Source organism: Pseudonaja textilis, chromosome 6 (assembly GCF_049901715.1).
Source record: "Pseudonaja textilis isolate UNSWEBS1 chromosome 6, rPseTex1.2, whole genome shotgun sequence".
Classification (NCBI taxonomy): domain Eukaryota; kingdom Metazoa; phylum Chordata; class Lepidosauria; order Squamata; family Elapidae; genus Pseudonaja; species Pseudonaja textilis.
The window spans coordinates 20,185,494-20,329,672 of record NC_141995.1 but is presented as its reverse complement, the minus strand read 5'-3'; the positions used below and the strand labels follow the sequence as shown (position 1 = coordinate 20,329,672).

At 39.3% G+C, this 144,179-nt stretch overlaps 1 protein-coding gene and 1 long non-coding RNA gene across 5 annotated transcripts; one reads left to right on the top strand and one right to left on the bottom strand.

The window, feature by feature from the left end:
* Positions 1-83,370: 83,370 nt before the first annotated feature.
* On the top strand, positions 83,371-123,504 carry PITX2 (paired like homeodomain 2). 3 transcript variants are annotated; one of them, XM_026698210.2, is made up of 5 exons: positions 83,371-83,935; positions 95,260-95,315; positions 96,170-96,307; positions 117,939-118,144; positions 121,974-123,504. In XM_026698210.2, exons 2-5 carry the CDS (start codon positions 95,270-95,272, stop codon positions 122,535-122,537), a joined length of 954 nt encoding a protein of 317 aa, XP_026553995.1. In that variant the 5' UTR covers positions 83,371-83,935; positions 95,260-95,269; the 3' UTR covers positions 122,538-123,504. The 3 variants fall into 3 exon arrangements, with proteins under 3 accessions (XP_026553995.1, XP_026553996.1, XP_026553994.1); XM_026698211.2 differs by lacking the exon at positions 83,371-83,935 and adding an exon at positions 89,041-89,899; XM_026698209.2 differs by lacking the exons at positions 83,371-83,935; positions 95,260-95,315; positions 96,170-96,307 and adding an exon at positions 113,660-115,591.
* Positions 87,738-89,343, bottom strand: LOC148125409 (uncharacterized). Of its 2 annotated transcripts, none has more exons than XR_015744077.1 (2): positions 89,215-89,343; positions 87,738-88,559 (listed from the first exon to the last, which is right to left on the bottom strand). It is a non-coding gene; the product is annotated as an uncharacterized LOC148125409 (long non-coding RNA). The 2 variants fall into 2 exon arrangements; XR_015744076.1 differs by having other exon boundaries at positions 87,738-88,562; positions 89,215-89,342.
* Positions 123,505-144,179: the final 20,675 nt, after the last annotated feature.

The following is a 144,179-nucleotide window of genomic DNA, read 5'->3' as shown; positions in this document are numbered from 1 at the left end:
TATCAACAATTGTTAATTCTGGGGTATATGTGGCAAGTGCTTGTCTGTTCAAATTCTAAAGTCACAGAGTACATTAATTTCTTCATTTGCTAGTTCTTACCTGCAGGCAAGTGGTATTTCTTGCAATATCCTAATGCACCATTGTTGCTATTTTGTCATGCTGTTGTTTCTACTTAGTCTGTGCAATCTTCTGGCAAGAGCTAACTAGGTGGTCCACTGTTGCTGTTATCATTGGATTTGGCATTTATAACCAACTATTGAATCCTTTCCAAGGATCTGAAATAAAGAGATCCTATTTGATGTTATTAAAAGTATTGTCACAGGATGTAAGTTGTTGCAAGTAAAATGTTGGTTGCAATTGGCTGAAGGTGATTTTGTTCAATGCCAGTGTTGTTTAACTGTTTTTTTGAGATTGCATCCAAAGAGCTTATTACTATAGTGTTTTTTTGCTTTCAGTTTTTGTATATTTTGATGGGTAATGTACTTTTATTCCTGTAGTCCTGCAGTTGCTGAGTCCTATATCCATCTGTCACCAAATATCCAGAAGCTCCAACAACTGTTTAGTAGTTGTTGACCCAGGCAATAACTAATCTGCTAAGGTTTCTGTAAATTACTCCTTAACGTATTGTTTATGGGAGACACCCTCTTCATCTGGCTCCTCTGATAAGACCATTGTCTGGTTGAACCTCTGGCTTAGTTCTCATCCTTCTCAGAGACAAGCCACATAACCACGTCAAAGTGATACTTTAATGGGCTTTGTTATTATTATTATTATTTTAACATATTTATAGATAACTACATTTGAAAGATTGGTATAGAAGAACCCCAAGATATACTGTGATACATATTACAACTCCTTCTGTTGCATTTTTATATGGTATCCAGAGAATTTATATGGTATCCAGTAAGAATCCCTTTCTTACTTTCCCCATTTATCTGTATTTACTTCCTTTGTTCTTGTTTATGTTCGTACCAGATGTGGTATTCAGCAGGTTCTGACCTGTTCTGGAAAACCAGTAGCAGCAATTTTGAGTAGTTCGGAGAACTGGCAAATACCACCTCTGACAGGCCCTGCCCCCATCTATTCTCTACCTCCCAAGTCCCAGCTGATCGGCTGGTCTTCTTTTGTTGCTCTGCACAAGAGAATGGAGCTGGAAAGCAAGTTAGTGGGGTGGGGAGGGAATGGAATTTTGCAGTATCCTTCCCCTGCCATGCCCACCAAGCCATGCCCACAGAACCGGTAGTAAAAATAAATTGAATCCCACCACTGGTTCATACTTATACTTGTTATCTTGTACATATTTGACAAATAACTAAATAAAATAAAAATGTCTATGTGTGATCTGAGTATGCATGATAACTCCATTTTGGGATAAAAATTCCATTAAGTACCTCCAATATAGAGAATAAAATTCACAGTGCTATCTGTGCATCTACACTGGGCTTTCTGCCATACAGAAGTAGAAGAAGAAAGAGAAGTTTGGAAGCCTTCACCAACAGTTCTATTTGGATATATCTATAACTATAACTTTGCAAAATTATACCCCCTCTATAGTCTCTAAATGTTCCAAAATATTAGTCATTTGGTTCTATTATTTTGACTTCCTATGCATTTTTTGAATAGCATAAAAGTTGGTTCCTTTGTTCAGTTTTCCGGTGAAAACTAAAATTTAGTCTCACTGATTACAGGAGAATATGGCTTCCTTGTCATTAACAGACCACAAAATATGTAAGTCTTTTTCCTACTTCCCACACAGATATTCTTTTGGAATTTATTTTCATCGTCTCTTCAAAAAGTTTATCAGTTCAACAGTATAATTTCTTACAATCAACTGATTTTCAAAATTAATGGTACTCAACCTTTAATAGCTGGAGAGCCACTTCAACTTCAATTGCCATCAGTTAAAGGCTACAGAAATCCGGGATTGGTGTTCTGACATTTGTTCTGCTATGTTTGCCTCGGGGGCACATTAATGCATAATGTTATACTAACACAATTCAGGATCAATATGTATTAATACAATAGACAATAGCAATAATTCTATTTTTTTCTAGCTTAACTTGGTGATAAGGTGTGTTCTTCACACAACACCTAGTCAGTTATGCTTAGGTCATCCTTCACAGCAATCAAAGAGAAGCAAAAATTTCTACCCTTTCTATCCTTAAGATAAGAATAGCAATTATGTTTAACTGCTGCCTCAGGCCCAGGAAAAGAAAGATCAGAATCAGAATAAGAGTTTGTATACCTAGCAAAAACAAACATTTTTATTTCTTCCTCTTCTAAATTCTAAACAACAATGGAATGGATTTCTGTATCTATATACTATTAAAGTTCTTTTTGTCAAGAACTTTACTCTGACAAAATGATGCATTCATAGGGAAACACTTTTTGAACCAAGGTAGTTCTCAAATGGGAAAGTTATGGTTGTTCCAGTGCTACTGGGTTGCTGTTGTAGTTGCATGATCTTCATTTTCAAGGTTCTGTGACAGTCTTGCAATCCCCCACTTCCTTCCCTGCAGCAAAGAATTGACTCATAAGTGACTTTTAAAGAAGCAACAACTTTAAGGTGCACAAAGAAACTGGATTTTTGTGGTGTCAGCCAAATACTTAGCCATTATACCTTAGTCCTTGCAAATTGTGTTTCATTTTTCAACTGCTTCCTATTCTGATACCATTGAAGATCAGGTAGACTAGTCATGTGTGTGTGTATGTGTGTCTGTGTGTGTGTGTGTGTGTGTGTGTGTAAAATCATCATAAAAACACTCCGCCCGCCCTCCTCCCCGTGGAGCAGGAGTCTGATTATGCCATGCCCACCTTGGCCATGCCCACAGCAACCAGGCAGAGAACCCTTTGCTAAAATTTTTGAAGCCCACCCCGGTAATTACTACAAGACTTTCTCAACATGACAATATCTGCCTTCCACAACAAGATTTCAGCAGAAAAAGAGTAAGACAAAATATACAACTTGCATAATATAATATTTTTCCTGATGTTATCTCTCTGTCATGCATTGCTATTCACTGGAGAAACTACCAATTTTTGCTCTGTTAATGATAAGGTCAGGATAGGCAATTTGCAGCCTTTACTTAATGAACATATTGCTAGAAGGTTCAGGAAGAATATCAGACAATGTTAGTACCTTCTCCAAAAAACATCCTTTGGTGCTAAAATGGATGGAATCTTTCTGTGATGATTCAAGATTAAATCCATCATTACATGAAAAATATAATGCCAGACCCTATCCAGCAAGCCAAATTTATTCAAATTTACTTCATCAATCCTCAAGACAGCATAGAATTGAAAATTGGTATACTTCACAATAATGGTATTCAACATGAGATTGTTGAATTATTGGAGAAACTACTATGACAGTGAAACATTGCATCCCTTTGACTTGCCAAAGAACAAATCTGAGACATGTCAAAAGCTTCCATTGTCATTGATATGATCGGAGACTAGTATTTAAACATGAGAGAAGATTTAATGCACAAAGCGTCAAAAAAGTTGCTGTTATTATACCAAACAATACTGAAACTGAAATCAGCATCACGGCACATTATGTTGAAAGAATGAGGAGCTGGTTTGCACATTATGTTGAAAGAATAAGGAGCTGGTTTTCAAATGATTTCAGAGTCCCATTACAGCTTTCAATACATACTTATCTTTCCTCTTGGAGATGATGGTTAGCATCGTCAGCTTCAAATGACAAACAATAAGAAATTAATGGAAATGAGCCATGAGAATGAATAACAATTGGAAGGAACCTTTGAGGTCTTCTAGTCCAATCCCCTGCTCAGGCAGGAAACCCTGACCTATAGCATTTCAGATGAATGATTGTCCAATCTCTTCTTTAAAACTTCCAGGGAGGAAACTTGTTCCATTGATTAACCATTCTGTGATGAACTTTCTCCTTAGTTCTAGGTTGGTTCTTTCCTTGATTAGTTTGCATTCATTGCTTCTTTCCCTGTTTCCATAACCTTTTAAAAGGAAGATATCCATTCCAACACTACATGGTTAACATGGCTGTAAGGTTCAAGGTGACAAGTTGAGCTACTTGAATCAAGCAACCTTGAGATCCACAACATACAGAGAGGCCTGACTGATTCATCGAATGATGATGACGGTTTTAGAAACAGTATTTTAGTTCATGTTCATCCCAACTCTGAAACTACATTCAATGTTCTTGAATTGGACAGAGATGGTGCACTATCTGGGTGCCAGTGGTTACTTCTAAAACTCCTATATAATTTGGAGCCTTTTTTGCCATTGGTGTTTCCTAAGCTTTCCCTGAAATTAGGTCACCCTACCTTTTATGTTTTAAGAAGCTGGTTAAAACAGTGCTTTTCAAAGAGCATTTGGGAAGTCCACAACAGTTAATGTTTTGATTTAGTATTGATTTTATGGCTCATGTCTTTATAGTAAGCCACTTGGAGTCACATCAACGAGTAGCATAGAAATAACTGTAATAAATAAATAATTCTAGATTTGGTCCCAGTAATTAGAACTTGGAATTCTGATATAAATTAAGCTCCAGTATATTACTATTTCTCTATGTATTATCTTAACACAGATTTTTTTGAAATATGGTATGAGAAAAATGATTGTTACAAATGCTCTAAATGCTCTGTGAAACAGTTTGATGTAGTGGTTCAGGCGCCAGGCTAAAAACTGGAAGACCATGAGTTTTAGTTCCATTGTAGGACCAGTCAGCTGGGATCAGTCACTTCCAAAAAGATAGCTCTCAGGGCAGTCACCAGGTGTCAAAGTTGACTTGAAGAAACTAAAAAAATAATGCATTATTAACTAACATATGAAAGACTACCTGCTGAATTAATATGCAGCTTTTAAATACATGGTTATAAATTCAAGCTGTTGTTTATGTTTAAATAGACTTTAAGATAAATCAACCAATCAGTAGTTGGAAATACAGTCTGTCCAGGTTGAATCAATTTTTCCTCTGATGAATGTAGGGTGCTTCTGTATTTGATATTGTTCCAGGAAAATAAGGTCGGATGAAAGTTGTGAGCAGGACTCCATGCTGAGATTCAAATGACTTAGTCCTTGCATTTCTTAGTAAAGTAAAACCTTCTAAGTTTTAACCACATCCCTTTAGCAGAGTCTTCCCCTAGAAAATTGGAATCGTTTGCTATCCTTAGAAAAACAGTAAAATAGTTTTATTTCAGAGGAACATTGGATGTAAACAACTACTCATATGAACATTACAAGGAAGTGCTGATGGTTATAATTTTAGTATTCTTTTCCTCTGATGTATTTTATTGAATTCTTGAAATAGATTTGTGTGTATTATTATATTATATGTAGCTTATAGTCTAAACTGCCTGTAGCCATTTGAAACAGGGTAGTATATAGATGATGTAATAAATAAATAAAAGTGATTTATGCTTTAATCATACCTGGTTTAGCAAAAACATACCTAATTAGAAAAATGTAGTAAATAGATTGTTTTCCAAATTGCTTAAAGTATTTTGGAACAAGGTAGTACACAGATGATGCAATAAATAAATAAAATTGATTAATGCTTTAATCATATACGATTTAGCAAAAAGCATATCTGATTAGAAAAAAATATAGCAAACAGATTGCTGTCTATGGTGCAAATTATCCTAATTTATACTAATTCCAGTTAGTGGTTCCAAAGCAGATTGGATAAAGCATATCTGAAGCACTGCTGCTTCACATATAAATCTGCCAGAAATTTGCAATTGCCAACAATAGATTTTCTATAGCCTACCATCAAGAGACATACAGTTATCAATTTGTTTGGTTTGACTATTGTGATTATTTTAAAAGTTCTCTAATACCTTGATGACCTTGTGGGCAGAATAGTGATTTGTCACAATTTATACAAGTGCATTCATAAATAAAATTAAGCCCTAATGATGTAATGCCTATACAGTTGTACCCATTCACACTTTCAGATATGTCAGCCCATCAATCAAGATCTGTTATACTCAGCAATTTATCACTCAGGTTTTCACAGCTGACCCTGCAGGCAGTGTCCATTGAATATTACTGTAATGGAGGTGACACCAAGTAATGTAAAATCTGTCCTCAGTGCTTGATAAGTGATGGATACTTTAAACATGGGTGTCATCTATCACTGAACTGAATGTTCTTCAGGAGAATAAATGTACAGGAACAATTAGACAGTGAAAGAAAACTAAATGGCCTACTTTTACTTTCTTCAATCTACCCTTACCATGTTTTGTGTAGTATTGACAGAATCATTTCTTTTTGATAGCTGCAAGCGATTAAGATATTGAGTTTGTCAGCTAGAAAATGGACAGCTGAGGCTCCAGACCTGATTATCACATGATGGGATAAGCTCCCATTACTCACTCCACCTCCTGCCAACACAACAATCAGAAGGCATGCAAATGCAAGTAGATAAATAGGTAGCTTATACTGTATTCCATATTTTCATGCTGGCCACATGATGACAGAAAGCTCTCTCAGACAAAGCAGGCTTTCTCACCTAAATTTATTTGTCTAATAAAAGCTAAGAATTTGTGATGAATACCACCCTCTTGAGTTGGTCATGACTGGACAGGGGAAACCTTTAAACCTTCTTATATCTACTTAAGACATAGTGTATCTTCCACTTATTACTGTAATTGTGCAAGCAGAAATCCATCAGATTCCCCACCTAGAGAAGTGTAGATTTCCCCAATGTCCATAGGAAAGATTCTGGAAGCAAAAGAGAGTAAGCAGAGAGGGGAAGGAGAAACAACATGGAAACAACATTAAGTACTAATGTGTCCTTACATATCTCTTTTAGCATTGCTCTTTTCAGACTTGGTGCACAATTGTGTGTGTGTGTGTTTTGCTTGACTCAGCCCTCTCTTAAAAAACAGCCAGTTGTTGCACCTGGGGGTCTTTGCTATGGCTTGGACACCAGTTATGCCCCTCCTGCACTGAGGCCTTGCTCATAGTCACTCATGCTTCAATCACTTCCCAATTGGACTACTGCAACACACTTTCCTTAGGACTATCCTTGAAGACCATCCACCAGAATACATAACAGGTCCAAAAAAGGAAATAGAATGGAGGGAGGCACAATTATATAGTAAAGAAGAGGGACAAAAAGAACTCAATTGGTTTATAATGCAGCATATTTAGTGAAAAACTGAACTTCCCCAGATTTTCTGTTTTCATATGGCAGAATCAGGGCTTTGTGTCTATTAGCTTTTATTACACTAATGCATAGTTTATGACCAATAGAATTTTCAAAAATGAATGTAATCTCTCTTAGGTTTATATTATATATTATGGAGTCATGAAAAAGATCTGTGAAAAATGCATATATACATGGAAAATCTATAGCATATATTATTTTGGAAGAAACTACAAAAACTATAAAGGCTGGGCAATACTGAAAAAAAGGCTATGTTTAGAAAAATACATACAAAAGTGTGTGTACATTATAGTGCTATTTTTTAAAAAAATATTATGGATTAACTAAGGAAAAATGAGAAAAATAAGAATTGGTAGCCTTCCATAAATATATGACCAAAAGGCTCACGTGCAACATAGTGGAATAAATTGAGAGATAGATATCCAGTGACTTTCAGTTACTTTTATTTATTCTTTTCCGACAGCTTTTTAATTAACAATGTATTGATTATTTACATGGACTTTGTTTTGTTAGGTAATCAGACATAAAGAATCCAGCCTAAAATAACACAAAGAGCTAAGGTTAACATATGTCTGTCGAGGCCCTTTGAGAAAGCAAGAAATTCAGCGGGGTGGGGTTGGGGGGAAATCACATTTTGGTGTGAAAAAGTTGTAAATAAAAATAAAGGAATGTAGCTTTCTACAGCAGACAGCAGAAGCTACACTGTAGAACCTCCTGTGTATCTTATCCAGCTTAACATCTCAAATCAGAGAAGACCTTTTACCTTAGCCCAATGTGATGTTCTCTCCCCTGAGCATTTTGGCTGGAAGCTACAAAAAGGCACTATTGCTCATTACAAAGTCACTGTAACTGCCCAACTAAAGATAGCCAGAATTGATTCAGGCTCAGCATTAACCATAGGCATTAATCCTAACCATGCCATGTCAGCTACAGTACTATATTTTTGTCAGGCTTGACGGAGTTAGCTAAGAGAAGTATAATTTTTAAATCTCTTTTGGAAAGTGTATTGCTTTATTTTGTGTGTGTGTGTGTGTGTGTGTGTGTGTGTGTACGCATAGTAATAACAGTAGCACTTCACAGTTCTTCAGAGAGAAGTTCTCTAAGAAGTTTATAGAGTCAGTATATTGCCCCCAACAATCTTGGTCCTCATTTTACTGACTTCAGAAGGCTGGAAGACTGAGTCAACCTTAAATAGGTGAAAATCGAACTGCAGAATTAGCCTGCAATACTGCATTCTAACCACTGCACCACAATGACTTTTATGCATATATATGTGTATATGTGTATGTACTGAATTTTATACTGCAATTTCAAAGTTTATGTTATCCAGATTGCCAGTTTTAACTTCTTGTTGTAGCCTGAACAAGATTATCTTTTAGCCAAAAATTTTCATCTGTATGTGCTTTTATTAACTAACCTACCATTGTCAATTTAGTTTTGGTTATTTTGGACTAATTCTCTTGTGCTGCTATGTCCACAACAAAGCAAAATACAGAAATGTAACAATTATTGAAAAGCTTAGGTATTCCTACCAGCAGATACATTTTCCATTTTAGTTGTTTGCCATTTTAGAATTTCCTGCTTCCTTGAAAACAACATTTAAAATCCCTGTTCCTTTCTACATAGCAATAAACCATTTTGTGTTCAAAGGGACTTGCTATTAAGTACATACTGAATTTCACAATTCAAGTGCCTTGCATCTCCAAACCCCGAATCTAACCTATTTTTATTCTTTACACACAATAAGCCTTTGTACAAACAGCACTTCATTTAAATTCCTGGGAAAGTGGTAGGCACCATTGTTTCATCAGACAATATCAATACTTATGCCTAGAACTGTTATTATGGGATGCAATAAAAAGCACATTTCTCCTGCCCTCTTTTTTATTTGTCAGCTTTATATCATATTTTAATAACTATCAGAATGAAGGGGGAAAGGACTATCAAAATTTCACTTATGATCTGTGCCTCAGCATGAAAGATAAAGCTGAAAGACAGATGGACAGATGATTTCTGCTTGACTTAAGGCCTTTACATGCTGCAGATATAATTGATTGGCAGAAATCTCTTTAGCTAAATGTCCTAAAGACAAACAGTGTGAGTCAGTGTCATAGTAAGTCTTATTCCTTATTGTTTGAGTTGCCCTTAATGATCACATTAAGACACATTCTTGATTTCTGGACTACACTATTGCTCTGTGTAGCTTAGACAATGTTAGAGTGTGTCAAATTTTTCAAATTTCAATTTCCAAACATTAGGGGTGTTCAAAAGTGTAACATGCCTTGGAGATTGTAAAGGTATTTTGTTTACTTTAATATAATTTAGATGTGCTTGGTAAATAATGACATAAATATCATAACTTTTTAAGGTTTTGAGCTGTGGTGGTGCAGTGATTAGAGTGCAGTACTGCAGGCTACTTCTGCTGACTGCTGGCTGCCTGCAATTTGGCAAATCTCATCAGGCTCAAGGTTGACTCAGACTTTCATCCTTCAGAGGTGGGTAAAATGAGGACCCAGATTGTTGGGGTTAATATGCTGACTTTGTAAACGGCTTAGAGAGGGCTATAAAAAACTGCAAAGCAGTATATAAATCTAAGTGGTATTGGTATTGCAATTCATTAGACATGAACTGACATCAGCATCTCTCCAATATCCTCCCAATTATACTACCGGAACCCTTTTTTTTAAAAATCTGAAATTTTCAGAACACTCACCAAGGATTATAATAGATACTGTACAAAAGGTATCTATCTTTTCAGTAAAATCACTGTTGGTCTCAAAGCTGATGGATGCTAGTTAAGTCAGGAAGTTTATGAAGTAGCACAGTCTGTTCAAAATAATCTGTTCTGGCTATTATCAGATGCAGGCCTCATGGCAAAATTAAACAGACAGAAGGAAGCAACTTAAGCATACAAGAACAGCCGTGATAGTCAGAGCAATCTTATTATAGCAACATTCTGTGAATGTTTTCCCATGTCTGAGCATCTAATAAACTCTTCCTGTTCTCATATTATAGATATAGGTATCTAGAAAGAATGCTGTAAATACAACCTCTAACTTTTAATTCATGTTTGCAAATAACTGTCTAATATTTCCTGAACAGGTTGAGAAAAGTACACACTGACAGGCCAATAATTCAATAATCTGAAAATCCAGGCTAGCTTTCAGTGCTGTGGCATATGCATATAGCAAAGTCCTTGTGAGTAAAATCCCTACCTTTTTAATGATGAAGTTTTATGGTATGGCCTTTACTACAAGTGTTTTTTTTTTAATGGATGTGTGTAACAATACACGTTAAATATTTCATTATAATAATTAATAGTAATAGTAATAGTTTCTAGTATTAGTAATTGCTGTTATTATTTGTAATAATATTGAAAGATTCTTTAATATTACTGATATCTCTTCACAACTTTGAGCAACATGTAAAAAGTAAAAACTTGAGTTTTTCAGAAAGTTATGTCCCCTAAAGGGAACAAATAATATTTGTAGATCATGACCACTCCAAGAACAGTTATGAAATTGATATAAATTAGGCTTGAAGAAATATATAAAAAATGAATAGCTGATTTAAAAAAATACTATCGAACCTAAAATAGTACAAATGTTTTCAGGTTTTCATGAGACTGAATATGTATGTCAGAAATAAATATAAGATTAATTAAGATGCAAACATAGCTTTAAAAAAACAAGTTTGTGAAAAATATAACCATTATACTTTGTTGCATTTTCTTATACCAGAATGTTGTATGCTGTTTCTATTAAACGTTGGATGAAGACTGTGAACTTTGCCATATTATTCCACTTTAGAGCTGTGGGGAAAAAAAATCTGGATTTCTTCTCCATCAGCAAATAAAGATAAGAGTAGCATGCTAAAAACGCCAATTTTACTGCATGTTTTGAGAGGTGATAATACATTTTCCATAGCAAACTCTTTTCTCAATATCTAAAAAAATTCAATAATAGTTCAAAATAATTTCCCCCAGAAAGTTCTGCATTTGAAAATGTAATGAGCAAAGCACTTACAAAATCTTAAAATAATTAAAAAATAATTAAAATAATTATTTGCATCTGTAATGTATAATTTGATGATGTAAATACAAAGCAATGAAGGAGTACTAATATATTGAAGTCACACAGGAATGCTCCAATTTCATATTTTTCCTCCAAAATTTCTTTGTGTGTGTGTGTGTTTGTATTGGATTAGAAAGTAGAATAGATAAAAAAAAATGGGGATAAGGAGCTAAGTTATTATTACTCTCTTAGAGCTTATACCAAATCTTTATAGAAATCTGATAAGGAGTTACTGTTCACTGCAGTAATAATTCAAAGATACTCAGCAATCAGTTTGTCCTACTTGGGCATGGTATGGACTTTGTCAAAGAAATAATTAGAGAAGAGTTTTTAGCAACACATGTAAATAGAGAAATATCTATATAAAGAAAAGTCTGTGTCTTCTACATCGATAGTCATCTGCTTCATTCAAAAATATAACACACCAGATTGCAATTTTAAGATTTACTTAAAGAAAGATGTTCTCAAATAAGTTATAATAGTTAGAACAATTCTTCAAAGACATCTATAATAAATAGTTTGTGACCATCCATTATTTTAATGAAGTTTCCAAAGAATCATGGAAACATGGTTTTGAAAGAAGTCCAATCTCCTGATCAGTGTAAAATTAGAGATGGAGTTGTTCAGCTTCTGCTTGAAAATATCTGGCAAAATGTTGCTCACCATTTGTAGACAATAAGAAAGATGGCACTGATAAAGACAGAGAAGAATGATTACCTTGGTAAAAGGAGCAGAAACATTTTTAAAGAGATAACATTGGGAAGTAGCTCAGGCAGACACCTACCTAATCTACTGAAGAATGTAAAGATATTATTAGCCAATCTCTATAAAACAACTTTAGTCTAACATCATCAACGTCAGGGGTGTCAAACTCACGGCGTCACAGTGGTATCACATGACATATCGTGACTTTTTCTCCTTAGCTAAACCAGGCATGGGCGTGGCCACTGTGTGACGCATCCGGCCCATGGGCCACAAGTTTAACAGCCCTGATCTACCACATGTGATTGGCTTCACTGACGTTTTCTTAACAATCAGTTGAGAAAGTGATAAACCTATAACTTTAGAAGAGATCAAATAAACTATTATGTGAGCCACCCAGAGTTGCTTAAGATGGGCAGCCATATAAATCTTTTAATATAAATAAATGGTAAACTTAAATTAGCCAGCGGGAAATATTGATCTTAAATTCCTCAATTTCTTGTTAAAGTTTATGGGACAATCTGAATCACTGTCCTGCCCAGAGGTGGTATTCAGCAGGTTCTGACCAGTTCTAGAGAACCAGTAGTGGAAAATTTGAATAGTTTAGAGAACCAGCAAATACCACCTCTGACTGGAGATTTTACAGTATCCTTCCCCCACCATACCCACCAAGCCACTCCCACAGAACCGGTAGTGAAAAATGTTGAATCCCACCACTGGTCCTGCCTGAATAAAAGAACTGAATTGCATCCTGCTAATCTTATATATGAATCGGCAGTTGATTTTTCTTTCATCCTTGGCCATGAGGGTTCTTAATCACACCTGAAGGCTTAGGACTGGTTTAGCCACTGAAACACAAATACAACTTTAGTGTAACTTGCTGTTTATGATTGAAAGACACACACACAATAGCATATGAATCCTGTATGAGAGTCTAATTTCCATATTCGAATTTCTATACAAAAGAGAGATTTTTAAATGAAGGAATTCTTGACATTTACAAATAAAAGCAGCTGGCTATAACAACTTGCTCAGATTAATCAATTTTCCAATATACCTTCGCATGCCTGTCAAGATTTCATTGATGCAGTTTGTAACAAGCAGCTATGTCAAATGGAACACTGCTCATTGTCCTTATATGGAAGTCTGACAGTTCCCTTGATTAAAATGAAGAGACTTTATTATGGGTATTAAGCACTGCTTTATGAGTTATGTAAAGTTTGTGATTTTTTTTTCATTTATGCCTTAGAACCTTAACATCATTGTCTCACTTATGCATAATCCATCCAGGTGACAAATAGTTTTCTATATTTACTCACTAGAAATATACAAGGGCTGCATTGGAGAAGCAGCTGAAACTACAAACGTTCCTGTCAATCAAACTGGCTGGCAGAGAACCATATTTCTTGTCACCAAGAGGCTTAAAGAAAAGAATCTGTGCCTAATTCTCTTAAACCTTGCAGGTCAAAAGGTTTTAAAATTATTTTTGACACCATTTCTTTGCTTTGTCAATAGGCCTGAGTACTTTTTAGCATGTAAGGGATATCAAAAAACTGTACATTGAACTACTTTAATATTAACAATGCATTAGTTTAATGTCTCTTGGTAGCACTACAACTGTGGGTATAGTTGCCTTCTCTTCTGAAGTAAATTAGTTGGAGGGAACAAAGAGGAAAACATTGCTTATTACTTGGGAAAAGACTATTCAGAACTACAGCTCTAGGAAACAATAGAACGCTGAGTCAACCAAAGGTATATAAATCAGCAACATCCTTCAAGAAAATAGTTTGTTTTATTCTTCATAACATTACCTTCCCTCAGCTCACTGAATGGAGTGAATATAAATATATTAGTCTACTTGAAGAGCTTTGAAAGTTTATAGCAGATGTCTTAGCACCAGCATAGATAAGACAGTGCTGCAAAAATAACCAATATCTATATCATGAGTCTGCAAATTCCCATATTTACTGGCAAAGCATAGGGCTCAGATGCAGAAGTGAATTGAGGGCTTTCAACCATCCCTGTGGTCATCTTCTTTCTGTTAATGCACTCACACGGTGTATTCTGTCATGGAGATTATTGTATAGCATGTCTTTGGCTGCCTGTGGGTGGCATCATTATACAGAATCCATATAGCCCACCTCATATGCTCTGTGCTGGATTTAAGCACAGGAAAAAGGCATGCAGAGTTGGATCTCATATCCCAAAATCCCAAGCCTTCGACTTCAAGGCCATTCTCCTTCGCTTGCAATTGCTGTGGGTATTCACAAGGAAGAATTTCACCTAAATGAGTCAAGGAGAATTGGTCTAATGGTGCAGCAGTCATATTGGGCAGTGGTCTTTCAGAAGTCTTGCCTAACTCATAGCTATTCTGGTGGATATATAATAATGTTATTTTTTTAAAAAAATTAGCTTACTAAATTGCATACAACCAATATAGCCAATGTTAGCCACCAGCACCCTAGACAGATGCAAAGCCTGATTTAGTTCTTTAGTACAGGGGTCTCCAACCTTGGCAACTTTAAGCCTGGCGAACTTCAACTCCCAGAATTCCCAGCCAGCTTTGCAGAATTCTGGGAGTTGAAGTCCATCAGGCTTAAAGTTGCCAAGGTTGGAGACCCATGCTTTAGTACCAGTGTTTGTCTTTATCCCATTATTGCTCATGGCTGCTTTAGCCTTCCAGTTTTACTTTTCACCCAATCATAGCCTTAACTAGTAGTATCCACTAGGACTTCAGAGATGCTCATTATTTTAACATTCATTTAATACCTTGGAGCATTTGATGTCAGTCCAGATTACTGCAGGAATGTTGTCTCCAGTTTGTACTATCACTTGTCCTCCACCATGAGACTTCCAGGTGCCCACGTGAAATTCAAAACTCTACATGGAATCCAAATGGATTACCTCAGATTTAGTTAAAGCCAAATATGTCACCGACCCATCACACAAAGGTTGAATGCAACTGTCAAGCTAAAAAAGATTTTAAATGTAAGGTGTATCAATTATGTGGGGGGTATTGGATTATAATTAGTTATCTATTTTCTGGGAAACCATAGAATTTAATAAAAAGGCTTGACTCAAAAGGATCTGTGACTTCATGTTATCAACTAACTTCAATGCCAGGTATTATGTCTTAGTTATAGAGAATAATTTTAGATAAATCATCCCACAAGAATATTTCATTTCCCTACCAGCCTACCTTTAGATATATTTTGTATTTGAAATTATTTTTAAAGCATCCTTAGCATTAGACATTTATTTTTGCAATATTTATATATAATATCTTATCAATTGGCTCTAATGCGGCTAAAATGCAATATATCACAGCACTCATTAAATAATAAAATAACAACATATTGCTGCTAACAACAGAAATTATTAACCGCATAATGCTGCTATGCATGTCTTCTCAGAAATGTGTTTGCTAAATATAGTTAAGTTTGGTGAGACTCCAATGTTTTCACAACATTCACAATGATAATATTTGGTTTTGATAGGATTGATAGTGGTACCTAAAATTTTCACCATTCAATAACGTGCATGTAAAAATAACAAGCCAAGAAGGCAATAACTGGTAACAATTCCCTAATTATAAATTTTGATTTCCCAGCATAAATGGTACTCAATATCATTGGCTTACATCAGTTTTACCAAAAATATATGTTAAGGGTATGCTTTAGTTTGACTGAAAGCAACTGATTAATATATGTGTTTTTATCCTAGATTATCTGATGGAAGCTGTGAAAATCAAATTTAATGTAAGAAGAAAATCATACAATCTCAGTGATAAGAATGAATATGTATATATTCTGAGAGAAGGAAGGAAGGAAGGAAGGAAGGAAGGAAGGAAGGAAGGAAGGAAGGAAGGAAGGAAGGAAGGAAGGAAGGAAGGAAGGAAGACAGACTAGATTTCAACAGTAAGTGTGTGCAATCAAGAAAATAAATTCCTGTTTCCCATATTTGTAATGCATACTATAATAGATCATCAGCCAACATTTTTCAGAGTCTAGTTCTCAGCTACATACTTTGGATGTTCGCTCCAAATTGGACACAGCAGCATTCAGAACATAGTGCTTAACCACATCTGTTATTGCATCTCAAACACAGACAGGGTAGATACTCAACTGTTTTATGGACACCATTTATGAACAACTATACACAGACTAATCCAATTTTCCATCAATATTACATTAAGATTATTCAATCAAGTGGAGCTTTCCAAATACAAAAAAGATGTAAAAACAGTTTAAGATACAACCTTTTTCACTGCAACATTCATTAGTAACTCAGATGTTATTTTGGTGATGCAGGATCTATTGTATTTGCTTGCTTTTATACAATAAATATAAACACCATTATATGTACATATTTTGCATTATTATTAATATGTCAAGTATTTTACAAAAATGGATATTAGACAAACGTGGGTGAGATCAAAACTATTCAAAACCAGTTATAATTTTTAAATCCAAATAATATTGGATTTAACATTATAGTTTGGATTTTGTAGTCTTTTTAGGTTTTAATATATATGGATGTTCACACACCAAACAATATAATTTTCTCACCTTAATATGAAAGTATAATTAACTTGCTGTGATTTAATTGCAAAATAAAATTGTGTAAAGTTTTTTTTTACTATAATGATTATATAATATTAAAAGAAGAGATGAAGAAGACCCCATGTACTGAAATAAATTCAACAGCCACCTAAAAAATTAATATAGGTAATAGGTGATTTCCTCCTGAAAGGAATTAAGGTAGCATTTTGTAGACTCATACTAATGTTATGGGAGTTATGTTATGCCTGTATGCAACTTGCCACAAAGATGATATCCAAACTATTCAAACTAGCAACAGCTTATATTTTCTTCTTGATTCAAAGACCTTGAAAGACTCTCAGGAGACTTTGGGCAAGAAGGTGAAGGAACTGGGGGCACAAGTATTTTTCATTAGCCATTCCAGTTGAGGATCAATGCAAAGGGGAAAACATGGCAGTCATGAATATGATGACTATGCAGATGGTGCTACAGAGAAGGTTTGAATTCTATGACAAGGACATGTTTATGAAGGATTTGTAGGAAAACTTAGGATACACTTTACATAGACTGGGAAAGAAGTGTTTAGTGCAACTCTTGACAATCACATAGGAAAGTGTAAAATTAGAACAAAAGAGAGCAGTAATAAAAGTCCAGAATTAAATATGCAGTTAAGGATGGGGGCCATGAAAACAGTAAGCAAAGGGAGAAACTAGTGTCAGGGTGGGAGATGAGTAGTTCATAGGAAGCTACACAGATTTCACCAGGTGGTCCCTTTACAACCTTTGCTATTTCTACACTAGTACAAAATACAGAAATTAAATAAGGAAACACCCTAACGCATAATGACAAATATGATAGAAAAAGAATCACTAAAACTTAGTAAAATGCTATTCAGAATTAGCACACAGAACAAAAAGCTACAACTTATTGAAAAAGAAAGCCCAATGAAAAGGATGGGGATGTTAACATAACAGAGAGAAAAATCCCTTTGCGTAGTTCAAGAAGTGGAACATAGAAATAGATTGAAAACGTTTGAGTAGAAATAAAAGGAGAGAATTGTAGTTTATTGTAGACAGGACATGCATAATATACATAATATAACATAATATAAGTCTGTCTGCATCAGACTTGTCTTTCAAAGATGCATATGGCAGTGAAAAACGCAAGATTTCAATTATTCAGATATCTACTGTTCTCGCACTAACGCTGCTAAGAATTAGAAATACAACGATTCTTGCCCTATCAGAAAGTAGAAGAATGAAAAAGTCGGTTTGCTATCTTCTTCTTCTCAACTTAGCTTCCTCTTTTACTGCTTTGGGTATTAATGCAGATACAAAGTTCTGTCTCTTGCTCTTCTGGCAGCCTCAACCATTGTTAGTTGATGTCGTCGTAATGTGACTTTGATGTCGTCTCTCCATCTTTTTCTGGGACTGCCTCATGTTCTTTGACCTTCTCCTCCTTTTGTATAGCCCTTGTTTGGTGTGGAATCCCATAATGTCCTCTTTAGGTGAGCAAGCCAGTTTATCTGATGTTTCTGTATATAGTTTAAGATTGGTTCTATGCCAATTTTCTCAAAGCTTTTTTTTTCCTTCAGGAAGAAGAAGAAAACGTTTGATATTTGCCATCAGAACTGATGAAACTTCATGGATGAGAAGCGAAACGTTTTCTTCTTCCTCCTCAAAGAAAAAGTAGTCCAATTGCCTTTTGAGACAACTGTGACCTGGATGACTGAGAATCTCTGAGACATTCTATGCCCATTCTTTCTCTTATGGTCTCATTTCTGATTTTATCTCTTATAGTCATTCATTCAGTCTGCTATGCTAGATCTAATCCTCATCAACAGGATGGAGGGAAATAAATGAAGGAGTGGGAGTGACTGTGAGATACACAGCAAAAGTTCTGCAGAATCAGAACAGAAGCCAGATTTGATTTAATTTGATTTTAAAACCTATTTATTTAAAGTTTAATTAAATTAGATGCAGTTAATATAGTTACTGCTCATGATTTTCCCCTTCATTCACTTAAAAGTTACAACTTTTTGGAATGGTTTACAAAGCTTTCAAAGAGGAAATTTAGTTCTGGAATAAATTTCCAATAACAAATTAAGTATAACTGAATTTTTTGATAGGAATGGATTTAATACTAAGCTATAGTTGTCTAAACTAGAAGGATTTTTTTTAAAAAAAACTTTTCCTCAGGTCTTCAGTGGAAATCTTGCAGCTAATCTTATTTGTAATTCTATATTATCTTTTAAGGAAACAAAGTCCTGGGATGTAGAAAGGCAGGGATGATTGTAGTATAAACAGTTATCAGTATCCAGATGAAAAGGTGCTTTCATACATTATTATGAATTTAAAATATTATGATGTGAACCTATTGTGTCTTAAGATTTGAAATTTACATAATTGCAGCACTGAATTGTCAAGCATTGCTTATTAGTAAATGCCCTTCACAAGATCAAGGCGCCCAATTCTCATTGTTTACTTTTCTTTCTCAAAGAGCAAATGCTTTTTATTATATTTCATAATGACATTACATTTCGGTAAGATTGATTGATTGGTACTCAATTAAACTCTGCAGAAGACAGCTATTTCTCAAGATTAATTCATTACAATCTAATGGAAATGTCATGTCCATCAAATTAGAGCTGAATCTTAAATTGGTTTTTTTTGTGGGGCTTGCTTTTGTGTGTGCATGTATATTTATGTGTTTTGCTACTGATAAATTTGTTTCATAAGAATATATCTGGTGGTAGGTTATACTATGTTATAAAATAAATATTGTTTTTGCTGAATATAAAATTCAGTTTTCCATCTAAATATGTACTATATGATTTTTTTATATATATTTTAGAGATGGACAGAAGAGCGATGGAGGCTGAGATGGGTGGAGAGAGAGAGACAGATAATATCTTATTATAAATGCAGAACTATGTTTTTGGTTTGGGGGGGGGATTGCTTTTGACAACATAATCAGTACCTATACAAAGGCAATTATAGCATTGGTTTCTAGGGTTTGCCTTCCTCCTTTGCCTTCACTTGTACTAATGTTTGTGGTTTGGAAACTACAGTACATCACATGTATTTAAAAAATATAGTTCATTCCAGAAGCATGCCTTAAAAAAAAATCATGCTGCACAACAAATATCAAATAAACTACACAGAATTTGAAATCAGCATGTTCACTTTGCATTATTCCAAGAATAAGATGTTAAAAAAATAAAAGATTCCAAAGAAGATGTAGATTCCTCAGAAGCACCATTTTTTTTTAAAAAAAAAAAAGGACAAGAAAAGGAAATTGGAAAAAAAAAGGAGTGGATGAATTGGCCACATGAGGCTATTTCAATGTACAGTGCCTTGGAGAAATACAGATCTGAGTAATTAACTGGTTAGAAACCTGTCAAAGAGCCAGCATATATTGCGATGCTTAGATCTATTTATACAAATCTCTACTTTATAGTTCTTTTTTTGTAAAATCTTTCCATTCAGGAAGCCTCTCTTAAGGATGGAAATCTTCACAATCTACTCTACCAATCAGACATCCATATGAAGTCTCTACCTTTTGTTTTTTGCCTTTTTTACTATATCTTAAGCTAAATGCTTGTTAGTTTCTAAGCAATTCTCAATGGCCTCCCCACTACAAAACTTTAGGCAAATATACACAAGGAGAGGGTGTGAAGTTCCTTTTCATCAGTCAGGCTACTAGCTCATCCAGCAAAATCACAACAGCACAAAATTGCTAAATATCCTCACTAAAATACACAGACAAAGATACACTCCTCCAATTTTCAAGGATGAAATCATAGGAAGCATCCCTATATTAAATCAAAATATTAGTCTGTCAAGATAAGTCTGTCCTGTCCTGTTCTGTTCTGAATTGTAGATAGCCTATTTGGTGTAGTGATTAAGGCACACAAGCTTAGAAAAGTAAGAGACTGTGAGTTCTAGTCTGGTCTTAACCAAGTCATCTTGGGCCAGTCATCATCCCTCAGCCCAATGGCATATCATTTCCAAAAACGTTGCTACGAAAACTGCAAGGACTTCTGCAGGCAGTCTCCAGGAGTCAATATTAACTTAAAGTAATTTAAAATATCTGAATAATAGCTATCATCAGAGATTCAAACAAAACCTTTCCCAGTTGGACCTAAAATGCTAAGAGTTGAAGGACTGAATGTAGAACTATTTTCAAAATAAGTTGTATTCTCACAATTAAAATTCTCTAACTTGCAACTGAACTTATTGGTTCAGTAATATATTGAATTATGAATATTATTGATTGATTAAACATGCTTTTGATTTTGTATTGTTACTCAGTCATTTTGGATGTCCTGCATTTGTTGAAGTTCTTGGAAACTCATTGGAGTTAAATTCAACTAGAAGTTTAATAAAGTGGGAAGCAAAACAATCTGCTACTGAATTTGCATCTTTTATTTGTTGTGTTCAGAAGACACAACAGAGTCAACACCCAATTTAAGTCCACAATATTTCATTTTTATATGCAATCTGGATATATTATATAGACAATATCCAGGGGTGTCATTGGAAGTTAATCATATTTCTCTGCAGTATATTAAAGTTTCTTGCATTGCTTGCAATTTTGACAACAGCTGTCACAGTGTACGTAATCATATATAAATTGATTAATAAAATATACAAGAAATAAGTTAAAATTATCCAAAAAATTTTGTAGCACTATAGATGTGGGCATAAGGTATTTTGTGATATTTAATCTTTATTTGTATTTTCCAAACTGTCCGTCACCAGGACATTTTAAAAAAGGGCAATGCTTTGAATGTTCAGAATCCTTTCAAAAGAAGGACAGACCTTGTGAGCCTTAGTTAGCAGGCTTTTGGGGTTTTTTTTAAGTATATGGACATCAAGAGAAGAGGCTGGTGAAGGAGTTGAAACCGCACATATGGTCCAACTATTCTCCATGTAAACTCAATTTCATGGATAGAGTAATAGCTGTAAAGGAGGTTGTAGACTGCCTGATTTATCTCACATTCATTTTGACCGCTTCTATCTTAAAACATATTTTCATGACTTCACCACATTTCAAAACACAATTAAGGATATATAGTATTATATCATTTTGCTGGATGTGGGATGATATTCATACTCTACATGGGTGGTAGTGATGCTTGATTTATATAGCACCCTCAATGTACACATTCATTCTACAGTAACAAATACAGTCGCCACATTTTTCTTCCTGCTATATTTTTCACAGTGTTGTTAAGATGAAGCTTTGTTCTTTTTTATTTTTGTTTTCATCATAGGGGGTTTTACCTAATGTTCTATCTTGCTTTTTATTTCTGTTTGTGTTTGTGGATCTTATATGTGCTTGTGCATAATGTTGCATAAATAAATACCAACTAGTTAAAAAAAAACCTTTCTCAGTTTTGTGTAAGACATTTAATCCACATGCAAGCTTTTGGTCATTGTAATTGTCAGATCTGTTCTAGAATAGAAAAATCTATGACATATGTCACCAGGGATATACAAGTGCCCTTTATAGGATTTGCATTGTATATATGAAGAAGCTACAAGGATTTAATAAAATTGCTGTACTGACAGCCTTAAAGCCAGCCATTATAGATGATATGGCAAAATACTACCACACCGAGGTTAGCTATAGAAAAAGTATTCCTTGCATTTTGAATAAGACATCATACAGTATGATTTATATTTACTTTTCTTGTGGTTTCTTTAACCAGGGGATAAATAACAAAATCAAGCATGTCCCATTCTGTTTATTCATTTCTAGAGCTCCCAGCCAAACATGTCCTTAGTCTGCAAACATTTAACATTTTAACAAAAGCGTTTTACCACAGAAGACATCTGACAGTTATCCTGTTCCCTTTACTCTAATAAATTATATAACACACAGGCCTGATCAAAGCACCCTCTTCAACTTGAATGATGCAAAGACTGAAATTGTTAAATTGAAGTCATTTCAAAATTCCTCTGTAGTGAAAAGTTCTTTTTTTCGTTTTTATACAGACATAGAAAGCCTTCTTTAAAGTTACAAATAATTCTTTGTTTCTTGGGGACGGGGCAGCCATCTGGAACAAAATTCACTTTGGAAGTTCTGTGTTTGCATACCAGCTGTATGATCATTCTTACCACACCAGAAACTTCTTAATTAATTGCAATCTGCATCACTATGCTGAACAGATGTAAATAAGAAGTTGGAGGATGGGTGGGATGTGTGTTAGCTTTCGGTAACCATCAACTTTCACAGTAGAACCTTCTCCCTATGTATACATGATTGAATAAGAGAAACTGTCTAAGGATTTCGCTAATAGCAATATAGCATTCTCAAAAGGCATCCTAACAATGATTCCCTCCCCCCCAGACATACTGCACATGGCATTAGACAACATTAAAGTGCCATATGATACTAAAGCCAAGAAAAGTTATCAGAGTGGATGTGGCTAAGTGTTAGTGATGATGATATTTTGTAAATAGAGCCCAAGGTTGAGTTCAGCTTGGAGAAGCAATTGTCATTAGCTGTCCTCTCTCTCAATGGAAATTGTAGTCAGGGCTCTGTGATTTGTAGGAATAGTGACATATCATGAGGTTTTATTAGCTGTTTTTATTTTTATTTTTAAAGATTTTCATCCCAAAATATTGAAAAAATTTCCTCAGGACATGCAGCCAAGGAGAAGTTTGAACATCAGTATCTCATATTCCTTATCACTTATTACCAACTGTTTATTAGACATGACTGAACATGATTTTTCTCAGTTGACTCTTAAAGCACCTTTGTTCTTACTGAATGTTGCAAAAAAATAATAATCAGAAATACCTATAGGTTTTTGCTTTGTGGTAATAATCTGCAGGTTGAACCTAGATTACTGCAATAGGCCATTTATGAGACAATGACTGTCTATGAATTTAATCCTTCAGATATCTTAATGAAGACAACATTCAGCTCTTTTTACTGGCTCATAAAACTGTTTGTTCAAGAAAAGTAATGGTTCAGAAAAGCAGTACAGCATGTAGCCATGCAATAGTAACTTTTGAAATATAACTGGGCGATGTCACAATGCTGGAATAGTTATATTTAAAAGTTGGGGTACCATGGAGAAAATTCAGGGTATCATAGAGAAATAAATTACTGGCCATGAATATAAAAAAATATAACAGAGCAAGTCTGTCATAAAACAGGGAAGAAATAAGTTGCTTCGCTGAGGTTGAAACATTCATACAGGCAGGTCTGTTGTCTGAATATTGTAGCAGCACTGAACTATTAGCCCTAAGGGAATACTGTTATTTTGGCAGGAAAGTGCCTTGTTTCTCTAAATCATTGGAGAACTGGAAAAAATGGAAATGTTAAAGTACTATGAATGAAAACAAATACTAAGTTTAGAAGTGGATGGATACCAGAATGGAAGACAGGGAAAGTATTCAACAGGAGAGGTAGAAAAAAACTGCAAAGATTTTTTAGCTTTGTTTTTTTTTTAGTTTGACAGCAAAAAATTACTTGAATAGTCACTTCTTAGTTTCTCCCAAGCTTATGGATTGCAATCAATTGTGTTGCTATTTGAAACCTGTAATAGGAAGTTTAGGGTGGTCCTGATTTAACTGGAGCAGTTAACATAATTGCACAGCCTTCTACATATATGGTGCCATTATATCTTAAATGCAAGCTTACGATTATGAAAACCTAATGTAAAGGAGAAATCATCTTATAGAACGAGTCCCATAATAAATTGTGAAAGTTAGGAAGTTCTGTTTCTGAAAAATGACACTGAACTACATAGAGAATCCTCGACTTATGGCCACAATTGAGCCCAAAATTTCTGTTGTTAAGTGAGACACTTGTTAAGTGAGTTTTGGTCCATTTTACATCCTTTCTTGCCACTATTATTAGGTGAATCACTGCCGTTGATAAGTTAGTAAGCCGGTTGTTAAGTGAATCTAGCTTCTCCATTGATTTGCTTGTCAGAAAGGTTGCAAAAGGGGATCTTGTGACCTTGGGACACAGCAGCAGTCATAAGTAGGAACCACTTGCCAAGTATCTGACTGTTGATCACACAGTCATGGGGATGCTACAAAGATTTTAAGTATGAAAAATGTCATAAGTCACTTTTTTCAATGCTGTTGTAACTTTGAACAGCCTCTAAATGAACTGTTGTTAGTCAAGGACTATCTGTACTAAGTTTCTTGCTTTTATCCAAGATGAATGCTCTGGCAAGCTTCTTGGGAGGTAAATAAAAATGATATAATTGCTTGGGAGGGATGGCTTTATGTGTTGTTTTTCCTAAAAAATTGTGCTGTCGAAGTGTGAGTATTTAAAACAAGGAATTAAATATGCAGAACAGCAAGTATTCCTTGCTTATTAACTGGTCACTTAGACTCTAACTGGTCTTAGAGACCTTTCAAAGTTAAAATGGACTCTCTCAAAACTATCAGTTCCATTGTTCTTAAAGTGGCAAACACACATACACACACACACACACACACAGAGAGAGAGAGAGAGAGACACACACACACACACATACACACACACACACCAGCAACATGACTGCATTTTGAGCACTTGGCTCACCTTTACAGCCAGTTGCTGTAAAGGAACTGATTGCAATTAGGAACATGATTGCAATTTACAACATTTTTTTGCCAGTTTAAACAGTTCATAAGAATTAATGGATAACCACAGTATTCACATGACAACTACTGCAAAAAAAATCATCACATTGGATCTGTTACATAGGCATGTCAACATACGACCATCATGAGTTATGATGGAATTTCCAGGCTCTATTACAGTTCTAAATGTACTTATTGATAAAATTTATTTACCCGTAAACCAAGTACTACCTGAATTCATTATTAGGCAGGGTTTTTGTTTTCTCCAGTCTGTCTTACCAGCAAAAACAACCAAGTGATATTCTTTATTCAAGAATAATTGTTTAAAACCTCTTTGCTTTGGCAACTGTCATCATCTATATGTGTCTGTATCTGCATCCATAATTAACCCCTATTGAATCTCTATAATCAGAAATAGCCAATCATTTCAATATGCAGCTAAATAGACAAATAATAATTGCAATAAGAATAGAAACAGGTGCTGCTCCTTTAAGGTATTTCATACTAACCCTCTAACAGTCTAACTCCTATGTTATAGTAAGGTTTGGAATAGTTGAAAAGGAAATACAGTGAGGCCAGCTTTTAAAATTTGATACTTGTCAATATGGAAAATTCAATGCATATATTTGAATTAAATGAATTAAACATTGTTATGGTTCTTACTGCTATTGTCTCACTTGTTTTATAATGATAATTACTTATCAGAAATTATTAATTTATGTTCAAATAAAAATTGATGAAGAGTTAGCAATGATATGAGCTGTTCTCACTGATGCATTCTGTCAAAGACCTATGAGTCTTTTTCTTTCTTTTTCATTATCTGAATGCCAAGAAAAATAAAGATATTCTGAATGCTATTTTACTGGGCTTTAGCAAACAGACATGTGTAGATATAGGGAGGTCCTTTTCCATCCATTCCATTAATTTTAAATTGGATGACAGTTTGAAATTGAATCTACAGGACAAAATATGCACGTATGTGGAGAAATGAAGAACCCTAGGTATTCAAAAATCAGGAATGTTGACTTCTAAAATATATACTCCATCTTTAGAGCCTTAATTTATCCTCATTATATCAATCAAACAACACTTAAGTCTCCTAGCCACCAAAATGATTATTTCCAAAAAAGATCACCCAGTATTTTTAGAGTGTATCTCAAGGAATCTTTCCTAACTTTTAAGAACAAAATACATAGTTGAAAGATTGTCAGGCACTGGGGAAATCAGGAGAGCAGGCAATTCAAATGAGTATAAAGATTTATTGCAAGCTTAAGCTCTCTACAAGAATCTGACCAACTGGTTGTTAAGGGAAATGTGCAGGAGATAAGAGAGGCATTCAAGGTGGGCTGGACTTAGATCTCTTGTGGGTGTGCAGGGACTCGTGACTTATGATGTGTTTGACCCCTCCTTCAGCCTCATCCAGATAATCTTCTACAAAGATATCCCTATCCAATTTATTCCCTAGTTATTGGTGGGTATCTTGAAAACAAAGAGGATTGTTTTTAATAGATTCATCATATTGCTTATATAGGAGAATTTCAAAGTTCAAAATTTCAAAGATTTCATCCAAAAATTAATTAGTTGGAGTACTGATTTTTAAGCTATTTTACCTTGCTTAATATAAGGGATGGGCACTCTGTCAGCAAAGCTTCCTTTAGTTGAAAATGTCTTGTCAATGTCTCTATATAACAGAAATTTATACAAGACATCTGGATTAGGAAAATCCTGGCTTTCTGGTTGTCAGCTGTAATTCCATTTTAAAAAGTTCTGTCATATTTAGTATGTTTTACTAGATAACTAATACCATGAGGTCAAAATGTGATTAAGATACAGTATAAGTAAGACCATCCAGCTGTCTTTAATATGGAAGAAATATTTTCATCTTCTGTATTTATTTCTTGTAGTAATTTGTATGTTAATTTTATTCTGAGGAGAATTGCAGGATATTCATTGCCTATTGTTGCATATTTCAATTAAATATTCAGTGCAAAAAGGAGACTAAAATGTAGGCATAAAATTAGAAAATTGAAACTTAAGGCACTGTCAACCCATTTAAAAATAACTATACTGAAAATCTAAGTATTATTTTTTTAAAAAACAGGCAAATGAAACAATGCTAATTCAATCCTTTCAGTATTCCACAGTTAAAGGGCTACCAGAATAAGTTTATTTAGTTATTTATAATTTTTTGTAGGTAGGAAGTGCTATTTTCTTATTGAAAGAACAGAAAATTATCATCTGATTATTGTAGCAATTATGAAATGTGACACTATTTCAGATATTTGGAGATTAGCCATTTAAAATGTTAATGGTAAATTGTTTAAAGATAAATGTCTAATTTTTGCTAAGTAAGGAATAGACAACAAAGAAAACTCTATTAAAACTAATATGTATTGGCACTAGCTAATAAACAGAATTTTGGATTCTGTATTGCAATAAAATGTAAGAGGACTAGCCAACAACTGGTTAGCGACCACCAAGTATTATGCTTCTGCCTTAGTCAGGATTCAGTTTCAATACTTTGGAGCATATTACTGGCTCCAGATTGCAAAACAGCATCTTCAGAGCTTTATCTTAATCTGCTGTTAAAGAGATTTAAAGCTTACTCCAGATTGTTGGGTGATCTCACCCAGCTACTCGTTATAAATATTAGAGCATAACGGATCAAACTGAAACTTGTAGGGTGGAGCAGCAAAAATGCTTGACAGCTGAACTATGTTTCTAATATGTGTCAGATTTTACAGTGTCTTGGAAATAAATAGACATTGTGAAAAAACTCAATACCCCTTTAATTAACTAATAGCAGAAGTTTCCCAAACATGACATGGACAGTTAAGCTGCTTTATTACAGACAACTGGATAATATATGCAGAAGCTATATAGACATCAGAAATCCAGGCAGAAAGATACACAGAGGCATATACATCTCTTGATCTTTGTATTTTATATATAAATAAATGTATGTGTATAAGTGTATATATAAATATAGGGAGATGTTGGCATATGTCAGCCCTTAGGGTTTCAATTCTGTATTTTTTATGCCATCCTTTCAAATCAGTAGACTTTGAACCATTATTGTCTTGAGATTAGAAGGCACCTGATCCATGTTTACACAGTAGTGCTACCCGATGAACAATTCTATTTTTCCATCTCAATTACTTCAACTCCTATATTACTTTCTGAATGAGAACCTTCAAGTAGAGTGGAACTCAAATGATCCTGGTGAAACTCAACTCTAGTCCACAGAGTTATTTTAACAAAGTGTGCTGAACAACAAAAATAAGTTCATTGAGAAATTAGAACTAGTATTGCATTCTCTCTCTTAACAAAGGTTGAGAATAACATATCTTAACAAAGATTGGCACACATTTTGTGACCAGTAGATGGCAGAAGAGAGATATAGAAACTCTTTGCTATCATCTAGGGGTCATCCAGATTTTGATAAATCATTACAGTACCCTAATAAAGGTTATCCATGACAATAATCATCCATCAAACAAACCTGATTAAGCCCAAATGAGCCTTAAGAAATGACTGAAATCACTGCTTTGTGATATATGGCCGTAACATCCATATATTTCTGACAGTTCTGAAATTCTGAGGGTTTTTTTGCCTCTCTCTCTCTCTCTCTCTCTCTCTCTCTCTCTCTCTCTCTCTCTCTCTCTCCCTCCCTCCCTCCCTCCCTCCCTCCCTCCCTCTCACTCTCACTCTCACTCTCACTCTCTCACTCTCTCTCCCTCCCTCCCTTTCTCTCTCTCTCTCCTTTCTTTTCACCTACCTTTAATGACTTTCAAGGTTAAATCCTGCCTAACTACCATTGAAATGTTCCCTTGGCTTGGCAAGTTACAGTATTCATACATAGCTTTTAGCAATTAAAATCTATTTATAACATAATCAGCCCCATGTGTATTAGTTATATTTCATAAAATATAAAAATTGTTCTGAGTATTTTGGTCAAAAGATCAGCCAATCCAACATTCTGATAACCAAACATGTAAGATCAGGTCCAAATGCCTTCCTGTTTATTAAGTATTCACTAGTAGCATCTTCCATGGTTTTCTAATAAAAAATCTTTGTCGTATTCTAGAAACATTTTCCCTATTGCTTTCCTTATGGACTATATTAATGCTATTTATAGTTTTCAACTGTCAATTCTTTGAAATACTGCTTTCTAGTATTTCCAATGTGTTTCTTTTGTATTTTAAACAATATAACTTTACATCTTTGTATTTAATAGCCATACATTACAAAACTCTAACTTAAACTTAAATTTCTTCAATATACTAGTGGTTTCCATGTTTAGGAAAAGACAATAGTTGGAGAATTAAAGTTCTAACTTAAGGCTCATTTTCAAAGGCTTGTGTGCCAAATCCGTTGGGACTATATACAAAATACTAAAATGTATTTATAAAATAGGAATTACATTGACATCATTTTTGTTTCACAGTTGGGAACAAAACTTAAAAGTATCATATTCACTGCATTTTGTAGAAGTTGAAGGAAGACTGTCTTGTAAGTCGAATGCAATTCCCTCAAGTTATAATATGAAACAGCACTAGAATTATGCACAACCGTATTTTCCCAGTGTGACAGCTAATTGGTTTAAAAGTATCCCACTGGCCCAGGTTGTTTCTAGGTCAGCAAAGTGTAATAGAATTTGCACTGGAAACCCCAACTGACAAGAGCCATTGAAAAATCAACCAACCAATGAAGGGCTATTGTGTTTATATGGAAAACCCATTCCCCTCCCAACCCTTCTATCCCTGGCAGAGAATCTCTCTGTCCAAATTGTCAGGTTTTTTTTCAGCAAAGGAAATGTTTCAGTGAGTTTTATGCCATACCTGTCTTATTATATCCAGGGTTATGTACACACCGGTGGTGGGATTCAAATGATTTTACTATCGGTTTTGTGGGCGTGGCTTGGTGAGTGTCGTATTTGTCGGTTCTCAAAATTTCTACTACTGGTTCTCCAGAACTGGTCAGAACCTGCTGAATACCACCTCTGGTACACACTCCAGAAATGCTGTTCTTCTAAAGGAATGGCAAAGTAGGAAATTTGATATAATATTAAATTAGAAAGTTTGAATGATTCAAATAATATGCCAGCCAGTTCTAGTTATTTCACTTGCCACATAATTAACATGAGCATGATCATAAAGTGCAATTGTAGCAGGTTCAGAATAGTTTTTAATAAACTTATTGTACATATCATGTTTATACATGTGCCATCCACCTGTACAATGCTATATCCTCTGCAGACTTTTCTTGGCTTTTTGAATACTTGTTCCTTTTGATAGTTTAGCCTTTGCTCTGGCAACCTATATTTGTGGATGGCATTTCTTTTTGTTTATAAATTATATTTAATTATATTTAATTCTTTTTATGCTCATGCAAATTACCTGAAAGCTTTGCCAATTCACAAGTTCAAACAATCAATAAAATAAATGTAAATAAAAAGAGGCATGTAAATGTGTAAACACCTCAAATTCAACTGCAAATTATCAGGCATTTTATATTTCCAACCAGACATGGAAGTCATAATACCTCAGATTGTTTGGATTTAAAAAAAAAATCAGTGGTTTTCTGAGAATAAGCTCTTTAATTTCACCTGAAAAATTATAAGCCAATACAAAGATTAAATATAACATTTATTTGAAAGTTGGTTTGTTTTCACACATTAAGACACCATTAATTAAGAAAAAACGTTTGTTTAATTTTTGTTTGAATGCAAAAACTAAAAGACTTGGGTACAATCCCATCAGATTTTTAAAAGATATTGCTAAATCATCCTTTTTAATGTGATAAAATGGATGATATATTAAATACATGACTGGAGAGGTTCAGCTAAGTATCCTTCTAATTTAATTAAATTTAATTAATTTAAATTTAGATTTTGGCCTGGCTCCACTCAAAATTTCTTAGAACGCAATCCCAAACATGCTACTCAAACACTGAGTGCAACTTGAATTTCATACCCTTGAACTAAAGGGACCTTAAGGAGTAACTCCTTGCAAAAAATAAAAGCTCAGTAGCCATACAATGTTAATTATCAATCAGAATGAGATTGTAGGTAAAATGACAAACTGGTCTGCTCAGAGAGACTAAGGGTGACTGGGTTGTACTTATTATAATAACATTTATATTATTCTAACATGAAATTTTCATTTCAGGTGCTTTTGTTTTGAGCTGGTGTTCTAATTAAAATAATACTTAGAAGGAAAGACATTTTTAATATTTTTCTATGTCAGAACACAATGTCAAACACAAAAATCAATCAGTTTCAGAAGATAAACAAGAGTAGATTGAAATCTTAGCCTACCTATGAAAGTCTGTCTTTAGATGATTAAAATGTCTTTTTTTCTGATTACTAATTAAATCTTGTCTCCTGCATAATTTATAACAGTAAAATGTTTCCCTTTGGAAATGGGCACAGAATAATTTATTAGAATGGTGGCTTGACTTTAAAACTTCTCATACGTTAAAAAATACTTTGAAAATCAATACTAATTCAGTGTGTATTCTTGCCTATTTTATGTATGAATTCTGTCATTATCATGTGAAACAACTCCAACAATATTTTTATACTCTAAAATGTAATTTAAGTTTCTTATCTAAGATTATCCATGATAAAAAAAGATTGATCACAGTCAGTATTATTTTTGATATCCATGAAATACTTCGGGTGTATGAAGTAAGGGCTGCTTTGTTCCTATTAAGATGACAGGTCTTTCAGTGAATAATATGTAATTATGCAAATGCTGACCCTCCAAAAACAGAGGAACATTTCTGCATCATCCACATGATTTATATATCTTCAAAGGTCACTCAATAGCTTGATCAGTTTTACAACAGAGTCTATGTGCTTAAAGTCTGCCATGCAATTTTATATAAATTTATAATAAATTATCCCTGGTTAGACCCAAATGTAAAAAAAAAAAATCACATTGTACTCTAAATAAAAAGTCTAGTTTCAATTTTTAAAACTGTATTTAACTGACAAGCTGTGTAGAAAAATGCAAATGGCTGGAAGGTAATTTGCCATGTCATAATAAAGAGATTACTTATCTATAGATTCTTTGTCTATTTTACAGTATGGTTACTGGAAAAGAGATAAAAATTGATTATATCTAATGCGTGTGTGCATGCATGAATTATATGTTCACAAGTCAAGGCAGTGAACGTACCTGTGTCCAATTTCCCCCACAACAGCCCTGTGAATTAAATTGGATTAAGAGAGTGACTGGCCTAAAGTCATATCTTCTGGTCTCTAGGCCAACATCTTAACTCCTACCCCAAATTGCTTAATTTTAAGAGTGGAGACTGATAGAATGCTAAATAATTATGCAAGCATGTATCATCAGAGTGCCATTATTTTGAAAGTGAAATAAAAGAACAAATTATTCATTATTTTGCAAACTTTTTTTCAGAATAACAGAGTTGGAAGGGACCTTGGGGGTCTTCTAGTGCAACCCCTTGCCCACGTAGGGAACACTATACCAACTTTTTATCAATTTTTAATAAACTAAAATTGGTTTCTTGGTCACTCGAATTTGAGATTACTCATGCAAACTAGAGTTTTGCTCCGACAATGTAATGATGTAATGGGATGTGGGGAAAACCTTGGAAGATGGGGTGAATGCAATCTATGGAACAGCCAGGTAAGCAGATAAGAGGCAGCAGAAGCTATAGCTAGATATTGGGTAGAGCAAGAGACTCCTTAGATTCTTAGGCTGTAGAGGAGATGGTGGGAGAATTGCACTTTCAGACTTGCACGATTTTGTTCATGTGGCTTTACAATAAAATAAAATTAGGTTATTTGATTCTGTTTCCTATCTTGCCTACCTGATAATACTGACAGCTCCATAACATTTAGAAAAATATTTTTAAAAATGACCTTACTTTCTAGGACATAGGTGGGCAATTAATTTTCCTAAAGGGCCACAGGAAAAACTGGAACTTTTATGGAGGGCCACTGCCTTCCAGTACATTACTGAAGGGATGTCAAATTCAAGGCCCATGGGCAGATCTAGCCTGCGGGGTGCTTAGATCTGGCCCATGGGGCTGCTCTGGAAACAATGAAGGACCAGCCTGCAGTGCCTCTGCCAGGAAAAATGGATCTTGGGAGGGCCACACGCGGTCCTGACCGAGCTCTGTTTTCACTGCAGAGGACTGCGGGAGGCCATCGCAGCTGAAAATGGAGCTTGGGAGGCCATTCTTTCCAGTAGAGCACTCAGACCACCACAGGTGCTCCCAACATGAGTTATGTCAAGCCATGCCACCCCGGCCTCCTGAGGTCAAACAGAACCCTGATGTGAATCAAACACAACCCTCGATGAAATCAATTTTTATATTCCCAGTCTATGGCATCAACTAGCTTTTGATGGCAGCCCTAAAACATTATATTATCCTTTACATGCATTTTGTCCAGAATATTTGCAATAAAACTCTGATACAAATATCCTTATGTACAGATACAGATAATCAGAGTTGGAAGGGACCTTGTAGGTCATCTAGTCCAACCCCCCACCCAAGCAGGAGACCCTACACCATTTCTGACAAATGGCAGTCCAATCTCTTCTTGAAAGTCTCAAGTGATGGAGCTCCCTCAATGTCCGAGAGCAAGCTGTTCCATTGGTTGATTGTTCTCACTGTCAGAAAGTTTCTCCTTATTTCCAGGTTGAACCTCTCCTTGTTCAGTTTCCATCCATTATTCCTTGTCTGGCCTACAGGCGCTTTAGAAAATAGCTTGACCCCTTCCTCCCTGTGGCAGCCCCTCAAATATTAGAAGACTGCTATCATGTCTCTCCTGGTCCTTCTCTTTACTAGACTAGCCAAGCCCAGTTCCTCTTACCGTTCTTCATATGTTTTAGTCTCCAGTCCCCTAATCATCCTGGTTGCTCTTCTCTGTACTTTTTCTAGAGTCTCAACATCTTTTTTATAATCTGGTGACCAAAAATGGATGCAGTACTCTGGGTGTGGTCTTACTAAGGCTTTATAGAGTGGTATTAGTATTTCTCTGGTCTTACTAAGGCTTTATAGAGTGGCATTAGTACTTCCCTTGATCTTGACTGTATCCCTCTGTTAATACAATTTAGGATTGCATTAGCTTTTTGGCTGCTGCTCCACACTGCTGGCTCATATTTAGCTGGTTGTCCACTAAGACTCTAAGATCCCTCTCACAGTTACTACTATTGAGCCTGGTTTCACCCAGTCTATATGTGTAGGTTTTGGTTTTCCTTGCCTAAGTGTAGGACTTTATTTTTTTCTACATTGAATTTCATTTTGTTAGATACAGCCCAGTGTTCTAGTCTGTCAAGATCCATTTGGATCTTGAACCTATCTTCTTGTGTGTTAGCTATTCCTGCCAGTTTAGTATCATCTGCAAATTTGGTAAGTTCCCCTTCTATTCCCTCATCTATGTCATTAATGAAGATATTGAAGAGTACTGGGCCTAAGACAGAACCTTGTGGCACCCCACTGCTTACTTCCCTCCATGTAGATTTAGACCCAGTAAGGACTACTCGTTGAGTACGGTTTGCCAGCCAGTTGCGAGTCCATCTAGTGGTGGTGCTATCTATTCCATTTTTTTCTAGCTTACAGAGAAGTAGGTTGTGGTCTACTTTGTCGAATGCCTTGCTGAAATCTAAATATATTATGTCCACAGTATTTTGCTGGTCTACTAATTTAGTCACTGTGTTGAAGAATGAAATAAGATTGGTTTGGCATGATATGTTTTTAACAAACACGCGCTGACTGCTAGTTATGTTTTGGCTAAGTCTGGTATTAAGACAGTTGTGGACACCACACCCTGATCAGGTGATCTATTCAAAGTAGAGGCTTCCTTGCTAGTTTGAAACATTGTAATCCAAAAACAAAATGAATTAGGAACTGGAATCATTATCCTATACTGTAGTCTGGTGTGTGAATTATAATGTTCAAGCCATGACTTATAAAAGACCAGTGCTTAAAACTTCACATTTCATTTTCATTACAGCCGTGAACATGATATTTCTCAAATGTAGTTCCTACATTCTGCTGATATCCATTTCATCTCCTATTTAATTAATTTATTATTACTAGTGTATTGACCTACACAAATGCCAGAGCATAATATTTAACTAAATTTAAATATCTTGAGTTTGACAGGAGCCCAGGCTTCTTGTGAAAAGGAAATCTAATTTAGTTACTCATATGTAGAAATTTCCCTTAGAATGAGACATCATAGAGTTCATTGCTGAATTTATTATACTGACAAAGTACATGAAGGCTGATACCTCTGCTACTGTCAAGAGATATGAACAGCTGGTCATTTATAATTGGACAAGAACAGGGATTATAAATAGACTCTAAACTCTTTTAAAGGTATAAAGGACAGCTTTTTGATGTAGATGGGTAGAACAGTGAAGATGCTGATATTTAAATGTTCTGCAGTCACTTTATTTTCTTACCTCATTCTCCAACAGTTACCTTGCAGAAAACAGCAATTATGGATTTGGTCTCAAGACATCTGTACATGCACCCATGATTTCAGCAAAACTCCAAGTTTCCTATTATTGTCAGTTACAGTTATACAGAAGCATCTATACCATATCTTAATTAGACATATGCGAACACAGAAGGCAGTTGATTCTTGGACAGTTCAATGCCTGCTCTTTGGCTGTTTTGTAGGGAAAATTTAGGAAGGTCTGGTGTACAATATGGGAGCAATAGTCACCCATGTCTGTAGCATTCCTTAAGCTACATCTGCTCCCTGGATGACAACAATGACAATGACCAAATGCAGCCATACTTCTTGAGTCTTGTGGCCATGACAAATAGAAGTGCATAGCTTAAACTGTTAAGAATTGGAACTACTAACAATCAAGGGAAATCATCAGGAGTTAGGAATAGAAGGGAATTCAAGTTGGGCTGTTCTTAGACCTCTTGTGGGTGCAAAGGGACTCATGACTGATGACACATTTGATCCCGCCTTTGGGTTCAGCCAGATCATGCCCTACACTATGATGAAGTACAACCAAAAATATAGCAATGCTAATAAAATCAGAAATAACATATATAGAATAATGAATAAAAGAGTGACATACAGTGGAACCTCGAGTCACGAACAGGAGCATTTGCGACCAAATCAGGGGGCGAACAAAAAATCCACCCAATTTTTGAATCAGGTCATGATTCAAAAATTGGGAGATGAATAAAATTGGTGCAAAAAGATTCTCTTTCCGCACCAATTTCCCCTTTGCCACCATTTTTTTTGCCCCTGCATGCACAGATGGTCATGCTTTCAGTCATGACCAAATCAGGTTGCAGCCGAAATCCTGGAACAAATTACAGTCACAACCTGAGGCTCCACTGTATGTAGAAACTAAAAATATATCCATAAAATGTTAATATAGAATTACAGGTAGTTCTCACTTAATGACCAGTCACTAAATGATGTTCAAAGTTGCAGCAGACTCAAAAAAAGTTACAACACTTCCTCAAACTTACAGTTATTGCACAAATGTTTGTAGTCACATGATTGTCTATTGGATGCTTGGCAGTCAGTTGAGGAAAACCTATAGTTCAATCTTTAACATTTTATTAAATCTAGCCATATAAATCATCTATTGCCCCATCTTCTCACTTTGAGTACAATGTATTATTTTTATAAAATAGTATTTATATAATATGCTTAGATTCTACCAATAGTCTATTATACAGATGCCTTTGAATATTAAGTGTAGATAAAAGGCAGCAAAAGTAGGTATTATTCTACCAATATTAATTATGTTCATGTGACAAGAATTATGAGTATATGAATTTTATTTCAAATAAATATAACGAACATGTAATACAATAAAAAGAATAAGGTAGAGCTTACATCAGGGATACTTGTTTTACAATAATAGTTTTAGTCTTATAAAGTACATTACTTGTTATTAAAATGTCCATCCTGTTTTTGCATGGTGTAGTTGTATGTGGATATATGTGTGTAGATATGGATATTATATTTTTATTAATATTTTATAGTCCATATATATCGTCTCTGCTGTAAATTTTACAGTTTTGTATTATTTTATGCTGGTCTGTGACTGAAATAAATGTATTTTTATTCACCCTTCCTTCTACTGTCTTGGGGCATATTTCCCATGGGCATATTATTTTTAAAAATAATTCAAGGCAGCAAACATACCTAATACTCCTTCCTCCTCCTATTTTTCTCACAATAGCTGGATTGGACTGAGAGAGTACTATAGAAATGAACATTAGTTTCATTAATTCATGGTTAATGAAGCCTGAAGTAATGGCATATTTGGCAATATACACTGACTATTTTTTTTTTACTGCTGAAGGAATCCTTCCATGATTCCTATTCCTATTCACCACCAAATACAGATTGTTTATGGTAACAAGTTTTTGAATTGATCTTTTTAATAATTCCATCCAAATTAGGATCTAGACTTGAAAACTAATGAATATACTTATTTAAACATGGAAGAGTTTTACACATATTACTATAGTTTTTCCAAAGAAGTGATCTTTACTGGACTAAGATCTACAATTCCTAGAATTCCTTGAGAATGTGTCTAATGCTCAACAGGAATTCTAATATATGACAATGATCGATGGTAGTTTTCAGATCCATGGAAATTACCAGTCTTAAACATAGATAATGACACTGAGTATGATAGGATTTCAAGGGTACATAACTATTTACTTCAAAGAGAATTATGAACAGAATTTGGAAAAGTAGATTTGTTTCAAATTAAATTCAAAATATCTTCATTATATTCTAGAAAACAGGAATCTATTACTGTCCAAAACACAGAAAGTAGACTCTGCTCCTCATTTACAGAAGGAATTCCTGATGAAATATTAAGGGTTGCAACAGAATGTTAGAGATATCAATCTTCACATTCCAATGTCAGCCAATCTATTTGAGTATTCATATTTCCCAAATATTTGTCAAAATTTTAGTATTATTCTGGTTTCTTCCAGCTGTTCCATTTCAGTCTCATTTTTCAAAATGATTAAATTTGGCGTAACTTGAATAGTCATTCATCAACCCCAAACATGGCACTAACAAAGAGTACTTGTTGCAAAGTCTGGTTACCCTCTCTTGTAGAAATTGGCTCTTTGAAGAATTGTTCTTCCTGGAAGGACACCAAGCACTATTTAGGGAAAGGAAAACTAATTTTACCTAGACGAGCCAAACAAAATGCCTGTCCCTTAAAGGAAAGTAAGGAGACATATCTGTCTAAAAATCAGAAATGGGACATTTTAATGGGACACATTGTTTCTCCTTCCAGCAACTGAAGCTCTCAGTTGAAACTGAAAGTGATTCATAGGTGAGCAGAGAACAATAGAATCAATGGAAATCCAACTGCTGCTGTTCTTGAAAGGGTAAAAGGTAAAGGTTCCCCTTGCACATACATGCTAGTCATTTCCAGCTCTAAAGGCGGTGCTCATCTCTGTTACAAAGCCGAAGAACCAGCGCTGTCCAAAGATGTCTCCATGGTCATGTGGCCAGCATGACTAAATGCCGAAGGTTCACGGAACGCTGTTACCTTCCCACCAAAGTGGTCCCTTTTTTTCTACTTACATTTTTATATGCTTTTGAACTGCTAGGTTGGCAGAAGCTGGGACAAGTAACAGGGGCTCACTCCGTTATGTGGTGCTAGGGATTCGAACCACTGAACTGCCGACCTTTCTGATTGACAAGCTCACATCTTAGCCACTGAGCCACCACTTCCCTACATTGAAAGAATAGCTGAGCACTATAAAATAACTTCTTTCTGTACTGTTCTTCTTGGAAGTAAATAGCTCTGGATACAATGCAGAACCTTCTTGATGACTACCTGTCATACCAATGCTACAGTTACCTGATAGCTACTCTTCTGAAAGGGTCTTTGGACAGAGTATTTGGGATTAATATTCTTTTATTTAGAAATTTAATATCAAAGAAATTGAAATGCAAGCTAGTCAAAATACAAGAACAATCTTGTACAAAATGAAGGGTTATCCCAAGATATGTAATGTAGGGAACCAGCTTTTGTTGTGTGTATAGTACACAGTGCCAGGGAGGAGGGAAACCAGGGAGGAAGAAGATGCTATTCATGGAGGATTAACTTTTCTATATATCCCCATGTCTGTGTATAGAGACAAAGAGTTCGGAGTGTTCCATATTATAAAGTGATCTACTTTAAAACACAAATTTGATAAGCTTGAGGACTGTCTAAAAGAGCATTTTTTTATTACCGATTATCTTTGAACCAATTTTACTTCTGTATTCAGTTTTCATATTCAGCGACTTAATGCAAGATGTTATTAGGGCTTCAGTTATTAGGGCCAACTGCACACAGCAGCCTAAGTAGCTTCATTCCTGTGCTGGTCTCAGCTGACTTCAAAATTCCACTCCAGATTTCAACATTCAGTAACAGAGCCAGGTTGGTCTTCAGTCCAGACTATCACAGGTCTTAATTAGTCAGTCCCTGCTTCTTGCCTTTCTTCAGAAGCAGGGAAAGTTTAATGACTTAATGACCATTGTTGGATCAGCCACAAGATAACTGCCAGCAATCAGTGAAGAATATAGGAGCCTGGTAACCCAGGACAAAATGAGACAGACTAATGACCAGCCCCTGGAATCTGTGGGAGGGGGAAGAAGAGGGTTTTCCAGGCTGGAGATGGGATGGAGCTACATTAAAAGGAAATCCTACAGACCATCCTTAAACTGCCCAAGGAGCTGCTGATCCAGTTCTACAGAGGAATTATTGAGTCTGTCATCTGCACCTTTATAACTGTCTGGTTTGGTTCTGCAACCCAACAAGACATACACAGACTCCAGAGAGTAATTAGGACTGCAGAAAAAACAATTATATCAACCTGCCTTCCATCGAGGATCTGTATACTGCATGAGTCAAAAAGAGGACTGTGAAAATATTTACAGACCCCTTACATCCTGGACATAAACTGTTTCAACTCCTACCCTCAAAATGATGCTATAGACCACTGCACACCAGAACAAATAGACATAAGGACAGCTTTTTCCCGAACGCCATTACTCTGCTAAACAAATAATTCCTTCAACACTGTCCAACTATTTACTAAGTCTGTATTACTATTATTATTAATCTTCTCATCATTCCTATCACCCATCTACTACCACTTGGTGACTGTATGACTGTAACTTTGTTCCTTGTATCCTTACGATTTATATTGACTGTTTCCTAGTTTGGTTTGATTGCTTATTTCTACCCTATGATTATTATTAAGTGATGTACCTTGACAAATGTATCTTTTCTTTTTACATACACTGATAGCATATGCATCAAGACAAATTCCTTGTGTGTCTAATCACACTTGGCCAATAGAGAATTCATTCATTCATTCATTCATTCATTCATTCAGTAGATTATCAAAGCCACTAACAGCAGTTTGAACTAACACAGTCTGGTAAATGACCTTACACTATGGCATGAAAAGCCAATGTATAATTTAGCATAACATGTTTTCCTGGTACAAACCATGAGTAAGATGTGGGTAACTAAATGTATTAACTGTAACTGTAACTAAATGTATTAACTGTATTAACTAAATGTATTAACTGAAATGTATACCCTTAGCTTGGTTTTGGTCAGCTTTATTTTACTATGATATTAGAGGGGCTACAAAAACAGTGGTCCTACTGATTTGATTTTTAGTCTCTATGACTTTGGAGATAAAAAGCCTGAGAAACAATTTTCTTTCTTCTACCACACAAGTGACTCTTCTTCTCTCAATCAAATCATGCTAGGAAAGTTCCACACACTACACACACACACACAAAATTAGGTTACTACCTACCAATCAAAGATTACTAGGATAACAAGCCAAAAGGAGGGTGCATTACTAAACTATGGTTAGCTATGGTATTGACTCAGCTATTTTCCAAAGCACCTGAGGGCAGGACAAGAAGCAACGTGTAGAAACTAATCAAGGAGAGAAGCAACTTGGAACTAAGGAGAAATTTCCTGACAGTTAGAACAATTAATCAGTAGAACAACTTGCCTCCAGAAGTTGTAAATGCTGTAACACTGGGAGTTTTTAAGAAGAGATTGGATGACCATTTGTCTGTATAGGGGTTCCTGCCTAAGCAGGGGGTTGGACTAGAAGACCTCCAAGGTTCCTTCCAACTCTGATATACTATTCTATCTAGCCTTTTTTTTCCCTGGGTGAGTATATTAACCATGGTTTAAATTTAATTCAAAAGCACAAATCCTATTGTTTGCTATTATATTGGTTTGAATTAGATCCATACAAATGAGGCTATTTAAATAACTAAGATTGAAACTTATAATGCCTGTTCTGAAGTCACTCCTGCAGTTTAAAAGAACTTATTTCCAGAGAAGAAGGCAAGGAATTACAGCTTAAATGCAACACATTTATGCATAAAGTGATTCTTTTTCTGCAAAGCCAGTTCTTTCTTCTTGTACAATAGTTTTCAAAATGCCCAGATGACCAGTAAAATACTTAAAGCAAGGGTTGCCTTCCTGATCAGAAAATAGAAGGATCTCGTTTTATTGACATCTCTGTTTCATATAAAAATACCTTTCCAAAAATGTTCTAGGCAAACATGATATTTCTTTTTGAAAGATTCCCCTTCCTTCTGAAGTATGACTTCCCTGAGGAAATACTAGATCTTGTAACAGAAATATCTTTGAATCTTTCAGATAGCCAGTCCACAGGGAAAGGTTTAAGAAAGGATCAAAGCTTGTCCTTTCAGCTTGAATTATTCCATTACAGCCGAATGTGACATAATTACAAAAGATGCTGGATGTGGAATCTCATCAGGATTATCTGACACTCATCTTTGTTGAAAAAGTCTCCCCAGCTGTTGCTCTGATAGCACAAATGTGACAGAAGTGTGGAGCACAAAGTACTTCTAAGTGACTACTGCTTTGGAGTCTGGCTTCTGTTGCCTGAGCTGCTTTGCCAGTTGCTATGAAGATCAACACTGAATAACTTCCAGAAATGCAGAAAAAAGTTGACTATTGTCCCATTTCTTTGGTGAATAGCAACTAGTTGTTCTAAAAATACACGTATACACAAGTCTCTGACAACACTTTTCCTGATCAAACAAGCCTTACCTGTATCTACTCAGAAACTTTTTACTTACACATTGATGAATACAAGTCTGTACCGGTCCACAGATTGTTTGTTTATATTAACTAACACATGCTACCATTCAAAACTAGGTGCATACATAGATTTCTGTGTAACCCCAGTTTTTTTAAATGGATTTAGGCTAAAAGAACATACTAATAAGGGATTTGCTTTTTACTTTTATTAAACACAAAAGAAAGGAATGGAACCAAATCAGCATTGATAAAAAAGAAATTAGAAAAATATCGTATTAACAATAATATGTTGGAAACTGAACCAAATCAAAATAGAAAAAGTGTTGCTTGCATTGGGTGATCTGCCAAAATTTAAACCATTCTAGTTTAATATAAATATATGAGAGGATAGTCTAAACAGAACATCTAATCATAAGAATTTGTATTTAGAAATAATACTAAATTTTGTTAACAGAAGAAAAAGGTGTTGATTTTCTGTTGAAAAGAAAGAAATTGATTTTGAATTATTATACTAAATATTACTTTGTACACATGAGTACCTGCTTTGCCAATATATATGAATTAAATAAAGAGAATAGAAAGAGAATTAAATTTATTTATTATATAGTAGACTGGAGGGAAAGCCTCTGGCAATGCAAAACTAATAGATTTTCCCCCTTTCTTTGTTAATTCTCTTAGGCTTTAATCATACTTAAAAGACAATCGCATGTAAAAGAACGAATGGAGAAAAAAATCTTATTCTGGAGTACCTAGCATACAAAATGAAGGAAAGCAATTTATAAAGGTTATTGCTGAGTTAGCGAATTTTCTATTTATTCACCCATCCAGCTAGTATTCCATTGCTATAAGACTTATGATAGCAGCATCAGATGCCTCCTTTCGAATCATGGCTATACCTTTGCTGAGATAATTGTTGGTTGGTTAAAAAGGAGAAGAGGGGGGAGAAACTTTTTATTTTCCTTCCCTTGTCATGGATTACATTTCTTCATACATTATTAATGAAGTTAAACTACTAGTAACATGCCAAATGTGCTGTATGGGAGATTTGTGCCTAATCCAGCACAAAACAGGCCCAGTCACATAATGATAGGTGAAGGGAGAAAAGAAAAAAGAACAAATGTCAACAGTTTCACATTGGGACTAGATTAAGCGGACCATACTTACTGATTTCTTACACAGGGATTAAGTTGCTTTTACTGCTAGAGAAAAAAGAAGCCACTCTTCTACATTATGAACATGGCTGCAGATCAAAATAAAATAAAAATAAGTGAAAGATCAGGCTCCTCTTTCCTGCAGAAAGGACTAACATTCGGTAAATATCTTAAGTTATCATTTGAAAAGGGGCTATAAGAGAGAGGGGTGGAGAGAGACAGAGATTTACTCCTAATCATCCATTGTTCACATATTTCTGTTTTGAAACAGAAGGGAGTACCCTCTTGTGTCCTTCTGAAAGCTTATTAAAACTCGGCTGTTTCAGAAAGCTTTTAGCGATTCAGTAATTGTGGTTTTAGCACCAATAATTGCTTTGTTGTTGCCATTATGGTTAATTGTTTTATTTTTGAATTGCAATATTTCAGTGATTTGATATCCCCTTGGCCTTTGTAAACAAATCGGTCAGTTTGTTTAAAGCAGATACATTAATTCTATAAAATGTATTGCCATCCCTTCCCTTTGCATTTCTTCCTCCAAAATTAAACTGCACAAAATTTTCTGTAAAACAGCACCAATGCTGGGGGAAAATGCAAGATCTTTTTTACACTTGGAGAAATTATACTGAGTTTCCAAAGGAACACTCCAAAAAGGCAGTTAAATGGCAAATTTGAATGTGTGTGCGTGTATTTAATTAAAGATATTACACACACACACACACACACACACACACTGCATACCTACATATATCAACATATATCAACATATATACCTATGCACATGCACACATACACACACAACACATACACACTATCAAATGTGATTAAACAGAATGTGTGTGTATGTGTGTGTATGTGTGTGTGTGTAATATATATATTCTCTAAAAGAATGTATGGCATTCAGCTTTGTTCGGGTATTTTCCCACATCATTGTAGTTGTGCTTTTAAAGTTGTAGCAACGTTTTGACAGAATCTCATCTGCCATCATCAGGGTTCTGTATTGTACTGTACAATGATGTGGGAAAATACCCGAACATAGCTGAATACCATACATGTAAGTACCCGCGAAGACTTAAGAATATATATATATATATTTTCTTAAGTCCTTCCATCATACGTCTGTTGCTTACTACTATTATTATTACTGTTATTGTTTACAAATTGCTTCATTGTTTCTGCACATTGCACATTGCCAATAAACATCTAGGTATCTGAAGCAAGATATACCTTGAAAAAGCATACAAACATATATTTCAAAGAAATGATTATGTTTAACTTTTCTTGGCTTTCCTGCAAAGCATCTCATTCACTTAGCATCCTGCAAGAGGGTTACAGTTATTTCTCTAGGAATGAAGATTACGATGTCTGTAGCTATTTAGTTTAGACAGCGGGGATGGGAAAGTTATCAGCAAGGGAGAGAGAGACAACAGAGGCTTATAAATTATGTATGGCTTGAAGAAAGTGGATGGAGCAGATTCCCACCCCTTAATATTGGGAAGTTGTTTAACATTTAAAATGGGGGAGAGCAACATTGTTAGTAGATGTTGATTAAGATGAACGAGTCATAATACATATATAATGAGTTTCTTCTCCAATGCCCAGGTATGATTAACTGTTGAATCCTTCATAAAGATAAGAAGAGACTCTCCATAGCCTAAACTGGCATTGGCCCTTAATTTCCTTATGTCTGACTATTCCAGAAAGGGGGTGGCAGGCATGAAACTCCCGAAATCCACAACAACAAGCAGTATGAGTGAAGTACATAAATAAAGATTGTTGATCATAGCTACTTAGTGCTGATGCCAAAATATATTACTTTGTTTTTTTCCTTATCCTGTTCTCATTGAGTTTGAATGCAAAAGAATATTTTGCTAAGAAAAGAAAAAGGACATTTTCATAGAGTAGAAAGTCTTCCCACTTTTTTATATGCAGGATGTATGCCTTTCATTTTACAATCATCATCCATCTGTGATTTGTAGCTTCTCTAATTTCCCAAACAAATCCCAATGGAAAACAGTTAGAAAGAAACAAAGGCAACTAGGGATGCTGCAGAGTTATGGATAAATGGAAGAAAGAAGAAGAAGGAATCTTCTGTAGTTCACAAGAATAAAAGTAAGTTTAAAAACTTTGTTAAAAGCAAATAATGTATATATAAAAAAACTAATAAATAACTTGTAGAATACAGTAGGAAAAATAGAGCCTACTTCATAAGGGAAGAAATCCATTGTTATACCCGAGTTTTCAGTACAACTCTTACATCTCTTATGCATTTGCAGACTTTCAATGGTAATTAATTATACTGTGTTTAACTTCCCATCTAACATTAGGTACAATCTGTAATCATTGTCACTACCAGCAAATGACCAACATTGGTAAATATCAGAAAGTATAGTCAAGTAAGAAATTCAACAGAAAATTCAAAGTCCCACTTTAAAAATTGCCATTCCAGAAAAGCAATCAAGAAAAGCTTTCTAAAAAAAAAACCCAACTATACTCAGGTTCCAATCCTAATGGATTTATGTCATCTGCTACTAAGAAATAGGTTACACTCATAGAGATTGAGTGGTAAAGAAACTAACAGTCTACATGTAACCCAAAAGTGGCATCTGACCTTCTAGTATTCTTCTTGTGACTAAAAACCCTGTCTTCCAAGTAAAAATGTATGATGTGGATGTTTGGTTGCTATAAAAGCAGAGGAAAGGTCTTGCAGTTATTTAAAGCATCTTTTCAGCCTTCAAACACTGAGAAGCCTCTTGTAAAATAGGTTTGGTTCTACCTTCTTCTTGAGTGCAGGTTTCAACATGCCTTGCAAAACTGAATGTCACCCAACCCAGTAACTTTTACAATCCTGTTTTAAAGGCTGTCATAGAGAGCTCCCTTTAAGAAATAATACAGATTGAATTGCTGCAGTTGCAGAAGGAAGAAAACAAATAACTTGCAAGTACATAATAAGGGCTCCTATTTACCAACCTGTAGATCACAGGTGTCAAACTTGCTATCACATTGCCAGCACATGATGTTTTACGATGATTTTTTTTCCCTTCACTGAGCTGGGGTGGGCGTGGCCTGCACATGCCGCATCCGGCCCATGAGCCACCAGTTTGACACCCCTGCTGTAGATGATCTTGCAGACAGGGAAAGTCTGCCAATTAGAACGGGCCAAGTATATCATAATAAAGCAAATATCAAGCTTTATGTAAGCATGTCACTAAGCCATGTGCATTATTAGGGACTTATGATGGGGGGGGGGGGAGCCCAATTTTATTAGATACTTCTGAAAGTCAAAAAAAGTCATCTACACATAAATCCTAGACTCTGCGTTTGTTCTTTAGTGTTTTTAAAAAATTGAAGTCAGTTTTATGCAGTTTTAGTGCTGAGTCAATATGCCCTAAATTAGCCTTCTCTAATCTTGTTGTATTGCAGTTGCAGCATATAACAATTAGGAATTCTGGATAATTGAATCTGACTTTTCATCTTTAATTGACCTATCCCAGTTGTTAAAGCTGATGAGGACACAGCTAATCTTTGTATTTCAAATAGCATTGTACAAATAACTAACATTAGAATAAGAGTTGCACAAAAATGAAAGTAAAATGTTCATGGGTTTTCTTGAATATTTGCAGCAAAATGCAGAAATGTGAAAGAACAGACTTATACTCAAACACTGAACATGTGTAAAACTGATCAGGAATAGAATAGAATTAGACTGATTCCTATATTGTAGTTTTCCATGTTCATCATCATACTCATCCACATGTTCCATCAATAATCTAAAATGTGTTATAATTATAATATAGATTATTTTCATTTTGAAGGAGGGAAGTTAATTGCTAATTATCTTTTGATGCTTGCTATTTTTTTTTTGCTTGCTTAAAAACCTAGAAGACATGATCAATAAGAGGGAAAAGTTCTCAACTCCCTCCATCCTTCTTCTTCTTTAAGACTTTCTAGTACTTTGTAGATTTCTATACAGCCTAATATTTAACTAAATATAGTTCTATTGGAACTAACATTCTAATAAATGTTCGAAAATGAAACCATTTGGATACTCATTTCAGATGTCCCGTTAAGTGGTACACATGTTTGTAGAGACACAGTTTCTTTAGATTTCTCTGTTCGCCTCTCTTTAGCATCCTCAGTCTTCATGATTCCCAGCCCAGTGAGGTTGTGGGAATTGAAACTCTCTTGTGATCTCCTTGGCCCATTAATCATTTATCAATTAGCAGCTAGTAATTTCTGGTGTGCATATGTTAAACATAGGCTGTTGACAAGCCTGTCCCTTTATTAAATACATCTGCAGAAATGAAAGAGAGTGATTTAGCTGTGGAAATGTTAGAGGGAGCTAACATTAGTATAGAAAGCATTTCATTTCCCTGCCTCGATTTTTGTACTCATGGTATGAACTATGAATGTTCAACAGATCACCAGAAGCTGGGACAATATGCCTTAAAAACACAAAGTTGTTTATTCGTTCCTTTTTCAAGTTAGCATTGCAAACTTGAAAGTCAGGCTGTGACTTATTTATTGCTTTTGGTAACTCAGGAGCAAATACTAGTATCATACCCAAGAGCAGAAACATTTGCACACTGCAGGTGGCACCTCCAAGTTATTTCAGCATCTCTGATAAATGAGGACAGTTCTCTGCAGTTCCTGCTACTGGTCTTCACTTTCTTCCCCTGCAAGAAGATATGATTCCAAGACTTCTGATCATTGATATCTTTGGTCCTCTTTGAAAGAACAGTTCATCAGATCAGTAATTTCCAACTATTTGTGAAGAAGAGAAACATGCATAACAATCTTGTTGGCACAGTTTGTTGGTATGAATTTTATAGATATATATTATCTATAAATCTCTAATAGGCTTAGAGATGTTCAGTACTGCATACTCCTGTTGAGATTATTCGAGTGCATGACTGGAAGGATTATTCATGGGTCTGGTATACTTCTGGACTACACAGTGTAAGGGCTGTGCAACATGGGGGGAGAAACATTTCTTGGAAAAGACGCTGCTGTTTTGAAGACAGGTGTACCATTCGACAAAGCACCTTTCTGAAATCGACTCTGGGGAGTTTCATAAAGCATTTTATAAAATAAAATAAAATATGAGAACCACTGTAGAAAGCAATGACAGGAGCATGATGAAATCAAGAATAGTAGGAGACATAACATCACTGAATGAAATAAGTTACAGCCATTTTCTTAACTCCCAGACAAGAAAATCAATCAAATTTGCTCTATCCAATAACAGGAAAAAAAATCCTAATGTGGTAATAGAACAGGTGAGAGGTATGCTGCATAAGTTATCTTCTAGTCCAAACAAATTAGTCTGGGAAGATTCTATGATTCTGAATGCTAAAAATTTCCTTAATTGGTTTTACCATCAGAGCAACTATTTACATAAAGATTTCTTTTTAGTAAAGTTTAGGCAAACTCTGTTTCTCTACTATTTGTATCACTTGGGTATTCTAAGAAAATTAAAAACATATCTGCACTATATTCTGGATGATAGCCTTTCAGCTGTTTCAGAACTAATATGTTTTCCTTAATCTTCACTTGTTCAGGCCAAATATCCTCAACTCTTTCATGGCTCAGAGGACTTATTTCAGGCCCTTCATCATTCATATTGCCCTTATCTGGAGTCCCTCCACTGTATCGATGTCTTTCTTAAAATGTGGTGCGCAATACAAAGTGAATGCTCTAGATTTTCCTTGGCCAGGTGCTGTAGAAAACTGAACTGAACTGAATCAATCTCTGTTAATTAGAATACCAGGTTTCTATTAACATAGCTTTATATGTCATTATATTATTTAGCTACTGTATTCAAGTTTTGCTATGCATGCTTCTTCTGACCAAGGCATTTATATTCTTTTTAGTTAACATGATCTAGAAAGGCATGATCAAATCAAAGCTTGGAGAAAGAATAAAACTGATAATTATGTTTTATTCCAATTGATTTCATTCAAAGAAAATTATTGCATGCTTTGATTCTAATGCAAACTATATCTGCTTCCAATTTTCAAATGACTAATTATTAATTGAGGAAAAGCAAAAGCTGTCCTTTCCTGGTTAGAAGTAGAATACAAGATGGGTGCTTTGTTCTCTTGCAACATTGAGATAACATTTAGCAATAGCATTTAGACTTATATACCACTTTATAGTGCTTTGCAGTCCTATCTGAGTGATTTACAAATGTCAGCCTATTGACCCCAACAATCTGGGTCTTCATTTTACCCACCTCAGAAGGATGGAAGGCTGAGTCAACCTTGAACCTTTTTGTATTTAGATACCCTTAAATAGAATAAAAGAATGAAATGATGAATGAGATTATGATATAAATTATATTGTATGCTGTAATTATACTGTATGTTTTATATAGAAAAATGTTTTTTTTTCCAAATATAACACATCCTCTGTTAGTATTCAGTAAAAGATACTCACCCTTTAAAAAGCTGGGCTCTCACAATAGCTTCGGAAGGACTAATAAATTGGTCCATGTGTTAATCAATAAAGTGAATGAATAACCAATGAAAAAGTGTCACTGGTCTGCCAAAGGGGAAATCATCCAGGAATGAAACCAATGTAATAACACAGGTGCATTGTATCCTTCAGCAATTAGATGTAAAATATATTGAAGCAGCAATTCCCAGTGCTAGAATGCTCGCTCCTCTGACAGCATTAAAATAGTCGTTTTAAAAGGGTTTAATGTACTTTAGGTATAAAATGTGGATTCAAGATACGCTTGCAATGACATTCTATGCAATAAGTGCTGAACATTTGGAAAGGGGTACCTTTTTTTCCCCCTCAATGTGTTGTAAATTTTAATTACTATTTTGCAAAGCCTTTTGGCAGAGCTTTGAACTCTGGAGAAAAATCCCTTGTATATTTGCATATAAAAGCTGGCATCCTTTTCCTTTTGCCTATTGAACTTGCTTCAGAGAGATTTTCAGGCTACCATAGGTAAAATTGATCGAATTCCCAACCCTGCCTTGCAGCAGTTAAACAAAAGCCATTCTCGTTTTTGCTTTTTAAAGTAAAAGTTAACGGAGCAACAAACTGTCGGAGAAATGAGAAATGAAGAGTTCCTTAAAGGCAGTTGAGACTTTTCAGAACTGTTAGACTTGCTATTGTTTGCCAGATTTCTTTGCCAGCTACTAGACTTCTAAGCTTGTGATCCTTCCCTTGGCTGCTTCATTTAATTTTCCTAGGAAAGAGGTTATGCCAAGCTGAGTAGCTTTTCAAATTTATTGCCAAGGTGAGATGGGGAAATCATTACTGGATATTTACTGGGTTATTTTTTTTTTCATTGTAAAGACATGTACAGGCTTCAGGGCTTTCACCAAACTATTGTTGTTTTAAAAACCTATGCAAAAAAAGATTTATTCTCTTTTTCAAATGGAAAAAATATTCACAAGTGACAGAAGTGCAGCTGTCTTCAGAACACCTTCGGTAGCCTTTCTTGCATCCAAGTTATTTTAAAAATAATTACGAATGTGAATATTAATGTAAAGAACTATGAAGAACATTTCTTTGAGTAAATAACCTCGCAAAGATATATATTCATAATTGCTGGCAAATTAATGCATAGAAGTAAAATGTGTCTGCTGCCCCTTAGAAATATGTGATGCCATTTTTCTGAAAATATTAAAATCTTAAGATATGTGAACATCTATAATAAAAAGGTATAGGTATAAAATGTGTCATGGCACTGCTGCAGGAAACCCAAAGAATGTTTGTGTCTTTGCAAGAGCAGATTTAGGCAAGCAGCTTGTAGAAGCTAATATGTTTTTTGTATTACAACTGCCATATTTTCCAATCAGAGTAGCTTTATGTAGTGCAACTACTACCTGGATTTGACCAGCCCTGTTGTGATATATGGACCATACTAAACCAAATTCACACTGGCCATAGTAAACGTGCTGACGCCCTTAATGATATCACCGAATTGCAACTGTGCAGCTGAAAAACAAGCTATCCAACACACAGTATCAGAGTGCCAAAACAGAGCTTATAATGGACACTTTGCTGATTTCCTGGTTGTGACAAATGAAGCAAAAAAAAATGATATCTTTAACCTAGACATAGGTTTCTAATATTTTAGATTTTATATTTCAAATACAAAATAAAAACACAAACATTTTGCATTTTTATTTCTTGTGTTTTTATTAAAATGTGATGTGAATATGCCATAGGATAAATAATTATTAAAATGTAGTGCAACCCTACTAGACAACAACAGAGAAATAGTTTGCCACTGGATATTTTCAGATGTTTTCCCCAACTTCCCAGTCTATTGTGCTGTGTAATTTTATGTTGGTGTCCAGTCCAATTACTAACCAGGTCTGAATCTGAATTTCTGAGGTCATCCAAGGCCACCAAGGTAATACCATTGAGCTGAAAAATACAGTATGCCTAGATAACATTTGTAATCTAGTCTGGGCTACAGACTAGAAAAGTACAAAAGAGTATAAGCTCCAAACATTTTGAACTCTATATACCACGTTTTAGTTTGAAACATCAGGTTTTCTTTAAAACAACTTTTCAGAAATATTATCCCATTTGGATAATTCTGGGAATGTTTGGATTTCAAAATGCTCAGGATATTTCCAGGAAACACAGAACACCATTTTATGCTGAAAGTACTATATCAATTTTGAAGTATTCTATTCACCATTAGCAGAGAGAGTTTTGAAGGGATCCAATGTTGTAATTTTTATGTTTCTACTCCCTCCATGCATTTATTTGTAATACATTTTTGAAATTTCAACAACTACATGAGCAATTCACCATTTCCTGGTCTTTAATATAAAAATATTAAGTATTTTATGGCATAATAGTTAGCACGAACTGATGATATGTATTATTATATGTGTTATTAATTAATCAATATTTTATACCAGATATGAAAAAGCAATGCTAAGAGAGACATAGAAAAATTATTTTCTAGATTGCTGCCATATATTCTGAATCTCAGGCTAATTAAACAGAAACATTAAAGACAATGGATCAGATCCAGATATTTTATTTAAAGGCATTGAGACAGCTCAACTAGCTCCTGCTACAATTATTTTTGGAAAAAAATGTATATTACATGATTTATGATTTATTTAAATGATTGTAAATGATTTATTTTGTTGGCATAAACTAACCAAAATTCATTTCATCCAGTATTAGTATTCTTATTAATGTAATGTTAAACCAAATCCCCTCCTTGAAATTTAGATATAACACAACACAAAAGCACTTTTTTACCCTACTGAGTCAACAGTCCCTTCTCTTAGTTTTTCTGGTTCTAGGATTAGGATTGTAAAGCTGTACACTACTGTTCCTTAAAATAAATCCTCAAAGCAGCAGACTTTTTAAATCACATTTTAAAAAAATCAATATTTTCATCAATATCTAATATTTAAGCAATAAATAGCATTTTGTAATCAAAACCATCCCACTTCATCATAAGAATTACCAGTAAGTCTGTGAATAGCTTAAAAGTTGCTGAAATGTAAGAAAGAAAGCCTTTAGAAGACTGAAAATAAACAAAAACTAAGAAAAACACGAGTAAAACTGTTTTTGGCTAATGGCTACAAAATCCCGGTTAACTATTTGAGTTTTATAAAAAAAAAATCATGTGGGTAGAAAAATAGAGAAAAGTAAAAATTCCAGGATACTGATTATTGGATATTTCAACATCCACTTGAAAAATGCAAATAAATAATCAACATTGACAGCAGATAATCCTATAATTAAGCAGGTTATGGACATAAATGGCTAACTAGTTCTTCAAAAAGATAGTTCACTGAATAACTGTTATAACTCAGAGCCACAATGGAACATTCTTGATGGAGAGTTTTAGATATGGCCAACTGTGAGATCTATATAGAAATTGATTCATCAACTTGTTCCCCCCCCCTTTTTTTTTGCAACTTTCAGATTTTGGTCTCACCATGATTGCTAGAAACTAACAGAACAGTTTCCCACTTTTTACCTTCTAAAACTGCTTCCAAACTCCAGTCCTGCCTAGAAGTATGATGTGTTCTAACCCAATGTGAAATAAATATACAGTCTTGTATCTTGAAATATACAGTCTTAATAAACAAGCCTCAATAAACAAGACACTATGCTATCAGTATTATTCAAGATTGGCAAGAATAGACATTCTCTAAGGTCACACCTATCCAGGAAACTTAAACCAGTTTCTTGACCGTTAGAACTAATTAATTCACCTTCCTCTGTCTCCCTTATCAAATAGTGATGAAGAGGAGAAAGATAAAGCTTTTTTTTATTTGTTCATTGGTTCTTTGTTTAATTAGGAACTTTCTGAATTGAGGATGAGGATAAAAAAACAAGAACACTGCAGCAGCTAGCAACAATATTGCAGGGAAGGAAAGAGAAAAGGATCCTTTAAGGTGTTTTATTCAAGGGTTTTCAAAATCTGTATCTAGCAATTAATACTGCAATGTTGAAGAAGAGAAAATGGAGCAATGTTTACCAAGGACAATGGAAAGATATGACACTTGTTGTAACTATTCTCCGTGATTTGCTCAGCATTATTTTCATGAATTGCTTGTGTAAATCATTATGATGAATCAGCTATGTAAACATGACTCTTGATATAGAACAAAAAACTGGCAAAGCCTTGTTCGGGAATGACACAAGCTTTTCCCCATCTGTTTAACAGTCTTTCTGGATTTATAAAGGACAGAGGAGAGAATATACTACATGATTATGATATTTTAAAATGATGCCAAGATTAACTTCACTGAAACCTTAAGATCACCTTAAATTTTCAAATTGCTGCTATATTATGTACATTAGTGTAGATTATTGAGCCTAGCTTTACTGCATATCAACTTGAGAGAGAGGGGGGAAGGCTAATTTTCAGATTGCTTATTGTTGTGGATAACTCATAAGTCTCCATAACTGAAATTATTAATAATGCATGGATGCTGATTAAGTGTTAAATGTCTGAAATTCTATAATAGTAAAATTTTGACTGGCACAAAAATAGCATGATGTATGACACATAGCATGATGTAGCAAAATGATTAATCCTTATGATGATTAAGCAGTAATATTGGAACTCAATAATACTAGAGCAAAAATACTTACAGGTGTAAAATTAAAGTTGGTAATAAATTAGGAACATAAAATAACTTTAATAGATTTTCCTTTTAAAAGTAATTTACTTTTCTTTTAAAAATCATTTATATGCATGCTCGTTTATTTCTGACCAACTACAGCATCAAGGGATGGCTTGCACATGTAAAAATAAATTTCATTAAATAAATACACTGATCAGAAATATCTATCACTTGAAATGCGATACTTTTTAAAGAAGTAGTTCATTTATCAAGTTATGTCACAATTGTACATCTACATCAGTATAATCCTATGTTATCCCAAGCTGTTGTCCTCTTAAAATATTCTATAGAACTGAAGCCTTGTACAATTGCTTTTTCTATTGAAAGTGAATTATTCCTCCAAAAGGAAGAATAAACTTCACTGGTAGTGGTGTTAACATTTTAATATCTCCTGGGCTTAATCAGAATATCTTCATTCACCCAGTCTAATTAAACAGTCCATGGTTTTTATTGATTGTTAATGGATTTTATTTATTATTGTTAGTATTAGTATGACTACTGATAATATTCTAATATTAGTACCATTAAATAATACCAGCTGCTTCAGGAAGAAGATTTATTTTTATTGAATTGGATTCAAACTTTTAATTCAAAATAGTTCAGTCTCTAGCAATTTTCTATCTGAAGGCATTTAAACCCATTTCATCTATTCTAAGTACTGCTAAATCTGCATTCAATCTAGAGCAGGACTGTGAAACTCACATCCCACGGGCCGGATTCATCATGTACTGGCAACGCCCATGCCCGGTTTAGTGAAGCGGGGGGAAAGTCACAATATGTCATATGACAATGCCATGATAATGTGAGTTTGACACCCCTGATCTAGAGTATTCGTACCACTATAGCATTAAAAGTCTTGTGAGCTTTCAGTCTTAGAGTGTCTATCTGCCATAATTGAGAGTAATTGAACCTTTAAGTTCATATAATATAAAATAGGATTATATAAATGTATACATTCAGGTGCATACACAAATAGAAACACTGATTTTGAATTTATTTTTGTCTCACTATGTGTGTGTGTGTGTGTGTGTGTGTGTGTGTGCATATGCATATATGCACACACATATGCATACAGCTCTGTGAGGTGGGTTGGACTGATTGAAAGTGAGTGGCTCAAAATCAACCAGCTAGTTTTTATGACTAAGGAAGACCTAGAAACCTGAAAAAGTGTTAGGGTTACATACATTTCTAATATGTGCCGAGGATAAATAAGCTCAAAGAAGCATACTGCACAGTGATTATACCTAACTCTACTAATTAAAAAGATCTAATTAATATGTTTATTTGCTATATATTCCAGATTTTGTTTTCTTCAGTCACAGAAAAATGCACAATACATAATGGAGAATTTCTTTTAAAAATAAATAACTATTATTAGCAGATTTAAATCCAACCATTTTGAAAGGAAAGTGTCAAAAGGGATAGAAAATATATACATTGACTTCATTCCTCTCTCTTCATTCCTATCAATCTGAAGAAATGTTCTACCTCCTATTAAAATTCACTCTTATTTTTTCCACTCTCTACCTAACCTTTTATAAAGAGAATGATAACTTGTTTGCACAAATATTCCTCTTGTCTTCAAAAGGACTGAGATAATCACCCTTGCTACCTTGTGTTTCTTATTTTGGCAAATAATTAATTGCTAGTATATGAATGAGGCCAAAGCAGCCACTTAAGGGATTGTGTTATCACTTCAATATTTTAGACATTCTCTGCTTCCAGATTTATGTGTAGCTAAATTGATGTTTCTCTTAAATATGCAGCTAATGAGAGTTCCTCCTATTATCTAAATCGTATACTTATTTAGCTAGAAAATATACCCAAACCAGTCAAACAATTAGTTTTGGACTCAATATTTCTCTTATAATGCAATGAAATGATTAAAAAGAACAACTGATATAGTTTTGCCTATAAATCTACAGTAAAAAAACCAAACTTCTCCCCATTTGCTTTATGACCTTGAATTCGTTCTTTTGGTCTGTCATCTTTGTCGATATAACAACAGCATAATTTTACATCATTCATGTAGGATTCACAACTGAATTATGGGGAAAACAGCATGTTGAAAATTATTTCCATAATTGTCTGCAACCGGTCATCCATTCACTGTCCCTGTTTTGCAGACATGGTCTTCTTCTCACTGAGAAAACTCATAAGTTCTGTTAAGGCATGCACAGATATCTCTAAGGGTTGCCACCTATCTTTTCTTCTAACTTTACTTGAAAAGTCTCCCCACTGTCAGACTCCCATTTCTTGTCTCTTTTGGCTGGCTTTTCTCAATCACTCCCTGCATCCACTACCAGTCACAGGCTTCCACTTGCTTCTTACCCACTGTGCTTTGTTTATTGTGTTATTTCATGGGATGTATACATTCCTACTCAAACCGAGAATGCATCATGAAATAACAGGATTTGGGTGGAAATGGGAATCTTAATTGGCTCTAGCGTTGTATCAATCATCCTTAATCTGACTTGTCTGGAAAAAAAAAATGGGACTACTTCCTCAGAATTACCTCAACATCTTATTCATGCTATTAGTTCAGAGAAGACACAGATAAGGAAACTACTCATAAATTTACTGTATAAGCACACTACAAAGCTTCATTACACTAGGAAAGAACTGGATCAAGCTATATGCATTTAATCCCAGAGTTAAATATATATATTATATATTTAATATAATATATATATATATATATATATATATATATATATTTTCACTGATTCAAACATGGTGACAGCAAATTCTTCATATGCCATTAGAAAGATATTGGGGGGGAGGCAGATTTTGAAGAGGGAAGTGAGAAAAGTATAAGAGGATCACTGTATAGGTTCCTAACCAGTCCTATGAAGCAATCAATAGCAACAGCTCTTAGACTTATATACCACTTCAGGGTGCTTTACAGCCCCCTCTAAGTGGTTTGTAGAGTCAGTATATTGCCCCTAACAATCTGGGTCCTCATTTTACCAACCTTGGAAGGACAAAAGCCTTGAGCCCCATCAGGATCAAACTCCTGACCTGACAGTGGGCAGAGTCCACCTGCAATACTGCATTCTAACCACTGCGCCACCATGGCTCCTAATCACGCAATTGTGCATAACTTTATATGTGTGTCAAAAACATGAACAGCACATGGCTTTTGGTTTGTTTATTTGGTATAATTCCAGACATACAGAAGAGTATAGACAATGTACCTATTAAATCATAAATCAGCAACATATCCCTAAAACAAGATTCCATCTTTGCATATAATCCTATGACATCAATTATCAAATGCTCTCAGACACACTTCTATCTTGACACCTTTGTAAAAACCAGCAGCGAAGATGGTATCTCAGTTTCTGAGGTTAAGGTAATCTTGTAAGGAAATTATTCCAAGCATTGAAGAACATTGTCTCCTTGCTCACAAAGAGGGTATTTCACAATCTGTAAACAGAAAGTGTTCATTAGACAAGACAACTCTACTTAGAGCAGGAAATTTTCAGGTATGAACATATGTTTGGTTATCACCAGCTTATTTAGGATCCCAAACCAGTGAATGACCTCACTTAGTAAGTTTCATGTAGATACCAAGAATCAAAGCTGAGAGCCATGAAACCTGCCACACTCCACAAGAAAATAACCAACAGGATGACTTTTTCTGCCCTGGAATCACCAACTAACCTCTTCCTTCATTTACTGTAGGTAGAAGTAGAACCTCTGAAGCAAAGTGACCCCAATCCCGAACCCTCATGCCTGTTACTCAGAGTAGAGTAAGAAGGAAAAAATAAAAAAGGAAGGAATAAAAGAGAAAGCTAAAGTGCACCAAGAAAAAAGAAAAGAAAAATGTAGAAGAAAAATAGGAAAGAAAGAAAATATATATATAAAGAATTGGCTTCTGATATTCCTACAATTCATGCCACTATGAAAATCTTGCCTTCTTAGAAGAAAAGTAATTTAAATGTTGCACTTTAATTGACTTTGAATGAAATAAAACATTTGTTGTAGCATTCTATTATGGTTTTTATAAGTGCTTGAATTTGTTCCTGCACTTTTGTTTAAGGTGCTGGTAATTATGCTTTTTTAACAGTTCTGTCAGTTGGATTAGACTATCTATAAATGTATTTGCCTCATACTGATTAGTTATGGAAGCATCAAGTAGATTTTGTTCTCCCAGTTGAAAGTTCAATTAACATATAATAATGTTATCAAAACTGTTCCTTTGATGACAATGAATCCCTACACAGCCCCGGGTTCAAGGGAGAGATTGGTAGTTTGCTTTCCCCCTGGTAGATGATGCTGAGTGAGTGAAGGAAGAAAGGTACAGTTTCTGCCAGTTGCTGCCCTCGAATGTGCATATCTCACATGTATGTCAAAAGATCAAGATGGCTGCCACAACATGATCAAAGTGATGGTAGGACTGATTGCATGATTATATCAGCCATCTTGACTTTTTGTATTCCTCTGGTAGTCAGCCAGTATTGCTGCCCACATACACTATAATGCAGAATTTCACTCAACAAGGTCTTTCCAATGACCTCAAAATCTGGCAGTTGCATCTACCCACAAGAGACAACATAAGTCTCTTTCCAACTAACAAATTTCCCATCAATCACAACCAATTGAATAGATAGTTTGTTTTACTATTAAAAGCAGGGGATCACATTGCTTTTGAAACAGCTTTGAAGGAATCTTTGCTTAAAGCATTGCCGAAGCCAAGCACCTTTTGAAGTTTGCACAAGACTGATAAAATAACGCTTTTACCAATCAGATGTAAACCACAATGATGTCCTTCAGCAGATCCTTCAAGAAGAATTTGGATCATTTATCAATTGTTTATTAAATAATTCTGTATAAACATTTAGTCTTTGCCTTATATGAACTTTCTGTAGCGCCATCATTTTTTGTTTGTCAAGTGCCCTATTCCTCTGTCCCTTTCTTTCAGCCCTTTTGCCTCTTTAGCTGCTAGCAGGTGTGAATGTTTTATGGTTGCTAGACAGCCATGAAATGCCCCTGGACACACAAATTATGTTTCTGGTTTAACATTCTTCATTGGTCCTCGCATTTTGTTATAAGGCCATTTCTTTCTTCTGGTTTTTGCTGCTTATGTTATTTTCTTTGTAATTTTAGGACTTTGTCACATTGCTTAACTTAAGAAAAGTCATGCCAGTATATTCTATATACTTCAATATGGTTTCTAGACATAGAAACCATATTGAATCAACTATATCAACTATATTGAACAACTATATTCCGTCCCTATTATGAATTATTCCTATTGTCACTGTTTTTGTCAGAGAGAGAGAGAGAGAGAGAGAGAGAGAGAGAGAGAGAGAGAGAGAGAGAGAGAGAGAGAGAGAGAGAGAGAAGAAGAAGAAGAAGAAGAAGAAGAAGAAGAAGAAGAAGAAGAAGAAGAAGAAGAAGAAGAAGAAGAAGAAGAAGAAGAAGAAGAAGAAGACATGGAAATTATCTGGATTACAAATGTCCAATGTAAGACACTCTAAGAAAGCATTAGATATGTTAGAATGGACGGACACATACATGTGTATACAGGACAAATGCCTGTATGATATTTATACAAAAGTATTTTAGATATTTAATAACTATAATATTATGTTACAAAATTTTGCCTTGTCTTAAATATGAAGGCTTTTCCTTACTTCTGTTAACAGATAGTTTTCTGGGGCTTAAAACATTCACTGAACAAATAAATTAGGATATTAAATTAGCCTCTGTGGCACAGTGGTTAGAGTGCAGTACCGCAAGCTACTTTTGCAGCCAGCCGCCTACAATTTGGCAGTTCAAATCCCACCAGGCTCAAGATTGACTCAGCCTTCCATCCTTCTGAGGTGGGTAAAATGAGGGACCAAATAGTTGGGGGCAATATACTGACTCTGTAAACCTCTTAGAGAGGGCTGTAAAGCACTATAAAGTGGTGTATAAGTCTAAGTGCTACTGCTATTGCTATATATTGAAGTAACACCCTAAAGTGAACTTACAACAGATATGGAACCTCCTACTGTCAGGGGGAATTAATGCTGAACTCTTCAAATTTCAAGCAGATTTGGAATTCTTCTTCAAAATGATCCATCTATTCACAAAATAGTTTGAGAAGTCTTGATGAAGTCATTTGGCGTGTTGAATACCTCCCCCATCAAAAGACAAGTGGGCATAAATTGTACATGGAATAGCAAGTCCTTACAACAAAATAATGTAAAATATTTTCCAATGACCAGCAACAGTTCAATTGTTTGACAATTAAAATATTTTCACTAGGTTGTGTTTTTGTTTCATGACTCAGTGGGATTTAAAGCAAAAATGGTGATTAAGCTGAGGTTGCATCCTTTTAAATATGGGTAATATCCAGAATATAGTTAGTTTATTATACTGAAATCCCAGGGGCATGGTTATCTCTTCCTTGCCATTTGCCAAGATGTTTTGCACAACCAACTCTGTCTGGAGATAACTTTGATTTCTAAATAAGTTTCTAAAACAGATATCTATCACTGCTTGACCTCTGTTCACAATTCACAGATCAAGAGCAGACTTCTTATCCAGATCACAACATATTGTTCTAATTAGTGCTTCTTTTAGTAGTGCACTGTGTTCTCATTTTCAGCTTCCTCATTTTCCGCAGGTACCTTGTCTTTGTTTCATTATGACTTCCATATGATTTGTATACCTCATGGGACACTATATTCTTGGCTGCAAAATTACCCCAAAAAGTTCACATTGAAGCTGAAGAAAACACAAACCACTTCTCTTCAGAACCTGTCATCCAACTGTGTTGAAAATTTCCTACACTATCAAAACAAGGTTTTGTTTTCCTACCTCATTCCCCAAGTCATTTCTTTATAATTTATGGTAAATGTGTATTTGAACATTTTAGAGCTTGTGAGGTATCAGAATGCTATTGCTTCCTATTTCATTGTTAAACTGTAGATTGCCTCTCTCCTTTTTTTAAAAAAAATATTTCTTTATTAAATTTATTGGCTTCCCATCTCACCACAGGGTGACTCTGGGCATCTTACAATATTGAAAGTATAATACTATACAAAACCTATACAAAATACAAATATAAAAATATAAATACACAAGTCCTTTTAAAAGATAGGAAGGGAAAGAGTAGGAAGAGTGGGGGTGTGGTGGGATCAGTTACCACCTTCAATGTGAATGAAATGGGACAACTTGCCACAGCCAACTCTCTGCAGCCAACTCACCATGGGAAAACTCACCACAGGACAATTTAACAATTCAGTTTAATTATTTAAAATAAATTTTAAAAATATTCTAATTTTTGTAATTTCATTTGATTCTTCCCTTTGTACCTATTCTTTAATGATTTTATTCCACCATTTCTTTGATATTAGTGTAACTCTTGTCCTTCAGTGAGTTGTCTTATGGTGAGCTGGCCATAGTGAGTTGTCCCATGGCAAGTTGGCCATGGCAAGTTGCCCATGGCAGGTTGACTGTGGTGAGTTGCTGAGTTGGCCTTGGTGATGAGTTGGCCATGGTGAATTGTCATAGACCCAAATGTGAAGCCTTCCCATTGGAGTCCAAGCCAACTGGCAGAGCCAGGTCTTCAAGCTCTTGTGGAAAGTCAGAGGGGTGGGAGCTGACCTCATTCCATGGGGCAAGATGTTCCAAAGGGGAGGAGCAACAGCAGAGAAAGCTTTTCTTCTGGACCCCACCAGCAAGGATACTCTGGCTGATGGGACCCGATGATCGATGATTTAACAATTATCAATACAACACTTGTGCACATTGTAGCCCTGTACTGGGTTCAGCACAAGAAGATTGAACACATACCTCCCCTGCTGGTACCGGTGGGGCAGGTCAATCCTATTGGGATGAGACAGTCCCTCAATAGCAATAACACTTAGGCTTATTTACTGCGTCACAGTGCTTTACAGCCCTCTCTAAGCAGTTTACAAAGTCAGCATATTGTCCCCAACATTTTGTAATATAAGGCTGAGTCAACCTTGGGCCGGTGAGATTCAAAAGGCAGCTGGCACTCAGCAGAAGTAGCCTGCAGTACTGCATTCTAACCACCATGGCTCAAGTAACCTGGACCATGAAGGATTTGAAAGAAGATACCAACACCTTGAATTGCACTCAGAAGCAAACCGGCAGCCAGTGAAGCTCACAGAGCCATGGTGCTACATAGGCCACTCCTGGGGGCCCTAAGTTCTTCACAACACTGCACTCCGCACCAGCTGCAGCTTCTGAATGGTCTTCAAAAGTAACATCATGTGGAGCTTTTATGTGTGTTTAAAAAAATGTGTGAGGCATTCCCTTAGATATCTTTTCCTGGAGTTTATATGGAGGCATAGGGAACTAGGAAGGCTTGAACTACTGGATCGATGATTTGACAATTATCAATACAACACTTGTGCACATTGTAGCCCTGTACTGGGTTCAGCACAAGAAGATTGAACACTATTAATGGATACTTTAGACTGCTAACTATTACTCAAGAATCCATATCTCCAAATTCCCAAATGTGTACAAAAGATTAGATTTAAATGACATTCTGGTTATTATTATTATTAATCATCAATATCATCATCTACAGGAAACTTGTAGAGACACCTCATTTAGATCTTTCTTTTTTTACTTTTTTTCTCCAGGATGGCTTATCCAAAATTAAGTGTAGATGTTTTTTTTAAAAAAAAATGGAAATAAATTAATAAAATACAATAACTGCTAGGGTTTTTGTTTCTGCTGCTTCTGCTGCTGCCTTTTATTTGTTTTTAATACAAAAAGATGGGTCTGAATCTCCTGTAGGAAAATAGCAGAGATTCCATAGTTCCTCTGCATGTGCTCTTTGTGGGATGCCATTTGTCACAGCAATCTAATGCATCTTCTCATAGGTCTAAATTCTCCATTCTGATTCAGTACTTATTCTGAGCTCATGGGTTTATTGATGCTGGTGAATGTTCCACACATGGAACAACACAAAATATGCAGTGGAGATTTGTGATGAGGCTTAGAGAAAAGAATTTTGATTGACAACTTTTATTACAACAGGCGGCGGAGACGTTGCAACGTGGCAGTTTGGGATGGAAGGCCTTCCCCGATTCTTCTCCTGAGGACCCCACTATAAGAATTTCTTATGGAAAGCAGAAGGCTGATGCATGGAATGGGGAAAGCACAGCTAGCTCAGACATCGGTATGGAAGAGGGAGAATGGCATCTTCTTCCTGGTTAGGTCTGCTGCCAACTATGGAACAAAGCTATCTTTGGTCAGCCCTTGTATGGCCCAAACCCTTTACCTCTCCCTTTCCTATTCTCGGGTTTCACTAAGGCAAGGGCAAGCCTGTCAGTAAGGAGTTGTGGAAAATAACATGTGCTACTGGACAGCATGTCCCCTTTTGACTATAATGTGGCTTCCCATCATCTGACTTCAGTATGAAGTCTTGAAGATTTTCTTTATTTTTTTCTGTTAAGAAAGAGTGACATAATATTAGCCAGCCTTATCGTTCTCTTTAAATGCAAGTTACAGAATATTAGGCTCCTAGCTGACAACAAATCCTAAAAATATCTAATTTATCTTTCTTGAGCACAAGGGTATACAGTTCTTTCTTTGCCATTCTTCTTATTCGTTTCCCCATGCCTTTGTGCTTCCTGTGCCTTTGTGCTCTTTGTTCTCAGGATTTATAAATTGAAGAAAGGAATTCCAAGAAGCAAAAATGACATTACATTGTGCAGGTGGTAAATCATCACTATGTGCCAAGCAAGTAAGACAGGAAACCCAAGGCTACCTGTTCCCGTGACTGGCCTAAGATGCTGTTTCAAAAGACAACTGGACTTTCTTGTTTTCCTTGAAGAGGTTTCATTTCTCATCCAAGAAGCTTCTTCGGTTCAGTCAGAAGTGAACAAGCTTCTTGGATGAGAAGTGAAACATCTTCAAAGAAAACAAGAAAGCCAAGTCACCTTTTTAAAAAGCACTTTTGAGACAACCATGACCTGGATGACCAAGAATCTCTACAGACATTGTTTATGTGACTATTTCTAACAATTGCTGCTTCTTATTCAATGTGCGAAGGTGACTCTTTTGAGAATAAAAGCAGACATTAATTTCAGTTCTAGGATGCTCTTCATAATTGCTTTCCTCAAAATGTCTAGTTTTTAAAATAAAGGGTTATAAAAAAATTCTGATACTCAGCATCCTTTTTATATGTATATAGTTTCTATATAAAATATTAAATAAATAGAAAATATTATATATTTTCTATACTTCATTAGTATCTAACAATTACAAATTTGTTATAGTTGCAAATCATTGTTCTTTTTTTAAAAAACCAACCTACATCTCTTGAGCTTTGTGGATGTGTCCTGTGAGAAAAAAGGAGAGTGAAACAGAAAATCACAATAAATTTGCGAGCAATGTATCCCAATGAATTTTAAGTATTTTCCCAAGTGAAACTAGGAGGCAGGTGGAGTGTAATTATGGGCAGAACTAACTAATGGAACAATAATGAAACAAGAGACACTCGCTAATCCCTGTTGCATTGTAATGTGCTTGAAGTCTAGGTGGATGCAAAGATCAACCAGTTTCCAAAGTACAAATTCAGTCACATGAAAACGGGCTTGGTGAGCTACACGGGCTAACCTAAAGGACCAAAGAGTTTATTTTAGGACCACATTTATTCTGTGCTATCATACCATGATAATCCCATTGTATTGTTTCAGGGTCAGCAGAGGAAATACCAATCCATAATCCTTCTGATGAGCATAGATCAAAGATGCAAGCGAGATGGACTAATTTTCTATAAGGAGGTCTGCAGATGTGATTAATACTTGAGGAAACAAGGGAAATTCAATCCAATTCATCAAGGCACAGACAATGACATAGCTATGTGAAAAGGCTACCTCTTTGTCTATATGGAGAAAATTAAAAAAATACTCTAAAGCAGGGGTCTCCAATCTTGGCCACATTAAGACTTGTGGACTTCAACTCCCAGAATTCCCCAGCCAATCAGTGGCCAAGGTTGGAGACCCCTGCTCTAAAGAAGATTTTACAGGTAATCCTCAACTTACAACAGTTCATATAGTGACCATTTGAAGTTACAACAGCACTAAAAAAGTGACTTATAACCATTTTTCGCACTTATGACCATTGCAGAATCCCCATGGTCATGTAATTTATATTGGGATGCTTCACAACTGATTCATATTTATGATGGTTGCATTGTCTTGGGAGTCATGTGATCACCTTTGGCAAACTTCTTACAAGCAAAGTCAAACGGAAAACCAGATTCATTTAACAACTGTCTTACTAATTTACCAACTACCATGATTCAGTTTACAGATGTGGCAAGAAAAATTGTAAAGTGGGGCAAGACTCACTTAACACATTTCTCACTTAGCAACATAAATTTTGGGCTCAGTTGTAGTCATGTTTAGGACTACATATATGTAGTCCTCACATAAATTATATCAAGGTTCCACCAAGTTTCAGCATGATTAATAGTGTGAGCCTGAATATGACACCCATATTTTTCAAAATATTGTCTTTTAATCTGTCAGAAAAACACTTATTTTGGGGTGTTTTTCTTTCAAAGTAGGAAAAATTATAAAAATCTCAGGATGAATGTGGAATTCTTGCACTTCCCTTAATTACAAGTTAGTATGTCAGAGAAATCTACAAACATATGGAATTGTTACAGTCATCTCTAAAGCATCCTACAGCTTCCATGACTGCTTCTATTAAAACTAAATCTCAAGAAAATCCACCAAAAGCAAAATGGAAATAAACACTCCATCTTTACTATTTTACAGTACTATGAATAACTTAGAAACTCCAGCAAAATAGATTTGAAGGAAGAAAAAGAAAGAAAGAAAAACCTACAGTAGAAATGATTTGGAGAGGGAATGAAAAAAATCCAGAAAATTGAAGGATAGGTTTTGGCACAAGATTGTACATACTAAACGTATGGTTTATTTACTGCAGAATTTATGAAATCATAGAATTTTAGGAACAGCCCTGCCTGCAATGTTGCCATCTATGGACATGTGTAATGTTCCTTGGTAGTGATTCCTTAACTCACATTTAGGCAATGCGTGTTTTTTACCCCATTGCAAATACTTTTTTCTTCAAGTTTAGTGGGCATACTATAAATTATAAGCATGTTTCAATAAAGCCAATTATTGAAATCCATTTCAGTCTGGTTTCAGTCCTAGGTATAATAGCTTTATAATATATATAATAAAAGCTTCATCAGTGAACTTTATTGGGAGACACATGATACTTCCAGGTTGATTCTTTTGCAGCTTTTGACATAGCTGTCCATGGGATATTGTTGGAGCAGTTCAATTTAGTAGATTGGTAATTAGAATACTGTTAGAGTGATTCCATTGTTACCAGCTAAATCATCTCAAAAGAGTGACAATGGGGGATTCTGTTCAGTTCTACAACATTGAGTTATGGATTCTTATGTTTTCCCTGTTGCACAACAAGAAGTCTGTGGGCAATCATCCAAAGATTTGAAGTTCTGTGTTATCCTTGGGACACTCAACATCTCCTTTCCATCTGAATTAAAAGAGTTCATCCATGAACTTGACCATTTGGCTTAAGGCTGTACCAAACTGGAAGAAACTGCTGTGCAACCACATTAAGATAGTAACTGGATCCAGATAGATGTCCCCAAATATAAGTCTTAGTGAGTGTATGTGTGTTAATGGGTTTGTGTGTCCAATTGCTTTTCCATTTTAATGCATCTAAATTGAAGCTGGTCCTGCCAAGCATCTGTGGTATTAAAGTGGGTGATTACAGCTTATTACTATGTTTGAAAGCTGGCTTATTTGCCCAGGAAAATGATTTTAAAAACATTAGCTGATGTGGCAAGAAGCACTGAAGGCTCAAGGAAGTGGCAGGAAGAAACTTTACCAATTTCTTCTACCAATTTCAAAATGGCTGCTTTGAAACTGGCTACCCCCTCCATAGTATCTACTCTATGAAAGTGTGGATAAAGTGTCCCCAAAATTCCTGATGGGCCTATTGGAGATTCCTGAAGTTGGAAATATAGTTTTCATGTTCAAAAATTTAGAAGAAAGTCATTATCACCACAGATGTGAAATATGTCTATTCAAACACGAATTCTATTAAGTTCAGTAAGACTTCGTAGTATCAGCGGATAAAGAGAGGATATGAGATTATGAACTCGATGGCCTTAATAAGTCACCCTCCCTCAGCTTCTTCCTGCGCAAACTCATAAGAATCATTATGTGCCTTACAAAGTAATGTAAAAGCTATTGTGATCAAGTATTCAAAGCATTAGTATTTCTTATACAACTGGCTCTGCTGAAATGTTATGGGCTACTATGAACAGCTGTTTATTCAGAACAAAACGTGCTAGCCATTCTTCTTTGATGACATTGATGGGTGGGGGGTGCTTTTGATCTTATGAAACTGCTGTGCAACCACATAGGCTTACCGGATTTGACAATAGGGTACCAGTATTAATGCAAGTTACAGCTGCTGGCTTTACACTGGCATTGGGATTAACTCCTGGATTAATTCTAAGGTGCATTCCCTGTGCACTAAGTAATCTAGTCCCTACAGTGAATCAAGAGAATGGATGACATCCATGGCAAACTTTGACCCCTTTAGAATTGCAAAAGATAATGTTGATTGTTCTAGGTCAGGCAATGGTCATTTCATACATTACTCAGCATCTTTCAGCAAAGATTGTACAGCAAGCACAGCAGTGGTGGCATTTGACTGGTTCGGCCCGGTTCTGGCGAGCTGCTTCGGTCTCCTCTGCTCTGCCGTTGGACCCACCCGCCTGCCCGGGCTCCCATACTCACCTTTATCCGCTGAATTTGCAATGATGACTAGGAATAGTATTAGAAGTTACAAAGTTTATTTCAGAGCCATTTCTAATGTGCCTACTCTATGCAGAGTAGGTAGAGACTGTATGGTGGAAATAACACTTTAGTGGTTTTGGGTTCTTGTATATTAATCATGGCATATCTTTGATCTGTAAAGAAAAAGATGTAAACATCAAAATGAAAATCAAGGCCATCTAAGTGTGATATGTAACATGGCCTACCCTGTTGAAACCAATGTGGACAGTCTCTTATAATTGCTCCTCCTTTTTCCATTTTAATACTTCTTTTTGTCAACACAACTTGTAGTGGACAGGATAATAATCTAATGACATAATACACAAAAGAAGCATATGCACTCTTGGTTTCTCCTTTCTTCCACACCCTTGCTGTCTAAAACACTATACATGTATACACCCCATTTGTTTTGCTTTCCTACCAGACTTACATATGAAATCGTAAACTTAGCATTTGGTAATTTGCTTTCATTTTGTGGCATTCTGACACAAAGGGAAAGTGGGATATAGGAGACACAAATAAAGATGTCCAGGACTCCGTATGATTTGCCGTTGTAATCTTGTTATCAACCCTTGTTATCAAATAACTTAATAGCAAAAGAGGATTGTGATTTTTTAAGCATTCAGTTGCATGGCTCTTGTTTGTAGATTTGGGATAATTATCTTGACTTTTCACAGGCAACAATATATGCAGCCAAATGTAATATAAATAAATACTTGTCCCTGTGCTGTGCAAAAGGTGAAACCAGAGCAAACACTGCCTACCTTCTTGCTGAGTTAAAGGGGACCCACCAACTTTTGCTATATTTGACAAGCAATATTGGGTTGAACCAGTATCAGGGCTATCGGCTAGCTTGGTAGTCACAAGGGTATGTGGAAGTGACCTTGGGAGTCAGAAGGAAAACCCACAGACTGGACACAGTATGTAAAAGATACCTCAGCCCACAGAAACAAGAATGGTGTGGAAAACATTTCAGAAAGGACCTTCCCAAGTTTTCTGGAGAATTAAAAGTAAAGAGCGAGGAGAAATTTTTTCCATCTTGCAAAATTTTGTCAGTGTAATCTAACAATATAAATAGAGTTAGCACTCCTGCCTATGCTTTTTTTTTTTGTCTGAACTACCCTCAGCACTAACAGTGGTTAACAAAATATCCTGGAAAAAGGAAGTAGCAAGACACTTTTGTATATGTCCATAAAATCACCACAAGTCATGTTGGAGACTTAATCTTCTATGGCAACCTTCATGCCACAGAAAATGGGTTCCTTAACTTTCAACTTAAGTATCGAAAGATATTGTTTCAAATACTTTCATCATCATTTCCATAAAGCTATGACAAATGTGAGTAGACAAATGTGAGTAGATGCCATTTTGATGGGAAGGTAATAGTGTTCCATGCACCCCAGGGTATAGTCCTGCTAGTCACATGACCACGGAAATGTCTTTGGACAACACTAGCTCTCTTGGCTAAGAAAAAGGAGATGAGTACCACGCCCAAGAGTCAGACATAACTGGAGAAGGGAAACCTTTACCTTTATGACAAATCAGACACAATGAGACATCTATTATATGTATATCTATTTAAAGTGAACAATGCAAAATATCAAAACAATATTACCAGAAAGGTATGTAAACAAAGATTGGCAGTAGGTAATTGTTGTTGGGCCTGATGCATTTACAGGATAGGTATTATTTATAATGACCAAATCACATTCTTTCCAAAGGACAACAGAAAGAATCTTTCAAAGCATTACCCCAACTCTAAAGTTGTAGCCAAGTTCACAGATGCTGGCAGGCACCTAAGAACAGCCTAGAGCAAAACAACCAATTGTTAAATAAAGCAGTCAAGCTTGGGTGTGACCGTGTGTTCAGCTGTTGAATGGAATACATGGTTTTATATTATGATGGGCATTGTCCAGATTTCTATTTAAAAACAGGAGAACTCTAAATAGGAACATCAAAAAATACCATCAACAAATACTACAGTTTCTCTTCTGGGCCATATTTCTTACAGTCAGATCCAACTATCATTTAATTGGATCCTGATGTTAAAACCTGAATTCCACTTTGGAAACTGAAACATACTGAACAATTTGTTCTGCTGAACCATTCATCCCAAATGTCACAGGAAAAAATTAATCTCAGATGAAAAATGACCTACCTTCTATGAAAGAAAGTTTCTAATAAAAAAGCCAATATTTTTTGTTTGCAAAGAAAGAAAAGCTTAGTTCATACACAAATCATTAATAACTTTATTTCTATCTATTCATGCCTTGCTAATGAAAGTGTGAACCAATTATGTACAAATCTACTGTTTATATCATGCACAGGTTCTAAGGACAAATTCTTCATTCACATATGCAAAACAGCTATTCATTATAAAGTATCGAAGACTATTAGCATCCTCAGATTGTGAAAATCCAGATATCATATAAATTTATTGATCAGGTCACTTGTTCATGATTAAATCTGACAGAAAAACACACAAACAAACAAGTGATATACCATATCTTTTCACACATAAGTTCTTACCCATTTGGTAAGTAGCTTTGGATTACCACATCACTGTAAATAATTTGATTAATTGAAATCATGAGATAGAAATAGAATAGAAATGAGAAATAAGAATCATACATATGTATCTATAAGGTGTAATAATAAGTTTGGATTGCTGAGTCAACGTTCACTTAAAGCTAAAAATTCAGAAAGCATTGTAGATAAGCCCACTAAAGCTATTAAGTTTTAACTCAGGGATAAAACAATACCTGTCCAATTTTCTTTTAATTTGAAGTATTATTTCAACACAAATGTGAACATATTCTTATTAAAAAAATTAAAACTCTTCAGTTTGCACATCATATTTAATAGCTGTACTTATAAGCATGGAAAGGAGAATTTCACATGCAATTGTTAAAGGTGACAGTCAACTATAATAATTCACAACCATGCAGTACATAGAGATTCAAACAAATATCAATTTTGCTTTTCTGCCACAAACAGTTTTTAAAACCTCAATTTTTTCCACTGTTTACTTGCTTTGTTTTCAATGTTTCAAAAAAAATATTCTTGTCTAAATTTGACGCATTAAATGAAATGAACTCAGTTTTATAATTTACTATCCCAGTATGAGAAACAATCTCATATTTTCTTTTTACTATTGATATAAATATCTATGGAGCTTCTCGGTCACCATTCCACACCCCATACCACTATTCAGGTGACCCTGAGGACACAAATAAATCTCCAAGTTGTCTCACTGACTCTCAGAAAGAGTGCTAACGACCAGATGACTGCAAGGAATATAATCCTTCCATCTCCACCATTCAGTCAGAACTGAAGAAGCTTCTTGGATGAGAAACAAAACGTCTTCAAAGAAAAAGCATAGTCCAGTTGCCTTTTGAAAAAAGCACTTTTGGGACATATTTATATAAATGTATAAGAACCTCAGAAATAATTAAAGAAGAGAACAATGAAAACCAGTTGAAGAGAAAACCCCTTCATTAAAGAGAAATGTTTATATTGTAGCCCGTTTCTAAGCTGAATTGAAATTCCTGGCGCTTCCATTTTAAACCAAAATGGTTTGGATCTCGGACAACTAAGAGATTGTTTCCTCTTATATGAATCTGATTTTGTTTTTTATGTGTTAGAGTTGCATGTGGCTTCCCAAAGCCACATGCAGCTTCCAAAACATCAGGGCAGCCCCCAAGGGTGTCTTCAAAAGTCAGCTCCAAATATAACTTTATAAGAAAATCATTAAACACAAAGTTAACTGGTGGATGATGTAATTAAGATTAAATCCAATTTTGTTTATGTCTGGCTTCCAGCCCACCTACAATCTTTTTTGTTCTGGTCGTGCCTATTTTTTGAAGGTGGTCCCCAGCACACTTTCAAATGCTGCACCTGGACAGAAAAACATCTGAAGGAGCCCAATAGCACGTTTTCTGAACTAATAAATTTTGTTAAGAGACACAGGCTTGGGTGAACTGCAGCCACTTCATCAGAGACAAAGACTAGCTAGACTGATGGAGAATTACTCTCTCCCCTCCGATGAAGTGAGCTGCAGCTTTCCAAAGCTTCTGCCTCATATAAAATGCCTTAGTCAGAAAAGGTGTTACTGGCCTTCTTCAGATTTTTTTTTTTTTTTTTGCTACAATACACTAACTAGCCCTCTTCCCACAACCTACGCAGAAAGAAACTTGTGACTTCCTCTTTACATTATTTGGATACAGAAAAGATCTATTGTTAGCTGAAACACATGAGGGAGTAATCGCCTTGTCGACACCCAAAATAGAGCTTTCACACATACACAGCTGGAAATAAACCTGGGTCCCTCTTTAGTTGCGCTTAAAGAATATCTAAACTCTCTATTATTTCAACAAGCCTTGGCCTAATTAGCTAATGACATATCATCTCCTTAGACTTATTGGACTACTATTGCTGCTGTTGCTGTTTTATCATATTATATTGTATTTCACTGTGGTAATGTTTGGTTTTTTTATGGGTTGGATTTTATTTGAGGAGAAAAAGGCAATGTTCATCCCCTTTGAGAGGACAGATAGCAATGTGTTATGTTCAAAAAGTGGGGGCACAGGCAACACATTCTTGTTCTCCATCACAGGTAATTTAAACAGGACTTTATCCCAGCGCCAGCATTCTATAGGCAAGGAATTGATATTCTAACCCATACCTTCTCCAAACGGGTTTTTCAAACAGTATGTGACGAATTAGCACAATCCTTTCCTTTCATCCCAACAAGGATATGCAGACATGCTTTAGTCTCCGAAAAAAGAAAATTGTCAAATACTTAAAATTGATTCAACTTCATAATACCTTCAATAAATACAACAAATCAATGATTTAAAACTCTAAGCTTAAGGAAAGATCTTTTCCAAATCTGAATGCTATTTGAGTCTTACGTTACCATAAAGCTCAGCGATAGACTAAAATTGAGATTTACATTAAACAGAAGTCATATTTCCTCACATCGCTGCACAGAGTGACATCAGTTTAGCCTTGATGATAGAAGTATTAAAGAGAAACAAAGGGGAACCAGACGTTTGAAATATCAATCCATTGCAAGAATGCAAAGGATGAAGTTTGAGTTACCAGCAGTCTCCAGCTGCAAACTGACTGACCCATTTGATGCAATCTACTAGCAGTGTTGCTTAGCAAACTGTGTTCCTTACAAGAGGGATATGGGGGGAGGGGGTTCCTCTTCTGGAACAGCTGGAAATTAACAGCAATAGTGCTTCTGAGATCATCTCCACTGAGTTTCATGGAGAAAAATACATTTGCCATGAGGTCAGCCCCTGCCCCCAAACACACACACACACATTACTGCTATATATTTCTTCCTTTATGGGCAACCTTCAGAGTCCTTTGACCTTTAGATATTATAAGTCTTCCTAGCCAAAACAAGGTGTGCTACAATAAGTCCAATTATGGAAAAAAAAATTGTCTCTGCCAGCATGCTGCAGCATTCAAATGTAAGCGAAAGAGGGTAGGAAATTTTCATGGGGTGAACTGAAAAATGGACTTCTCTGATTTGATGTACACAGTATAAGCAATTCAAACAGTCAACTCATAATAAGATTTTGTGGCTATTTTAAAACTGAGAAATGGGTTGACCAGGTTCTCTGTTGTATGCTTTAGGAATAGAAGTAGAACAAAGAGAACTTCATCTCTAAGTTGATGTCAGTCAAAAAAAGGCAGTACAACTTAAACCGTGACAGAAATTGGCTGGATTTTCTGTTTCATCACACAAATACAGGGTTTTTTTCCCCCCTCTAAGCCTAAATCTTCTCCAACAACAACACCCATTTTCACATACTGTGTGGCATTTGCCATGCTCCATTTCCAATAAAGTACTTTCATGTCCTTAATGGAGATTGTATGTCCTATAATCAAATGATGACACTTTTGCATTTTTCCTGTCATTGGTGAATTTCAAATCTTATCCCTCAATGGTTAGCTGCACAGTTCTTATTTATATTAGGTGAATTAAAACTTTGATAATAAAATAGTTTTCAATCCTACTTGAAGATTCCAAATAGAAATAAACCCTGATAGGCCAGCTTCCTATTTCTCCTAATTTCTTTGTTCTGAATGAATGTAACAGACATAATTTATATTGGAACTCCTTAGACAATAAAAGACTTTGCAATAAAGCAAACTTTGAGGAAATTGGATATTGCTGCTGTTAACCTCAGAGAGAGAGAGGAGAGAATTTTCCCTCAAAAAAAAAAAGCTAAATGTTGATTTCACTAAGTAAATTCAACTTTGTTATTTAGAATAAAACCTTGCAAAGCTTTGGTGTGCGTTTTGATTTAACAAAGCTTTATATAATACATTCCTTTAAAACTGCTTCAGAAACAATGCAGCTGCATCCAAAAGTGAAAGGAAGCCTTTTCCAGTAATTGCAGTAGCTAGAAAAGAGTTCCATGCATTTTCTACACATAGAACTGTTGCAATCAGCTTCTGGAAGAACATTTGCACATGCACAATGAATGCAGACAAGCTTCTTCCAATTACTGAAACTGCCAGATGAAACTTCGAGACCATTTGAAGTGCCTGATTTATGAGAACCATGTCATCTTTTTGCTTTCACCAAATGATCAGAGGTTGGTGAAGGACGTTAAGAACAACCAAAAGGTCTAATAAGATCAAAATATGAAAGAACTGTCAGATTGCTGGGTGCTCAATGAATGTGGCAAAAAGCTGACAGATAACAAAGGAAAAGCAAACCGATTTAACTTCTGTTTGGTTCAACCATTTTTTACAAAGAGTTTGTGTTCCGTCAGGCAATTGTGAAGAGAAGGTTGAAGTGTCGGGATCGAAAACCAAGTGTGGTGGAAACATGATTAAGGAATACTTATTTACTTTGAATTAGTTTAAATTTCCAGGGCCAGATGGGGTATATCTCAGTGTACTGAAATAATATGTTGATGATTTATGTATTATATTTGAGAACTCCTGAACATTTGGCAAGACTCTAAATAAGACAGACAAATCCCAGCTGAATGTTAGGACAGAGTCCCTAACAATAAGAATAGTTCATTAGTAGAACAGGTTATTTAGAGAAATATTGAGCTTCCTTTTAATGGGTGTGCAAGGGGTTAAAAAGTAATGGGTATAACTTCAGCATTTTTTCCCTTTTTTTCCATCAGAGCAAAATGAGTTTTCAAAGAAACTAAATTAAAGTAATGAATAACATTTAGGCTTCCTTTTCACAAGGGATAATAACAGTTTTTAAAAATATTTCTTAAATTGGGGGGCCTTCTAGCTATTTTTTTAAAAAAAGCTAAACACTTAGTTATTTCATCATTATGTAAATATCTACTTTCATATTTTAATAAACAGTATGCATGTATGTATGTATATCTTGAAACATCTCAGCCAAACTGAGGTGGAAGAAAACTCTCTTTTCTGTAATGACAGTGATAAGTAGGAATATTAAACAAACTAACGAAAAGGCAAGCAGCATAGGCTAGATGCAACAATATGGATAAAATAATGTGAATGTGATTCTCATTAATTCAAAGTCTTCATAAAAGTTCTAGAATTAAAGCCCCATTCTATTCACTAGATTAGATCACGTTTTCAAATTACCTGGGAAAACAATCTTTATATTCAGTATAACTTCCAAGTATAATAAATTATGGGTACAGTAATGGTACATCCCAGATAGTTTTAGATTACAATCCCAATAATTTCAACCACCATGTCCAATGTCAGGGAATTTGTCCAAAACTTGGAGAGAACCAGTTTTCCTACCCAACTGAAGCAAAAAGGTAAAACTCTCATTGTTGTTCTGAATGCTTCACACCTGCCCACCCCCGCCCACCTCTCCTTGCAGTGACCCTATAGAGCAGGGGTGTCAAACTCATGGTCCATGGGCTGGATGCATCATGCGCTGGCCATGCCCATGCCCGGTTTAGCGAAAGGGGAAAAAAAATCCCAATATGTCATGTGACACCACCATGATGGCGTGAGTTTGACACCCCTGCTAATAGAGAGAGAAGAATAATTGTTTTATTGTGCTTTCCCTTAACAAAGAGAAATAAGTTGTGATGACAACTCAGCTTTCTCCAACCTGCAGTGACCCTGTGGTTCATAGCTGCCATAATTCTCACCTGGTTTTGAATTGGATTTGGATGTTAAGTTTGACTACTTAGTAAAAATTTTCAGATCTGAATTTGGGGAAGTGAATGGTAGATGCTCCTCTTCAATCTGGTGATCTCTCAGTATGATGCATTATTTTACCGCAATCCATTCCCCAATAAGCTCCATAGTGAAGTCCAAGTGAGCATTATCAGATAAGAAGCATGTCACCGAGAGCTATTTTATCTCTGTTATCACATTAAGTCTTCCAAAAATTCAAAGACAGCATGTAATAAATTTATTCAGAAAAAAATATTTTCTAAAAGCATTTAGGCGTATCGTTTTGACAGATGGTGCCAGAACTGATTCATATAAAAGTAAAAGATTTGAAAGCCATATTCAGCCAGCAAAGAAAATTTACTATTTTGCTGCCAAAAGAAATGTAGTGCGATTTGCAAAGGAGTATTCCACTGGAGAAGCAAATGTACCCTTCTGCTTCCAGATGAAACGGATTTTCAGAAGGGGAAAAAGTTGTATAATAAAGAGCCAACTTTTTGACATGGTATATTACGGGGAGTAAAAGAACTTGGCAAATCTCCCAGACAAAAAGCGATCTACTGCATGCCACTGAATTTGCCCTTAAAACAGTGCTTTTCTCAAATGACAGTCAATGTTTTATCATTTTCAAGGTACAGTTAAAGGGAGAGCTGCAGTTGTTGTCTACGATGTCCCTGCTGTGTCAGTTTTTTTTCCAACTGACGATATACTTTGAATCCAATCCTGCTCACCTTGGTCAGCAAAATTGTTTCACTGAAATTGTGAATTGAGAATTTACAATCCTATGTATGCTTCCCTTCAAACAAGTTCCACTGGCAGCAGTGGAATTTAACTTCCAGCACAAAGTGCAACATCAAATTACAGCAGTGGTCAGATAATATATCAGTCTGCCCACTAGCCAACCATATTTAAGTTTGGCTCATTGTGTAGGTGGGCATGTATGAGTTGATTCATGGTCTGATGTGCCATGTGAATCCAGACATTGATATAATTGAGTTAGTTGATCAAAGCATGGTTAGATAAATCATTGTAAAAGCATCGTGCAAACACCATCCATCTGCACTACCTTTTTCAAAATATTAGAATATGTCTCTTTGCTATGATATATGCTTTGATAATATTTCTTATGATCACCTTCATCTTCTACTGGCTAGTGGCCAGAAAGTTTTGCATTATTTAAATTGCAAACAATCTTATTGAACCCATCTCTGAACATAGTTGAATTTGAATTGAAAGAACATGATTAGCGGGGGGGAGGGGGGGCAACAAAAATGCAACTGAATTATCATCAGAATATCATCAGAATATCTGACAGACATATTTCCCTGAAATTAAGTCACAATATAATAAAAAGAAACTGCTGCATTGTATACATACTTAGGAATGTGGCCTTAATATCACAATTAGAATTCATTTATTTGTACTGTAAATTAAACAATTTTGTTTGAAAAAGTAAAGCCAACTATGATTTCTATAGACTAAGCTACCTAAACGTTAACATACAATTTGAACAGGGTACCAGATCTGGGCTGCAGAAAGTCAGATGATCACTAGATGGCAGCAAAGATATTTGGTTGGGTTTGTTTGTTTGTTTGTTTGTTTGTTTGTTTTCTTTTTCTTTGCTGCCCTCTGCTGATAGTCTGGATTTTTTGCAGCCCAGACCTAGTAGTTTAGCTACTTCTCTAATTCTTCTCAGGTTAACGAAACAGTTTCCATATTTACATGATGTGCAATACCCATGATTTGATACATATATATATGTTCATTTTACAACGTTGGCATGCTTCTGCAATCTACTAAGGTTTTGAGGAAAAAAATCAGCATAAACATGCCAAATCATGTACATGTAGTATGTTCAACCATAGTTATTCTAAGTGCTGAAGACCATTGGAATAAAATAATTGTGATGACCCAGGGTGGGATACAAAATAAACACAGTCACAAAAAAAGGTGAAGCCCCCTTTATTCCTTCCCTTTGCTTCAAAGCTCCAAATATCCTTGACTGAAGACAAAACCTCCCCCACAAGCAGCTACAAAAATGAGGAAATGCCATTTAAACTAAAAATGCCTATAAATTATAAAGAGTAAAAACAACACAAACCAATTAAGCAATTAAGGGAACCAGGCAAGATAAGGGCTTGAGGACGTCCCCAGATATCAGAACACACACTGGGAATGATGCCAAACTCAGAGAGGAATGACAGACTAGAGATATTTCCACGCTTTGTTTCCAGCACTGGCCCATATGCATGTCCGTCCTTTTAACCAGTTCTCACAGCTGCAGCCCATGAAGAGGATCAAGGCCCTTTCCTCCCCCCTAGACCATGCCATTCACATCTCTCCCTTATCCTCTCTTCCCTGCCTGCCCTAGGATGGAGAGGGGATGGGCCTGGGTGTTCCTCTGACTGACCAGCCGTCCTCTGCCCTTCCCCAGCCTCCTCCACCACCTCCAGAGCCATACTTCCATTCCCTGATGGCTGTTCCTCCTCTCCCTCGGAGTCAGTCTCCAACAGGGGCATAACAATAATCTTCATGGTCATGAAAAGAGAGGTAACCAGATGTACCTGCAGGAAAGAGTATGACTGAAAAGACCCAGCCCCTAGTCTACATCCCCTGCAATTCATATGGAGATGAGATTCTCCAAAGGTCCTGTTTAGATGTTTAGCATTGGTGGGATTCAATTTTTTTTACTACCGGTTCTGTGGGCGTGGCTTGGTGGGCATGGCAGGGGAAGGATGCTGTAAAATCTCCAGTCAGAGGTGGTATTTATTGGTTTTCCGAACTACTCAAAATTTCCACTACCGGTTCTCCAGAACTGGTCAGAACCTGCTAAATACCACCTCTGAAGTTTAGGCTGAGATGGATAGGATCATGTATGACATAGCAGCCTTGATGTATCCATATTTCAGAGCTTCTTCAAAGATAATCATCACTTTCCTGGAGACTTGCTGGCAGCCTGATTCATAGTCTGCTAATCACCAATTATCCATGTCCAGTCTACAGTAATTTAGCATGCTGTAAGAACTCAAAAGGGAATTTTAAAGCAACTATATCCTTCCCATCAAATTCAATCCACTGTTACAATAGGAATTACATACTGTATATAGATTCCTAGTATTTTATCAATGTGAGAAAAAGATACAAGCCATGAACAAGACATGAATGGGGCAGAAAAAATCCCATGTTTTCTCTAATATTTTTGTGTCTAAATTGTCAGTTCCAAGATGTGCTTGGAAGATCGCTGTTGTTGTAGTAGTTATTGTTGTTTTCTTCTGATCAATCATGTCCAGCTGAAGTTTTTTTGAGGAGGGGGCAATGTTTTTTAAAAGTGGTTTGCCATTGCCTTCTTCCTAGGGCTGAGAGAAAGTGACTGGGCCAAGGTTGCCCAGCTGGCTTTATGGGCATGGTAAGACTAGAACACATGGTCTCCCACTTTTTTGCCTGACACCTTAACCACTACACCAAACTGCCTCTCATAGTATAAATAGTATTGGATGAAATGACTTGATGCAGTATAAGACTGCATTCAATATATGAATTATAAATTTACAGCATGAACATTCCACTAGAAAATTACCTCTACAATAAGTACATCTATGTCCAAACTCAAAACTAGGAGCAGTAAGGATTCATCCATCTTTATTAAGATCAAAGTTCCACCAATTGATTTTTCCACCATCATTGGCAAACATTCCTTTATTTTTATTTTTATTTATTTTGAAACTATTCTAATGCAACACCAATATGGAGTTTAGAAAAAAGGAAGTGAGTGATTGTCCCATTTACCTTGTAAAAGTACCCAAAAAGGTTTACAATTATTTGCTTTGTGAGACAAATATGGAGTCTTACATGATGCTTTGCCCAGTTCAGTTGTGTATTCATTGTAAATTCTGACTCAACAAAACAAGACTTTTTGAAGAGGAAGGAAATAGAGATTTTTTTTTGTTTTTGTGCAGCACTTAATCCCTTCCTGATTTGAGTCCAACCTATTCCATCTTAATCTTCCAGCCCTTTTCCTATATCTTTCCTTTTCCATCCTACATTCACAATCTTGATCCATCTTCTATAAATTAGTGTGACTTTATTATTGCTGTTGTTTTCAGTCTGTAAAAACAAACTGTGGACAAGTCCTTGGACAGATGCCACACATTGCCCACAGTAGATTACTCACCTCAAAACTGTGAAGACTCTGCTTGTATCTTAATGAGTAAAATGTTGTAGGCTTAATACCCACAAGAGTGGCAATAATGCTTACACTTTTTTTTTCAGTTCACACACACACACAAACACAACCCTATTCACACACAGTCTTTGTCTTCCCCTATCACACAAACATATTGTGTTCCTTGTTTTAGAAAGCCCTACAAAATTAGAGAATATTAGAACAAAAACACACCAGTTCTTAGTTTTCTGAAATCTGACTTCACATCCTCAGAAGGATCTACAGTTAAATGTCATCCTTTTGACTGGCATTTACAGTTAATAGGAAGCATGACACTTCAGAATTTTGAACCTCAGCTCATATTCATCCCCTAGTCAACTTGGAAAGCATCCATATCCATCTGAAGAGATTTTGTCTCTTTTAAGGCATGTCTTAGCTGGGTCAAAACCAAATTTTGTGTTCACTGAAAGCTGTTAGTTCTGAAGATTCACTGACAGAAGTTTTCTAGATACCGAAATCAAGGTGAAGGCAATTCTATTGATGGAAATCCCACCCAATAGCTTTGAACGACACCCAACAGCAATCAATCAATCAACATGAAAATCAGGGGAAAAGAAAATTATTAAGTTGTATGGGAATGGAAAATTGAGCTCAAATGTAAACACTAATTTAGGCAGTCTTTTTTAAGTTTGGAAAAAAACAAAATTTCTGTGGATTCACAATCTAATCCATTGTTTGCATTGTATAGGATACCTATTCAGTATCCTGTTTTCAGTTCAATATGTAAGAGAATAAGAAGTATCAGATGAACATTATAAAAGTTCTTCCTTAGTGAAGACAATGAACTATACATGCCAATGAACTGGCTTTATAAAAGACCCTCTCTGTGTCTCTCTCTTTCTCTGTCTCTGTCTCTCTCTCTCCCTCTCCCTCCATCCCTCCCTCTCCTCTCCCTCTCTCTCCCTCTCCTCCTCCCCCCTCTCTTATTTTAATATTAGCTTTGCTACTATTTAAGACTGCCTGTTTTATCTCAGCTGAAGGTTGGGGACCACTAGCAGTTAACCAGAAACATAGAATCCAAAAGCAACTGAAAGTGATCTACCATCCTAGAATCAGCCAGTTTTGCATTTGTTTTTATTTTTGAAAAAGTAGAAATCTACTTTTATGTAGACATAATGTATGTAGTGCTTCTTGGAACATATGAAAGACAGCAGAAAAGAATATCAATAGTAAATTCAAGAATTAAGAATAATGCCCACTTTTTCTGCACATCATCTTATTCATATGGTTTCGGGCTGATTTTTGATTTAGCTCTTGTGCATTATTATGTAAAACATCTGCTAATGATTTCACAAGGCAGTCCCTGGGAATGGTAGAACAATTTGAGTGAAATGATTAAGTTTCTGAGGGGCTCCCCAGAAAATATAGGGCCACTAATTGCTGATAAACTCAAAGGCAAAATCAAGATCATCTCTGAATCCAAAGAGAAATTGTAAAAGTTTTGCTTGTTCTCCAAAGAGATCCTAGCATTACTCCTACATAGAGCCTAAGAGATGTGATAAACTTCCATTGGAAATTCTTGGTTTGATGTAAAAACCGTTCTGGAAAGGCTGTATGTTGCAAAAACTAAACGTGGCATAAGGACAGTGGTTGCTTAAATCCAAGCATTTTGGTTGGACCTGTCCTGGTGTAATTTAACAATGAAGTCTGATTGTAGGCAGAATAAAAGAGTTCTGTCGTGCTGTTTTGTCTTTTTTTTTTTTTTTCACCCTGTGGAAATCTACTTTCTATGTTCCATTTCTGGATACTGACAGATACCAAAACAGTTTGACAGCTGAACTATTTATAGTTTCTGTCACTCTCCTTCTAATATCTCCTCTACCCATTTATCCCAAGGTCGAAGCCTGGGCAGGTTCTACAGGTTTAGTCAGTGTTCCTTTCATTGCGGTGATTTGTTTTAAATTGAAGATTCATCTCTTTCAGGAACACAGAGTTGTCTTTAGCTTCCTTCCTCCAGAGCTGCCTTCGTGGGGACGACCAAATTCTTCCCAAAGAAGGTGCCGGGGAGAAGCAGACACTTTGGTTCCAAAAGTTGGGAAGAGTGGCCTTCCTCCTCCCAAGTTATTTATAATATTTTTTTGCTGTCCCCTAGCCCCGGCTTGGGCGATATGCTGCCCTCACTACTATAATGGTGCTAAAGAACACTATATAATCTCTCGTGTGGAAACTGCAGAAGGTGGGGGTGGGGGGGGTTGGAGATCTAAAAACAAAACAAAAAAAATCCCTGGAAATGATGAGTAGGCAGCGTGGTGGCCTTCAGATCCTTGGGGACTGCCGATTCTGATAATTTCTGGCTCTTAGCCAGGCTGGTAGGAATTGAAGTTCAAAACAGCTGGAGTACAGCAGAGCGTTTATCTCTGGTAAGGACAGGTAGTTGCCAAAGCAGGAATCTGACTAAATGGCACGGTTCCCAGGTCATCCCCCAGTCCCTAGTTGAGAGCTGCTGTAATAATAATACTAATAATAAATTTTGAAAAACCACTTTTCCCCTGTTTTCAGAAGCACCTTCGCTTCCCATAAACCCGGCATTCATGAGTTGAAACCCGAGGAGGGGCACAGAGGGGAACGTTGGGTCTCTGCTAATCCTCTTCCCCCCCCACCCACCCATCCACACCGACCCTGCAAACTTTCTTCCCTTCTCTCATTTTCCCCCCCTTTTCGAATTCAACCAGCTGGTTAGAGAGAGAGAGAGAGAGACAAGCCAGCTTGGAATTCTTTCCTCAGGGCAGTCTTCCCCAACCGGGCGCCCTCCAGTTGGCTCCATCCACACAACCAGGGCTCGGAAGAAAGGGGGAGAGGGAGGAGAGAGAGAGAGAGAGAGAGAGAGAGAGAGAGAGAGAGAGAGAAGGTTGCCTGGAGCGGATGGGATCGCCCGGGGAGAAGTCTGGAATAATTAGAGAAAGTTGCAAATAAGCCAAGCCTTTTGGCTGCGGACTCTTCCTTTCCTCTCTGCCCTTTTCTTTCCCCAAGGCATGAAGGTGGTAATTAAGATTTGGGGGAGAGCGCTGGTCAGGTCACCTCCTCTCTGAGATCAGCGCTTCTTTCAAGTGTCCTTCTGCGCGGCCAAAGATGACAAGAGCAAATCAATAAGCGCTTGAAATGAAAGGGCGCTCCTGCCTGGCCCCCGAGGCGACAGATTTCCCCACCGCCAGCCAGCCCCGCTTGCCCTCCTCTTCGCCGCTGCCTTCCTCCCCGGCAACTTGTGGCATTCCGCGCCGCGCCGCGCCGCTTCGCCCTGGTCAGGAAGGGCCCCTTTCGCGCCTCTGCTCCGGACCCAGGTAAGCCGCTCCCGGAGCAGGGGTTTCTCACGCCGCCGCCGCCGCCGCCGCGGAAGCCGCCCGGGTCCCGCCAGGGCTCGACGGCCTGGGAAAAGAAGCGGGGGAGCCGAGCGGCCGGGGCTAGAGGGCGTCCTTGGCTCTGGAGCGGCGCAACTCTGGCCACTGGCAAAGAAGGCTGCGACCCGGCTGGCGCAGAGACCAGGCGCGGAAAGGGGAGTGGGGTTCTCCCTTTGTACTTCTTCCACCTCCCGTGTGCTTCGCTTTGGTTTCCCAGGAAGACTCTGGAAACGGGGGGTGGGAGATCCCCCTTTTGGGTTTGCATGGATTATTGCCTTCTGCTCGAAATAAGTCCGGGTTTGAACAACATTTCCACCTCCAGTGTGTGTGTGTGTGTGTGGTGTGTGTGTGTGTGTGTGTGTGTGTGTGTGTGTGTATCTATGCCCGTTTATTTCCTCCTTCCCTCTTTTTCCTTTTCATTTCTTTATTAATTCCGAGCGTCGGGATGGGACGTTTTTATTGAGGTCGTTCATTACCGAGTCAAGGCAGACATTTATATATTCTCTTAGCTCAAGTATTTAAGCGTTCCTGGTTTCTCAGTGATAATAGGCTACCAGAACACAGGAGGTAGCAGGATGGGTTTTAATTTATATGCAAATTAATGGGTCCGTTCGAAGGGTTTCCCGCCCGCCCCCCCCCTTTTTTTTCCTATTTGTATGGAATCGAGATGCCTAGACGAGTAATACGGAAATAAAATCATAAAAGAAATACATGGGGGAGGAGGAGGAGGAGGAAATGCAGAAGTCATAAAACAAAAGTGCAGCGAGTGTTGTAAACTTCTACCCCATTCGCAAAATTGTAGGAAGAATTCAAAACTGGGGCAAAATAAGTAGGAATTCATTCTTTCACACTGATTCATATTCACCGGTTTTCAAATGCGCCAGTAAAAATGCAAAGTCATTCATATATATATATATATAAAAAAAAAATTACTGCTGAGAATTATTCTCTTTCTCTTCCCAATTTTCACATTTATCTCAGTTCCTCGGTGAAATTAGTGTTGAATGTCTTTAAATAGAATTCTTATCAACCATCCACTTCGGCTTTTCTCATTATTAAAATAACGTACTAGAATATGATTTTAGTATAATTATATTACTATATCAAACATTTTTAGTTTGCATTCTCATCCAAAAATGCTTTCTTTGAAATAACTTTTTCCCCACTCCTGGACCACCGTCCTAACCGATGAGCAAACATGGTTTTTCTTTTCAGTATTTTATGTGCCTTAACTGTGATAGATTTTAGACATTCTCATTGGGAAGGAAATAGATGATAGAGCAGCATATTTTCAATAACATCTGTATTCAAACTAACAAAAACATTTACATTCATTTTAAATTGATTTCAAAAAGATTTCATTCTTGGCTAAGAGGCAAAACTGGATTCTTTGCGTGTTTGTTTGGAATTGGTAGCTTTGAATATTGCGCACCTTAACCAAATTTCATAGGACCAATTTCTGAATATGCTGCCTGGATTCTACCTTACGCTCAGTGAGTAGGAATTATTTGCTACCAAGCGAGGTTACTACCGGATGTGTTGCATTTAACGGATCAGCATTTTGGTTAAGGGCAGTTTTTACCATCAATTTTAAACAAGTATAATCTAATGGCAGTCAAAATCGTTTCTGAAATCTGGACGGGAAATGCTTTGTGAACAGGTCCACCCGGTTCCGGAAGTCAAGGGCTTGTATTTAAATTGTTATAATCTTTGAAGAAATAAAGTATGTATTTTTAGAGTAGGTATCCGCAATACTAGTCGATTGGTAGACATTTAGTTGCCATTATAACTAGTAGCCAATTCAAATCGGCCTTTGGGGATCTTTCTGGAGCTCTTTTTTTATTTATTGTTTATTTCCTAAATAAACCAACCGTCCTTTAATGGAAAATCAAGTGCTCGAAATTAGCACTTGCGACTAACCCCACCTGCTTATTAACCGAGACTTCAATCCTGCCTTTGCTCGATTTGAGATTTATGGAAATCAGCATAACAAACTTCTTCACGGCAAACTGACTTCGGGCGAAGCTTTTTGCTAAAAGCCGGGAAAGTGGGGCATTTGTCAAAAGTCCCTTTCTTGCAGCATTTCAACCACGCTTTCAGAGTATCCTACCAGGGAGCCTCAGATAATAACTTTATGTAACTTTTTTTATAAAGTGACTGGGAAAGTCATGCCCCGGCCGTGCAACTGTGTAGCCACTGTGACTGCACCTTCTCACAGAGGTAACCTTGAGATAACCCAGAGGATCTAACCTAGTTAAGACGCTACATACTTGGTTTGCGACTAGTCTGCCAGCTCAGAAAAGCGGCTGGTGCTCTCCGGGACCAAAAGGGGCGAATGTCTTCACCCCTACCCAGGATTGTGTTTCTTTTCCTGGGAGAAAGAGAAATGGTGCTGGGATGTGGGGAGGGACGGAGGAGGGTGAGGAGAGAGGAGAGATGAGGAGAGAGAAAGAATTAAAATCCGTGTATTAAAGCAGCTCCAGCAGTTTCCAGACCACCTTTCAAAACTCCCGTTTCGAGGCAGTCTGCCTAATATATTCCCCAGCGATTCTGGGCATTAATTAGTTGTTTAATAGGAGTATGACTAAAAATGTAAAAGAAGGATTAGGAGCGTGAAACGTATGTCCAGCTCCTTCCACGCACTCGAGGAGGGAATAAAAATCACTCTGTATCTTATGTTTCTCTACCAGCCATTTGCATTTCTCACCAGCTGCTCACTTCAGCTGCACCCCATTCCTAGCGAGCGACAGAGAAGTGCCCGGCCTTAGTCGTGCTCCGGTCTGAAGCCCCGGCATTGAAGGGGGCAAGGGAAGCAGCCCGGGGACCAACCGGGGGGGAAGGGGAGGGGAGGTAGGATGAGAGAAAGCAACTGGAGGCCGGCTGGCAGTCTGGTTAGGTAGCGCAGACGGAGAATCAGCCGGCCGTCCTTGGCTGGGACTCGCGGGGGCGGGGAGGGGGGAGGCGGAGAGGCAGGTCTGTGACAGTTCCTAATTTGAAGTGCCTGGAAGAGGCAAGTGGTGGGGAACCAGGCGCGCATCTTCGTGCTGGGAGGAGCAGGAGAAGGAACAGCGCCCCCCCCCGCTCTTCTCCCGGTCCTCAGACGGATTCCAAGCAAAGTCAATCCCCACACGGAGGGTTGTTTACCTTAGTTATTTTACCCACTACTGTCCGTACATTAATTAGGTGTATGGAGCACCGGGGTATTCCGGGAGGCGAAGGGCCGCCTGAAAGTCGCTGAGAGCCAAACAAAAGGCTTCATTCTCTCCCGCTCTTCTTCCTCTCCCCCTCCCTCCCCTTTCACGACCCACCCACCCTCTTCCACTTCAAGAGCGACCGAAAGAGAGATTTTAGGATTAACCCCCATGGATTTATTTTTCCTTCGCATTCCTTATTGGGATACAAGAACTCGGCCCCCTGGCTCTTCTTCCCAAGGACACGAATGCGGGTTTTCACACGTGCAGTTGGGAGTGAGCCCCAGGGAAACCGTCTGATTCCACTCTTAACACCATGCGCCTGCCTGTGGTGGCCTACGGGGCATGTTTGATGCTTATAGAGTTGGCGAAATATTTTACCTTTTCAAATAAAATCGGCAGGACGAATGATAGGAGGACGTTAATTTCAAATGGCCTGCAAGTGGTAACGTTGTATCTGACGTTTAAACACTAAGGGACATTTTTTTAAAAAAGGTATCGATGGAATAAGAGTTTTTTTCCCACTAAAACAATTTTTATATTTTATAAATTCATCCTTCTCGTGTTTTTTTTTTTTTTACTCCAAGCAAGTGGGCCTAGATTTACAGCCATGCCGTAAGAAAGGATTTCCTTCCAACAAAAGAAACGAAAATGCTTAAAAATTTAATGGTCTCCAGTATTTTAAGTCGGTAGGCTGAAAAATCAGACACTTCAAAATGGCGCCCATTTCTTTGCGTCAGAACCGACCCATTTCTCAGCTTCCAACTACAGTAAAAGCGCTGAAATAAGAGCGCCAAACTAAAGCAACTTTATTTTTCATTGGGGGGGGTTAATTAGTTGTAGAATAGTTTTCCTTCCTTTTTTTAAATGAAACCCACCACAGCAAAATCAAATTTAACGGTGATGTGAAAACGGTTACGGTATTGGGGTTTAACAATGGATTTGATTTTGAAGGGCGTCCTGCGGGCACAATTTGTTGGCGGCGTTTTTAGGTGTGTCTGCGGATCAACTTTTGCAGTCATGGTGGGCATTTGTCTTTGCAATTGCTGTGATCGATTTTACTAATAATTTTGGGTTCACAGTTCAACAACATTCCCGATCTTCCCTAAATTGATCCTCCGTGTACACGGAAATACTCGCGCGCCGTTGTTTCTTGCCAGGGGGCGAAGGAGCCGAGCAGGCCGGATCTCTCCACCGTTCTTCTCTCAGCCACAGCTTTGCTCCCGAGGCGCGCCTGGCCCGGGATAGGCCCCGCGACCGCTTCTCCGGAAATCGCGCCAACTGCACGGCAGCCCCGCCGTTCGGAGACCGCCTTTCTTCCTCCGCCTCGCGCCTCGTCATTTTCGCAAATGAATGATCGGTGACCCCGGGTGAACCTGCTGGGGGCAGAGACAGCCGAGGAAATTCTACCCTGCGAGGCGCTTCTGGGGCTTGTAGGTCGCGAACCTTGTGGCGGAAAGGCCCTTTCGCGCCCCCGCGGCCCTCGCCGCCACCCACCCACCTTTTCCCAGCTGCAGCTCCGTAAAAAATAAAAATAAAAAAGGCGGAAAGGCCCCCTTTTTCTTCCCTCGTTTATGAAGCTGGCCTGAATGTTGGGAAGCCCGGTGGAGGGGTGGGGGGGTCTGAACGACTCCAGGCCCTTTTGCACCGGCTCCAAACGGCTCCAGGCCCTTTTGCACCGACCCCGCTCTTGGATTCAGCCTATCCGCTGCCGGCCCCCTCCGGGCCTCGATCCTCCTTTACCTCCTCTACGGCTCCCCTCTGGTTTCTTTAGTGAAACTTTCAATTAAATAAGGAGCCTGGGATCGGCTGTTCCTCCCTCCCTCCCAGGTCATAATCAGGCTCCCTTTCCCGCTCCTCTTCCGCCTGCCGCCGCGGTTCTTGATTTTTGTTTTTCCTTCTCTGTCAGCCGCTCGTTTCGGCTTTTCTGTCGCGCCCTGGGCTTTGGTTAAACCGACGTCCCTGGCCAAGAGACCCTGGAGCCCATGACTTCTACTGCGCCCCCAAGCTCGATATAGAGGTGGCTCTAACCTTTCTCTCCTTCATTCAGGGTCCATCCGTCCGAGTCCCCCCCTTTTTTTTCTTCCCCCACAATCCCCTTTCTTGGGCTTCGTCCTTTCCCAGCAGCAGCAGCAGCAGCAGCAGCAGCAACAGCTGGGCCGCCCCTGCCTTCTCCTCCTCCTCCTCCTCCCTCCGTTATTCATCCCTACCTTTTCCCCCTTCCTTCCCTCCCTCCCTCCGCTGCTCGGCTTGGCCGCCGACTTCAGTTTGGTGGAATCTTTGCTGACGTCACGCGACTCCCCCAGCCAAGCAGAGCGAGCCGAGCCGAGCGGAGTTGAGCGGAACTGGAGCCGCAGGAGAGCCCGAGTCAAGCAGGGGGGAGCCGGGTCGCCCGCCGAGAAGCTGCCCGCTGCCGCCGCCACCACCAACAACCCACCGGGGCCCGGTCTTCCCTCCCCTCCCTCCCCTCCCTTCCTTCCAGGGTCTGTTCGACACACACACACACACAGAGCCCGGTTTCTTCTCCCGGGGATCCTGCTGGGCTACCGCCCTTCTGCGACTCGGGCGGGCCTGGGGAGTTGGTGTTCTGGGCGCTGGCGGCGGTGCGATCCTTTCCCAGACCCTCTCCTCCCCGCCTGGGGATTTCTCAGCGCTTCAGGATCCAGGACCCATCCCCGCCGCCCAAGGCAGGAGCCATCGGAGCCCACTGGAGCCGGTAAGCCCGAGCCCGAAGGTGGACCGCGCAGTGGCCCTGGGCCGGCGGTGGGAGTTGTGGCGAGTCTGCGGATTGAGTCCAATTGGGGCGGATGGTCCCGGCTGGTGATTTTCTAAGGGCGCTCGGCTGGCTCCGAGACTTCGGCTTCCAGCGCTTGAATCAGGGGCTGCCGGTAGGGTCTCGTTCGTTTCCAGGTTCTCCCCTTGTCAGACTTAGACGACCGCGCTTTCCTTCTGGTTTCTCCTCTTCTTTTTTCCCTTGTGGCTAATAAAGCATGTCTTGGCATCCTGGCCTTGCAATCTCCCTGGGATTCCGACAGGAAAAGGAAGGAAGGAAGGAAGGAAGGGGGACAGAGAGAGAGCAGGTCCTTTTACGGAGCTTTCTCAAACGCAGTCCTTTGCAAAATATTATTGCCCGCCTTTATTGTCCTTTAATGTTTTTCATGCAGTCTTGGAAAAACTCGAGGAGGCCAAGGAGTTGCCCCAGTGAGGCTGAGTCTTGCTCTGTAACTGAAGTGTAACTTTCGTAAACACACAGTTACAATTACTGCTAGGACGGCTTACTGTGAGGTGCCTCGGGATTCTGAGACTTGGATGACTTAATTTTAGCGAGATCCTCCACATCCTATTTGTTTTCTTGTAGCCTCATTTAAAAAGCAACATTTTCTGGAGTTTGTGGCAGGTTTGTGTGTGTGGGGGGGGGTTTGCTTTGTCTTGCCTTGCCTTGCCTTGCCTTCTAACACCATCATATCCCTATTATTAAATCTGGTTCTTCGTCCAAAGGCAGTATAAAGAGTAATTCATGCTTCTTTTATTTTTAAAGAACAGTGAAGAAGACCTAAATTAAACAAGAAACCAGGCAGGAAATAAGGGTTCGGAAAAGGGGGAAGGGGTTTAGTTGGCTTTACAAAAGTCCCTTTACATTCCACAGGGTGAATACACCTTTAAAGAGAAATGCAACATTCTTCTCTTAATTTTTCAAATATTCCAAATAATGAAAACAAATCCAGCCCCCTACAATTTCTGGCTATGTCTTTTGATGCCCATCCACCTTCCTGACCTATTTTCGCACTTTTTCCGAGAAGTCCTATTTGTATCACTTAAGAATCTGGTCTATCTAAAATGCCATGAAAATGCAATTATGAGTCACTTGCTATTGATAAGGGAAGGGGGAACCCCCGCCCCCAGCAAAGACCGAATTCTAATCTGCAATGTGATGTATTTCATTTTGCCTTTCTGTAAAAGATGCACTTTATTTTATTTTAGCTATTTTTGGTTAGAGTGTGCACATATTGCTCATAAAAGCAATTTAAGTTTGTGAATTTTAAAACAATAAAATGAAAATAAGAGGCAAGTATATGAGGAAAAAGACTGGGTCCAGAAAAGGGTTCTAGTAGTAATATTGATTGGTGGACTCCAAATTATTTGGTAGAAGATTCCATTTATTGTTTTTATGGGATTGTTTGCATGTACTGTAAAAGCAGTCTAGCATCTGGGGCTAATATTAATAAAGCTTAACAGTAATTTCCAAGAACTTTCTCCTGCCACCTCCCCCAGTAGATAAATTTGCAGGTTGGGTGTTTAAAAATCAACAATTTTTTTTCTTGGCAGAAATCATGGTTCCTTTCTTCTTTCTCACTGTAGTCTTAACCTTACTTGCCCAACTAGTTTTAGCTTGGTACTGCCTTCCATCTAAATCTGGATAGACTTCAGCTGCAAATTCCTTTATTTCTCAACTGTCAGGAATCCTTGCAATCAAATAAATATTTATATTCCAAAATAAGCAAGAGCAAGATTTTGAAAACAATAGATGAATAGAACTCCTCATATATCACATTTTTTTTAAGAATAATATTTTCTAGTGATTCAATTTTTGGAAATGAAGGACTTAGAGCAAAAAAATAAATGCCTTGTCTGTCTCAGTGTGCTCAATTAATTAGCCAGTAAGGCAAGCAATGACCCTGAGAGTTTGAATTTATCCAGGGAAACCTGCTTGACAAAACCCACTTTAAGGACCCTCCAAGAGAAATTAAAAGGGACCATCAACTGCCTTTCTCTAACAGTTTCACTACAGATTTCAAATTAGGCCTTCGTGGTGGGGAAAATGTCGTCTTCTGCTTCTTCTGCTCAGGGCATCTTGCATGTCAGTCTTGACTCCTGAAAAATAAAAAACTTATGACCTTTTCCATGTGTCCCCTGGTCCACATATATTAAACTGAAGCAGCAGTCCAATTGCACCCATTGCTGGCACCCAGTTCTATTCTAAAATACCTAGGAATGCCTGATGGCTTGGAAAGTAATGACTCTGATTTGAGATCTTAAGGCCAGTCCAGGTGGAAAGAAGTCAGCAATCTTTCCTAGCTTCTAGGAATTTTCTCCCTGGAGCAAGAAAAGGCACCTTCATCTGAAAAATAGTTTTCCTTGTGAGACACATGTTTTGTAAGTCGGCTTAATTAGGCTGGAGGGGTATTGCCCTCATCATCCTCATCATTAAGTCAAGGGGATTATTGTTCATCTTCCTGGCTGTTTCTGATTAGCCAGTTAGACAGAGCTGTCCTGTTCCCTCCAAGGATTTCTGAGAAGGCTCAGAAGGATAAGTTGGTTAAGAGTGAGTGCCCGTTAACTTTAACACGCCGAAATGGTGAAGGGGGATATTGGGGAATGGGGATGCTAAATTACCCAACTGAAGAGGACATGAAAATTTTCTATCCGAATTACCATAAGTAAACATTTGAAGCCTGGACTAATAACCTCCCATCTGTGTTACTTCATATTGAGTTAGTTGAGAGCTCTGGTAATGATTTTTGTAATGTCTCCCAAACAGACATCTCAATCAGGCGCTAATCTTGTTCCTTTTTTTTTTTCTTAACACTTCTTTTTAGTGTTATTATGCCTGTTCTGTTCTGTTGTGCTCTGTTAAGTTTAAAAAGTAGTCTTCAGAAGAGTTAAAAGTTGAAGTGAAGGTGGCATCTAAAGCAGGGGTCTCCAACCTTGGCAACTTTAAGAGTTGAAGTTCACAAGTCTTAAAGTTGCCAAGGTTGGAGACCCCTGATCTAAAGTGTTAAAGCCCCTCTCCCAGCCTTGTCCAGCCAAAGGAGAAAGGCAGAGAAGGGGGGTGGTTCATTGCTTTTCTTGTCCCCTGTTTCCTCCCCATCCCAAAAAGGCCTCCCCTTGAAGCTGCACTGGAGAGGCTGCCTCCTCTACCTGGAAAAGGGGTTCAGACTCTCGATTTGGGCTTGCATTCTCTACCAATAAGCCAGAGACCCCGGAGAGTGCAAATTCAGACCCAGACCTTCCTTTTTTCCCCCAAGAACAATCCACACTAGTGATTTATAGCAACATCAGCCAGTCAGTGCTGTGGCGGTACAAAGGCTATCTCCATGTCTCCATCACTGTTATAGTGGCATGGCGATGGCTCAGTGAAGTAAACACTGCAAATCTTTAGAAGTGGAAAAGAGTATCTGTGGAGAGACACACCTGTTCCTATCTCTTGAAAAGCATGTCCCTTCCCACGAGGTGAAAGTGACAACCATCAAACCTTCCTGCTCCTCTATGTAAATCACAGCATTGTTAAGCTGAATATCTTGATATGCTCTCCTGACTCAAAGATGTCAGCTATTGATTTATTCCAGTGGATTTAGACAAGACTAACATTTCATAGGATCATGCTGGGTGAGCCCTTGTTATCTCACAAGCAGCCCAACTTTGGTTTTATTTGGGAGTCTGTTGCACTGAATCACATAAGCTTTGCTTTCAGGTAAATGCGCAGCCTTAAGACCATAATTTTGTGAGGGAGGCTGCAGTCCATAGGGCTGAGTTCCTCGGTGAAACCAATCTCGCTCTTGTTGATTTGAATTAATCAATCAGTAAAATCCAGCAAGTTTAGACAAGCCCATTTCTAGGGAAACAGATTGTAAAAGCTGGGATTCCACATCACAGATGGATGGATGGAAAAAATGTGCTATTCCAAATGTAAGAGGGGAAAAATTAGTTTTGGGTAGTTAAAATTGAAGCAAGCTTTTTATGACGCACACCGGAATGAATAGAACTTTCACACTAATGCATGTTTATTGCATTGATTCAAGAGATTTCTTATTTCCTTTATTCAGGATGAGATTTTCTTTTTCTTTTTATTTCTTTCTTTCTTTTGCCTTGCTGCATGCAGCATCCCTTAAAAAAAAAACTCTGTGAGAAAATCCACTTTCCCCCTTAATTATATAACCCCTACAAATCTATGTGCATTGAAACGGTTCTGTCAGGAGAGAAATATCCCAGGGCCACTGGGCATTTGTCAGATTCCAGGCATGAATCCACATTAGGTTTGCATCAGTGGACTTGGTGTGTGTGTGTGTGTGCGCGCGCATGTGTGTGTGTTTGTGTGTGTGTGTGTGTGAGAGAGAGAGAGAGAGAGAATTTATTTTAAAATGAAATTTATGCAAAGTCAAAATTCAAATTCAATGAATGAGAACGCTAGATGGTCTTCAGTTTCTTCCAAAGTCCAAAGCTTAAATCAAGTTGATTGCCTGAATTTAATCTTTCATTTCTTTGGCTAAAGTATCAGCATTTAAAGCATGTGAAATACATCTGCTTCACTCCCTGCATTGAGCTGCACAGAAAAAAGAGATTTGCAGGTGTATACACACACACACACAAGCCACTTGGGGCGTGAGGAGGAGGAAGAGGAGGAGGAGGAATAAACTTCATGGGGATGACCTCAAATCAGGGGTGTGTGCAGAATCTGGCCAAAAAAAGTTGACACCTATAAAGAAGAGGTGAATTTTGGATTGTGTGATTGTGTGCACCATTTTGAGTTTGTTAACTACACCTTGTGGACCCCTCTGGAGCTAAGCTTGATTCTTGAAAAAGCCCAGTCTGCTCTTGGGCTTTTTATACTAGCTTTCCAATCTCATAGCTTAAGTGCCCTTTCCCCCAATTTCGAGACTTCACCATGCTAGCTGGCATCTACCGGAGCTTAAATCAAAGTATTTGTCTGGAAATTATGGGAAAGTGGCATCAATCTTTAGGTATACCTTTGTTGTAATTTTATGAATTTATTCATTATATTTATGGTTTTATTTTAAGGGTATCACCCAGAGTCACTTTGGGGCAAGACTGGTGGCAAACAGAATAAATAAATAAATAAATAAACAAACAAACAAATACATAAATAAATAAGCATCTAGAGTGGCCCGTTTTTCCTTCCCCATCCGTTATTGAAGGGTGGTTCGTTTAAGGCAGAGGCTTGCTTTGTTTTTCTTTAAAGCGTTGTTGTTGTGGTGGTTGTTGTTGTTTAGTTTGACTTCGTGAAGCTGACATTTATTTCACATGTTATCTCAATGCCAACCATCTGATGTTTTGCAGATAACGGGTTATGGAGTCCAACTGCCGTAAACTTGTCTCGGCTTGCGTCCAGTTAGGTAAGAAACATGTTTCGCCTTTGGTCAGAATGACTTGCAGTTTAAGGTCGAGGTGTGCTTGCACGCCATTTCCCTGTCGACCGTTTTCAAAAAGAGAGAGAGAGAGAGAGAGAGAGAGAGAGAGAGAGAGAGAGAGAGACCGACCTTAAAGGAGGGTGGTATACATCTCTATAATGGGGGACATTACGGGAAGCCCAGTCAGGAGCAAAATTCAGGGCTCAGAGAAACCTACTGGAAATTCTGTAGCCCACCCCCTCCCCGGTTTATTGATTGGGTGAGAATTCAGGCATCCTCCGTCAGTCAAATGCTGCCCCGGACCCTTGTACCTCTTGGGGCTTGCAGCCAAAAGCTTCGTGGAGCCGCGAGCCTTCCAGGAATCCGAGGGCCTGATTCGCCTTGTCGCAAACTGAGGAGGACAAGCAGCTCCTATGGGAAGATGGAAGTGGGGGAGAAAGAGAAAGAAAGAGGGTCAACAGAGGCCTAGGGAGAGCTGGGAGGTTATAGGGTTCTCCAAGAGGACTAGCGCAGGGGTCTCCAACCTTGGCCACATTAGCCTGGAGGACTTCAACTCCCAGAATTCTGGGAGTTGAAGTCCTCCAGGCTTAAAGTGGCCAAGGTTGGAGACCCCTGGACTAGTGCCTTCACCGTCGCCTTTCCCAATGGCATGGGGTATCCCTCAGGCCCCCAAGCTCCATCATCCCCACCTAGCCTAGCCTAACCAGTGAGGACTTCAACTCTCTCTCTCTCTCTCTCTCTCTCTCTCTCTCTCTCTCACACACACACACACACACACACACACACACACACACACGCCTGCCCTCTGAGGAACCAACAGCCTTCTCTTTCCCTCCTAGGGGTACAACCTTCGACCGTCGAATGTCTCTTCTCCAAAGACCCTGATGTTAAAAAGGGGGACTTCGGTGAGGCTCCGGAAGGCAGGAAAGAGGCTTCCAGCAGCAAACTCTTCGGCAGGCCCCACCCCAGCGCCAATGGTGAGTCGAGGCGGCCCGCTTCTGCCTGCTCAGACTGTGGAGTGGGGGGAAGATCCACCCCCCCATCGTGAAACCATCCTTCTCGCCCCCCCCCCCCAGGCTCTAAGGACGGCGGTGGGGCGAGCTCACGGCTCCCACGACCAAGGCAGGCTCTTGGCTGAGCCCGGGGGAAAATCCCGGGGGTGGGCGCCGCAGTGGGAGAGGAGGGGCCACGAGGGGAGAGCCAACATAGGGGAGGGGGGGTCTCCCCTCTCTCCCAAAGCTTCCTGAGCAGCTGTTGGCTCGTCTGCGGCGAGCCCGGGCGAGGGTTTTGCGCGCGCTCTCAGTTTTCCTCGCAGCGCAGGGTGGCGAGCTGAAGGCAGTGCAAGGGCGCCCTCTGCTGGTGAGGATGGGTGCGGTGCGGAGAGTCGCTGGGGTGAAAACCTGCTTTGTCAAAGGGAAATGGATCGGGTTGGGTTTTGTTTTTTGTTTTTCCTGGGAAGGGGAAATATTTTGTATTGAGCAAGCATATTTGCCAGAAAATGCTACTGGCGTGCCACTCTTGTCGATTTTCTTTTACCAAAAAAAAATTGTAAAAAGTTGATTCGTCGGTATTCGAAGCGTTCGCCATCTAAGATACAACACTATTGCTTACAGGGTTAGGTGTAGAAACTAGGACCAAAGGTTGCAGCGGCAATGATAGGTCTTTGCTTTTTGCCATCCTCGGAAATAGACAAATGGCATTTTTTCTTGTTTCTTTCAGTTAAGTATCAATGTTTATTTTAAAAAAATATGTCCCGGGTATATTATTAAAAATATCTTTATTAAAGCGAGTTTAGCGGCCTGAATTGCTTCCCAATCCAAAATGCACCATAGGGAAAAGGAAAAACAGCCCTTTTGGTTTTTAAACCAACAACCTGGAAATAAAAATAAACGTGATTTTTTTTTCTTTTTGCAGTGGTATACAGTATATTACGATCATAATATGATGGCTCTGGATGTTCTTGTTTTTAGAAGGCAGTTGTGTATAATTAGCAGAAATGCCATTTCGTTAATACCTCCAAGATAATAACAACTTTCTTTGGAGCATTGTTTATGCAGATGGGCATGGTTGTTTATGAGAAATCTCAGGAATGGTTAAATCCAATTGCTTCCTAATTGGAAAAATTCCACTGAGTTCCATCCTTTCTCTCTAGAAAGGGGCAGAAGTGCCACTCAAGTTGTTTCAAAAGCATTGTTACCCACCATGCGTAGGAAGGGGATTCAGGCATTAGCTCGCAATCCTCCCATCACCCGCGATTGCCCCACTGGATTCCTTGGGGTGATTTTAGCACAAACGAATTTATTTCGCATGTGTCCGCGGCAGGGGGGAAAAAAAGACATTGAATATGACCCCCTTCACCTAAATTACAGCTTCTGTGATTTCTAGCCAGGGGGATGGAGTGCAGTTGACGCTGCCGATTGTGGTGATCTAACACTTTTGCCCGGAGAGTCTGGCCCTCCCCTGGTGATCTGGTCAAAAGAACAATGTTTGCCATAGAGATTTGCTGAAAAGGAAGTGTATACAAACGCCCCGCTAGTTCGGGGCAATTCCGCTGAATCGATTGCATTGGGGGCGGGGGGGGGGCGAGGTCTCAGCTATTCAAGGGACGAGTAAAATTCGACTGGGCGTGAACCTCATCTGTCCCTGCAAACGCGCAGGAGCGGTGGCATTTGCTGCCGCGGAGTTGCGCCCGTGCAAAAATTCGATGCCACCCTTGAAAAACCCCTTTGTAAGACAATAAAAGCGAATTGGCTGGAGGCCTGGGCCTCCGCCGCCAAGCTGACCGAAGAGATCCTGAAGTGTTTTGACTCGAAACAAAGGGACACCTTTTCCAGGCGAAAGATTCCTCGGTAGGCAAAACAAAAATCCCTCCCGTACAACGAGAATGCTTCTGAGAACGATGACTTGGGAAATCAGCTTGAAAGGTACAGTTATCAAGATGTTAAAAGCAAACAAGAACCCTTTCCAAGAAGAATCGAGTGTTGAAGAAAGCCAGTTCAGGGGATCAGGGTTGCCTGCTGCAGTAAGATCCAGGCCCGGAGGTGGGATCCTCACACACACAAAAAAGCAACCTTGATTTAGGAGGGAGACGGGATCCAGAACAGGAAGTACCTCCATACTCTGTCGATGCCCTGAGTCGAATTAGGTGGAAACTTCTATAAGCCTAGCAGAAACGTTCTTCTCCAGAGCGGCTCACCCAACAGAAGATATTGGCTGCAGAGCCCTGACTAGATGAATTTCACTTCTCGATGAAGAAAAGTTGACTATCCCCCCCCCCCACATCACAACCTCCCCTGCAAAACAAATTATGATTTTTCTAACCATTCATTCTGCATCATGAGCTTTTTTATCTTATTCATTCCCAGTCCTGTGCAATATGCCACAAGGTCCTTTTTCTTTTTTATTCTCTTGAATTCAAAAGGAAATGGCCAAAGATTGTCCTTAGTTTTTTAGAAAAAAAAGAGAGAAAATCAACTTTAACTAAAGGTGGATTTTTTTAAAAAAAAAAAACTGTTTTGGTGCTAAGCTGAGGACCAGATGGTACGATATTGGAGAAGAGACTCCAGGGCTAAACATATCCTGAGTGAGAATGATGGAGTTGTCAATAGGACTCAACCACTTTTCAAACCTTCCGCTTGTTAAAATTCTACACATCGGAATGAGAAAATTAAGAAAATTGCAATCCCACCCATGGAAGGATTGGGGCCTTGGGTGGGAACAGGCTACGTTTTGTATTTTAGAAAGTGATCACAAAGCCATGTGGCATTTAAAAGACATAAACAGATAAGATGCATCTGTCCAAATGCCATAGATGTTAAGAATAAAAGCTTCAGGAAATGTTTAACACAAGTGAGTTTGAAATGGCTCAAAAGTATGCCTTGTAGCCTGTATCCTTCCCCACTTCCTGTTTTCCTTCATGAGGCTTACTATCTTAGGTAGACCAGTCTTATTCCCCAGTAGAGTGCATAGGATTATTGTTTTTGGCAGCTATCCCGTGTTTAGCAAAAAGAGCTTCAAAAGCAGATCTGAAAAAGATTTCTGATAAATTCATTCAATGAAATGAATGACCGCTGTCCCCAATAAAATCATTTTAAGGAGCCAGTTAGTTTCAGGGACAGTTGTGTATCCATTTCATTCCAAAACCTATTTGGCAAAGTGAGAAAGAAAGGAGGCTTCCATTGATGGATTTTAGGCAATTCCATTGCTGTCTTTTGTCTGCTTGCAATCCTGGAATCATCACTGAAGCTTCACCTTCAAAAGAAAGGATTCATTTTGTTAAAGATCTTTTGCAGTGAAACTCATACAGCTTTTTTGTTTTAAATGCAGTGAGAAAGTTTGAGCAAAACAATTTTCAAATGTCACAAAAATACCCATATTTTGACTTCCTTAACCAAATACTCAACAACCTTGCTATTCCAGGACACTCCAAGAGTTGCTGGACCACACATCTACTCATAATCTCTAGGGGGTTTTTGGCCAATGGTTGAGGGTAATGGATGCTGTAGATGAGCGCATGTGTTGTTCAATACATTCTCTCATAGGGTAGAGAGTGGGCAGTTTGTAAAACAAGACATTCTTCTTCTATGCAATGGTTCAATGCACATTTAACTTGGAATAATTCTTCTTGAATTCAGTGGGGCTTACTGGTGAATAAATATATGTTTGATCTTGCTATGAAAAGAACTGAAATGCAAATGCTGCTGACTAGTTTACCATAATTCAATTATTTGGAATATGTTGAGGACTATTCAGCACAGTAGCTCTTTGATCAATCCAATGACATCTGAGAACTCTAACCTTAAAATGTATTTCATTCAAAGGTCTTGGAAAGACTTTTTGACTTTCTGCAATCCTTAAAACAAATTCTCCAAGCAGATGCAATTCCAAGGCTTTACTTAAGCAGGAGGTGCTGAATTCACTGGATTGGGGTTTTGTTTTTGTTTTAAAAATACAGAAGTGGAAAAAGGGTCCAATTGGAACAGCCTTGCTTGTGACAAACCGGTTTTTCTAAGTCTGGGTGGGATGTTTGCTAAACAGGCTTCCTAGAAAGTAAACTGCCCTGAACTTAGGCAGAAAACAACAACAGTGTTATTCTGGGCAGTGCTTCAATTTAAACTGACAAGTATTTAATTGAAATCTTAATGTCCAGGTAAGCTAGGCAAATGTGAATATCACTTATTTTAGAAGTCTAATTCAAAGGAAGTACTGAGAAAGGTTTACAAGTTAAGTTGCCTATTTATCCTTCTTTCTTTATTTTTAATGGAGACATGTTGCTAGGGGGATTAATCCTTCATAGATTTTAAATATGTTAATTGACCCCAAACAATTCTTCAATTCAGCACCACTTAGCTTAAATTTGGTGTTGCTTTTATTGTTGTTTTAATGCACACCTTTGAAGATGCATTTTATTTGTAAAGGACAATACTTTTTTAAAAAGATAATATTAGTGACTGCCACACAAGTCTAACATTAAAATCTATCTATCTATCTATCTATCTATCTATCTATCTATCTATCTATCTATCTATCTATCTATCTATCTCCAGCCATCTAGCCATTCTTGTATTCATTCTTCTTGTTGTAATATTGTTATTACAAACTATACAAAGATTCAACTGCTTTGAAATTAAAACTATATATTTGTGTTTGTATTGAATTATTGATTTATATCCCAATGTATACAAAAGTCTCTCCTCAACTTTCCCACAACAGCCCTGATAGGTAGGTTAGACTGAAAGAATAATTGGCTCAAAATTACCCAATGAGGGTTGAGGGTAAACTTTCTTCTGAGTCTCCTCAATCTTGGCCTTTACCTTCATCACCCTGTCAACAATACAGAGTGATTCCAACTGATTCCAATCAATTTGGAATGACAAATCACATTATATTGGTCCAAATTGATGTTGGTAGTTTTGGCGTAAAAACACACATACACCAATGTGTAATGATCCAGTTGAATCCCAAACTTAATAAAATGGCTATTTGAACCAATTTAATTTCAAAACCAGCCTTAATCAGATCTGATCAGTTCATAAATGTGTAACATTTACATGTTGCTATCCAACTATAGTTGATACCTGTTAGCATAAGGATATCAGAAAAGCTAACTGAATGAGGCCAAGAGTATTTTGTGTCTGTCTTTGTTTCCATGTCAATGGGATGCCTTAATGCAGTGTCCCTGAGCAACTAATACTCTGTAGGAATGAAATATTTTATTCATTGATCCTAACTAAAAGTCGTTAATAGTCTTATTGTACTTGCCTTCCTAGATGTCTATGTACACAACATCTTTTAGGGCTTTTTAAAATGCTCTCCTGTATAGAAATTCATTTCATTTTAATGCAAGCACTAAAATATGTAATTTATTGAGCAACATTTGCTTGGTCAGATAATGTATTTTTCATTTCAATTCATAAAAAAAAATCTGCAAGGCAATACAAAAGGTCTAAGAGGCTGTGTATCTTAGAGAAGAAGTTGAACCTCTTCTGAGTAGTTCTCCGCACTGAACTCCACTCAGAACTGAACTGGGACCTAATGTTGTTATTGGGGAAGTCAGCCATCTGAGTTGAGTGGGAAATGTTTCCAGAGAAATGCTAAATTTGGCATTAAGTGAGTTTTGGGATGCTTAAGGACATACATCTTTAACGCTGTACCGGGAAAAAATCCCCACTGAATTCAACTAGCTTGTTTTGGGTGGACACACATCCAATATAGAAGATGCAGTTTATCTGAGAGACCATGTCACCCCTCTGGGATTGGCCTGTCCCATTCATGCCACCAGAGGAGGCATGCTGTGGGCCCTCTTCAGTCCAGGAAGAAGTCCTTCTCTGCTGTGGTTCCTGTCCTCTGAAACATCTTGCCTCTCCCCCCCCCCATGTGAGGTTGGCCCCAATCCTCCTATCCTTTCCTAAGCCTAAAGACCTGTCTCTGCCAGTTGGCCTGTGGCCCCAATTGGAGACCAGTTCAATGGTGGTGGTCCAACAGATCCCACCTCTCCCATTCTGCCCCTGCCTTCCCCATGTATCCTTGATTTTAAATTCTTGCTTTTAATTTATTTATGTTCTATAGTTACTTTATGGTAGGGTGGGCAGCCAATACACAATTTAATAAACAAACAAATACATAAATAAATAAATGTGTATATATAAGGATGTTAAAGGGTGTCATCCTATCTAGTTGTAAAGTTTCCAAAGAGTTTTATTCTTCAAAGGGCTTATACATCAGTTTCCCATAGGCAGAATGTTAGTTTATCTCAATTCACTGCAGAAAGGGCGCTCCCATGTCCCGATTGCTTCAGCTCAAAATGTCAAGTAATGCTCTGGGTAATTTTTCAGGGTTTTCCTGTAACTGACCTATGGATCTGCTTCAGATTTAAGAAACAAACAAAAAAAGAATCCTTGGATTACATTTTATAATACAACACAATGCATCTTTCTTCAGAATTCAATTCTGAATCAACGTTCTGATTCACTAAATTCCAAATAAGTGTGTCTACAACTGCAAACTTAAGGGTTCTTCCTGCCCTAGATTTATCATATATTTTTGTTAGTGCATGCAGCCTTTTAATAGAAGATCAACTCGGTGGGACTTTATTCTGAGTAAAGGTGTTTAGAATAATTTCAGCAACCAGAAAGCCATCTGGGCCACAGACCTATTTCTATACCATATTTCAAACCTGAAACCACATCAAGCAATATAGAAAACAATGGGACTATTCTTACATGTGTGGAATCTCTCTTCTAGAATAACCTTTATGATGAGAAGCCTTAGGCCTCAGATTTCTAAACCATTGTCAGTTTTGTTGGTGTCCTGGTAGTTTTTATAGTTTGTAGGGGAGTCAAGGTCCCTGAAGATTTTCTTGGGAAACAGGAATATTTCTTAAGTAAATCTATTATGCTGAAAACCTAATGAAATGATATGGTTTACTTCTGAGTAAACTACTTAGGCACAGGAATTAATCCCTTTAGAATTAATTTAATTAATAGGATCCCTTAGGATCTTTAAAAGAAGAGTTTACTTTTGAGTAAGCTGCATTAGGACCCAATTATTCAATTGATTTTGCAGGGAAGAATGTATTATTGTCACATATCCTATTTTTCAATATATGGTGGCTTCCAAAGTATGTTACAATTAGGATGATAAATAAATTGCCCCAGAAAAGTAGCAAATGAACAAAAAAAAAAACAGAAGAACATTTACAACCCAAAGTTCTTTGGACCCACATTGGTGGTTGTTGTTTTTTTTTTACACAAATTAATTATAGTTCTAAATAAACTGGCTTAGAAATTTTCCTCTCTGAATTCTTTATCCAAGAATTAGTAGACCGCTTTTTATGAGTTAACCTTCTTTATAGGATGTTTTCAAAAGACTGGGAGAATGGGAGGAATGGAAACTGCCAAACACTACACGCATAAATTAAAGTGAATACACTTGAATCTGGGTATACATTTGTAGACTGCCTGGTTTAAGGTTTTCTAAATTTAATAGCATAACAATTTCCTGGGCCATCTGTATGACTCAGGCCTTTAACTTAGTATGGTCATGTCACTGTGTGTGTGTGTGTGTGTGTGTGTGTGTGTGTGTGTGTTTAATAAAATGGTAGATTAACTTTTAACTTATTCTGCCATAACTGCCTCCCTTTTTAAAGTATTTTCAACTATCTTTATTTGTCTGGTTCTGGTTCACAGGCATTTTTATCTTCAGTGTTTTGTTTTAAGAATGCATTGGCTACTGTAGCACCTTTGGGGTTTTGCTAGTGGGGCCTGTGCCAATCCAAGCAAACATTCCATCTACAGTATTCCTCAAAAAGGCAGAAATTGTGTTCGTAATGGAGGAGGAATGCGATTTTGCGATATTTGATTTTTAAGGAATGGTTTAGTTGCCCTCCGCTCCTTGCATAAAGAGAACTCCAACCAAAGCATGAAGCAGGACTTGAAATGATCAAATGAATCGATACTTTTCCTTTGGGGCATTAGATCAGATAAGCTAAACTTAGTTTTCTTTTAGTATTTGGAATTTTCTACACTTCTTCTGCTCTCTTGGCTCCGAAGGATCATAAACATGGCGAAGACAAAATGACCTGACTCTATGATGACAATGACACTGTTGATAAGAAAGGGAGGGAAGGCTGTGGTGTAGATGCAATCCTGGAAGTTTTAATAACCCCTATCTCCAAGATGTCTGAACTCTCTTGGTCCTTCCATCTATCGCTTAGAGAACGGGCCCAAATGCCCTCAGCTGCTTCGATCAGCTTTTGCAAACTTCTCTAATAGGCTGTCCTTAAATCTTTAATCACATCTCCCATCATTTCTGCTGGCTCAGCCAACCAGTACCCTGGGACCAAGCTTTGGTCCATGGAATTCTTTGGGAGTCTGCAAATCCATTGCACAGCCAGTTCCTAAAGTGCTGTTATTTGGACATAACCAGACTGTGGAAATGTGCAACATATAGAAAGATAGTGTGTTGGGCAATTGTAATTAATTTCCCTCAATCTGGTGTCTGGACTATAATTCCTATAATTATCAAACAATGTGCCTCTTATATTCCAGAACAATTGGAAAGACATCAGGGTAAGGAAGAGCATTGCTTACTCATTGAAATATGAAATAGTGAAACCAGAGTGCTGAGTTTGACCACACAGAACAAAATTCAAATCCCACCTCCATTATTTAGCTGATAAGTTGGTCTGGGGACATGGCATTAAAATCTTTTTATAGACTTTTCTCCAAGGCATTCTTAGACAGCCAGTTAAAACTCAAGCAATCACAACTTGTCCATTTATTGTGAAGTATATTACTGTTGAAGTTTTCAACTAAACAAAAACATTGTTGTGGAGTTTTCATTCCACTTTTTCGGACCACTCTTTTTTTTTTGGCTTTCTCGGGACTATGTTTAAAAAGAGCTCTCAGAGCAGAGTGGCTGAAGGGTTGGGAAGAATGTCAGTAAACGAAGGGTAGGAAGAACCTGCAAAGGGGCAGGGAAAGACCAAGGACCTGTTCTCCAAAGCAAGACACTTCCTTTAAAGCAGGCCTGTCCAACCTTGGCAACTTGGAGGCAACTTGTGGGCGTCCACAAGTCTTAAAAGTTGCCCAGGTTGTCGGAGACCCCTGCTTTAAAGAACAAGTAGATTTGCCTGACTTGTCTGTTCCCAACCGCTCCGCACGGAATCCAGTCGCAGTCTTTCTGCAAAACGCTGGCGACAAGCTACTTTCGGCTCCTGGGGCAGACACGCGTGCAAATGTAGACAACGCATACAAACACACACACACACACACACAAACCCGCTCCCATCCTACGGGCTGCGCCTTCGTCGTTCTCGGTTCCTAATTTATGCAACCTGGTTCGATCGGCCGTGCGGAGAGGGCGCCGCGCAACGAAAGCTTCGGCCGTGAGCAGGAATACGCTAATGGGGCGATCTGAGGTCTCCTTAATCCTACCTTTAAAAACTAAAAAACCCTCCCCGTCGCCTTCCTAATATTGACTGAATGGGTGGAATTAATGGCTCTTCGTCAAGGCGAGTCGCCGGGAATCCGAAAGGCACCAAGCCACCCTTCTCTCTTTCGCGCTCTTTGTTTTCGCTTGAAAGGCAACGGGTTCTTGCTCGAAAAGGCTTTGCCAGCCACCGAGATCGAACGGGGAGCGAGCATCGCCCAAAGGCTTGCGGATCTAAGGCGGCGTTTCTCATCCGAGACCACTTGACGATGGGTGGACTTCAGCTTCCACACTTTCCCAGCCTGCTGAATAAAGTCCACCCATCTCTAAGTTGCCGAGGTTGAGAACAACTGATCTAAGGAACAGTGAGGGAATGAGAGGTGTGTGTTTGTGTCTGTCTGTCTGTCTCAGGAGAGGAAGATACGTCCATTCCTTTTTCGTTTTTTGCTTGCTAGCTATTCTTTCTCTACCGACTGTTTCTCCTTTCTTCTCTTCTTTCCCTTCTTCCCAATATTTTCTGCTTGCTTGTTGTTCCTGTTCTGTTTTCGTTTCTTTCGTTCCTTTTTTTAAAATTTTCTCTTTCCCACCGGCTAAATTGGTTTGGCTTCTTCCTTCCTTCCTTCCTTCCTTCCGTCCCTACCTTTGGTTTGCATTTGATTTGCCACCTTTCTTTAGCTTCTTCCTTGCTCGCCCACCCAAGGTAGATGGGTAGGTGTTGTTTGTTTGCTTTGCATTTGTCCATAGAGCTTTTAGGAGAAAATTGGTTCTTCGGTGCTGAAGCGGTGGCTGTGAAAACAGGAAAATGAGACCCCTGTTTATTTCACATTGATTAGTGGCCCCAGGAAATGATTTAAGGAACACCCAGGAGGGTGCTTTAAAAACCTTTTGCTCCATAAGCTAAAACAACAGAGTTCTGTGCTAATTGAGGAGTAATCATTTTATTGTAGCACAAGCTGGAAATAAACTATATTTCCTAAATCTAGGGGGGGGGAGTCTGATAAAAACGGGTTTCTCTTGAATAATAATAACATGGTTAGCCCTGAAGGACTCATCTTGTTCTTTATTGTTTTGACCAACATGTAACTAAACAAGGGTTATCTGTCTGGCTTCCATAATGGGTTCCTAATTAATCAGAGATCTAGTTCCTGGCAAAATAAGCTTTATTTGGGAATTGCAGCTCTGGAGAACAGGATGAAACGAAATTCAACTGAAGTTCCAGTTGTAGAAATGAACAAAGAAGAATTGCGTGGTTTTCATGTCTTCTGATTCTGCTGTGCTACGTGCCTTATTTGATCTACTTGTTTTATTTAACAAGGAGAATATCTTGATCACAATTTCTTGACTGAGAGCCAATCGGAAGGAGGTTGTACTTTGTTCTAATGCCACATTTTGGTCACTGCAACCCACGGCCCCTTGATTTTGCTTAGCATTTGCTTGGGATAAAGGTGGGGGGAGCCCATTAGCAAAGCTCCTGTGGTTTGGACCAAGGTCCACTTCCCTGCTCTTTAACTAGGATGGTCCCTGAAGTATCCTCACGTCCACAGCGCATCTCCTGCCCTCTTACACAACTGCCATGGAAGTCACCCCAGTCTATTTTTGGCTCTGGGGGGGGGATGGACCTATGAAAAACTTTTATGAATTAGAAAATTGAGCAACCTGTAATGGTAGTAAGGAATATGCTTCTGGGTCTGTTATCATATGAGCAAGCAATAAAGTTCTCTATTTCATTTCATTTTTGACACTCTGAGTGTGTGTGTGTGTGTGTGTGTGTGTGTGTGTGATTCTTCAAAACATTTCTTCATAATATGTTACAGTTATTTACTATAAGTCTGGAACCTAACACTGCATACCTGTTAAGGGCACATTGTAGAGTTGCCTTTGTGACTTTGGCCTGATTAGTCTACCTTAAAAGATTCTTCAGAAGATAATTTAGGGCATTGTGAATACAAATTCAATTTATTTGAAGGAAGGGTATGATACAAACAAAGAGAATGATAAGAAGAGTCTATTGTATTTTTAATGGCACAATTCTGAGATTTACAGGTGAGAACTAGCAGGCACTTTAAAATTATCAGTAACAACATCAGTCATGAGGAATTTCCAAACTCTGAAGCTTCAACGTTTTATTCCTCCTAATTAAAAGGCAGGATTTTTTGAAGAACGTATAAGGTCTTTTGAACTGTTCTTGGACACATAATTCTGTCCAGTTAAGATACTAGAATGCAATTTGAATCAATGGAGATCATCATTTCAAACTCCTTACAACTTATATTTAACTAGTTTGAAAATGCTAGATGTCCTTTTGCATACCCATTACTACTGTCCCTGAGCAGCAGCTCACTACAAAATTCTCAGTTCATTCTGAGAGCCACAAGAGGTTATTATTTCTTTGTTATATCTCTGCAGGTTTGTGTTCTGCCAAGTTTAGAATATTAGCCATTTCTTATCAATTATCGTTGACAGTGAATTATACCACTGATAGCTCAACTTTCCCAAACTATCTAAACAACTTAGAAATAGCATTAAAGTAAATAATACTCATTTTCCTGGAATGATATGAACGCTAAAGTGTAGCACAAAAGAGGGTGTCTATTAATTGTCAGTCAATTGTCTGTTTAAGTTTAATATGACAGACTTGCATTTCTAATGTAAGGTTTGGAACCGCCCTGAGGAAAGGTAGTTTCCCTGCCAGCTTTCGAGCCGCTGTTAGCATAACTGGATTGCCTTGTTCTTTCACTGAAGGGGTTGGGGCAGGCACTTTGGAACGTGGGCTCAATTAAGGTGGTGTAAGGGAAGACAATAAATTATACCATAGTGTTTTAATTATTGCCTATGTTTTGTAGATGCTTCATGAGATGCTTTAAGGCTTGTGGACTTCAACTGGCTGGAGAATTCTGGCTGTTTTACTCCACAAGTCTTAAAGTTGCCAAGTTTGGAGACCCCTGCTTTAAGGGGACAATATTTGGAAGGCATGAGGGGAAACCTGGGTGAGATACCACCACCATCACCACCACCACCATGAAGTTGGCTTTTGTTTGGTAACTTTATGTAAAAATGTATCTCACACAGATCAGTGCAAGGAACACCTTCGGGTAAAATGCATATGCAAATAAAAGAAAATTATATTATGCAAACCTCTTTGAGAAAAACAAAGTCTTGTCCAAGATCAAAAGTGCTTGAGAAGAACTGCATGTTTCACAACTCTGGCTTTTTAGTAAGAGACCTTCCCATTGGCTCCAGCCTGTGACTGTAGAAGTGAGTTCATACTAGCATTGCCCATATCTCTTATTTTCCAGCCCCAAGGTCAGAGGTACAAAGCGAGACCTACTTCTTAAAAAAAATGAGTGGGTATGAAAAGCTACTGAGATGAGACACAAGAAAGCTATGTCACATGCCACACCTTGGACAGGAGCTACCAGGTTAAGGGATTAGCCCTTTCACTTTTCAAAGATGAGATTGGTGGCCAATCTATATATACATAAAAGCAAAATACCACTCATGCATCATCACAAAATCTCCACTACTGTAAAACCTACAGACTTGAAAATTGGCACATATGTTCCTCTTGGCTTCTAGGTGCTCACTAAGAAAGGATTTTTCAAAATGACCATCAGAGCATTAGTATTCCCTATATTATTATTAACACGCTCTGATGCTAAGGAGTTCTACTCCCCGTCCCCACCCGAAAAGAAATCTCTTCCAAATACAAAACACAAACAGAGGAGAGGAGTTTCAGTTTTAGTTTCACAGCACCAAGCAGCTTTAGTACAGAACAGTTGAGCTAAGCCACACCCAGGCTTCTTCTTGTCTCCTTGCTCACACAGCAAATACCGTTTCAATTTCCATGTTTCAGTTTCCAAACAGCCCCAAACTGTCTTACACAATGACAGGAGGCTAGCCAGATGAATACTGACGGGTGCGGTAGACAGAGGCCAAAAAAATATATATATAATCTTTATTTTCCTCCCTGAAAATTAAGCTTGATCACATAGTTTCTTAGTGAAACATGGGTATAGACAAGCTAGTCTAGTTATAAAAGTCCACTAAACCACACCTGGCTGTGGATTTTGATAAAATACAGTGAGGGTGGGAACAGCGAATCTTATGAAACCCATCTTGCCCATGTATAATTCTTCTTTCTCAAGGACAGAGCAGATTCTTAACAGACCAAAAGTTCTAACCCATCCTTGAGCTGGAGTTGGAAACCCACTGCCTTTAATTCAGGAAATACTCTGCTACTGGTGAGTTTGGCATAATGCTACTCCCTATGAAAGTTTGAAGGTACCACCAAGCACCGGACAAAACTGAATTCAGGCAACAAGCTAAAGCATAACTGTTGCACAGTACAATTGCTGTCTCCATGACACTATTTTAAGAAAAATATAAAGCCTTAACTCATTAGCCTTTCCTGAAGGGTCTGTTTTACTCTACCATGTGGCTCTGAACACTAATGCCATGTTTTTTGCACTGTTACTGTTTGTTTTTTTTTAACTTGGCTATTTCTTCTTCTATGATGCTGGTGTATTTTATTTGGATTTGATGATTATTTGACAGAAGCGGCCTTGGAGCATTGCTGCAAGTATATTAATATGATAAAAGCCAGTTTGGTTAAGTAGTTAAGACACCAGGTTAGAAACTGGGAAACTATGAATTTGAGTCCTTCCTTAGCCACAAAAGTCAGCTGGGTGTCTTTGGGCCAGTCATTCTCTGTCAGCCCAACCCACCTCACAAGGTTGTTGTGGGAAAATAAGAGGAGGAAGGGATATAAGATATGATCCCTGCATCGAGTGATTTGTAAAGATAATAAAGGTGGGATAGACAGAAATAAATAACCCAAAACAACCTATTTAATGGCTGATTTAAAAACATAAAGCAATGAACCAATTCCCATGACACATTAAACCATCAATCACTTATATTAAAACCCAGAATGTTGGATTAGTTAACTTCTTTTGAGCAAATATGATATGGGAAGCCAACTATGGCTTCCACAATAAATTTCTTTTTGTGTGTTTGTCTTTCACATTTTCGAACTGCCCATTTCCCTCCTTGATTTTAGTACAGAAGCAGATCACATTTATCATTATTATCGATATTTTCATTATCATCATTGATTTAAATTTGTTGTGTTGGATGCTACTTTCTGCCATCTGCTGGCCTTTGACTCAAAACTAGGGGCCAGCTTTCCAAGTCTGGATGAGGTAGCCATTCAGAAAATACTAATGCCCATCTTGCCACGGCTGGCGTTTTGGAAGAAGATAGTTAAAGTTAAGGGTAAAGCGTGCATCCTTTTCTATGGAAACGATCCAGGTTCAGCTCTAGTAATCCACCTCAAAATAGGAGAGAGTTTGTGGATGGCTCCCGTTTGAGGGTTGCTACCAGTTAAGAGTAATTAGATTTCATGATCTGAAAGATTAGATTAGATGATTAAATCCAGATTCTCAAGGATGTTTTCAATCAAATAGGAATCGTAGGATGTCAGGCTGTCATGCCCTCGCTTCAATTAGATAGAGAAATGCTGCCTTTCCTAACCTGGCTGGTGCCCTCCAAATGTCAATGAGATTATAAGGGTTGAAATCCAACCCACCCAAGGGGAACCAGGATGGGGCCTGCTGCTGCCGCCGCTGCTGCGCAATTTCTATGCACAGCAACACTCTCTTCCCAATTCAAACCACCATGTACAGTTTACTGGGCCATATTCTGTAACATATGTAAAGCCATTAATTCAACTTTAACCGGGTTTAAAGACCTCTCTTGTCATGGATTGCTATGGCTAGTCTTCTTAAACCCCACTGGATCTGCATTTTTCTCAGGAGTAGCAAAAAACGCCTGTGTTTCATTTAAAAAAACTGGTGTTTCCACATCTCCACTTCAGCTCTGAGCTCAAAATTGGCAAGGCAGCCTTCTTGTATTCCCTTAAGTGGAAGCCTCACTGACAGCAGCGGTGCTGGCTTCTGTGCGGATATATTTAGGATCGCAGAGGGCAGGCGCTGGTTTCTTACCAGCGCAGGTGGTAAGCATGGTGTATCTCCTTCTGTGTAGCTTTACTGTAATCACCCCTTGAGAATACAAAGTCCGTTGGATTGGTTTCCTCCCTCCCGCCTAACTGAATGGAAGATGGGTGGGGGTGTATCTTTAGGATTGCTTGAAATGAAAGCGTTAGGATGCTCTTGGGTGGAGAAGGCCTCGCTCTGAGCGGAAAGGGGGCATTTTCAATCTGATGAGAGAACGGATGGTATTCTTTCACCCAACCTCAGAGGGTCGAACTGTGCCAACCCTTCTCCACCCTGTTCATTTCTTCTTAGTACTTCCCTTTTCCCAAGTTTGGGGGAGAAATTCCTGGTTTCTCTTTGGGAGAGGGGCGGGTTTTGCTGCATTTTCTGCCTCCTGTTGTCAACTCTGCTACGAATGAGTAGTTTCTGCCGCGCGCCGCCCCGCGCCAGTGTCCAAGTTGCTTTAGGGATTGGAGGGATTTACATGGCGTGTGGAGCCCCTCGTGGCCCTGGGAGGTTAAGGAGAACCCGGGCTATGGTTAGTAAACAAATTGTAGAGAAAAGCTCCGGATTCTTATTGATTTACTTATAGGTCATCTGCTGGCGGTGCTTAGGGAGAAACTATTTACTTTATACATATACTTTATGATCTTGGGGGAATTAGAGGCAATCCAATAAGAAAAGAGCTAGACCCATCGAAAGCCCCCTATTTAAAAGACTTAAGCAAATTAGAGTCTTATCAGCTTAAAATCCACTACAAATGTAAGAGAATTCTCTGCATCCAAAGGCGGAGGGGTCTCGGGGAGAGGCAGGTCACTGCCAAATCGCAGGGATAAAGCTTCGCCGTTTAATGAGCGGATAATGAGCGGCATGTAAATTAACGAGACCTGCTTTTTTCTTATACTGCTAAAATTATATGGGGGGTGGGTTAGCGGGGAAGGCGACAAAAGGGGCGGGGACCGTCCCTCCATAAAGACGGGGAGGGGAGATGGAAACGGAGATTGGGGTTGAAAGTGACCGGTCCAGCCATTCTCCCTGTGGCAACATCCCCGGGGATCAGCGGCGGCTTGCTTGAGGGAGGGCATCCCGAAAACCGGGGCCCCGGGGTCCAATCCTACGAGCCTGAGCCGAGCTCTTTTACCCACCAGGCCGAGTCCATCCTCCTGCTACCTCTCGCTGCTGCGAACTCCGCGGGTTTAGTAACTGGGAATCCAGAGTGAAAGGGGGGCATTCTCCCCCCGCGATGATTAAGAAACGAATTCAAAGCACCTTTTAAGGTAAACGACGGTACCCCAATCGAGGAGATTTTGCGGGGGGACAGAGAGAGAAGCAAACGTTTTGGGGTATTCACACTGCCCCGCACTTTGAAAGGAGAGGCTGAAGATTTCCGCCTAGAAGCAAAGTCTACCCGATATCCTCTTTCCCTTTTCCTAAAGGTTGTAATATAACACCACCTTTTAAAAAAAGAAAAGCGAAGAATAGCCAATTTCACCTGCAACGAGGGACGGCAGAAGGGCGCGTTTTGGTTTTATTTCGTTTTTTGTTCCTTGAAATGCGGAGCTACTCTTGCGTAAGGCGGGCTGGCTCAAATGCGCCTGTTACTGTCAAGAGATTTAAGCCCCGATTTTGTCGCAGGTTGCAGTGCCGTATTTGCGGGTGGGAAACATAATTCCAGCGGAGTAAGACAGGTCGTGTTAATTCCCGATGACGCCTCAGTTATATATGTATCTATCTTTTATTGAGGCGTCACACACACACACACACATAAAGGCTGTCTCTGCGGGTGAGCCTCCTTGACTAGGACCCTCACCTGGCTTGGTTTAAGTGCAAAAGGAGAAGCAAATTAAAGTTTTCAGCATCTGGTTTATTTCTAGTTATTTTTTTTTCATTCTTCTTATTCTGATTTGGTTTTCATTATTGCCAAATAAAAAATAGCAAAAGGATGTTAAGGATTTTTTTTTTAAATGCGAAAAATATAGACAATATCTCAGTTTTGATTTTATTGGGGGGGGGGAGGGGCTCGACCGCCAATTACATGTTTGTTCCAGTATATTTGACGGATACGAATTTCAAATCTTTGCAGTCTTATCAACAAAAGAATGAAATGTGTTTAGGATTAGCACAAAGATCTCTTAGAATCTGAGAGGTAGATGACTATAATAGATACATTAAGATCAGTGAAAATCTAATAGTTTAAGGGCATTGGGGATTTTGAACAATTAATTGGGGACATTCATTACACTGTGTATTCAGTGTAATAATAAATAGCCATTGAATTACAGAGGTCCTAAGCGGATAGAAGTTTCTCTACGTTTTCCCGCGACCATCGCTCACTTTGGCTTGTTCTTTAAAAAAAAAAAGAATATGGTTTCTCTTCTGCGTCACTGAAACAAAAGTCCGAAGTCGTCGCAAAAACTCTGAAGGCTGCATTTCACCTCCGGGAGACCTTGCTTGCTTTTAATCTAAGGGGAAATCCTTTGTGCGGCGGTGCTTGCTAGGCAGCGATTTTGAAGATCCTAGTCTTCCAGGTTGGGTTTATTGAGTGGCTCCAAGAGTTCTTGCAGGCATCTCCGAAATAAATGCAGGAGAAAGCTTTTTTCCCCCCTACTTCTTTTTCTTCTTCCCAAGGATGAAAGCTTAGGTAATGTAAAGATCGACGGGTTTCCTGCCCCGTCCCTAGATTTTCGAATTTTCCCTTTGCTGACTTGCAACGCATAGCTTGAAAACTTGACTGGAGGGAAGGGGTTTGGGGAAGGTGGGGGGGGGAGAGAGAGAGAGAGAGACCAGCGAAGGTTTCCATTGAGCCTTGCCCTAAGTTTCTGATAGGCTGTTCTTATTATAGCCTGCGCCGGGGCGTTGCGCTTTCCGATTGGCTGCGCTCCGCGTCCGTCTTGCTCTCCGCAACGAGTCTCGCTCTCGGGGGGAAGGCTGGAAGGAGGAGAGAGGAAGGGGCGGCTTGATATCACTGGCCCGGGAAGGCGGCCTCTGGGTTTAAGATGTTAGGCAAACAGGGAGGCCAGTGAGGAGTCCGGCTCTCCGAGCGCCCAAGGAAGGGAGGGAAATCGCGGCCACCGCCGGGCCAGAACGCCAGCGGCTCGCTCGCTCGCTCGCCCCGGGATTGCTTGCTTGCTTTTGCAGCCGACCCACCTATGGCTTTGGATCTACTCCGCTCTACCTGCGCCTGATCGGCCCGCCCGCGAGCCCTCTCGCGGGGATTATTCATGGTCTGCTGCGCCGTCCGCCTTGGGAGTCTCCGGCTCGGGTTGGCCACGCTCTCCCAGCGGGGGCGCTTGTGCCGCCGGAGCCTTGGCTTTGCAGCCCCCGATGCGGCGGAGCTCGGCGGGGGACTCGGCGTGGGGCGTCCGGGGACCTCCCTTGCCTTGAGGTCCGGGCGGGATTGATTGACTGCCTGCCTGCCTGCCTGCTGAACGGCCGGGAAGGAGCGAAATCTGGCCAGGGGGCTTCAGCAGCCTCTGTCCCTGGCAGCGGCTCCCACTCCCTCGCCGGGCTTCTTCTCCGCCAGCGCGCAGCTCCCGGCCGCCCGGGCTGCTGGCTGGCTGGCTGGCTGGCGACGCTCGATGAACTGCCTGAAAGACCCTCTCAGCCTGGAGCGTTTGGGAGCCGGGAATAAGCTTTGCTCCACCTCCCCTTCCTCTTCCTCTTCCTCCTCCGCCTCCTCGTCTTGCCATCACCACCACCACCACCACCACCATCACCACCAGGCTCTGGTTATGGCTTCAGCCCTGACCCCCGGCCAGCCGCGATCCGCCCTGGATTCTGCCAAGCATCGGCTGGAGGTTCACACCATCTCCGACACCTCCAGCCCCGAGGCCGCAGGTAAGGCACTTCTTGCCCCAATCCAGCCACTAACCTTCTCCGGCTTCTCTTCCCCCCATTATTGTACAGTGGCAACGGGCGGTGCGGGGGAGGGGTGATGGCCTAAGGACCTGATCCGTTACTTCCATCGTCACAAATTAAAAAGGTAGAGAACTGCAAAGAAACATCAGCAAAAGAAGAAGAAATTCTCTACTCCTTTCAAGATGGGGAAGGTGAATCAGGCAGTGGCAGGTATTTACCTCTGGGGTCTAGAGTGGGCAAAGAATGGGGACATTTTTTAATATTCCATCTTCTGGGCCAACCTTGGTCTTCGCAAGGGAGAGAAGCTAGCCCAGCAGTAAACCCAGCAGGAGCTCAGGTGAAAGAAGTCAGACAAAGCAACCATTCCTAGGAGTATCACCTGATGCAGGCAGACTTTATATCTCTCTGAAAGAGTAACTCTTTGAACTCTTGACTGGAAACTAAAGCGGGGCTGGGAAAGCTCTTGAAATAACGAGATGCCCAAAATGTCCACTAATCTGAGATTAGTGAAATTAATGTGACTGCAAGAGAGCGGAAGTCAGGGACCCTGAAACCGACTGGCTGTAAGCCTCCAATGCAAGTTTCTGAGACTTTCCAATAAGGTGCATTGGGAAATTCTGCTAAACCATGCTGCACAACTCCTGCCTGGGCTTATTCAAGAGTAACTCCTGTTGAGATCAACTGGATGTACTTTAGAATCAATGTGCATAGAGTTTAACTGCAATTGCAGCTCCTGTTCGGAAGAGCTCTGTCAGAATATGCAATGTACATGATTTTAGCCCAGGGAGAAGGAAAGAACTGAAGTGGACTTATTTGCAAGTGAACATGGTCAACTTTATAGTTTGGGTTCAACCACCGAGTCTTGAGTTAATGCTAGATACATTTTTTAAAAAATATTTGGGGCTAAATCCACGGATATAGTTGACCTTCTGTTGAGTCAAATACTGCAGGTATTAGCGTGACCACCTCCAATTATACTAAGGTCAAATTATTCTGACTCCGAAACACTTCTTATTTATATAAAGGACAACAATCTTGAGACCTAAGAGAAAGTGTGTCTATCTTTATACATTCATAGATATTTACTACAGTTCACGTTGTACATAAAACTTACTGCTGTGCGTAAAGCAACTGCTTCTGAAAGGATTTTCAGTCTGGTTGTAGTTTTTGAGAAAATAGGCATTTATTCCTTTCGGTAGTTTGTATCAATCGATATCAATCCTCCAATGTGCGATCTACTATTGAGTATAATTTCTGGATGCCCCCAAAATGGGTAGGTCTAAAAAAAAAAAAAAAAGTAAGACTATGCAAGATAATATTCGGTCTTCTCAAAATCTTGTGTCATTTCTAATGAATACTTTATCCTTGCATCCTTTTAAAAACGTGTGTGTGTGTGTGTGTGTGTGTGTTTGCTTGCCTTCAACCCAGGGCAATGGAGCTTATTGCTTTTCTGGATGGGGAGTTCTGAGAACGGAAGTCCACAAGCCTTAAAGTTGCCAAGGTTGTGGAGACCCTTGTTCTATATATTACAGAAGAATTGTCAGTTTAGACTTGTACTGTCCCACTACAACCACCTGCGGTTATATGTTTAATTGCAATAAAAGCTTATGCTTAGGGGAGAAGGAGTGAGCAATCCCTTGAACAATCACAGCAAACCTGCTTGGACCTGGCAGTTTGAACGTTCAGGTTGGGAGTGACTAATTTACACAATCCGTGTCCCAAGTCTAAGCAGGTAGTTTAGTAGCGGGAATCCCCCTTTTTCTTTCCTTTCCTTCCCATTTTCAGCCGCTGCTTTTGGTATAAATTTTTTTTTCAAAGCCTGGGAGAGTCCAGAGCACAAGGAAGCCACTCTCACCCGTGGGCCACTCATCCTGCAGGCGCACTTCAAGGATGAAGGAGCGCTTTGCCATTCTCGGATGGGCTCTTTCCCTGGGAAGGAAGCGCCCTCATTTTAAGCAGCTCTTCGGATTTCTGCTTCTTCTCCCCAAAGCTCCTGTACCTGATTGCGGATAGGTATTTCTCGCCTGGGCTTTTTGTTTTTTTTGTTTTTAAGTGGTTCTTACTCATTTCAAGCCAGGCCGCCGTGGCTGTGGCTCCTTCCGGATGGCGCACGCCTTGATTGTCAGTAGCGCGGGCCGCAATGAAGCGGGCTTGTTTCGCAGCTCTTCCCAGAGGAACTGGCGGGGGCGACGACTCCTTTTCCTTCTCTTCTGCCTTGCAGCCGCCGCCGCCGCCGCCGCCGCTGCCTTTCCTTTCCTTTCCTCCTCCCCTCCCTCTCCCCGACGGGCCCTTGACCCGACGCTGCTTTTTTTTGCCCCTTCCGCAGAGAAAGAGAAAAGCCAGCCGAGCAAGAATGAGGACGCGGGCGCCGAAGATCCGTCCAAGAAGAAGCGGCAACGGCGGCAGCGCACTCACTTCACCAGCCAGCAGCTGCAAGAACTGGAGGCCACCTTCCAACGCAACCGCTACCCGGACATGTCGACGCGGGAGGAGATCGCCGTCTGGACCAACCTCACCGAGGCCAGAGTCAGGGTAAGAGAGCGCCGAGGCGCAGTGGGGACGCTGGGCGGGACTTCGCGGGGAGAGGCGGCGGCGATGGCCGCTGCTTTCGATTTCGCTTCCAGCGAGGCGGGCTTTGGCCCGGCGCAGCTCCTCGGTTCTATCTGTCAGGCCTTGACGGATTGCCTTCCCCTCCGAAGATGATGGATGGCCCCGACTGTGCGGCGTGTTCAGAACGGGATGCGAAGGAGCAAAGGAAACCTGCGCCAAGAAAGCGGCTCAGGCAGGCTCCGACGTGCGCCCAGCTCAAATGCGCCAAATGCCAGACCTCGGCCGCCTTCCCAGGCCCCGCGACGCTCCCTTCTCCGCATTCTTTGCCCCCCCGCCTTCTCCTTTCCCTCCGCTTTCACAACTCTGGTGGCTTATTCCCCGGCCCTCTTCTCGCCTTAGATTTATGGCTTCATCCGAAAAGCCCCTAAAATCCGACAGGATCAGGCAGCTCAGTCGGAGGGGAAAGGAAAAAAATATATATATGAAAATTCCCCAATGCGCCTGAGAGGAAGGAGGGAGGCCCGTTTTTACTATCAAGGTTGTATTTCAGAACTACTCGTGGTAGGAAAACCGGATGGAATCTGGTGCGGCTCCAGTTTTCCCTGTGTAAACCAAGCTTAAGTTTTAAGCAGAAATTGGTAGATGGGGGGTCTCTTAATTCGATGGGATTAGTGATTCTAAAACTCCGTAAGGTTTGAATAATTACTACTGCTTGGAGTCAGGAAAGTTGGCGAGTGAACCTTTGGATTTAATCCCAAGGTTTATTTGAAGTGGAAGTAAATTCAGTTTTACTTCATTTCACTGGTTTCTGTGGAAGTCAGTGAAATGAAAGGAAGGGGGCAGAGATGCCGGAGAAGCAGAGGTCAGCTTGCTTCAGTGTTGTCAAGCTGCTGTTGTTTCATATCCACACACACACACACACACACACACACACACACACACACACACACACATGGAAAGGGAGATGGAAGAAGGAGCTATTTTCCAAAAAGGAGTGGTGGCAAACCACACAATTTTTTTTTCTTGGATGAGAGTGAAAGAGACTCTCCAAAACAATTGTCGTGAAAAGACAGGATTTTTGAATGCAGCCCAACTTACTCCTTACTACTAGGAGTAGAGTGAAAAGAGATGCTGTTTTGTAGCGAAGTTATCCATATTTATGAAAATAAAATGTTGCATTTGCAATGTCGAAGGACGGTATAGAATGGATTGGTGTTCCTTTAATCTAGGAAAGACCAATGAACACTAAAATCCATTCCATACCATCCTTTTGATGAATCCCTTTTAATTGCAACACTCAGAACTTACACACATCCCCATTTTGTGTTTTTAATTAAAAATTGGAAAGGTTGAGACTCAAGCCCAAATAAACCACAAGCGTCTGGGGAAAAAAGTAGGGCAAAGTATAAGGCGAAAGCTGATCCTCTTGGCTTCCTCAGTCAATTCACCCGGAATTCCTGTGCTTCAAACCATTTAAACGCAAAAGCTTGGTATTTAACCTGGTCTCGAATCGAGTCCTCTGCTTGGAAAATTGTCCTTCCGGAAACAATGCGGCACAGTCCAGTCCAGTATTGAAGCAACCTTCCAGAATCCTTTGCGACCTTTGGGTTCTTTCTAATAGAATTTATTGCTCTTTGAGATTTTGCTCTAGCTGCTGTTGGGCTTGTAAGCAAGTTGTGTTTGTGTTCTAACGGGCGGTGCCATCACCCTCAGATTTCCAACTTTTTACTATTATGGTGGTTCCAATCATAAGGAAACCACATCTAGACTGATTTGCTCTGTAACAGCTTGTCGGGTTGTCGTCCCAAACGCTTAGAAAAGAAAGGAGGAAAAAAAAACTCGGACGAAGGAAACGGCCTTTATTACTTTCAGTTAGGCGCGATGCCGCCTGCACAAACAGCGCGTGGCTCTGCTCTTGGGGCCCTGAAAAAGACGGCCGGGCCTCCGTTGCAGATGGCGGAAACACCCCCCGCCCCTCGGGTTGTCTGCCTGCAGCGGTCGGCTCGGCGTTTCGGGCGCGCAGAGAGAGCAGTCCAAACCGCGGCTTTAGGCTTGGATCGAGGGGGAGCGCGGCGGGTCCCCGGCTAGAGCGAACTTTCGGATGGGGTCAACCCAAGAGCAGCGGCCATCCCAATCCACATCGGAAGGAGGCGGGTGGGCCGAGCGGGCAACTGGGAATGTGGATTGGAGAAAGAGACGCGCGCCTGTCGCCTTTGTCTTGGGCGGCGGAGGCGCCCTTCCTTCTCGCGCTGAGAAAGAGCAAAGTTTGCCAAAAAGCGCAGGAGAAGCAGCAGCCCCGGACTGGGCTTAGCTCTACTAATGATTAGCACATGAAAGAAAGCCGCTCCTGTCACCAGCTGTTAAGGTAAAAGATTTATTCGAAGGTTTCCTAACTGATATTTATGTCGACTTCTTTTTTTTTCCCCCCTCACTCCCGGGCTGCTGGAGAGAAAAATCAGTGACCGGATTTAAATTGTAACCTACTCGCGGATTATTAATATAATCGCGAGGGTCGGTTCTTCCTCTTCTGTGTAGAAAAATGGGTGTTAAAGCGGATTAACGCCCTCGCCGTAGACTTCTAGGCCTTTGCGGGGAAGGGGAGTTAGAGGTTTGAGGTGGAAAAAGGAGCCACGTCCCTTTTGTTCAAGATTGCCACTCGGATCAAAATGAATGACCTGCAAAGGAAAGGGGGCCGGGGGCGGGGAGAAACGCGGAGAGGTGAAAACCAACCAGCAGATGCACAGGACGTTTTCTTGGCTAGGTATCAGAGTTTGTTAGGAACGATCTTCGCCTTCGGACTTCAACCTTTTGTCGGGGCTAGGAACAAAGTCCTCCCCGTCTCCAAAGTCAGCTGCGGATAAACATTTTTGTGCCTTTTAAGGAGAAGGAGATTGGCCGCTCTCTGGAGAAGCCCGTTTGTTAAAATTCAGCGTAGGCGAGCTGCTGTGTGCTTATTATACGAATGTAAATGCCAGGATAGGCCTTTTTGTTTATGTAGCCATACGGTGTGTTAATAAGGCCAGAGGAACAAAACTGTTCGCTCCGTGGACCAGTTTGGGCCAAAGGTGTAACAGCCTAGGCTAAACAGGTTTTCCGGGCTGACCTCAGCGAGATTTGAGGAAATGGCGTTCGGGAGGGGGAGGGGAGAGGTCTCTGCCAACAGAACCTCGCGCTGTTTTACTGGGACTTGGGCCTTTAACTCTGGAGCCCAGCCCGGACATTTCCGCGCAGGTTACTTAAGGCTTTCTTGGAAGGGAAGCTTGTGTGGTCGTGAGGATGCAAAGGTTTTCAGTGGTGCTCTTCTCTCGAAAAACCGGGAGAGGCCCTTGCTAGGTAAATAACGGTGCGTTTCACGTTCGGACAACCCTTGGGGTCTTTTCTTTTTCTCTCCCCCTCCTCCGCCCCTCCCCTGTGAAGGAGCCTTGAAAGGCTCTTTTTGTCATATCAGAAGGCGTTTATTGTTCGGGCTCCGCAGAAGGACTTGCATTCTTTTTAAGAGGGCCTTTTTTAAAAAAAAAAAAGATTTTTGGTAAAATAAAAACCAGGATGAGTAAAGTCCGAGGCTGGAGCGGGAGGGGAGGGGGTCACCGAAGAAGTGTTGTGTGTGGGGGGCGGGGTAGGGTTCTGGTTTCTGGTGCTCGCTTGCCCCTTCTCCTTTCCTCGGGGAGCCTGGGAAGCCCCGTAGTGCGGAGGAGCATGCTAGTGTCCTTTGGTTTCCCCGCAGTGACCAGCTTCTCTCCTTCGCTCTGTTTCCCTCCTCCTCCTCCTCCTCCCTCCGTCCCTCTCTCTCTCTCTCTTCTTTCTCCTTAAGGTTTGGTTCAAGAACCGGCGGGCCAAGTGGCGGAAACGGGAGCGGAACCAGCAGGCGGAACTGTGTAAGAACGGCTTTGGGCCGCAGTTCAACGGGCTGATGCAGCCCTACGACGACATGTACCCGGGCTACTCGTACAACAACTGGGCCGCCAAGGGGCTGACCTCCGCATCGCTCTCCACCAAGAGCTTCCCCTTCTTCAACTCCATGAACGTCAACCCGCTGTCCTCGCAGAGCATGTTCTCGCCCCCCAACTCCATCTCGTCCATGAGCATGTCTTCCAGCATGGTGCCCTCCGCCGTCACCGGCGTGCCGGGCTCCGGCCTCAACAGCCTCAATAACTTGAATAACCTAAGCAACCCTTCGCTCAATTCGGCCGTGCCCACGCCCGCCTGCCCCTATGCCCCGCCGACCCCTCCCTACGTTTACCGGGACACGTGTAACTCTAGCTTGGCCAGCCTGAGACTCAAAGCCAAGCAGCACTCCAGCTTCGGCTACGCCAGCGTGCAGACTCCGGCCTCCAACCTGAGCGCCTGCCAATACGCCGTGGACAGGCCGGTGTGAGCAAAAGGCCAGCCTCTTCGGCCCGGGCTTCGGGGTGGCTGCTCTCCTTGGCTGCGTGGGGAGGGGAGGGGAGGGAGGGAGGGAGGGCGGGCGGGGAAGGAGGGGCAGGCAATCGATTTGCGCGTGACAGTCGGAAGGGACGAAGGAGGCTGCTTCGCCTTGGCATCTAAGAACCTGGACCTTCAATAGAAAGCCAACAGCGCTGGGTCGGGTGGGGAGAGCGAGCAGGAGAAGGAGCAACTAGGCAGCCGAATTGAATCCACCCAGGCAGAGGGAGAGGGAGAGAGAAGGGAACCCCTTGAAATTTCCGCGTTCTTTGCTTTCCACAGGGTGTTTTTCGGCTCCTTAAAATAAATGGAAAGAGGTGTTTTTTAAAAAAAAAAAATGGGAAAGAAATGTTCCCAACCGAGACAAGGACATATATTATAAATATATATAAAATACGGACAAACGTTTGACTGGATATGGTATGACATTTTAATGTTCCTATAAGCTTGTTATTTTTTATGTTTAGCATTGTTAACATTAAAAGAAAAGAAAAAACGACGGGAAAGGATGTATATATATATTGAAATGTCAAAATTAATTTTATAAAAGCAGTTAGTAATATCTCCACAGTGTTTTTAAAAGTTAGGCTTTAAAATAAAGCATGTTACACAAGAGAGTAGGGATTTGTTTTTCGTTTTGTTTTTTTTTCGCTTGCGAGCAAGGGAATGTATATACTGTACTAAATGCAACACTGTATGTTTCTAACATGTTATTAATATTATTATTATTATTATTAAAAAGGAAGTCCCATTGTGTGAATATCAGTTTTAGAATAGTACCTCTGGTGGATGCAATGGTGACTTTTGAATCTACAATGTAAAACATACCCCTGTATAACATTTCGTATAATTAGTGTTTTCCTTTTCAGACAACATTGGAAAAAAAATGTGTTTCATGGGAGTAAAATATACAGCATACAGTTTGGTCTGGATTTTTTTTTTTTTTTTTGGTTTGGTAAATTTTGAATAAATTTCCCAGGCAGGGAAAAATAATACTTAGCTCTTATCCAACCTGTTGTTTAAAAGGGGAGGAGGAAACTATTTCGTGTTTTTTTTTAAAATCAAACAAACCCTTTAGCCAGACAACTTTGAAAATGCCTGACTTTGTCCTCTGATATCTCCGGCATAGCGGCAGGAACGAAGTGTTAAATAAAATGCCAGCCTTGCAAAGGTGGAGGGTGTTTTCCAGGACCGGGAGAATGAAGGCCCACCGTTTACTTTATTGGATCGAACCAAACTAATCCCCGAATGGATTTGATCCAGAAGTGATCTGATTCTCTTCACTTTCCACGTAGAGATGGAAGGGAGCCTTACACAACAGAGGTTGCTCCGATCTGGAGTAAAGCCTCGTGGAAACCTCCGGAATTAAATTCTGGTGGCAGGTTCGCCCTTCTGCCAGCCATCTTAAACCGTGAAGTTTTACCGTTCTGGAAGCTTGGCCGGAGTGTGCCTAGTACAAATAAACTGACCAATAAAATGAACAAATAACTTAACGTTTCTCTCCCTCATTCTTTCTTTCTTTCTTTCTTTCTTTCTTTCTTTCTTTCTTTCTTTCTCTTTCTTTCTTTCTTTCTTTCTTTCTTTCTTTCTTTCTTTCTTTCTCCCTCTGCCTCCTTTAAACGAGATTCCTCCACTAATTAAAGGGGAACAGACCTTTGCCCCAAATCGATGCCAGCCCCACCCCTTCATGACCCGCGGGCCCCTTGTGAGCTGGCCGTGGGGGAGGGGGAAAATAAACGGGCTAGGCTGGGGAGGCTGAGTGTTTTTGGTTTTTCCCCTTTCCTTTTGGGGGAGGGGACGGTGCGGCAATTGGTTGCAATCTTTGGCTTCCAGCGGGGTGGGCCTACTAACTACTTGGATCTTGAGAGCTGCTGGTTCTTAAACTCATCGCGGATGATACGCGTTGCACATGATATGCGTTGTGATGATCTGCGGCAGGATGGCGCAAATCGGGATGAATTAGCCCGCCAGCTCTCTTGAGCCGGGAGGTTCGGGCAGAGGGACAGGCGAGAGCTAAAAAGGATTGAAAACAAAACTAACCGGAACACGAAATTAGGAGAGAAAGTTAAAAAAAAGAAAAAGGATCCAACGCTCAATTATACAGCGGATAAGGTCAAAAAGGATTGGAGAACCCAGACCGAAACCCTTCCCACCGCTCCCCGGATGCCCAGATTTGTGTGTGTGCGCGCGCGCGTGTTTTGCCATGTTGTCTCTTTATCAACAATCCCAGCACACAGACCTGCTCCGCATCGCGGCCGAATAGCAGGGACGAGAAGAAAGATCTCAGCTAAAGTCCATCGCTGGTGCTGGCCAGGCCCTCCCTACAAAGCAACTGGGCTCTTCTTTTATTTTATTTTTTATTTTTATTTTTCCACAGCAGACGAAACCGTGCCTGGACACAAAAGCCTCGCCTCGCCTCCCTTGTTTTCGGGACAGCGAAGGAAGCGCAGGGGGACCTGAAGGGAGGAAGGCTGCAAGGGGGAAGGCGGAAGTGCTCAGCACCTGAAGTCGCCTCTGCCCCAAGCAAACTTGCAATTCCAGCAGCTGGAAATTTATTCAACCGTCCATTTTTATTTTTATTTTTTGGCTTGACTTGTTACGCATCCCTTCCGCCCACCAACCTCCCCACCGCCGTCGCCACTTAATAGGATTCGGCCAAGGCTGGTTTTTATAGTCCGTAATCTGCAAAGACGCGTGGGCCTCAGCCAGGGTCCAGATGGAGAAAAACGGAGCCGGTGTCACCGCAAACCTCCGAATTCAATTCACCGGCGCGGGATACTTTTTGAGTCTTTTAAGAGGGTAGTCTTCCGATTTCGAGGAAGCGTCAAAGCCTTAAAGGTGCTGGGGAAAAAGAAAATCTGTGGGGGAAAAAACAGCAGCACAAAACCACAGGCGACAATATACTTCGGAGTAAATTTAAAAGAAAGGAAGGAAGGAAGGAAGGAAGGAAGGAAGGAAGGAAAGAAAGAAAGAAAGAAAGAAAGAAAGAAAGAAAGAAAGAAAGAAAGAAAGAAAGAAAGAAAGAAAGAAAGAAAGAAAGAAAGATTCCAGTAGAAAATGCGCGCCTGTCACCTTTCAAAGTTGGAATACTGAGATGCCAAAACCACAGCTGAAGATCGGTCTTTTCCTGAATTTTAACCTAGATGCGGATTGGGCCACGCAACCTGGCGCCTTCCAGATGCGTGGGAGCGCAACTCTCCCCATCCCCAGCTGAGACTGGGAGTCCAACACATTAGAGCAGGGGTCTCCAACCTTGGCCGCTTTAAGCCTGGAGGACTTCAACTCCCAGAATTCCCCAGCCAGCTTTGCTGGGAGTTGAAGTCCTCCAGGCTTAGCTTTGCTGGCTAGGGAATTCTGGGAGTTGAAGTCCTCCAGGCTTAAAGTGGCCAAGGTTGGAGACCCCTGCATTAGACAGAGGGCCTGACGGTGGGAGGTCTTAGAGGCCTGGGGCTGGGGAAGGGAGAGGGGCCAGCTCCAACCTCACGAAAGGCAGGGCGGGCATAGGGGCGGGGAGGCTAAAGGCAGCCGGATCGAAGATTTTCTCCCTTCCCACCTAGTATCCCATGGCCAGGAGTTTGCTTGTGGATTGATTTCCCCTTGTCAACACTTCAGACTGGGGAATGAAAGGATCTGGGGAGATCTTTATTACGGCTATTCTCCTTGTGTGCCCAGTGTTTAAATTCATGGTAATTATTAATCCCAATTGCGGGCAACCCCGAACCAGCACTTTAATAAAGAACACGAACGAGAGTTTCCGGGTGACGGCCTCTCCTTTTTCCGCCCCATTCTGTTCACGCCAATAGCATTTCCAGCGCGGCCCATTCATTTTGGGATGGAGTGGTGGGCCTTAAACAGAGATTTCCAGGTCGAAGAGATTTAGAAGCAAGTTTCAGGGAAATCGCGTTTGCTTTAATTTACCTTTCAGAGCTGACAGACTTGCATTTGATGGATTGGTCCTATATTCGGAATTCGACCCCACATTTCTTCCCCTTTCTTCCCACATAACATAACATCAGTGCCACCTGGATTAAATAAGCCATACTTCAAACCCAAGGAACCCTTGTACTGGATTCCGACATTGATAACTCGATTGGTGAACCCGGCTTGACTCCCCCACCCCACCAAAAATCTTGCATTTTATTGTCTAAAATGGGAGAGAACCTTCTTTTCAGGACAGCAGGAGTGCAGAAATGATACTCTCTCGTTTTAAGGAGATTGTCTTTCTTCTTCTTCTTCTTCTTCTTCTTCTTCTTCTTCTTCTTCTTCTTCTTCTTCTTCTTCTTCTTCTTCTTCTTCTTCTTCTTCTTCTTCTTCTTCTTCTTCTTCTTCTTCTGACTCCTCCTCCTCCTCCTCCTCTTCCTCTTCCACAGGGCCATTTATCCTTCCCAGGGGCATTTTACATGCCTTGATCTGCCACAAATGGAAAGAGGGTGGTTTCTGCTCCCCCCTCTCCCTCTTATTCGTTCTCTCCCCCTCCCTGTTGTCTCTTTCTCTTTTTCTCTCTCTCTTCCTCTCTCTCATTCTCTCATTTCCTCTCCTTCCCTCCCTCCCTCCCTCTCTGTCTGTCTCTCTCTCCCTCCCTCCCTGTCCCAGTTTTCCTCCTTCCCAGTCTTCCTCCCTCTCTCCCTCCCTCCCTGTCCCTCTCCACTCTTTCTCTTATTCTCTTTCTCTCATTCTCTTCTCCTCTTCTCCTCTCATTTCTTCTCTCCCCCCTCCCGCTCCCCCCCTCTCTCTCGCAGGCGACTCTGGAAACAGGGCGAGCTGTTGGGGCAGGAAAGCAGAAGGATGCAGAGAGATGCGGTGGGGCGAAGGAGTAAAAGACCGGACTCCAAAGAAGAAATCCACATTGATTTTCAAAGTTGCAGTCTTAAGCACCAGGCCATCAATTAAGCGCCTGGAGTTGCTGCTGCTCCCTTGAGGGGTCTATTAAAAACACCAGCGAGATCCTCACGGTTGAGCCCAGGCGTGTGAACAAACAGGGCTGTCTGGCTCGGAATCCACATCGCAATCCACAAAAGGAAAAGCAAAAAAGGGCAGAGTCTCTCTCTCCTTTCCTCCTCCCCCTTTTGAGTGCGGAGACCGAGTCTCCCGCCACCCTCGCCTCTCCTCTGCCAGCCTTCGGGGGCCCTGGCGGGCAGGGAGGCCGGGACAGCTGGGCGCGTCCCAGCGCGCGCGCGTGCAAGGCCTGGAAATGCTCCAGCTCGGAAGCGGAGCCGCGGCTTGGACTCTTTCATCCCGCGACTTTGTCCCCGCAGCCATGGAGCCATTCCGAAGGGGGCAGCTCGTCTGAATGGGGCTAGACTCTGAATTCAACGACGGAAGAGTATTGGGGAAAAGTTTGGGCATCTGTAGTTCGAGAATAGAATTAGCATTACTAGACAGAAAGAGCGAAATGGCTTAGCAATAGGAGGGAAGAAAAGGAAGGAAGGGAGGGAGGGAGGGAGGGAGGAAGGAAAGAAGGAAGGAAGGAAGGAAGGAAGGAAGGAAGGAAGGAAGGAAGGAAGGAAGGAAGGAAGGAAGGAAGGAAGGAAGGAAGGAAGGAAGGAAGGGATTGTACCTTTGTCTGGCTCCAGTGATCTTTAATCGACCAACGAAATTCATAAAGTCTGCAATTTCTTCACTTTTTGGACGTAAATCTTGCAATGTTCAGTAGGACTTCTTTCTGAAGAAGTTTAAGATCGGCTGCTACTGCAAACAATCCAAACCCAAACTCAGTCTAATATTCCCCGCTCCCTAAAAGTTGAGTATTAAGATTACATTTTGGGCGCTCATACACATTCCTTTTGTGCCCAAATAGTTCTTCTATATTCTGGAATTAATGGCAAAGTATGCTGCTAAACACTCAACCTTGCCTGAGTTGAAGAGCCATTAACCATTCAAAAAACAACAACCAGCAGAGCGAGGTGGGGGTAAGAATGCCAGGAATTTATTTTAGTGGTGACAGGATCACATGAGGAATTTCCTACACAAGCAGGATTGGTGGGAAGAGACAATATTTTCATTTATTTCTTAAGCAGTTTAATTATGACAAATATCACCTTGGAACATAGTGTGCCCTGATGAATTTAAACTGCACACATGTATTTAATGCCAGCGTTTTGATGCATCTAAATTTTGAAGAGCACAATATGTGTATGCTACAAAGATTGTCGTAAACAAATGTTCATCTAGATCCAAGCACACAAAACCGTTACCACCAAGTAGTTTTTAATTCAATAACTAGGCATCCAAACAAGATTCCAGGTGAGCTCCACCGATATACAGATGCTACTCTCCTAATGAGTCAGACTCACAAAAGAGCAAACATAGACAGGGTTATAGGTCCATCTGCAACATTTCACTCATTTGCCACTTTCACCATAATCTTCCAGTTCATTCTTGGATTGAATCTGTTTTGCTATAAGACAGCCCAGCGTTGAGATCACCAGATTTTCCTAAAATGTTGGTGCAAGTTGTACACGCCCTTTGGTAGCATCCAGTCTGTTACAACTGACTTCCCAGCAAATGAACAAGTTGAACTGGTAGCTGGATGAACGGAGCAAGTAATAATGTTATCATGACCATAAATCACCTTCAATCAATATTTACATAGAGTTTGGAAACTTCCATAAACAGCTGTTCTCAAATCAAACTAAGCACTCAGTAGCCGAGAATTCTTTCTCTGGGCTCAGTATATGTACATGATAATAATCTTGTTACTTTCCATGGAAGTTTTCAAGTAAGGAATCCAGTAAGAAAGCCAAGGTTCCAGAGGTATGTATTTGGAATATCAAAAGGTAAATGAAGATTCTTCTTCCAGAGGGATGGTTTCAAAGACAACAAAAGTGTAGTTTTCTTGACAACAATATAAATGACCTTGGTCACTTTTTTTTTTCTCAATCTAACCCAGGGGTCTTCAAACTTGGTAACTTTAAGACTTGTGGACTTGTGAACTCCAGAATTCTCCAGCCAGCTCTGGTATAACTTCTGGTCTAACTTCTGGTCAGTATTTCATCCTGGTCTTCCCTCAAGGAACTAGTCTAGCTAATTTAGGGGAAACCAGGGTTATGATTGGGACATATGTCTTGGGGTACCCTTGGTAACATTAGATTCGTCCCTTAAAGAGCAAATCCTACTTAAAATCAAGCCTACCATAACTATCCAGTAAAAATCTGGATGAATGTTCAATACTGTAATATAGGTACCCGGAACTTCTATATCTGGTGACCTCTGGTGGTAATCTGGTATTTTATAACCATAACATTCTTTAGAAAGTGTTTTCAGGGCTGCAAACTTTCTTCCTAGTCAGTGAACACTTATGGAATGTCCTTCATCCTGCGTTCGGTTGAGTTTCCCCATCAGGGAAAATATATACAAGGTTGTATCTTCTTCTGAATAAATCTCATTAGATTAGATGAGGTTTTCTTACAATATAAGATAAGGTTGATAAGATCCACTTTTATTCACTGGGATGAAGGGCAGAGAATGTGCTGTAACTTCACTGTGAATCAAACAAGAGGTTGCTGTAGGCTCCACTGACTAAATGAGCAGGCACATTGAAGCACATTGGTTTGCCAGTGTTTGCTGCTGCAACCACATTTTAGCCCAGAGTATATATAAAACCAGTTTCCTTGACTTGTTCATATTTAATGTCCTTGAAACTCACAAAAGTCTCCTAATCCAGAGAACGATGACTAAATTGCCTAAAGGAAGATACAAATTTATCCTTCTCATCATCTTTATAGCTTTCTCAAACTTCTTTTATTTTCCTTTGACAATTGACTTACCCAATTTGCTCATTTGAAATAAAGAGAGTTTTGCCAGGCTCAGTTTAAATGAAACTGCCCTCTGGTTCCCTACTGCAGCTTTGGTGTTGGACAAATAAAAAGCCTGGAAATTTCCAGGCTTCTTAAGCTGTGAAGTTGGAGCCAGGATGGGATGCAAAGCTTCAAGTTTATCTGGCCAAGCCCAAGTTCTTGAGTTTTATCAGAAACTATTAGACAATTTATTAGACACTGCTCGAGCCAACCAGGCAGGAAAACTAAGATATTATGATGCCCAAGAAGTTAATAGGGCATTCTCATCTCAGTCACTTAGCAGCTCAATGTACATTTTACTGAGTTCAAGATTTGTTTCTTGACTTGGATTCCAGCACTTGATTTCTGAGCAGATCTGAATGAAACCTTATATTTTAAATTCATAACTTCCTTAGCCAGCTTGGTCTTTGGCTGTGATGGAAGAAGCATCTGGGAGTTATTCAGCTGTAGGAGACCACACCCTACAGACCCATACTGAATGGATGAGTTTCATGAGATTCCTTTGAGTAGATACAATAAGGACCCCAGATTCACAATATGTATCATGCTACAGTTTTGGGCTCACAGTGACCCCAAAGTTGCTATTTTGGAATCAATGAGAGCCCATGTGACGTTGGCTACTGTCTCTAGGGCACAGTTAAGGGGCATGTGTCTTTGCCCACCCTTTGAACCCAGGATGCTGCTCTTTGGGGGAATTAAGTAAAGGACTTTTCAAAGCCAAAAATTGGCAGGGACACAATCTGAGGTTTTTTGTTTTTTTTTTGCATGAAAAGCATGAACTTTCCTATGGAGCTACAGGGACATCCATTATAACTAATGAATGACAATCTCATTGACACCCTTATAGGATCCTGGTCCCTCCTCCTCCTCCTCACTTCCACGTTCAGTTTTTTTTGGGACAGATCCTTCCTCTCTGGTCTTCTTCCTAGTCTTCCTTTAGCAAAGCTTACAGCATTGACTTGGTGCAGCTGAGAAGCCACCTTGTATAGGGTGTAGGCTTAGGGAGCATTGGGTTTACCTTAAACCAGGGGTCTTCAGGCTTGATAGCTGTAAGACTTGTGGACTTCAACTCCCAGAATTCCTCCTCCAGTCATGTTAGTTCAGGAATTCTGGGAGTTGAAGTCCACAAGTCTTAAACTTGCCAACTTTGAAGACTCTTGCCTTAAACCTTCCAGAAGAATTTGGAATCCGTCTCCCAAAATTTCCAGCTTGCAATTGTCCAACTAGCTGAGTGTCCTGGGACTGGTTGTCCAAACAGATCGGGTGGTCAGTGAGCTTGTGGAAGCTATTCAAAGATTTATTGTTAAAATCCTGAGTACTTCATCTGGATAAAATTCCTAGCTTTTTCTCTGTACCCTCTCCCTCCCTCCCCTCTCTCCCTCTGTCCCCCTCTCCCCTCCCTTTCTCTCTCTCTCTCCCTTCTTCTCCCTTTCTCTCTCTCCTCCCCCCCCTCTCTCACACACACACTACATATGCATGCATAGACACAGACATCCATCCTTCTTCATCTAACACCTAGGTCCTGCGGGGTGGCAACCTTCCAGGCCTAAAGCATTCCTGGTCCTGTGGTGAGACTGCACGTACAAGACAATTCATTGCTTGCAGATTTGGGAAGTGAGCTTTGAATTCTGCGAATTCTTACAAAGAGGAATCTAATCTCTTTCCATCTAAAGTCCTCTACATAATATGGTCTGAATCTATTCCCTTGTGTTTTGAGCAGAGTTTGCAGAAAGAAGGAGAAATGGAAGAGCAGGTGGTTTATTTTCAGTGTGAAACTAGGTTTTCTACTTGGCTCTGTTTGGAAAGAAAGGGGCTGAGCAGGGCAGGGCAGGGCGGTGTCTTGCATCCTTTGCCTATCTGCACCCTACACCTTTCTTCTTGATGAACTAAAACAGTTTCCTCAATTAACCCTAATTTTTAGGTTGGCAAAACTCTACTAACCAGACAGGCTTAGTTCACACAACCCTGAGGCTAGAGTATGCTCAGCTACTTGATTCCTGTGAAGCATAGTGGATTGTGCCAAGGCAGGCAGTCTCTGTCAACTAGCTCATTTTTGACTCTCAGCAGACAGGTCTTTTTCTATGGTTGTCTGATTTTATCCTCTCCTCTCCATGATTTTTCAATAGCAGTGCTGAAAGCTTTGGGAAAGAAAAAGTGAGCTTATCATCCAAATTTGCAAACTCAGCATGCTGGAGTGGGGGAATTTAGGGTTCAAACCAACAGTCCTTTTACAACAAGGAAGCAAAAGTTCAGAGCAGATCCTGTTTAGGTGCTTGTTTAGCTGAGGCTCTGTGCTGCTTTTTATTTTAATTGGAAGTCAGGAAAAATCAACATTACTCGACACCCAGAAGCTTAGGATGCTAGAGGAGTGATCCCAACTTAGTTCTTTTCACTGGTTCCCAAACATTTCTATACCCTGCACCCTTAAAACGCTTCTGATATATTCTCACACCCCTTAAAAATAAATCATTATATACATATAACAATCTCTCTCTATAAAAGCAAAATACCACTCATGCATCATCACAAAATCTCCACAACCGTAAAGCCTACAAACTTGAAATTTGGCATATATGTTCCTTTTGGCTTCTAAGTGCTCACTAAGAAAATATTTTTCAACATGACCATTAGAGCATTAGTATTATTATTAACAGGTTCTGATGCTAAGGAGTTCTACTCCCCCTCCACACCTGAAAATAAATCTCTTCCAAATACAAACACAAACAGAGGAGTTTCAGTTTCAGTTTTACTTTCACAGCAGCAAGCAGCTTTACTACAGAACAGTTGAGGTAAGCCACGCCTATGCTCCTTGCTGTCTCCTTCTTGCTCCCATAACAAATACTGTTTCAGTTTCCAAACAACCCTTAACTCTCTCACATGCTGGCAGGATGCTAGCCAGATGAGTACTGATGGATGCTGGTAGGCAGAGGCAGATTCCGCCCCCCCCCCACATTATTTTCTTCCCCCCAAGCTAAGCCTGACCACACCACATAGTTTCGTAGCGAAGCATAGGTGTCGAGCTAGTTATACATATACACTATAATTTTGAAACTTCTAAACCAATGGTTTTGCACCTCCTGGAATCTCATCTTGCACCCACAGTTGGGAACCCCTGGTCTAATGGATACCTGAACTGGGACTATCTAAGATGGGGGAAGTATAAACCTCAACAATGGTTTGTGCAAAACAGATTGGATGTGGTTTAAGGCTATGAAAACAAGACATTGCTTTGGGTCTGGAAGGAATTGGAGACCAATAAATGGAACCAAAAGACTGCTTCCAGAACCCAATAATATTCTGTTGTTTCTTTTGGAATCATCTTCTGTCAAGCCTCTTTATACACATTCTTGTGGTTTTATTGTATTTTCTGGTTCTTAATGAAAACCAGAACTGGTCAGTCAATTCGTTCCTGGGGGTGTTTTTCAGCTTCTGAGTCTAACTTTGAGATTTCTTAATAGTCTCCCATCCAAGCACTGGCTAGGTCCAGCACTGCTTAACTGTTGCAGATCAGCTAAGGTTCTCTGGATGCAGCCTTCTAGCTCAGGGCTCTCCAACCTTGGCAACTTTAAGCCTGGCGGACTTCAACTCCCAGAATACCCCAGCCAGCAAAGCAAAGCAAAGCAAAGCAAAGCAAAGCAAAGCAAAGCAAAGCAAAGCAAAGCAAAGCAAAGCAAAGCAAAGCAAAGCAAAGCAAAGCAGGGAATTCTGGGAGTTGAAATCCATCAGGCTTAAAGTTGTTCTGGTTGGAGACCCCTGTAAAGCTGCACTTTGCATCAGTAACAGAAATAGCTGCCCCCTGCAGGCCCTCTTGTGCATTTCACATTCGATGAAAAAAATGGTTTTAGCATCAGAACTGAAGTAAAGATTATGTCCTTTAATCTTCATATAGTATGATTAGTATAGTATAGTATAGTATATAGTATAGCATGCATATAGTATTACCTCAGAACTGGAGAGCTGTGCCTGGGGAATAGTTTAATTCCAGAACATCCATGATTTATGTGGCTTAATACCAGTAAGCCAAAGTGTAATGTTATTTACTTGGCATATTTTCTTAAATGGACCTGTATTCAGACTTATTTTACTCAAAGCACTTTCCTAGAGAGCTGACACACCCACCCCGAGTCTGAAACAATAGAAATTGGTATATGGCAGTATAAAGTAGCAATTTGTTCACAAATCAGCACAAGTGTAATGTGGGGCAGGAATCCTGCAGGAGATTTTCCCAATCCTATGACATACTTTCTTAGAAATGGACCCCAGAGAATTCAATAGAATCTCGCATGAATGTGTTTATTTATATCAGGAGTCCCCAAACTTGGCAACTTTAAGGCATGTGGACTTCAATTCCCAGAATTCCTCCTCCAGTCAGGTTAGCTCAGGAACTCTGGGAATTGAAGTCCACAAGTCTTAAAGTTGCCAAGTTTGGAGACCTCTGATTTATATATTTGTTAGGTTTACGTGGTCTCACCTTACGTCTCTTTCCCTAGAACAGGGGTCTTCAAACTTGACAGCTTTAAGACTTGTGGACTTCAACTCCCAGAATTCCTCCTTCAGTCAGGTTAGCTCAGGAATTTTGGGAATCGAAGTCCACAAGTCTTACACTTGCCAAGTTAGAAAACCCTTGCCCTAGAATAACCATCACTCCCGGTAGGCTTAGCTGGGAAAGAGTGACTTGGACCTAAGTCACTCAGTTTGACCTTCCCAAGGTGAGTTGGACTTCTGGGTCCTAGTGCCAGTTTTACTGGTCCTGCTTCAACCCCTTAAGCAACTGCACCCTAGGATTCTGTTGTGCTCAGAAGGAGGCTTAATTCAGGTAGACTACAGGTTCTAACATGATGTCAACCCTTCATTGAAATAAAAAAGGAGGAGAGCCAGGGAAACTTTTCTTGCCTCCTTCCCTTGAAGCAAAATAGAAAGGCAATTGAAATGGGGACAGCCAGTCTCTCCATCCTAGAAATGCCATTGTCCCTGGGGGCTCTGTGATCTAAAGACCTGGATGCTACATGTTGGGGACTTGGGCTGCAAATCCAGAAGAGAAACACCAGATGAAGCCGGTGGATTTTAAAGCTGAACAAAAGTGATATAGACTGAATAAATGAATTCCTCAGGTTTTGGTGGGCTGGAGGCTTTGGGGGTGGGGGGTACATTTGCTCAGGGAGAGAATCCAATGGAATTTGTTTCCCACAGATGCAGACACGACTTGTAGTCCAAGAACCTGAAAAAAGTTTCTCCACCCAAGTTACAACAACAACATCCATGTGGCAAAGGCAAGCAAGGGTAGTACCAATAGTAATAGGCACCTTGGGTGCAGTCCCCAAACAACTTGAGCACCACTTGAACATTATAGGCATTGACAAATTTGCCATCGGTCAATTGCAGAAGGCAGCTTTACTTGGAACAGTTTCCATCCTGCGGAGATATCTATAGCACCATCAAACATCTAGATTCGCCTATCCCAAGTCCTTGGTAAAGACTCGAGAGGTAGACAAAAATGCCAAACCAAGTCTGAACATCTGGCTGGCTGTGCGATTAATAGTAATAATAGTAATAGTAAACTTTTTTTCAGAATTTCTTTTCGGCTGTGCAGTTACCCTGAAACATAGATTTACAAATCACACTTGCATTTGTGTCAAGCCAGGCATAACGCGGTGGCATTTTGCACAGCGCATTGTGTGAATCTAATCCTTTGTAAGTCAGTGAATTGGGCAACCCTCCCTCCTCCATACTGAGTTCATTTAGTAAACCAGGGTTAACTCGGAGGAAACGCTTCATCGGAACACAGCCACCTTTGTTTTAGAGTACTATGCGAGCTATCGGTTAAATCAGGGGTCCCCAAACTTGGCAACTTTCAGACTTGTAGATTTCAACTCCCAGAATTCTCCAGCCAGAAGAATTCTGGGAGTTGAAGTCCACAAAAGTCTGAAAGTTGCCAAGTTTGGAGACCTCTAGGTTAAATCAAGACATCGTCGTGCGTGGATTTCCCGCGCGTGCTGTGGAAAAGAGCCCGAGCGGTTTGTTAACTCGGGTTTAGCAAAGGGCGAGCAAGCGCGGGGGGGTTCATAAGCCGAATTTGCGCCCTCTGATTGAACTCCTTTCTCCAAAGGAAAATCCGTCCCCCACCATCAAGGAGGCCCGAGGGAAAGGTGGGGTCGGCCGACGCCCTCCTCCTTCTATCTTCGGTTTGAATATTAACCACTCGGGCGGTGTAAAATATGACGTATAAAAGTGAACAGTCTTTCAAATTCTTTTTTAAAAGCCCCATAAAATGGCTTTGTAAATCCTGGCGTGCACTTAAAGCCTTTCGATTTGACTTGTTACGTTACCACTAAATATTTACCCCGTAAGACCAAGAATCTCACTGGGACTTTTCGCCTGGCCGCCCAAAGATGGGGGTTTTTGTGAGGGGGGAGGGGGCGTCTATCTCCAGCACGAAGAAACGCGGAGAATGGAAGGTTTCCGAAGAGGAGAGAGGGCGAGGGCATCTCAAAAGCCAGCAGTATTCAACTACAGAAGACATCTTGGCTGAGGATGCTGGTGAGATTTGAAGGCACACAAGAGGAAAAATCTATACTGCCCGGAGATTTCTTTGCACGATCCGGTTCCTCCTTCCACCGGCTCCAAAATTGAAGATATCCCTTGCTTTTCTGGGACAAACGTCCAGTCATTTTCTTCGGAAAAACTCTAATTATAGCGTATTTCTGGATGAGAACAGCCTAAGACCTCGAAGTGGTACAAACGCATTAAAATCAATGCACCCTTGGAAATTGTTTATACACAGCAACATGTTCTCTAGTTGTCCCAAAGGTGCTTTTTTTTTTTCCAAGAGACAACTGGACTTTCATTTCGCTTCTCATCCAAAAAAGCTTCTTCAGCACTGACAGAATAGTGAGGAATGGAAAGATTTATAGTCCTTGCAGACAGCTGGTCATTTGCATCCTTTAAGAAGGTCGTTGGGGCACTTGGAGGTTTATCTGTGTCCTCAGGGTCACCCGAGTGGTGCTCCTGGTCCCTGTAGCCTGCAATATTTTCCTCTGGAAATCCATTCCCACTCCCACACCACTCAAAGGGTGTCCATCCCAAATTGTATAGCTAAAAGTCGGTAGAGCTTCTCAGTTATCCAGGTCACGGTTGTCTCAGAGGTGCTTTTTCTGTTCCCTAGTTATAATCCGGGTTAATGGGGAAGAACTAATGCTGTAACGTTTACTGCTTACTCTAATCCGCGTAGTTCACTTTCAAGCCAAGGAACAGAATAAAGCGACTGGGTAGGAGGCCAGTTCTACCCAATGTATTTACCAATCGTCCTTGCTGCGGGATTCAGAAGAGGGATGTCTATTTCTTTCTCCCGCGCCATTCCCGACACCAGCACAAATTGAAATTTCCCCAGGCGGAACCACGATGGAGCAGGAATGTAGGAAGAGATTTAGAGCGGAACTCCACCTGCCGCTGGCAACCGGGAGAGTAGAAAGGGCGGTTTACGTCACGGCAGAAGGCCAACTACTAGACGGTGAATAAAGTGGCAGTTTTGTTTTATGGACGCGTCTCCGGACTGACTTACAAAATGACTTCCTGAATGCAGAGACTTAGAGCGCAACCCTTGCGCTGCTTATCTGGGGAAACCCAGGCTACCTTCACCGAACTGAAAACAATTGTAAACGTGCCCGCCCCCCCCCCAAAAAAAATACCCATTAGGAATGAGTTCAGGGCTCCCGCGAGAGAATTAAGATCCTCAAGAGATTTCGGGTTTCCCCCCCCTACTAAAAACGCGACTTTTTGACTCCTCAAAGGGATTCACGGAGGTGAGGTGTCACCTACCGGGAAACAGGACTGTAATCCCTGCCCCACTCCAAGGACCTCACAGATTCATCTCGTCCAAGCCAGCCTTGCCATGGAACAAGCCAACCATGGAACAAGCCAACCGTGCTATGGAATAAGTCTAGAGCCCAAGACAAAGCAACGACTGTAGCATTCATCCCCCACCGAACTCTTACTTGTTTTTCACTCTCTCCGGGACCAGCTTGACGGGCCGCCATTCCCCCTCCCGTCCTCTCCCCCGATTGCCTGAGAAAAACGCGCTCCCGATCCTAAACCGCCGCCGAGTTTAAGCGCCGCGCGTTCTCCCAGAGAGACGCATCATCCCGCTCAAGCGTCTCGGCGTCTGTTGGAAGAAAAGCTCAACCCAACCCCATGGTACCTCCCAATTCGACCCCATTCCCACAAAGGGTTTTCTCCCCCTTGTTTCCGGACACCCTCGGCCTTTTATTTCAAGCATGCAGCCGCCCAAGTTTGAAAAATGTAGATAGATAGATAGATAGATAGATAGATAGATAGATAGATAGATAGATAGATAGATAGATAGATAGATAGATAGATAGATAGATAGATAGATATAGATATAGATATAGATATAGATATAGATATAGATATAGATATAGATATAGATATAGATATAGATATATATGCATATATATATATGAAGAAAGTGCAGGAGGGAGCGATCTGCCAGAGGTAACTTTGCGCCGGCAGTTTTGGCGAAACGCAACCCTCTTCCTCCTCCTCCTTCTTTTGTCGGGTGGGTCTCAAAGTGTGTTTTTTCAAAAAGACCGATCCTCTGTTGGACTAATCCTTCTTCCTGACCGCCAGGAGCCCTGGAGCAAGGTAAGAGCCACTCACATGGCTAAGAATGGACGCAAATGGTCTTTCGCATTTGTGGGCACCCGCCTATATTTGGTACTGGTTTAGCCTCCGTGTTCTAATAAAAGAGAATGCCTTCCACCGCCTTTCTGTTTCAAAACGTCACTTCCAGAATAAAAGAAAAAAAAAACCATAATATTGACACTGTCCAATGTTGATGTCAGGATTAGGTCCAGAGTGGTTAGTTCCCAAATGCCTATGATAGACATAGTCAGGATCTTTCACCTCCCCCATCCATGGGGATGCTGTTGCTAACGACGACCCTTAGAGCTCATAGAATTCTTAGAATTCTTTTTTTTCCCCCCTTTTACTGGCCAAGTGTGATTGAACACACAAGGAATTGGTCTTGATGCAAATGCTCTTAGTATACATAAAAGGAAAGATACATTAATCAAGAGTCATAAGGTACAGCACTTAATAATAGTCATCGGGTACAATAAGCAATCAAATAATACTAGGAAACAGTCCATATAAATCGTAAGGATCCAAGTGACAAAGTTGCAGTCATACAGTCACAAGAGGGAGGGGATGGGTGATAAGGAGTGACGATAGTAGCAGTACAGACTTTGTAAATAGTTGGACAGTGTTGGGGAAATTATTTGTTTAGCAGAGTGATGGCATTCAGGAAAAAAATTGTTCTTGTGTCATGTATAATATAGTAGGCAAATATAATAACTTCTGATGAATTTCTAATTGACAAGAGAATTTTAAAAGTACAATTAAGCCCTCCAACAAATATCAGAATATGACAGCCTGGTTTTCTTTTGTGGAAGTCATCAATAGTTCACAGGTGATGCGTTAATTTAGGAAGTCTATGCACCACCCTTTCTCAGAAGAGTGAGGTACAATAAAGCAAAAGATATAATCAATATGAAACAATCAAGCAATGCCATGATTAAAGCAGCATTCGTCATCTTAATGCACTCTAGGGGCCTTAGAGTACACTTCAGTGCAAGCAAATAGAGCACCATGTTACGGAACTCTGAATGCAAATGATATTAACCTGTCCCTTAGACTAGAATAATAGCTAACACCATTTGTTTCATTCAAAGCAAAGGTGTTTTGTTGGGGACCTTCCTGGTGAAGTATTGAATGTAGAGTCTCACTTGCAAGGCTATTACAATTATTGTCAGTCATTGTGTTTATAAGTCTAGAGGTGTTTGGTCCTAGCTCAGTGCTGCATTATATAGCACCGTCTTGGCTTTGAAACTTACAGCAGTCATGTGCTAATGACCACCCACAGGTAGCAAATCAGGAGGAGCTGCCTTCTTAGTAGAGTGAGAATGAAAGCAGCCTTTGTTTTATTGTTTGTCAGAAGAACATTTCTGCTGAAGTCACTGTGAAAGATGCTGCTCCTTTTAATCTCAACTAGCCCAGAGGAGTTTTTTAAAAATGTAAATTTCCCCGATATTAATAGTTTCCTGTATGAGTTACCATAGCTGCTTCTTGCCTACCTACTGTAGAATTGGGGGGAAAAAAGAGTCAAATGTGTATTTTTTTTTTACAATTAGCTCGGATGGGTTAAATAACGGATATTTAATGCACATTCAGTAATTTAATTATTTGTCTGTTGGGAAGGTTACTGCTCCCTTATTAAAGCATTTAATCCGTACTTGTCTAAATTAGCCATTCCATTTTAAGATTATATTTAGTCAGTTTGACACTGATCAAAAGTGCCATGAACGTGTTATATTTAACTCTTCTTCAAACATGGTTAAGACTGGCTCAATACCAAGCAGGTTCATTTAATCCACATTAAGTATATTTTATTTGAGGTCTTAATATGGGGTAATTTACCCTTCAAGGGAAACTTTCCAAAGCATAGACCACTTGGTTAATATGGACTGTCTAAATGTGGGTTATCTGTAATACTTTATTCACCTAATGCAGAAACATCTTTTTCATTATTGCTAATCTTTGTTGCTATAGTATGCAGTTCCTAAAATGGTCTGGGATTTAAGCAAACAATGCTATTGGCAATCCCCTTTGCAAAGCAAACAAACTTTAGAAGGTATGTAGCCAGCATATTGAAAGGGAACTCTGGATTGTTTTCATAAGTAGTGCTTCCTAATGACCATTCACATACTGGCTCCCAGTCTTATAGGCACTGGGGTGTAAGTCATCAAAAAAAAAGGCGGAGGGAGAAAAGAAATCTTACTGATCTGCAATACCTCATTCACATTTTGAGTGGCAATGGCATAATGCAACATTTATTTATCTTTTTTTAAAAAAAAACTTTCAAGAGTCTTCATGGAGGCTACTCATTTTTACTGAAAATCTCAACAATACATTAAAAACGCACATTTCCACACAGTGCTGAAGTAGTAAGATTAACAGTAATGATGGTGCTAAAGTTAGTTATTTTCAAATGTAAAACTTTGCAAAGCTCACAACTGTCGTCTCAAATATGACTGCTATATTTGACCTGAAGCTTTTCACCATCCATTCCTTGCCCCATCTTCTGCTCACGGTAGCAAGGGAGGAAAATTGCATATCTTCATCCCTATTTTAAGGCAGCGGGGAGGTTTCTATTTTGAGTTCAGAAGGTATTATAGCTTATTCAACAAATTATGATCAAAAACAAATGTCTGCTTTGCACAATGTGAATAAGGTACAGTAATACAAGCACACACACACACCCTATGGTGCTAGAGCAGTCTGCCTGTGTGTTTTCAGGCAGATTGCAGTGATAGACACAACCATAGACACAACCACTAAATATCTGCAGTGCACTGCACAGTCTGAAGCAGCACATGTAGATTTAGTTATAGCTTTGTTCCATGTAGTATCAATCTTGTGAATTCTCAGGTTTCCTTCTTCCACTGTGTATTCAAAATGGACAGTGAGAGAGAGAGAGAGAGAGAGAGAGAGAGAGAGAGAGAGAGAGAATAGATAGATAGATAGGTAGATAGATAGATAGATAGATAGATAGATAGATAGATAGATAGATAGATAGATAGATAGATAATGTGAATATGTCTGTGTGCATGTCTGTGTATGGAGATATGTGTGTGTGTGTGTGTGTGTGTGTGTGTATTCTTTTGAGAGAGGGCAACAGAATTTCATTTTTAAATTGTGCCAGTATGTTCACAGTAAAAAATGACAGTAAAGGTTATCTTATCTATCTTCTCTTATATTATACACCAACTTTGTTTCTTCCCTCTTCCTCTCCAAACCAAATTCTTGAAGACCCTGGTGCCTACTTACATTAGTAAAATCTTTGGGTCAGCATTCTTAGGATTATGACACTTACATTAAAATATATCACATCAATATACTTGTAATCTTGTGGATTTGAACCAATTTTTTTTTCCTGGCTGTCATCGTATCTGTGATTTTAAGGCTAATGAGAGGAACCTACTCCAGCCCAGGAGTCAGAATGATTTAGATCCAAGTCTGGCAAAGAGAGTTATGTCAGAGGATAGGATTTAGGGAGGAAAAGCTAGACTTCGGTGCTGCCACATAAAGAGCACGGAGAACAAGATGTTCTGCTCTTTTGCCAAAGGAGAAAGCATTGTTCCAAAGCATTTTGATCAGAGAATGTTTTAAAAAAATCAGGTGTGTGGAATGTGTACATGAGACCTGTACGAACGCAATACGCCTAACAAAACAGAAGCAGAACTTCAGTGGCTCCAGTCATGGCCTCCATAACCTCCAAACATCCTTGAAAATTACCAAACAAGTCTTTGGATTCCATCATTTTGAAAAAGCTCTTCCCTGCCCTTTTTACACCCCTTTGGCAGGACAGTAATCTTACATGTGTGGCTGATAGAAGTTAGCAAAAGGTCTGTCTACAGTTGTATAATTGGCATCTGATTAAAAATAATACAGCTTCTTCTTCGGATATGAATGACAACAATTTTTCCAGCTTGCCGCCACAAGGGTCAAACTGGAAAGGCCATATTCATATTCTATATTATTCATTCATACACGTTTTATTATTCAGGAGTTTGAAAGCATCCAAATTGACCAATTGGACAAAACGAAATTTGTAGTTCCAATCTTTTAAAAACTAGCAGAACACATCCATGAACACCAATTAGCAGACAGAAAACATGATGAAAACTTTTTTAATTTCTCAACACATGGACAGACTTAACTATAGTTTCATCTAGTAAACTGCGACCATCTTAGACTGAGTCCAAAAATACTAAAATATTCCTTGTAGCTTGACACTCTGACAAATTGGTATCAGTAGACACATAGACATAAACAACATCTACATATTGTTCAGGAGACAATCAACAAGCCCAAAAGGGAATCAAAAGACCAAAACACCTCCTCACCAGCAATCAATACTCAGATGATCATAGATTAACAAGATTAACACCAAGCTAGAAATCAAGAAGTAAACAATATCCCAATCAAGGAACTGCCAAACAAGCTAACAGTAAACATCCTGGCCAAAGGACTTCCTAGGCCACTTGCACCAACATTTACAGGGTAAGAACATAAATTGAGAGCAAACCCCATTCCTTACTAGCACTGATATTGTTACCTAGTTTGGGTAAAGACATGTCTACGAGAAAACAACCAAGCTCAGAGAGCACAAAGGATCCTCTCAATTTTTTAAAGAATATAATCTCATGATTTATGCCTTAGCCCTCTTCCAGATCTTATCAACCAGAACAGTCACTTTCATGTCTGTTTTGATTGTCATTGGGAAGACCATAGAATGAATATATATATATATATATATATATATATATATATATATATATATATATATATATATATATATATATATATATATATATATATATATATATATAATTGGTACTTCAACCTATATATATATATATATGATTGGACTGTAATGGCATACTGTAGCTGCCAACTCCAACTTTCTTCATGGGTGGCCTATTCTGAAATCCCACAAAGATCAAAGATCTTAAGCTTCCTTAGCCTTCCCTGGCAAAAAGACTTTATAATCCAAGATAGTTCCCCCCCGAATATATATATATTATATCTCCATTGACTTTTTACTGCTTGGATGTTTTTAGTCAAGTACTTTAAACTAAAGATCCATCTTTTGTTTTATTTTATTCAGCCATACAGTTTGCATGTTCTTCATCATAATCCTTGAATCTTTAGTTGTTCTTTCT

What these genes read in the sequence shown, in the direction of transcription:
- PITX2 (XM_026698209.2), top strand. Translation starts at nt 115,333, where the DNA reads ATGAACTGCCTGAAAGACCCTCTCAGCCTGGAGCGTTTGGGAGCCGGG. An exon ending in CTCCAGCCCCGAGGCCGCAG is followed by an intron (nt 115,592 to 117,938) that starts GTAAGGCACTTC and finishes CCCCTTCCGCAG; the next exon opens with AGAAAGAGAAAAGCCAGCCG. An exon ending in TCACCGAGGCCAGAGTCAGG is followed by an intron (nt 118,145 to 121,973) that starts GTAAGAGAGCGC and finishes TTTCTCCTTAAG; the next exon opens with GTTTGGTTCAAGAACCGGCG.